Here is a 144,179-nt window from a genome sequence, read left to right on the forward strand (position 1 = left end):
GACAGAGCTGGTGTAACTGAGTCAGGTTTGTAGGCCTCCTTGCTCGCACATGCTTTTTCAGGTCTGCCCACAAATGTTCTATAGGATTGAGGTCAGGGCTTTGTGATGGCCACTCCAATAGCTTGACCTTTGTTGTCCTTAAGCCATTTTGCCACAACTTTGGAAGTATGCTTGGGGACATTGTCCATTTGGAAGACACATTTGCAACCAATCTTTAACTTCCTGACTGATGTCTTGAGATGTTCCTTCAACATTTACATTTTACATTTTAGTAATTTAGCAGACGCTCTTATCCAGAGCGACTTACAGTAGTGAATGCATACATTTCATACATTTTTTTTTTGTACTGGCCCCCCATGGGAATTGAACCCACAACCCTGGCGTTGCACACACCATGCTCTACCAACTGAGCCACAGGGAAATCCATATCCACATAATTTCCCCTCCCATCTATTTTGTGGAGTGCACCAGTCCCTCCTGCAGCAAAGCACCCCCACAACATGATGCTGCCACCCCCATGCTTCATGGTTGGGATGGTGTTCTTTGGCTTGCAAGCCTTCCCTTTTTTCCTCCAAACATAACAATGGTCATTATGGCCAAACAGTTCTATTTTTGTTTCATCAGACCAGAGGACATTTCTCCAAAAAGTACGATCTTTGCCCCCATGTGCTGTTGCAAACCGTAGTCTGGCTTTTTTATGGCGGTTTTGGAGCAGTGGCTTCTTCCTTGCTGAGTGGCCTTTCAGGTTATGTCGATATAGGACTCATTTTACTGTGGATATAGATACTTTCGTACCGGTTTTCTCCAGCATCTTCACAAGGTCCTTTGCTGTTGTTCTGGGATTGATTTGCACTTTTCGCACCAAATGATGTTCATCTCTAGGAGACAGAATGTGTCTCCTTCCTGAGCGGTATGACGGCTGCGTGGTCCCATGGTGTTTATACTTGCGTACTATTGTTTGTACAGATGAACGTGGTAAATTCAGGCATTTGGAAATTGCTCCCAATGATGAACCAGACTTGTGGAGGTCTACAATTTTTTTTCTGAGGTCTTGGCTGATTTCTTTTGATTTTCCCATGATGTCAAGCAAAGCACTGGGTTTGAAGGTAGGCCTTGAAATACATCCACAGGTACACCTCCAATTGACTCAAATGATGTCAATTAGCCTATCAGAAGCTCCTAAAGCCATGACATCATTTTCTGGAATTTTCCAAGCTGTTTAAAGGCACAGTCAACTTAGTTTATGTAAACTTCTGACCCACTGGAACTGTGATACAGTGAATTATAAGTGAAATAATCTGCCTGTAAACAATTGTTGGAAAAATGACTTGTGTCATGCACAAAGTAGATGTCCTAACCGACTTGTCAAAACTATAGTTTGTTAACAACAAATTTGTGAAGTGGTTGAAAAACTAGTTTTAATGACTCCAATCTAAGTGTATGTAAACTTCTGACTTCAACTGTATATAAGGTGCCACAGTTGACAGTGCATGCCAGAGAGAAAAAAAACAAGCCTTGAGGTCGAAGGAACTGTCCATAGAGCTCCAAGACAGAATTGTGTTGAGGCACAGATCTGGGGAAGGGTTCCAAATTTTTTTGCAGTGTTGAAGATCCCCAAGAACACAGTGCCCTCCATCATTCTTAAATGGAAGAAATTTGGAACCACCAAGACTCTTCCTAGAGCTGGCCGCCCAGCCAAACTGAGCAATCAGGGGAGAAGGGCCTTGGTCAGGGAGGTGACCAAGAACCCGATGGTCACTCTGACAGAGCTCCAGAGTTTCTCTGTGGAGATGGGAGAACCTTCTAGAAGGACAACCATCTCTACAGCGCTCCACCAATCAGGCCTTTATGGTAGAGTGGCCAGATGGAAGCCACTCCTCATTAAAAGGCACATGACAGCCCGCTTGGAGTTTGCCAAAAGGTACCTAAAGGACTCTAAGACCATGAGAAACAAGATTTTCTGGTCTGATGAAACCAAGATTTAACTTTTTTGCCTGAATGCCATGCGGAAACATGGCAGCATCATGCTGTGGGGATGTTTTTCAGCGGCAGGGATTGGGAGACTAGTCAGGAGCGAGGGAAAGATGAACTGAGCTAAGTACAGAGAGATCCTTGATGAAAACCTGCTACAGAGTGCTCAGGACATCAGACTGGGGTGAAGGTTCACCTTCCAACAGGACAACTACCCTAAGCACACAGCCAAGACAATGCAGGAGTGGCTTCGGGACAAGTCTCTGAATGTCCTTGAGTGGCCAAACCAGAGCCCGGACTTGAACCCAATCGAACATCTCTAGAGAGACCTGAAAATAGCTGTGCAGCGACGCTCCCCATCCAACCTGACAGAACTTGAGAGGATCTGCTGAGAAGAATGGGAGAAACTTCCCAAATACATGTGTGCCAAGCTTGTAGCGTCATACTCAAGAAGACTCGAGGCTGTAGTCCCTGCCAAAAGGTGCTTCAACAAAGTACTGAGTAAATGGTCTGAGTACTTTCTGAATGCATTGTATGACAATACTATTAGATTGTATTGATTTGGCACGTTAGCCGCTACAATGAACGCTATATTATGCCTATGCATTGCGTGCAGAACTTAAGAATGAAGTGACAATGAGTAACGATGAATTTCGCCAGATAAATATAAGCTAATCGTGATTATAGGGCAGTGGCCCTATATTGACCACTAATGTTTATTTTTTGTTTTTTTTTTTAATGGTATCTCCAGGCTTTCATGTTTAACATCTCCAGGTCTCCACACATACAAGCCGCTGATGTACGCCTTTGGAACATCGATATCTACTAAATATACACTGAGTGTACAAAACATTATGAACACCTGCTCTTTCCATGACATATACTGACCAGGTGAATCCAGGTGAAAGCTATGATCCTTTATTGATGTCACTTGTTAAATCCACTTCAATCATTATAGATGAAGGGGAGGAGACGGGTTAAAGAAGGATTAAGCCTTGAGACATGGATTGTGTATGTGTGCCATTTCAGAGGTTGAATGGGCAAGACAAAATATTGAAGTGCCTTTGAACAGGGTATGGTAGTATGTGCCAGGCGCAACAATTTGTATCAAGAACTGCAACGCTGCAGGCTTTCTCACACATCAGTTTCCTGTGTGTATCAAGAATGGTTCAAAGGATATCCAGCCAATTTGACAACTGTGGGAAGCATTGGAGTCAACATGGGCCAGCATCCCTGTGGAACGCTTGACACCATGTAGAGTCCATGCCCCGAAGTATTGAGGCTGTTCTGAGGCCCAAGGGGGGGGGGGGCTGCAACTCAATATTAGGAAGTTCTTCTTAATGTTTTGTAAACTCAGTGTACACCACCACAAGAAATCCATGATTTATTTTAGACAGGTCTAAAGAAACATTATGATATGAAGAAAATGTATTTCAGAAGAACAGAATATGAGTTGGCCTACTGTATGTGATCTGGCCATGCGCCTTGCCATAGGCTGTACTGGCCCCCCGTGGGAATCGAACCCACAACCCTGGCGTTACAAACACCATGCTCTTTTTAGTGACAACGACTGCATATAGAAATGGCTGGGCTTATAAGAAGACATTTCACTTCACGATTTAACTATTGTTTGAGGAGCAGGCAGCCTCTCACTGTGCGACAGGTGATATTCTGCCGAAACTCTGTATGCCATGGGCTCTCCAACCCTGTTCCTGCAGCTACCCAGTGCTTCATTTGGGAAACCAAGTGAAATCTGTTCTGGAACATGAATTCCAGAACAAAACATATTTAATTCAACTGTTGACAGCCCCTATCCCTGTGTGCTCGAGAAAGGAATGAATGAGAGATAGGAGATGGTGGTGGTGAGATATTATGTAGCTTAAGCTAATGTTTAATGTTTAATGCTCCAGCAGCTAATCTGCTAGCTGTACGGGGCTATACAGCACGTTTAATGCTCCAGCAGCTAATCTGCTAGCTGTACGGGGCTATACAGCACGTTTAATGCTCCAGCAGCAAATCTGCTAGCTGTACGGGGCTATACAGCACGTTTAATGCTCCAGCAGCTAATCTGCTAGCTGTACGGGGCTATACAGCACCTTTAATGCTCCAGCAGCTAATCTGCTAGCTGTACGGGGCTATACAGCACGTTTAATGCTCCAGCAGCTAATCTGCTAGCTGTACGAGGCTATACAGCACCTTTAATGCTCCAGCAGCTAATCTGCTAGCTGTACGGGACTATACAGCACGTTTAATGCTCCAGCAGCTAATCTGCTAGCTGTACGGGGCTATACAGCACGTTTAATGCTCCAGCAGCTAATCTGCTAGCTGTACGGGGCTATACAGCACGTTTAATGCTCCAGCAGCTAATCTGCTAGCTGTACTGGGCTATACAGCACGTCAGTAAAACAACAGCTTGATGTGTGGACTTTCTTTTATACAGTGTATGTTTTCATTGCTTGCTAGTGTAGTAAATAAATACATTTAAAATCGGTCTTCCTTTAAAAAAAAGGTTGGATGTGTCTGACTATTCGTTAATTATTCAACGGCAGTCCACATGGTTGTTCTGGCTCTGAGGCCTACAATGCGCTAATGTTGTGTCAAATGGACAATGTGTCAAACCTCTACAACCTGGCATGGTATGATTTGCACAAAATAAATGATAAATGCTGACCTCCTATACCTGCAAAGTGGAACAGCAGCCGAGGCTACACAGTGTTGACCCACAATGTACTTTTATGAATGCCACTGTGGTAGCCAACCGTTTGTAAAACAAGCAATTTACTGTTCATTCCTGTCATTTACTTACATCCATTTTTGTTAATGCATGCATTAACTACAGTCATTTACCATTGTCATTCTCAGAGTGAAAATGTTTGCAGAGTTCACAACCTGCTAGACTTTTGAGAAACAAGTTTTGGTTTATTTCATACAAATCATTTACACGACCCATGTGAGCAATGAGAATGTGTCTGGTTTCTCTGTCCTGTTAATGTTGACTGAGCATAGAAGTACCTGGCCTGCTTCTCGCAAATGTCAAATGTAGGAAAGTGCCCATTTGGGGATGTCTGATTGTCTTAACTCCCCACCACTAATAAGGTGTGCTTCTCAGTCATTTTTTCTTCACCCCACACCCGTAAGTCAACGATATAGATTTGTTTTTTTTTTACATCCATTCAAAATGCCAATTTCATCTTCATACTATACCATAGTTGTCCCCTCCATACTTTCCTTGTCAATTAATAATATTTTGGACTATTTTCATTGATTGACAGGTACTTTTATGGGCGTGTGCATGAATGAGTTGGCTGATTCTCTCAATAGGCCTACATGTCCATTCAGAAAATGTCTGAAAGTAGCCTGTCTGGACTCCATCTCTTTAATAAGAATCAAACACTCCTGTCGTGATTTAATCTTGTAAAAGGTCTATTTTTAGTAGCTTAGGCTAAATTATTTATCTCATTATGGCGTCCTGTCTTTGAAGAACATATGCAAATGCCATCGAATGACCGCAGTAGCAGGGTTTGTGATGTTATGAGAATATTTGGGAAAAGTAGGAGAAAACCAAACGGACTTCGTTTGAATGATTTTGTGCATCGAAATAAGATCTGTATTGATGGGTTCTGGGTTTTGACTCCTAAACTTTAAATATAATTAATTATCAGGTATCCTATAGAAATATTGAGTGCCATAGTGTGGTTATCTGTCTCCCGACCCCTCCTGTCACAGCCTCCAGTATTTATGCTGCAATAGTATGCTCCCTCTAATTCTCTCTCCCCTCCCAGAGGACCTGATCCCTGGGACCATGCCTCAGGATTACCTGACCTAATGACTCCTTGCTGTCCCCAGTCCAGCTGGTCGTGCTGCTGCTCCAGTTTCAACTTTTCTGCCTGCGGCTATGGAAACCTGACCTGTTCTACCTTGGCCCAGACCTGCTGTCTCTAACTCTGAATGCTCGTCTATGAAAAGCCAACTGACATTTATTCCTTTTGTTTTACCAGGTAAGTTGACTGAGAACACATTCTCATTTACAGCAACGACCTGGGGAATAGTTACAGGGGAGAGGAGGGGGGATGAATGAAACAATTATACGCTGGGGATGATTCAGTGACCGTGATGGTATGAGGGACAGCTTGGGAATTTAGCCTGGACACCGGGGTTAAGACCTCTACTCTTACAATAAGTGCCATGGGATCTTTAATGACCTCAGAGAGTCAGGACACCCGTTTAACGTCCCATCTGAAAGACGGCACCCTACACAGGGCAATGTCTCCAATCACTGCCCTGGGGCATTGGGATATTATAAAAACATTTAGACCAGAGGAAAGAGTGCCTCCTACTGGCCCTCCAACACCACTTCCAGCAGCATGTGGTCACCCATACAGGGACTGACCAGGACCAACCCTGCTTAGCTTCAGAAGCAAGCCAGCAGTGGGATGCTGGGTGGTATGCTGCTGACTCCTGAGGTGCTGACCTGTTGCACCCTCTACAACCACTGTGATATTTATTATCTGACCATGCTGATCATCTATAATGTTTGAACATCTAGGCCATGTACTGTTATAATTTCCACCCGGCACAGCCAGAAGAGGACTGGCCACCCCTCAGAGCCTGGTTCCTCTCTAGGTTTCTTCCTAGGTTGCCGCCTTTCTAGGGAGTTTTTCCTAGCCACCGTGCTTCTACACCTGCATTGTGTGCTTTTTGGTGTTTTTGGCTGGGTTTCTGTACAGCACTTTGTGACATCAGCTGCTGTAAAAAGGGCTTTATAAATACATTTGATTGATTGATTGATTGATCTGTAGGAGGAATGTATATGTTGGAGGCAATTAAGCTTGGAATGTATTGAGTAAAGTAAGGGCAATAACATGTGGCAGGCACCGATAAGGGTGGAGATATGTGGTTTAGTGAGGAGGAGGCCGAGGTCAGGTCAGGTCACATTAAGGGAGATGCTACCACAAATGCTACACGAAACCACGAAACTCCCTGAAGAAAAGGATATGCTGTAGCCTGGGATCAGAGGTATTAAAGACGGCTGGATAGCCGACTGCACCGGGTCGTTGGTCACGGCAGTAGCCAGAGGGGCCCGGGTGGAGGCGGCTGCAGCAACAGAATAGGGAGCAGAAGGGCCCGGGTGGAGGCGGCTGCAGCAGCAGAGGGGCCCGGGTGGAGGCGGCTGCAGCAGCAGAGGGGCCCGGGTGGAGGCGGCTGCAGCAGCAGAGGGGCCCGGGTGGAGGCGGCTGCAGCAGCAGAAGGGCCCGGGTGGAAGCGGCTGCAGCAGCAGCATAGGGAGCAGAGGGGCCCGGGTGGAGGCGGCTGCAGCAGCAGAGGGGCCCGGGTGGAGGCGGCTGCAGCAGCAGAGGGGCCCGGGTGGAAGCGGCTGCAGCAGCAGCATAGGGAGCAGAGGGGCCCGGGTGGAGGCGGCTGCAGCAGCAGAGGGGCCCGGGTGGAGGCGGCTGCAGCAGCAGAGGGGCCCGGGTGGAGGCGGCTGCAGCAGCAGCATAGGGAGCAGAGGAAGAAGGACCACAGCCTCGCGTCTTAGAACTTTGGTTTTTGTTTGGCATACATTTTAAAGTGAACAAATCTGAGTCAAAGCATAATTCTGTCAGCGTGGAATTTCCTGTATGACAATTACCGTAAGAGTTGTCAGCACTAACAGATCTGGGATCAGGCTACTGTTCCTCTGTAGTGCCACTTCATCTCTGTCACATTAAAGACCCTCTGCTACAGATCTGATCTAGGACCAGGCTAGAGGAACAGACATTACCCTGTGCTCCTGGATGAGGATGTCCCTGGCGATGTTAAAGATGAGGGTGTGGAGGTGTCTGGAGTAGAAGGCCAGAGTGTAGTCATAGTCAAACCCATAGATCTCGATGTCACCCAGACTCATCTCGTTGTTGGCAAAGATGGTGTCGGGGTTCACACTGTTCTTAGATATCACAGGGATCAGGGCTAAATGAGAAGGAAAAAGAGGGTGGAGAAGAAGAAGAATACATACATGTTTACATTTCTTCCTCAAGCTTTCTTGATGTGTTGTGTCAATGTTGATAAAAACCCTATTGCCCCTCTGCAAATGAATACACACCTCTCTCATGCTCTTGCTGATTAGTGACATGAATTATGACCTTTAAATTAACTTGTCAACACTATCATATAGGTTTCTAGCTAAAGGGGATATGAAAACATCAATGCACCCTGAAAGTCTGCATATTTATTTATTTGTTATATATTTTTGTATTTTAGGTCTGCATATAAAGGCGTATGTGTATTGGGTAGAACACCTGCCAGTAGGGGGACCCATGGCCCCTTGCTTTGATATGTTACACACGATTGGTCCATTTCCAGAGACAACAAGATGAAGAGTAGGTTATCACTGTGCAAAACAACATGACAGTGTCACAGTCTATGTCAATTCAGTCAGTGTCAACAACAGCGTCACAGTGTGACACAGAGTCCTGGTCACTCACCATCAGGTGACATGTCCAGTGTCTTCCAACTGGTACAATAATAAGTACATGTTAAAATAACTACAATAATCCTTCTACAATAACAGTGCCCACCCTCACACCACTGCTACTCTCTGTTGTCATCTATGCATAATAACTCTACCTACATGTACATACTTCCTCAAATAACCGGTGGCCCCGCACATGGACTCTGTATCGGTACACCCCTGTATATATTCTCGCTATTGTTATTTCACTGCTGCTCTTGAATTACTTGTTCCTTTTAACTCTTATTCTTATTATTATTATTATTATTATTATTATTATTAATATATTATTATTATTATTATTATGTGTATTTTTTTTAAACTGTATTGTTGGTTAGGGGCTTCGTAAGTAATCATTTCACTGTAAGGTCTACTACACCTGTTGTATTCGGCGCATGCGACTAATACAATTTGATTTGAAGTACTTACTACAATAACTGGTACAATAACAAGTACTTGTTATTAACATGCCACCGCTGGTACAGTGAGTAACAAGTTACACCTAGCTTATTTCAAAGGAATACAAATAATTAGGGATTCGACATTATTGTTTAACATCTTCAACCATATTGATTCAACAGATGAATTGTCCTACCTTCGGTCTGTTTTTTGGTTTCGTTGTAAATAGACCACAACCAGTTGGTCATGTCTTGGCCACTTGCAGTAGTGGTACACATAGTAGCTTCCTTCGCATAGTTTTTGGTACAGGCTTGTTCCGCCAACACTTGGCCGACGAACCTACTGCGGGACACCGTACTGAAATTCCGCTCCCATAACCGACCCTTCTTCCACGGCGTTCGGTTTCCGAAGTACCGTGGTAGGTCGTGCTGCGCTTGGAAGGCATTGTAGCAATTGAAAAACTTCTGCAGAGAATCCTTATTCTTTAACAGACTCGAAAATGACAGTGACAAGGGCGTCATGGTTATGGATATCGTCCCCTTCGGGTTGTCGGTAGCCTCTGTCTACGTCGTGGGATTTGGGTAAATGCATGCGGCTACAGCGATGTTATGTATATAAATACAGAAACTGAATCCTCTAGTGTTCTGCCAGCAGCACAAACGATAACGTCACTTGTGTATGGTAATGTCAACGTTCAAAATAAAAGCCCGAATTTCAAAAAAATTCCATTGTGGATAACTAATTTAAAATATATAGAATTTTAATCAATGGCCATCTCTATTGTGACAGCAAGAAAATGCAATGATTAATTTCTGAAAACAAATAAATAATATGTTTTTAAAATATATTTTTTTAATTGAACCTTTATTTAACTTGGCAAGTCGGGTAAGAACAAATTCTTACAATTACGGCCAAACCCGGACAATGCTGGGCCAGTTGTGCGCCGCCCTATGGGACTCCCAATCACGGCCAGATGTGATGCAGTCTGGATTCAAACCAGGCACTGCAGTGATACCTCTAGCACTGTGATGCAGTGTCTTAGACCACTGCGCCACTCGGGAGCCCAAAATAACAATAATGAAAAAATACAATTGTCTCTTGAGAATATTGGGCTGTAGAGAGAGAACTTTTCTACCTGTCTAAGCTGAATTGGGGTGAAAAATGCAGGTATCTACTATCCAAATATGTGGAGTTTTGGAGGAAAATGCTTAGTAAGGTCTCTACTAACCAAATAGGTGGAGTTTTGGAGAGTGTGTCATACATACCCATACACAGCAGCACTTCGATCTCTGCCGCCCATATAGTGCCCAATGCAATATACTGTAAGAGACTGTACATGGGCATGCCCGCAGGAAGTAGGGGTTCTGAGGGTGCTTTTATTTGGATAAAAACATATATTAATAAAAATGAAAAACTTTTTTTTTTTTCCCTAGTCCTTTATTGCGGACCATTATAGACGTCTGTAGCGTAGGCAATTTTATTTTCAGCATTTCAGCTTTAGCAAAAAAAGGGTAGTTGTATAATTAAGAAAAGTATCTTGCAGGGTTCAATAGTTGGAATTGTAAGAGTTGTTGCCCTGTCCCTTTCTGCTATCATCATTATAATGGAATCCAGAAAGAACAAAACCCTGTCCTCAAACATTTACATCAAAAGGTGCAAAGTTAGGGGCAAAACATCAACATCAAACTACTTCCAGCGACTATGTACATGGGATACCTATTGGCTTGTAAAGAGAAAACGTTTCTGTCTAAGCTAAAGTGGGGTGGGAAATATTCAGTAGGGACTCTACTAGCCGGGGATCCCCCCCCGCTAGCATTATTTTCCAGAGAACGCATAGAGTTGTTTGTCCCTTTTATACCAACACTATAATTTAACACATTTGCATCTAAAAAATGTGTAAAGATTTTTGCGGGTATAATTCTGTTAAACATCCACTGAAATAGGTAAGAAAGTTTACTAGGGTGTTGGTAAAGAGTGCAGTCAGAGTGGCTCTTAGCATTCATAAATGCAGAGCGTTGTCAGATTGTCTGTTCTAAATTCCGAGTTTTTCCATTCTTGAGTTCACACTGGACGCTCTGGTCGAGGAGTAGGGCTGATCCGAGCGTGCAATTTTTTTTCTTCAGTTTTTCAAAGTGTGTTTCAATAGACAGCTTATCTTCAATCCAAATGACCAAGTACTTATAATGGAGAACTTGATCAATTTGGGCTCCCTTCAATGTGAAAATATGCAGGTCCTCAGGATCAAAATTATGAGACCTAGAGGACAACATAAACTTGATTTTATTACATTTACATTACATTTAAGTCATTTAGCAGACGCTCTTATCCAGAGCGACTTACAAATTGGTGCATTCACCTTATGATATCCAGTGGAACAACCACTTTACAATAGTGCATCTAAATCTTTTATTACTTATTAGCATTTAGCACTAGTTTAAGATCAGTAAGCGATATTAAAAATAAAATACATTCAATTATTCAGAGGGGGTTGCAATGCTGTGGAAAACTGTTGTAGTGCACTAGAGTGCAAAAGAAAATATAGATTCCCAAAGTTTAAAATGTCTTTGCAGAGGGACTCTTATTTAAATAAATACAAATCTGCGCCCCCGGCTGCATAACATCCTGCTGCTAGGAGAACGGTAATACAGAATCCGTACCTCCTAGCTCGTCAGTGGCTACATGACTTCCACTCTGCCTGTCAACCAATGACTTTTTATATAAATGTCAACAGTCAAAATGACAGAGCCTATCAGTAAGAGGTTCATTATCTGTTCATGTTGAAGCCAAAGATAGTACAGTACTTTTCTAAACTCCTCGTTGAAAGACTGCTACTCGTAACACTTTAGCTATTAGTTAATAGCTATCAGTTAACTGTAGTAGTACTACACGCACACACACACCCCCACAGCACATGTGCGCCGTTGCTGCTGCCATTTTAAATCTTCGCCAAGCTTCTTATTATTTGATGTCCTTGCTGAAGACAAAGAAGCACAACTCTAGATTTCTTAAATACTCTTATTAATATGATTTTATTTATTTAGCCTGTGTGAGAGCAAAATTACAAGATTGTTATAATACTGTTTATGCATCGAATAGCTTTAAATGAGTACTTTCTCATCAAATGTCTGTGTGAACCGAGAGGAGCCTAAAAAAACCTACAGCTGGCATTCCATAGATAAGATGTGGTTGGAGTAACTGAGATAGAGATAGGCTGGAAGAGTTTAGAACATTCCCTTATTGTTTTAATCATCCTGGTATCTTGGAAACTAAGCCGGGGTCAGGTTAAAACGGTACCGGGTTTAGATGAGCACAGGACGAACCCAGGATGACTTGTGCCCCCCGATCAGCATGGAACAAGGCCTGACGAAGCATTTTTAGGTGTCCTATATTTCTGTTATTTCATTATCAGTTAGGCTGCTCGGTCCAACAGTCAAGAGTGTTTGATTGACTAGTCTCATTATTTCAATAATTAATCGATATTAAATAAAGATGATTGTTTGAAGATGGTTGTCCAAGTCTCTCTCAGTATGAATTTCCACGACACCTGCTCTAGAGCTTAAACGATTTAAGCTATGAACACAAAACCAACTTTCAAATGTAGACTGCCCAAAATTAGACTGTTTGAGAAAATATTTTTGATAGCATTTATACTTTTTTTGTAGCACGAAAATATTTAAATGAACTCCCAATGCATTTTCAATGGAAATAAAAGTGCCATAGACTTACATGATAAAAGTTTGGACCGTGACTGTTTATGCATGAAATGCCATTAAAACGTGCAGACCTGTCTGAAATCGTGCACTTGTCAAAGGCTTTTTGATACCATTTAATTATAACCATTTAAAATGTTCATAAACGCTCCATAGGTTTGAATGGGAAGTATTTTCATTCGCCACTGCTCTTACACCATTTAAGCTATCAACACCAAACCAATCTTGACATGTTCAGACTGACCCTACTCAGATTGCTTGTCAAAAAGAATGTATACTATATCTACACTTTTTTAACTATAACCATTAAACATTTGCAAAAATTAACATGGGTTTGAATGAGAACTATAGGAATACAAAGGTAGCTATTCAAAATTGCCAATTAAGCTACAAGACAAACTTTAAAACATTCAGGCTATCCTAACTTCAAATTCTTTACAATATTTATTAACTATAACTATAGACATGTGCATAAAATAACTCTTGAAGTAACTCTTGAACTCTTGAACCGTTCAAGTTAGAGACAGCAAACGAACTTTCTCCTGTTCAGGCTATCCTATCTCGTCACATCCAATCATTCAATCATTCCATCAATCAATCTTTCCATCAACCTACTTTTTCAACTATAACCAGTCACCACCATTACTACTGCAGAGACTACCTGTCACGCTGGCTCCCACTCCCCCTCCCTGGCGCTAGAGGGCGCCAGGCTGCCCATCATTACGCACACCTGTCACCTTTGTTACGTGCATCAGTGTTTCATTGGACTCACCTGTACTCCTTCACATTTTGATTGCCTTCCCTATATCTGTCTGTTCCTCTGTTTCATCCCCGTGTCAGCATGAATGTCCAGACGCTGTCCTGTCCTGTTTCATGTCTGTTTATTAATTAAATGTTCACTCCCTGTACTTGCTTCTCATCTCCAAGCGTCTGTCCTTACAGAATGCTGACACCACAATTTGAAGCATAAGGGAGTTTTGTTTTTTTGTTTTTGTAGGTGACGTCGGGCCCGGGTGCCGCTGTCGATGGAACCGGGGTTGCCTCAGCTGGCTCGTCGGGCTTCCACGCCTTAGCTGGCTCGAGAGGTTTCCTTGCCTCGGTTGGCTCGGCAGGCTCCCATCCCACGTCTGTCTGCGGCTAGTGTAACCGATGTGAAATGGCTAGTTAGTTAGCGGTGGTGCGCGCTAATAGTGTTTCAATCGGTGACGTCACTCGCTCTGAGACTTGAAGTAGGGTTGCCCCTTGCGTTGCAAGGGCCGCGGCTTTTGTGGCGCGATGGGTAACGATGCTTCGTGGGGTGTCAGTTGTTGATGTGTGCAAGGGTCCCTGGTTCGAAGCCCGGGTTGGGGCGAAGAGAGGGACGGAACCTACACTGTTACACTAGGGAACCCTGACCTGTTCACCGCACCTGCTGTCTCGACTTCAGAATGCTCGGCTATGAAAAGCCAACTGACATTTACTCCTGAGGTGCTGACCTGTTGCACCCTCTACAACCACTGTGATTATTATTTGACCCTGCTGGTCATCTAGAAACATTTGAACATCTTGAAGAACAATCTGGCCTTAAATGGCCATTTACTCTTATAATCTCCACCCAGGACAGCCAGAAGAGGACTGGCAACCCCTCAGAGCCTGGTTCCTCTCTAGGTTTCTTCCTAGGTTCCTGTCTTTCTAGGGAGTTTTTCCTAGCCACCGTGCTTCTACATCTGCATTGCTTGCTGTTTGGGGTTTTAGGTTGGGTTTCTGTATAGCACTTTGTGACATCTGCTGATGTAAAAAGGGCTTTATAAATATATTTGATTGATTGATTTAAGCTATGCGTGGAAGCCAGGAAATGCTAAATGCGTTTATGTTAATTAACGGTCAATTACCTTGAGACCAGTAGTTATTTGCTTGACAATCAACGGCTGACAACATTTCATGACCGCCACAGCTCTAGTTTGGCCCCATGATCCTTAGTGATGTGGACACGGAAGAACTTGAAGCTCTCGACATGCTTCAATACAACCCTGTTGATGTGAATGGGGGCGTACTCAGCCCTCTGTTTCCTGTAGTCCACAATCATCTTCTTTGTCTTACTGACATTGAGGGAGAGGTTGTTGTCATGGCACCCGACTGCCAGGTCTCTGACCTCCTCCCTATAGCTGTTTCATCGTTGTTGGTGATCAGGCCTACCACCGTCGTGTCGTCATAAAACTTAATGATGGTGTTGGAGTCGTGCTTGGCCACGCAGTTTGGGTCAACAGGAAGTATAGGAGTGGACTAAGTACGCACCCCTGAGGGGCCCCCGTGTTGAGGGCCAGCTTGGCAGATGTGTTGTTGCTTACCCTCAGCACCTGGAGGCTGCCCATCAGAAAGTCCAGGATCCAGTTGCAGAGGGAGATGTTCAGTCCTAGGGATCTTAGCTTAATGATGAGCTTCGATGGCACAATGAACAGCATTCTCAAGTAGGTGTTCCTTTTGTCCAAGTGGGAAAGGGCGGTGTGGAGTGCAATAGAGATTGCGTCATCTGTGGATCTGTTGGGGTGGTATGCAAATTGGAGTGGGTCCAGGGTGCCTGGGATGATGATGTTGATGTGAGCCATGACCAGGCCTTCAAAGCATTTCATTGCTACAGGTGTGAGGTTAATGATCGCTGTCCAGAAGCTATTTTCGGACATAGGAAACGATGGCGAAAATATTATGTAAAAAAAAAAGTTAAGATCAGCAGAAAAAAACACACAAAATAGCATAATTGGCCAGGAGCCCACTATACATGCAACACAATTTTAAGCACACTACATATTAACCACACTACATTTTCTTTAGGGAATGTACTTCTCTAGTTATTATAATTTTTATTTGGAAAGTTATTCCTCCTACACCGTTTTAAAATAATTTCAACGTTAAAACGTGGAGATCGGTATGGAATAGTGCGCTTGTATACTTTTATATAGAGTGCCTTTGGAAAGTATTCAGACCCCATGACTTTTTCCACATTTTGTTACTTTACAGTCTTATTCTAAAATGGATTTTAAAAATCCTCAGCAATCTACACACAATACCCCATCATGACAAAAGTGAAAACAGGTTTTTAGACATTTTTGCAAATGTATTACAAATAAAAAACAGAAATACCTTATTTTCATAAGTATTCAGACCCTTTGCTATGAGACTCGAAATTGAGCTTTGGTGCATCCTGTTTTCATTGGTCATCCTTGAGATGTTTCTACAACTTGATAGGAGTCCACCTGTGGTAAATTCAATTGATTGGACATGATTTGGAAAGGCACACACCTGTCTACATAAGGTTCCACAGTTGACAGTGCATGTCAGAGCAAAAACCAAGCCACGAGGTCGAAGGAATTATCCGTAGAGCTCTGAAAAAGGATTGTGTCGTGGCACAGATCTGTGTAAGGGTACCAAAACATTTCTGCAGCATTGAAGGTCCCCAACAAGAGCTGTGTATCTTAACACCAGAGCCAGGTACTGTATCTAAATACACGACTCTGGGAGGGACTACACTTTTCAAAGTAAAGTGGCCCTGTTGCCTTTATTGACAGACCGTAAAAGGCTGCCAGTTGCCACAGATCCGCATATTATCTTGCTTCTACATAATATGATCGTTTTAATTACATATCCAGAGCTCATATTCTTCTTCAGAGTAGCCTACAGATGTTCCATGATCACTACAATGACTCCTGACTTCCACCTTGTGGTTGGCTGTTGAACATACACCAACAGTCTCTGTGTACTGAAGAAATCATTACAATCATATTACATATTTCAGGTCAGCCTACATCCTGCTGACTGTTGTAAACATGATTGTACATGTCTGTTCCTGATCTTGCATATTCATAGACCTCTGCTTATTATGTGAATATACCTGTCCCTGTTATCGTATCCCTCACCAAATCTAAGGAAGTCTCTAGATTTTGCTCGCCTGAAGTAGAGTATATTATGATAAACTGTAGACCACACTATTTGCCAAGAGAGTTTTCATCTATACTTTTCGTGGCTGTTTATTTACCACCACAAACGGACGCTGGCACTAAGACCGCACTCAGCCAGCTGTATAAGGAAATAAGCAAACAGGAAACCACTCACCCAGAGGCGGCACTCCTACTGGCTGGAGACTTTAATGCAGGGAAACTTAAATCAGTTTAATCTCATTTCTATCAACATGTTGAATGCACAACCAGAGGGAAAACAATTCTAGATCACCTGTACTCCACACACAGAGACGCGTACAAAGCTCTCCCTCGCCCTCCATTTGGTAAATCTGACCACAATTCTATCCTCCTGATTCCTGCTTACAAGCAAAAATTAAAGCAGGAAGCACCAGTGACTCGGTCTATTAAAAAAGTGGTCAGACGAAGCAGATGCTAAACTACAGGACTGTTTGCCTATCACAGAATGGAACATGTTCCGGGATTCTTCTGAATGAATTGAGGAGTACAGTCACTGGCTTTATCAATAAGAGCATCGAGGATGACGTCCCCACAGTGACTGTACGTACATACCTCAACCAGAAGTCAAGGATTACAGGCAACATTCGCACTGAGCTAAAGGGTAGAGCTGCCGCTTTCAAGATGCGGGACTCTAAACTGGAAGCTTATAAGAAATCCTGCTATGCCCTCCGACGAACCATCAAACAGGCAAAGCGCCAATACAGGGCTAAGATTGAATCATACTACACTGGCTCCGACGGTCGTCTTATGTGGCAGGGCTTGCAAACTATTACAGACTACAAAGGGAAGCACAGCCACGAACTGCCCAGTGACACGAGCCTACCAGACAAGCTAAATTACTTCTATGCTCGCTTCGAGGCAAGCAACACTGAGGCATGCATGAGAGCATCAGCTGTTCCGGACGACTGTGTGATCACGCTCTCCATAGCCGACGTGAGTAAGACCTTTAAACAGGCCAACATTCACTGGCGGGGCCAGATGGATTACCAGGAAGTGTGCTCCGGGCATGTGCTGACCAACAGGCAGGTGTCTTCACTGACATTTTCAACATGTCCCTAATTGAGTCTGTAATACCAACATGTTTTAAGCAGACCACCATAGTCCCTGTGCCAAAGAACACTAAGGCAACCTGCCTAAATGAGTACAGAGCCATAGCACTCACGTCCGTAGCCATGAAGTGCTTTGAAAGGCTGGCAATGGCTCACATCAACACCATTATCCCAGAAACCCTAGACCCACTCCAATTTGCGTACCGACCAAACAGATCCACGGATGATGCAATCTCTATTGCACTCCACACTGCCCTTTCCCACCTGGACAAAAGGAACACCTATGTGAGAATGCTATTCATTGACTACAGCTCAGCGTTCAACACCATAGTACCCTCAAAGCTCATCACTAAGCTAAGGATCCTGGGACTAAACACCTCCCTCTGCAACTGGATCCTGGACTTCCTGACGGGCCGCCCCCAGGTGGTGAGGGTAGGTAGCAACACATCTGCCACGCAGATCCTCAACACTGGAGCCCCTCAGGGGTGCATGCTCAGTCCCCTCCTGTACTCCCTGTTCACCCACGACTGCATGGCCAGGCACGACTCCAACACCACCATTAAGTTTGCAGACGACACACCAGTGGTAGGCCTGATCACCGACAACGATGAGACAGCCTATAGGGAGGTCAGAGACCTGGCCGGGTGGTGCCAGATTAACAATCTATTCCTCAACGTAACCAAGACTAAGGAGATGATTGTGGACTACAGGAAAAGGAGGACAGAGCACGCCCCCATTCTCATTGACGGGGATGTAGTGGAGCAGGTTGAGAGCTTCAAGTTCCTTGGTGTCCACATCACCAACAAACTAGAATGGTCCAAACACACCAAGACAGTCGTGAAGAGGACACGACAAAGCCTATTCCCCTTCAGGAAACTAAAAAGATTTGGCATGGGTCCTCAGATCCTCAAAAGGTTCTACAGCTGCACCATCGAGAGCATCCTGACTGGTTGCATCACTGCCTGGTACGGAAACTGCTCGGCCTCCGACCGCAAGGCACTTCAGAGGGCAGTGCGTACGGCCCAGTACACCACTGGGGCTAAGCTGCCTACCATCCAGGACCTCTACACCAGGCAGTGTCAGGGGAAGGCCCTAAAAATGTTCAAAGACCCCAGCCACCCCAGTTTTACCGCCAAGCCATAAGACTCCTGAACAGGTAATCAAATGGCTACCAGGACTATTTGCATTGTGTGCCCCCCCCCCCCTCCTATTTTACGCTGCTGCTACTCTCTGTTTATCATATATGCATAGTCACTTTAACTATACATTCATGTACTTACTACCTCAATTGGCCCAACCTACCAGTGCCCCCACACATTGGCTAACCGGGCTGTCTGCATTGTGTCCCGCCACCCACCACCCCCTCTTTTACGCTACAGCTACTCTCTGTTCATCATATATGCATAGTCACTTTAACCATATCTACATGTACATACTACCTCAATCAGCCTGACTAACCGGTGCCTATATATAGCCTCGTTACTGTTATAGCCTCGCTACTGTATATAGCCTCGCTACTGTTATTTTTCACTGTCTTTTTTACTGTTGTTTTTATTTCTTTACGTACCTATTGTTCACCTTATACCTTTTTTGCACTATTGGTTAGAGCCTGTAAGTAAGCCTTTCACTGTAAGGTCTATCTATACCTGTTGTATTCGGCGCACGTGACAAATACACGTTGTTTTCTTATGCAGTATGAATGTCTATTGTACATTATAGCCTATCAGCTTCTAGAAACAAAACATTATCATTATAGTGACCAAATAGAATATCGATAAACGATCATCACATCAATACAATTTAATATTTAAAAAATAATAATAACACTGATTGAGAAAAATGCATAGACATTGTGTGTTGAGCACTGTTTTAGTAGTTGCCTCAAATAGTACCTCTAGAAGAATTCTTTAGCCAATGGTTACAAGCCACGATTTTCATGTATTAAGTTTTACATGGAAGACGTCTATTGGGAGAAAATGTCCCGTAGATTGTGAAATGTCCTGCTGCTATTGGCTGTGTTTTGTGCGTGGTGCCCTATGATTGGTCCGTCTTGGAGGGGGTTATTAAAAGGGGTGCTTTTTGTTAGGGGGGAGCTCCAACTTGTCGTTCTTCCTTGTCAAGGCGTCGGTGTGTTACGTTGATACGGTTGAGGTATAGGTTGATACACACGTCTTTTGTCTGAAGATAATTTTTTAGTCAAAAATGAAGCGGATTTGGTTTATTGGGCTGCTCTGTGCACTGTTAGCATTCGGTGAGTATCTGAGGATGTTTTTTTTTTTATTAGCATCGCTATTAGCGTTGTCTATCCATACGAGCTAGCGTTTGAACTTGATTTCCTTTATTGCTAGCCAGCCATCTGAATCGTGAGCTTGTGTTTCACCTTAATAGTTAGCTATGGACACCACTAGGCATTTTATTTGTAAGAATTTGGGTTTTATTCATTGAATTTGATTTCTAGGAGATTTTCTTACTGCTTCACACGTTTCTGGAAGTTTCCTTGTAAGCTAAGCAAACATCCTCTTCCTAGCTAGCAACCACAGATCACAACTGCTAACGCTAACGTTAGGATGAGCAAGCCAAGGCTAACACTATCTAGCGTAGCTAGTTTATGATATCTGTATTTCCTGTCATTTTGGCTAACTAAGGAATACAGCTATATATATTAGCCCGTGACTGAATTATACCGTCTGGTTTTCTGTCAGGTTGAATAGTCCACATCTCCTTTATGATTTGCATGCGACTCTTGTTTCAAACTCAAGGTAGCTAGCATCTTCAGTTTGTAACGGAAAACTATATATTTTTTGTTCTTTCATTAGTCCATTGTTGACAGTCCCAAAGTGTTTTGTTTGTCAGCACTCAAGCTTTCAAGATGTTTAACACTCAAAAAATAAATAAAACCATCCCTGTATGATGTATTTTACGTCATATAATGACGCATTTTGTGTTATATAAAGCAAAATGTATCATACGGGATGATTTCTGTATTGAGTTACATATCTTGAATGTCCCCAAATGTTTTGTCAGCACTCAAGCAAAGGTCTACAATGGACTAATAGTTTTTGGGTCGGAGTTTTCCATGAATAGGTTGCCTTTCAGAGATTCACCTACTCTGCTAACTTGGATGGTGTTTTTATGCAGCATCTGTGAGAGCAGAAGATGAACTGGACATTGACGGCGCTGTGGAGGATGATCTGGGAAAGAGCAGAGATGGATCCAAGACGGATGACGAGGTGGTGCAGAGGTAGGTCAGAGGGGTAAACTTTAAAGACGAACCAGACTCTGAGGGGCAGTCCCAGCCTCGTTACTGATGTATGTTTGCTAGTTGCACAGATCCCACACAATTGTTTGGGAGGGACCTTAAAGTTAAACATGACAGAAGTCTTCTACAGGGAAAAGAAAGGTGACGATCAGTTGCAGTGACAGTTCGGGTGTGACGCAGTGACAGTTCGGTGTGATGCACTGACCTGTTGAATGTCATTGATTTCTCTGTCCTCAGAGAGGAGGAGTCTATCCAGCTGGACGGGCTGAACGCAGCTCAGATCAAAGAGATTAGAGAGAAGTCGGAGAAACATGTCTTCCAGGCAGAGGTCAATCGCATGATGAAACTCATCATCAACTCTCTCTACAAGAACAAGGAGGTGAGTGCCGGTAGGGTTGCCGGTTTCCGGAAACTTCCCCATCCTTCCCTTGTCCTCCTGTGTGTTGGATCTTGAGACGGTTAATATTATGACTCCAGATTGTAGAGTCAGTAAAAGTTGCGTAGATCCATTCATAACCAACCCAGAGGTGTATGTTAACAGTAACCATCCTGTCCTCCTGTCTGTAGATCTTCTTGAGGGAGTTGATCTCCAACGCCTCTGATGCTTTGGATAAGATCAGACTGTTGTCTCTGACCAATGAGGATGCACTGGCTGCCAACGAGGAGCTCACCATCAAGATCAAGGTGTGTTTCATGGTCACGTCCTCAATCTCAATTCCGCGCACTCTTCTCAACCGTACTGGCGATGGTCCAAGGTCCTTCCCCTTGGACCTTCTTCTCCAATGTGTTTTGAGACTGTTAAGAGAGGAATGGAGGAAATTTGAATTGGAGAAAGGGTTAGTCTTTGAAAGATATTTGACTGATCCATTCTGCTTTGTAAGACATGGAAATTAATAAAATACCATTAGGACTCTGAGGTTGAGCTCACCTATTCTCTTCATGTTCTCCCTAGTCTGACAAGGAGAAGAACATGCTCCACATCACAGACACGGGTGTTGGCATGACCAAAGAAGACCTGATTAGAAATCTGGGTACCATCGCCAAGTCAGGCACCAGCGAGTTCCTGAACAAGATGACGGAGGTTGAAAGTGAGGGCCAGTCCACCTCAGAGCTGATTGGACAGTTCGGCGTGGGCTTCTACTCTGCCTTCCTGGTTGCTGACAAGGTGATTGTGTCTTCGAAGCACAACAACGGCACGCAGCACATCTGGGAGTCTGACTCCAATGAGTTCAGCGTGATCGAGGACCCCCGCGGAGACACCCTAGGAAGGGGCACCACCATCACGTGAGTGTCTCAGAGTACATTTGTTATGTTTACATTTTATTCATTTAACAGATGGTTATCCAGAGCAACTTACAGTTGATAGCTAGCTGAGACAACCACACATCAGTCGTAGTAAGTATTTAATTTTTTTGTACTTCCAAAAGTGAAAACTGGCAGTCTAGACGACCACAAGCAAATGCTCCTGGTATTTAAAGTTTTTGAATACCAGGCTATGGTATTAATAGTGGCCATGAATTAAATGAACTTGTGTAGAGTCATAAGATAATACAGGACAAAAATCCCTCAATGAAATTCAAAACAAAGTACGATGACCTTGAATCAATCTGTATTTTGACTGACTCATGTTTTGACACTAACGAGGTTCAATCTGCTTGTCGTCTTTGATTGGTCCAGGTTGGTGATGAAGGAGGAGGCTACAGACTACCTTGAGCTGGAGACCATCAAGAACCTGGTCAGGAAGTACTCCCAGTTCATCAACTTCCCCATCTACGTCTGGGCCAGCAAGGTATTGGAGTGGAACTATAGTATTTTTCCTGTCCTCTCCTTCATCTGCACTGATGGCACAATAATTTACAGGTGGAAACAATATGGTGGAATCAAGCTTATCATAGATAAAGGAGAGGAAGGGTTTGAGACCAGTTTGTCAAAGGAACAAACCATGGTGAACCATTGTAGCAGTGAGCTGTAGGAATAACATTTAGCCATTTTTCCCATCTCTTCCACCTGCCCAGACTGAGACTGTTGAGGAGCCCATCGACGAGGACACTGAGGCAGAGGAGAAAGATGCCACTGAGGATGAGGTAGAGGTGGAGGAAGAGGAGGATGAGAAGGAGGACAAGCCAAAGACAAAGAAGGTAAACAAACAGCTTGACTAGTTTTAGTTTCCCAAACCTCTCCTTCTGTACCAGTTCCATTTATTTGATCTATTCAAATGCTAACACACAGAATACAACTTAGATATCAATTGGTGTCTTATTTTGGATGTTTTTGACTTTTTAAAAACACAAAACCACTTCCATGCCTTTGGTCCAGGTTGAGAAGACTGTGTGGGACTGGGAGCTGATGAACGACATCAAGCCGATCTGGACGAGACCAGCCAAAGAAGTAGAGGAAGACGAGTACAAGGCTTTCTACAAGACCTTCTCCAAGGTATGCAGTCTGCGACCCTGACTTCCTTCCAGGGACTTCTTCCTAGCCAAAGCATCCATTTTAGTTTGCTCTTCGGAGTCTAGACTGGGTTCATGTGAAACCCTTTGTGACAACTGTTGACATGAAATGGGCTTTATGAATACCTTTGATTTGTCGCTCTCCCCCCTCAGGACACAGACGAGCCCCTGTCCCATATCCACTTCACTGCCGAGGGTGAGGTCACCTTCAAGTCCATCCTGTTTGTCCCCGCTGCCGCCCCCAGGGGCATGTTCGACGAGTACGGAACCAAGAAGAACGACTTCATCAAGCTGTTTGTCCGTAGAGTGTTCATCACTGATGACTTCAATGACATGATGCCCAAATACCTGAACTTTGTCAGGGGAGTGGTGAGTCGGCCTTACATAGCTTAAGTTATATAACTAATCTAAGACTTGGTACAGCAGGGTGGGTTTTTTCTGAATTGGAATTGACCTCTGATCCTGCTGTACAGTTAAATGATTGTTTGTTCATTTAATGATGTTACTTTCTAAGTGATTTATGATTGTTTTATTAGGTGGACTCTGATGACCTGCCCCTGAACGTGTCTAGAGAAACCCTGCAGCAACACAAGCTGCTCAAGGTGAGCCTATCTAATTAGAGAAGTGATCTGTTTCAGGTCAGTTTGGTGCCTAATGAAGATATGATTTGAACAGAATGACTTGTTATTAACCATCGTAGTGAATGATGTTAGCTTAGTAACTAAACGTTCCTCCATCCAGGTGATTCGTAAGAAGCTGGTGCGTAAGACCCTGGACATGATCAAGAAGATCGCTGAAGAGCAGTACAACGAGAAGTTCTGGAAGGAGTTTGGCACCAACATCAAGCTGGGTGTTATTGAGGATCACTCCAACAGGACACGTCTGGCTAAGCTGCTACGTTTCCAGACCTCCAACAGCGACACGGTGCTGGCCAGCCTGGAGCAGTACGTAGAGAGGATGAAGGACAAGCAGGACAAGATCTACTTCATGGCCGGGACCAGCCGCAAGGAGGTGGGTAGTGTTACACTGTATAGGCCACTTAGGCTGCCGTGGTGGCCTGGTGTGGTGATGGCCATACGTGGAGATGGTGACGCGGGACCAGATACTTCATATCTAGAACTAGCTTAAAGGTGGTGGGAAGAGTGGACCGTAAACTGTTTTTTCCCTTGACTTTCCCTCCGTTTCTTATCTTGAACTCTGATGTTTTCAAATTACATTAAGGTAACCTCTCTGAATGCAACCACTCAGCTGGTTCCAATCTGCTCACTACCCCTTCCCCTGAGATGTTTGCAGATCTGTAAGGTGTAAGCAATCTTGTGTAATTGTAGGTTAATGTTCCTCCTAACCCTAATCTTCCCTTGTGTAATGTCCTCGTCCCCCAGGCGGAGTCTTCTCCCTTCGTGGAGAGTCTGTTGAAGAAGGGTTATGAGGTCATCTACCTGACTGAGCCAGTTGATGAGTACTGTGTTCAGGCTCTGCCGGAGTTCGATGGAAAGCGCTTCCAGAACGTGGCCAAGGAGGGCATCAAGTTTGACGAGAGTGACAAGGCCAAGGAGACACGGGAGGCCCTGGAGAAGGAGTATGAACCTCTCACCACCTGGATGAAGGACAGCGCCCTCAAGGATAAGGTAACATACAGAACATGAAGGCAAAAGGTCAAACTTCAGCCCGCTCGAGATAAAAAAAAAAGTTTGGTTTTTTCCAGACTTGGATTAAATTTAGTGCTGGATTTAAAAAAACACTTTCTCACAGGAGAATCCGTCCCTCAATGTTTTTGGATGAAATGATATTGTGGAAAACCTTGATCTATTTTGCTAATGTGTCCTTTTTCTCTTGTAGATTGAGAAGGCCATCCTGTCCCAGAGGCTGACCAAGTCCCCCTGTGCTCTTGTAGCCAGCCAGTACGGCTGGTCTGGTAACATGGAGAGGATCATGAAGGCACAGGCCTACCAGACCGGGAAAGACATCTCCACAAAGTGAGTGGTCATTTAGGCTTCTGTTTAAGTACCTAGAACACTTCCTCATTCCTACTTTGTGACAGGATCCAAATGTTTATCATTGACTGATTTAAAAAAAAAAAAAAAATGTATAAATTAATTTCAAGATCCTACTTGTGCTTCAGATTTCCTAATTCTCTTGCTGTGTTTCCAGTTATTATGCAAGCCAGAAGAAAACATTAGAAATCAACCCGAAGCACCCTCTCATCAAGGAGATGCTGAAACGTGTTTCTGTAAGTATTCACACAACACATCAACCTTGTGACATTTCTGTCATACTTGATTCTCAACGGGGGGGTGGGGGCCAATGAGGATCAAGCTAGAGAATGTTGACTTATGTTTGTACATTGTGCTGCTCTTGGCGCCGTCAGATCGCTGAGTGTTTAATTGTCATCCCTTCTATTTCTCTTTCCTGCAGACGGATGGCGAGGACCAGACTGCATCAGACCTGGCCATGGTGCTGTTTGAGACTGCCACACTGCGCTCAGGCTACCAGCTCCAAGACACCAAGGCTTACGGAGACCGGATTGAGCGTATGCTACGGCTCAGTATGAACGTGGACCTCACCGAACAGGCATGTCACAGCCCTGCTAAATACACAATCAGACATGATCAACTCCTAAATTCTGTAAATGAGTGGTGCTGTTGCCATGCGTTTCCCTCCAGTACAGTAGCCCTGGCCAAGCACACCTGACTCAATCATCAAGCCCTCAATGACTTGAATCGGTTTTGTCTGGGGCTACAACATGTGCTGTGGGGAGGACTGGAGACAGGAAAAATACTGCTCTAGCTCAGGGCTTATCCCACCTGTTTGAAAAGAAATGCAGTCTTACTCTGCATAAATACTGAGGAAATGAAATCTAATCCTGTTTTGCCCCGCCCCTTGCAGGTTGAGGAGGAGCCAGAGGAGGAGCCAGAGGAGGAACCGGAGGAAGAGCCTGAAGAGCCAGCAGAATATGAAGCGGCTGACGAAGAGGAGGAAATTCCAGATGAAGAAGCGGTGAGTCTCACACAGATCACAATGTTGCAGTTGACCAGTTTTGGGAAATTACGTTCATTCATGGTTTTATAGTTCAGATCATTTCCTTCCCAGACATGAACATCCAAATGTTTGGTGGATCAACATGTCAAACTTGGCTTTGGTTAGCCAATACCGAGAGACTGTGAGGTCACTCCCACTAAGGCCAACTTTGACTCATTGCTGTACCAGGCTTATATGTGCTATGCACCAGAGGTGGCTGATGGGAGGAGCTATTGGAGGGCAAGCTCATTGTCATGGCTGGAACGGTATCAAAAGTATGGAAACCACATGTTTAACTCTGTTCCATTCCAGCCATGACAATGAGCCCATCCTCCTATAGCTTCTCCCACCAGCCTCTGCTGTGCCCAATAGCCTGGGGAATAGGTTATAATTTGAATATTCATAGTTTAAATTGAAGTGTTTTGACTTGTTCTGCATGATTTAGTTAATGATGGTGAAACTACAACTAACCTCCCTCTCTCTGGCCAACAGGTAACAGACAAAGATGAGTTATAAAGCACTGTAAATGAGGAAGGGTTTAATGATGGACCTATCCTGGAGCTGAGCCACAACAAAGGCCCAAGTCCTAACTGGAAACCCAGACTGAATTCCACTTCTGTTCATGTTTGTTTCCACTCCATTATCTGTGTTAAGTGAAACAATAGTGAAATGTAGTGTGATTCAGTCTGTCAAGCCAAGACGACCTGCTGGCTAGGATACCCAACAGCCACCAATCAAGACTAGCCCAGTCCCACACCTGTTTGTGCTCTTGCCCAACAGATCTGGGACCAGGCTAAATCGAGGCCATCGGCCACACTATACTCACTCTGCGGAGGGTCCTGATGGGATGAGATTTTTACGGCTGGTGTTTTTCTTTCTGTTTTGTTACATTCCTCATGATTGTAAATTTGTTAATATTTAACTGAGCTGGAAAAGATGTGATCGACACTGTCCCTTGATCCCATTGAATAAATATTTCCTTGAAAAGGGGCTACTGTCTATGTGATGAATATAGTTGGTGACTCTTGGTACGGGTGAAGTTATACATAAACTAAATACTCTTTGTTGAATGAAGCGACATCTACAAATATGACAGAGAACATGTCTGAAGAACATACTGTTGAGGCGTTCCCATTTAAAGATGACCTCTGTGATTTAGATGCACAAAATTAACTGCATAGTGGGTCAATTAAGCTGCTGTTTTCATCCATCCTCTTGCTACCATGCTGTCAGTGGGTTAATATAGTAGGCAACAAGGAGTATATTAAAAGCCATGTGTTTTAAGCTCTCAAAATACTTTAGTTTTGAAAGTTCAGTGGTAGTGCATTCAGTTTAAAAGCTTATATTCTGCCAATTGTAATGACTAGGGCTACAACAGGCTTCATAGTTTGCAGTAGGCAAGGAAGCTGTGAGACAATCTAAGTTGAGTCACTGTACACATCGATGTTTGTAGCTGAAACGACTCAACAGTGGTGAAGCCACATTTTGAAGTCTGGCGCTTTTATGCGCACTTCTAAAATGGTTATAGTTAAGTATAAATTGCGTCGACAATCTTAAGTTTAGTCAGTCAATTTTTGGATGTTTAGTTAACGGTTCAAGAGCAGTGGCCTATAGAGCTTTTTTGCACATTTTAAAACTTTTAGTTCAAAAGTTGTATACAAACGTTTCAGACCGGTCTGTAAATGTTAGTTGGAATGGCATTTCTAGCTTTTAAAGGCTGAAGACTAGTTCTTAATGACTTCAATGTAAATGTAGTGACTGGGAATTCTCAAGTCTATGCCACCTGAAATGCATTGGGATTTAAGCAAATATGGTTGTAGTGAAAAGTAAAAGAAGGAAATTAGGCACGCTGACCAGTGTTAGTCTGGACATTTTTAATGTTTTTGTGTTGGCAGCTTTTAGGGTTTTTGGTGTGAGGTTCCAGCGGACTAACAAGTATGAACAGTTTCTAAAATGGTGCTTTGCTTTCAGCATGCACACCTACATATTGACAGCACAAATCTGTGATCTGATCTTTCTGTAAAACTAATTTAAAATCAACTTTATTTTAAACCTACCTCATCTGGTGTTTAGTCAACCGGTGTTGGGGAAAAGGGGTTCTATGGAAAGGTTGAGTTCCTTCTAGTCATTGAACAGTGGTGTATTCCACTCTAGTGGCCTAGCCCTAGATACCAAACTAACTCACAGTATCTAAGGAATCAAATCCCATCACGTTTATTAATTTGTGTATAGTTGTAAACAGGACTTTTCAGAGATTCTCTGATCAATATTCCATTTTAGTGAAAATCAAATTTTACATGTGCAGAAAGAAATGTTGCAGATCTCTCCAGAAAGACATCCTCTTTGTGAACAGTGGAGATTCCTCTCCTCAAACATGGTCATTGTATACACAGGGCCTAGTTCAGAGTCGGATCACAATCAGCTCTGTTTAAATATGTTGGAGAATTCAGTCCTCCATCTGATGAGTTTAACATAAGGTAGAGGAAATGGCTCACACTTACAGTTGGTGTGACTCACAAAAGGTAAAGACCATAAACTCCTGTATCTACCAACACAACAGGACTCTAGCAACACAGCCTACAGTAGAGTAGAACGTCCAGCCTTCCAGTAACTGAGCTGCGATAGAGTACACAAACTTCTGTGTAGCATAAGGCTATTGAGAGGACCCTTGATACTTGACGAGAGAAATGGCCATGGATTTCAAACTCCTATTGACCCTGGGCATGTGGATGATACGAGGTGAGATGACTACATCCAGACTGTCCTCTGTCAAAGTGTTTTTTCTTTACAATGTACTTTTGAGCTGTTTTTTTTTTAACATAGGTTTTTGTATGACTTTTCCTGGGTCATGTTCGTTAAGGCACACCATAGTAAAGCTTTTTGCAATGAAAAAAAAACAAGCATTTATTTTTTTGGGATACTTTCAGAATCAGATATCACTTGTTTTAAACTTTATTCAGTGCCATTTTATTCTGTTTGGTGCCTACTGACCACTGCCTTGATCTCATTAACTGGTGTTCATTTCCTCTGCGGGTGGTTTCAGGCTCGGCTCCAGAGGTTTCGCTGATAGGCCTGCCAGGCACAGCTAGACTGGCAGAGAACAGCAAGGCTGGCACTGTGACCTACAGCTTCCAGGTGGCTCTGTCCCCAGGTTCCAGCTTGGCATCAGGATACCCCAGGATACTCAACTCTGACCCCCTCACCAACAAATTCACTGTGTCCATGATCAACACTAACAAAGCACAGGCGAGGCATTGCTCAATACTACCCTAGCAAGGCCTGATATGTACCAGGCCATGGGTTCAAATGCTATTTGAAATCTTTAAAATACTTTGAGCATTTCTTTCAGCCTGTCTGGAGAGCTATGTGGATGGGGTTTGTACTTTTGAGACTTTTTAAAAATGATTTCAAATCATTTTTAAACCCAGGTCTGGTACAACCCCTCACAGAAGAAACGCCATGTCTTGCAAAGTGAAAGTAAAGGTGGATGATTTCATGATACATTTTCTGTTCTGAATACAGGTAACAGTAACAGGTACTACCAACCTGGATTTTGAGACATCACCCAACAGCTTTGTCCTTCAGATCCTCGCCGTGGACAGTACGAAGGACCTGGCTCTTCAGAGACTCACAGTGATCCTAACTGACGTCAACGAACCCCCTGTATTCCTAGATGAAGGTACTGTGTGTGTGTGTGTGCCTGTGTGTGAACATGCGTGAAATGGTTATTATGACTTACACAGCCCATTTTAACCTCCTGTGTGTTCCTGTATCCTCTCAGAGTCTGTCCTGTATGTTCTGGAGAAATCCCCACCAGGACAGATCTACAGGCCAACAGTCTCTGATCCTGAGAACCAGCCTGTGACTGTATGACTTCCTCAACCTCTCTCTCACTCACTCACTCACTCACTCACTCACTCACTCACTCACTCACTCACTCACTCACTCACTCACTCACTCACTCACTCACTCACTCTCACATACCAGGGTTGGGTAAATTTCAATTCAGTTAGGAAGTAAATTGAAATTCATCGTATTGAAATTGAATTTACTGTGCAACCCTGACACACACTGTCTGTCTATTAGTTGAAATATCTGACTTCCATGTTGTTGTGTATTTTAGTTTACACTGACCCCGTCAAACACAGAGTTTCGTATTGACGTTGGCTCAGGCTTCCTGACTACAACTAAACAGTTCAGCTATCTGACTGACCCCAGAAGGTAGAGATGTGTCTCCTGCACACAGACATCACATTCTAATATATTGGGTACTGTGCCGTTGAAAATGTCTCTCCACAGATGTCGCTAACAGCATAGCACAGCATTATGTCAGTGTGTAGTGATGTCTTGTAAATGTTACATTCTAACATTCTTATCCGTCCTGCATTCTGTGTCCTGCAGCTATGCCTTCAACCTGACAGTGAGTGATGGGAACATCAGCATATCCAGAACACTGGTCATCAACATCGTCAACAGGAACGATGATAAACCTCAGTTCCTGAAGTCAGTGTTACTGTTGAAGACTTTAGTAACACTTTACTTTAGAAAATACTCATATACATCGTTTATAAAAGTGAATTTGTTTATAGTTTTAAACAAATCTGTCATAAACGGTTGTAGGTAGCACACTGGTTGAAATTGTGTGTTTCTCATTTAGCTCTTTCGATTCCTGTATGACCTTACCCATTTTTTTTTTTACTGTATATCTATACTGTGTGTGTTTTGTGTCGTAAGCAGTACAATCACAGACTTCACAGTCTCTGAGGAGCTGAGTCCAGGGTTTATCGTGACCAACATCACAGCAGTGGTACCCGATGACTCCTTCTACATCATCTACAGCATCGGCACCAACAACTACCTGGCTATACACAGTTGTGAGTACACTGCGCAGTCATACTATACATACTTACCGTACTTCCACAAAATATCGATAATTGACCATAACTAAAAGGGAATTTGTTCTGCGATCAATTAGTGAAGATTGTAATTTTCAGTTTTAACAAACAGTCCCCACTACAATTAGAAAAACATGGAATGTGGACATACAGTATGAGCTCAGCGTCACTACCTGATTGAAATTTTAAAAAACAATGAACATTATTTAGATTTTTTTTAAATGCTCACTGTGCGCCCTGTGTTTTGGCCTGTCCCATGTCTCAGACACTGGCCTGGTGACTATAGCCAACAGGATGGACCGTGACTCAGCTCCTCTCAGGGAGGACCCCGTAATAACAGTCCCTGTGACAGCCACCTCCAGCCCCTCTGGTCCTCCCTCCAACACCATCACCCTGACCAACACCATCACTCTCACCATCACCGTCACTGACATTAACGACAACCCTCCCATCTGCTCCCCAGGCGCACAGAGGTCATATTTTTATACTGTTGTTTATCTTTTATTTTCAGTATTGTATCCAACAGATAGAGACAGTTAGGTAGGAAAGGAGTGTGTCAGAAGAGATGTGGCTTGGATTTGAACCCGTGTTGACACTAGTATGTACACGAAGGCAGCAGCCATTATTGTTATGTATCCATTGCATCGTTTCCTTTGACTGGATCCAGGGTGGCAGTATCTGAGACGGAAAAGCCTGGGGCCCTGATCACCACGGTAACGTGTACAGATAATGACGTTGAGACGGCCTTCAGAGAGTTCCTGTTCACTGGCCTGTCCTGTCTGGGCTGCGCTAACCGCTTTGCTCTGGAACCCACGGGATCCAATCAGATCGTAGTAAGCAGAATATTAATATTTAAAGGGACAGGAGTTTTTCCTGACCAGTGACATGAAAGTATAACATTACTGAATGATCCCATTTATACAAAGTCACAAACGTATACTTACATGAGGTTGTTTACAATTCTTTCCCCGTACAGCTCAAAGGAAACCTGGACCTTGAGGATCCCAGTAACCTGCTTGATGGTAATGAATACAGCCTGTTGGCTGTGGCTGAGGATAAGGATGAGCCCAACCTAAAAGGTAGGTGACTGTTTATTTGCTGGTTTGCTTGTTTATTTTTTTATTAGGTGACTGACTGCCTAGACTGAACACAATTGTATATCACAAAGTACAGTAGTGTGATTTCCCCCCCACACTCAGACTCATTTTGAACTCTAATTCCCATGGTGCTTTGCAGGTAGTGCATACATCTATGTGACGGTGACACCTGTGAATGAGTTTCCCCCTGTGTTTAGCACTCCATCGTATTTCTACAGAATCTCTGAGCTTCTTGGACGTAAGTTACTACAACTATAATAACTACACTAAAACAATAACAACTACAGCAACTACACTACAGCAACTACACTACAACTATAACTACACTACAACAACTACACTACAACTATAACAACTACACTACAGCAACTACACTACAACTATAACTACACTACAACAACTACACTACAACTATAACAACTACACTACAGCAACTACACTACAACTATAACAACTACACTACAGCAACTACACTACAACTACAACAACTACACTACAACAACTACACTACAACTATAACAACTACACTACAACTATAACTACACTACAACAACTACACTACAACTATAACAACTACACTACAGCAACTACACTACAACTATAACTACACTACAACAACTACACTACAACTATAACAACTACACTACAGCAACTACACTACAACTATAACAACTACACTACAGCAACTACACTACAATTATAACAACTACACTACAACAACTACACTACAACAATAACAACTATAACAACAACACTATAACAACAACACTACAACAACTACACTACAACTATAACAACAACACTACAACTATAACAACTACACTATAACAACAACACTACAACTATAACAACTACACTACAACAACAACACTACAACTATAACAACTACACTATAACAACAACACTACAACTATAACAACTACACTAAAACTATAACAATTACACTACAACAATAACAACTACACTATAACTATAACAACTATAACAACTACACTAAAACTATAACAATTACACTACAACAATAACAACTACACTACAACTATAACAACAATAACAACTATAACAACTACACTACAACTATAACAATTACACTATAACTATAACAACAATAACAACTACACTACAACTATAACAACTACACTACAACTATAACAACTATAACAACTACACTACAACAATAACAACTACACTACAACAATAACAACTACACTACAACTATAACAACTACACTACAACTATAACAACTACACTATAACTATAACAACTACACTACAACTATAACAATTACACTACAACTATAACAACTACACTACAACTATAACAACTACACTACAACTATAACAATTACACTACAACAATAACAACTATAACAACTACACTACAACAATAACAACTACACTACAACTATAACAATTACACTACAACTATAACAATTACACTACAACAATAACAACTACACTACAACTATAACAACTACACTACAACTATAACAACTACACTACAACTATAACAACTATAACAACTACACTACAACAATAACAACTACACTACAACTATAACAACTATAACAACTACACTACAACAACTACACTACAACAATAACAACTATAACAACAACACTATAACAACAACACTACAACAACTACACTACAACTATAACAACAACACTACAACTATAACAACTACACTACAACTATAACAACTACACTATAACAACAACACTACAACTATAACAACAACACTACAACTATAACAACAACACTACAACTATAACAACTACACTATAACAACAACACTACAACTATAACAACTACACTACAACAACAACACTACAACTATAACAACTACACTATAACAACTACACTACAACTATAACAACTACACTATAACAACTACACTATAACTATAACAACTATAACAACTACACTAAAACTATAACAATTACACTACAACAATAACAACTACACTACAACTATAACAACAATAACAACTATAACAACTACACTACAACTATAACAATTACACTATAACTATAACAACAATAACAATTACACTACAACTATAACAACTATAACAACTACACTACAACTATAACAACTACACTACAACTATAACAACTACACTACAACTATAACAATTACACTACAACTATAACAACTATAACAACTACACTACAACTATAACAACTACACTACAACTATAACAACTACACTACAACTATAACAACTATAACAACTACACTACAACTATAACAACTACACTACAACTATAACAACTATAACAACTACACTACAACAATAACAACTACACTACAACAATAACAACTACACTACAACTATAACAACTACACTACAACTATAACAACTACACTATAACTATAACAATTACACTACAACAATAACAACTATAACAACTACACTACAACAATAACAACTACACTACAACTATAACAATTACACTACAACTATAACAATTACACTACAACAATAACAACTACACTACAACTATAACAACTATACTACAACTATAACAACTACACTACAACTATAACAACTATAACAACTACACTACAACTATAACAACTACACTACAACAATAACAACTACACTACAACTATAACAACTACACTACAACAATAACAACTACACTACAACTATAACAACTACACTACAACTATAACAATTACACTACAACTATAACAACTACACTACAACTATAACAACTACACTACAACTATAACAACTATAACAACTACACTATAACTATAACAATTACACTACAACTATAACAACTACACTACAACTATAACAACTATAACAACTACACTAAAACTATAACAATTACACTACAACTATAACAACTACACTACAACTATAACAACTACACTACAACTATAACAACTATAACAACTACACTACAACAATAACAACTACACTACAACAATAACAACTACACTACACCACACCGAGCTCATTGATATGTGTGTGCCTCTCCCTCCAGGTGGGACGGTGATAGGATCAGTGAAAGCTACGGACAGAGACCTCCCTGCCACCGACGTCCGTTACTCCCTGATCTCTGGTGGAGGAACTGGTGGTCTGTCTAACATCTTCTCCCTGGACCCCAAGCTGGGGAGTCTCACCCTACTGACCCGGCCAGACTACGAGACCACCCAGACCTACCGCCTGGTCATCAGAGCTGAGGACGGGGACCCCATCAGTCCGCTCATTGTCACCACTACGGTACCACGGCCTGGTGACCTTTATATTGACATAACAAGACATTATTCCTAATGATGTAAACACAGTCCAGTGCCTGTTTTTTCCAACCACTTTTTTTTTCGTCTTCCAGGTTGCCCTAGCAAAAGGGGTATTTATCTTCAATGGGTCTTACCTGGTAATTAAAAATAAATATGCATGTATTGGTGATTTTTGCGTTTTGTTTAGGTCACTATCAACATCACAGAGGCCAATGACGAGCCTCCACTGTGTGGCCCCAACCAGACACATCTAATAATCCCCAAGGACCTGAGGACAGGCTCCAACATCCAGGGCTTCATCATGACCTGCTCAGACAGGGACTCCCCTTCAGCCTCCTTCATCTACTCTATCTCAGGTACCGCCGGCCTCTAGGCAGCATATTCAGAAAACATTTCAGTACGAATGCTGATCTAGGATCAGGTTCCTCCGTCTAAATGATCTAATATGATACAAAAGGCAAAACTGATTTGAGATGACTTGGTCCGTTGTGGCTCAGTTGGTAGAGCATGGCGTTTGCAACGCCAGGATTGTGGGTTCGATTCCCACAGGGAGACCAGTATGAAAATGTATGCACTCACTGCTGTAAGTCACACTATATAAGAGTGTTTGCTAAATGACGTACAGTGTATTCAGAAAGTATTCAGACCCCTTGACTTTTTCCACATTTTGTTACCTTACAGCCTTATTCTAAAATAGATTAAATAATTTTTTTCCCCTCATCAATATCAACACATTACCCCATAATGACAAAGCAAAAACAGTTTTTTAGACATTTTTGCAAATGTATAAAAAAAAAACAGATATCACATTTACATAAGTATTCAGGCCCTTTACTCAGTACTTTGTTGAGGCACCTTTGGCAGCAATTACAGCATCGAGTCTTCTTGGGTATGACGCTACAAGCTTGGCACGCATGGGTTTTTCCCATTCTTCTCTGCAGATCCTTTCAAGCTCTGTCAGGTTGGATGGGGAACGTCGCCGCACAGATATTTTCAGGTCTCTCGAGAAATTTTTGATCGGGTTCAAGTCCGGGCTCTGGCTGGGCCACTCAAGGACATTCAGAGACTTGTCCCAAAGCCACTCCTGCGTTGTTTTGGCTGTGTGGTTACGGATGTTGTCCTGTTGGAAGATGAACCTTCACCCAAGTCTGAGGTCCTGAGCGCTCTGGAGCAGGTTTTCATCAGGAATCTCTTAGTACTTTGCTTCGTTCAACTTTCCCTCGATCCTGACTAGTCTTCCAGTCCCTGCCGCTGAAAAACATCCCCGCAGCATGATGCTGCCACCACCATGCTTCACCGTAGGGATGGTGCCAGGTTTCCTCCAGACGTGATGCTTGACATTCAGGCTAAAGAGTTCAGCTTGGTTTCATCAGACCAGAGAATCTTGTTTCTTATGGTCAGAGTCCTTTAGGTGCCCTTTGGCAAACTTTAAGGGGGCTGTCTTTTACTGAGGAGTGGCTTTCATCTGGCCACTCTGCCATAAAGGCCTGATTGGTGGAGTGCTGCAGAGATGGTTGTCCTTCTGGAAGGTTCTCCCATCTCCACAGAGGAACTCTGGAGAATCTGTCAGAGTGACCATCGGGTTCTTGGTCACCTACCTGACCAAGGCCCTTCTCCCCGATTGCTCAGTTTGGCCGGGCGGCCAGCTCTACGAAGAGTCTTGGTGGTTCCAAACTTCTTCCATTTAAGAATTATGTTTCCCAGATCTGTGCCTCGACACAATCCTGTCTCGGGTCTCTACGGACAATTCCTTCCATAGCTTGCTTGGTATTTTTTTATACATTTGCAAAAAATTCTAAAAAACTGCTTTCGCTTTGTCATTACAGGGTATTGTGTGTAGATTGACAAGGGGGAAAAAAACAATTTTATGAATTTTAGAATAAGGCTGTAACGTAAACAAAATGTGGAAAAAGTCAAAGGGTTTGAATACTTTCCGAATGCACAGTAAATGTAATTAGCACTCCTACTGTAAGATGCTTTATGGACACCGGCCCTGAGCTAACTGAGAAACCTGTACTCTAGATATGATCCTTGAAGACTGGTCTGACATACTTAACTTTTAGAAATATATAAGATATCATAGGCTTGATATTTCCCAAAATGTTTCCCTATAGGGGCCAGCAACCTGAACAACAATTTTGTGTTCTCACCTTCCTCTGGCACCAACGTCACCAGACTCTTCCTGAAGGAGCCCTTTGACTATGAGAGTGGCCTGGACCGAGTCTGGCACTACAGGTCAGATATTCTAGCTACTATTGGTGCTCTTATCAGTCTGAACACCTATCAGTCTGACAAACATATACTGTACAATGCACTCTGAACTGAGAAACTATCTGACTGTGATGGTTACATGCAGTCTTAACTTCTAACTTTATATGGTTGATTGGTTGGTTGGTACAGCCTGACTGTGCTGGTTTCTGATGGGAACCTGCGGTCTGCAGGGTCTGAGCCAAGAGGTCTGACCCAAACTGGCACAGTCATCATCAATATCCTAGTAGTGGACCCTGACCTCACCACCATCACCACCACAACTATAGTAAGCCTCATCTCTATACTTTAATGAGCCTAGCGTAAAGTCAGATCACCACTCCCCCAGGGGGCATTGCTTTCTTAAAGCAGTGGTTGCAGCTGCTGCCTTTGGTCAGGGCGACCTGAATTCGAGCTGTGCTCAGGGACCTCCTACACTCCAACCACTATTCGGACTCCTAACCAATTGTGCTATTTTATGTTTTTTTCGCAGTGCAAAAAAAATATATAAAAGAAATATATATAACGATGTACAAATGGCCCCTGACTAACCTGAACCCCTGCACATTATACGGTACCCCCTGTATATAGCATCATTATTGTTATTTTGTTGTGTAATAAACATTTTTTTAAAGTTTTACTTTAGTTTATGTAGTAAATATTTTCTTAACTCTATTTTCTTAAAACTGCATTGTTGGTTAAGGGCTTGTAAGTAAGCATTTCACTGTAAGGTCTACACCTGTTGTATTCGCCGCATGTGACAAATAACATTTGATTTGAATAAGGACATTAGTAGTGTTACCATAACAAGTATTTGCCTCTTTTCTACATCTACTCTGAACAACACATCTTGATGTGAATTTCCTCACACCACAGACTAGAGCAACCACAGTTAACCTTTTCCCTTGCAGCCTCGTGTAACATACATCACCATCACCAAGAACACGTACAGCATTGACGACTGGTATATATGGTTTGTCATTGCTCTGGGGACCATGCTACTGCTTGGTTTACTGTCATACCTGCTGTATCACCTCTGTGGGAAGCTCTACAAGGCTCTTAAACACAGTGTCTGCTCCTGCTGCGAACCCAGGCCCCGGGAAGACAAGGAAGTACTGTGAGTATTAACTGAAATGATGTTACAACCAGCTTACGACGTCTTTACAACCAGTTTTGCCTGCTGAGCCGAGCTGTGAGAGAATCATTACGTTTTACGTTTTAGTCATTTAGCAGACGCTCTTATCCAGAACGACTTACAGTAGTGAATGCATACATTTCATACTCCATACTGGTCCCCCATGGGAATCGAACCCACAACCCTACCAACTGAGCTACACAGGACTAAACAAATGTTGTCAAACCATCCAGTTATTGAAGGTACATTTACATTTTAGTCATTTAGCAGACGCTCTTATCCAGAGCGACTTACAGTAGTGAATGCATACATTTAATTTCATTTTCATGCATTTTTTGAACTGGTCCCCCGTGGGAATCGAACCCACAACCCTGGCGTTGCAAACACCATGCTCAACCAACTGAGCCACAATCGTTACATGGCTGTGGGGGAATCGTTACACGGCTGTGGGGGAATCGTTACACGGCTGTGGGGGAATCGTTACACGGCTGTGGGGGAATCGTTACACGGCTGTGGGGGAATCGTTACATGGCTGTGGGGGAATCGTTACATGGCTGTGGGGGAATCGTTACATGGCTGTGTGGGAATCGTTACATGGCTGTGGGGGAATCGTTACACGGCTGTGGGGGAATCGTTACACGGCTGTGGGGGAATCGTTACATGGCTGTGGGGGAATCGTTACATGGCTGTGGGGGAATCGTTACACGGCTGTGGGGGAATCGTTACACGGCTGTGGGGGAATCGTTACATGGCTGTGGGGGAATCGTTACATGGCTGTGGGGGAATCGTTACATGGCTGTGGGGGAATCGTTACATGGCTGTGGGGGAATCAAGACATTGTTGATAACAGAAATGTATATTTCATGTATTACTAATGATATATTTTATTTTCTCTGTCACATAGGATCCCAGAACCAACACCTCCAAAGAGGGAAATATTAATGGTAAGAGTCTACCTACAGTCTGGCTACAGTCTACCTACAGTCTGGCTACAGTCTACCTACAGTCTGTTAAAGTGCCGCTGTGTTCTAGGACCTCGATTCAATTGTTGGTGACTGTCCTCTCTATATACACGCTCTCTCTATTCCAGGAAGTGATCAAGATCAACACTGTATTTGATGGAGAGGAAGTTGATCCTGGTAAGTTTCTCTCATTTCCTGTTATTTGTTCTGAGATTATATAAAACCTAATTCTGACCTTTAGCATTTAAAAAAAAAAATGTAAACATTTTTTTTACATTTTTCAGTCACAGGGAGGGTGTACGAGTACAACAGTAAGTCTGGAGCCAGACGCTGGAAGGACGTTACCACTGTGTCTGAGTCTGTCCCTATGATACAGCCAGAGAGCAGCAGCATGGTCAGGAGTGGGAGGGCTAGCACTGGCCAATCAAAAATGAGGAGTGAGGGAGTAGGCAGGGCCACAGAGGATAGAGGATCTCCCTGGTCCAGTCAGAGCAGACAAACGTCTGGATAGTCTGCAAGGTCTGCTCGGTCTGCTCTTTCAGAAGGAGGCGTAAAGTTAGATATGGTACCCATGACAACTAGGGGAAGGCCCAACATGTCTGAATTCTGATTCCTCACTGACATATAATACATTACTTGTGTGTTTAGACATTTTTCAAATCATTATTATAGGATTTAAGTTTTGGGAAAATTGTTTAGCCTTTACAACAGTTGTGTAAACGTTTGTACAGATAATGTACGTGCAGAGATACTCAAATATGTTGTACATTAGTACAAGCTGGGTCGGGTCATAATATGACTTGGTAACAGCTTTGTAAATCAAAATAACAGACAAATAAATATAACCTGTCAACGCTTATCTAGATCAAAACTGCTCTGGTGTTGCTATGTTACACAGACCGTTGAGGCACAGACCGTTGCCGTCATTCATCAAAGTCAAGTGTAACCAACTGTCCTACTGATGATTCACTAATCCTGCCACCCTTCTACCATAACTGTGTCTTTTGGTACGTTTTGAAATGCTCAGAAAAAAAGTATATTCACACAGAAAATAATCAAATAACATTTTCATAATTGCAAAGAAAGTTGCTATAGACTATAATCAACTTTTTCAATGTTAAAAGACCGGTCCTGTACAGGACATCAACTAACAGTTGGGCACTACAGTCAGACGCTTCATCATTGGTCAGGGCCTTTTCACGCAGGGAAGTTCTCAGCAGTCATATGAATGACACAGTTGGTCTTCAGACACTCCTGGGAAGAGAAGAGAAGGGAAGGGAAGAGAAGGGAAGAGAAGAGAAGGGAAGGGAAGAGAAGAGAAGGGAAGGGAAGAGAAGAGAAGAGAAGGGAAGGGAAGAGAAGGGAAGGGAAGGGAAGAGAAGAGAAGGGAAGGGAAGAGAAGAGAAGAGAAGAGAAGAGAAGGGAAGGGAAGAGAAGACAAGGGAAGGGAAGAGAAGGGAAGCATTCGTGATGATTTAAGTCACAGGGAGTAGACAAGCAAACGACACCTTCCACATTGCAGCTGACTTTGAAGTCGAGTCAAGACTGACTGATCTACAAATAAATCACCTTGTATCATAAATATCTACTCAATATCATTTTTTTTAGATCAGGTCAGTCACAATTTACCCATGATACATCCTGATTTAGGATCAGTTTAACCAGCACCCTGTGACTGAGTACTGGGTTGCTGTGTGTGGTAGAGGGGAGATAGACTGGCCCTATATTTGTTTGTGCTGTCAGTAAATTACCATATGAGTTGGCAAAACAGCACAAACAAATCTAGAACCAGTCTAGAGGACAGAGCATGTGACAAAGCAAAAAAATGTTATGTGTTTGAGAGAAGGGAGTTGACTAAAGTCAACACACAGCTTCACACAGGAATGTAAACAGCCTGTCTCCTTACTACTGTAACCAGCTTGATGTGCCTCTATTATAGCCTAAAAAGGAATTGAATTGGGTACAGTCTCACTTATCTCTAATATTCACAAGAATACACCAAAGACGTCATAGATTTCATCAAGGCAATTCATTGGCTGGGATTGTCCTGAGAGAGAAAAAACCCCACTATACTAATATCTAATACATTCAGTATTGTACATGAAAGAATATTCTAAATGACCAAAGCATATTACATGTCAGTGGATGGACAGAAAGCAACATTGTGATTAAAAGCTAAAGTTTGAAGGAAACTGACATAGTAATAGAATAATAACTATTTACAGACACAAAACAAAAAGTTAATGTGACAAGAACAACTGTCAAAAGGCGTACAAGAGCAACTCAGAGGAAGTTAAAAAGGTTTGTTCCTGCAAGGGCACCATACCACCTCTCCTCTGCGGGCACTGTTGCTGATTAGGGCATCAGTGGATGGCGAAGGGGGGTTCATATAAGGTCTGGCACCTGCCTGCGCTCAATCCCTAGGCTCTGGAGCTGGGCAGTCTGTCTCTGTCGTGCCATGGGGTCTCTTTATCGGGGACCCAGGTGTTGCCCACCCACAGAACGACATTCAAGGAACCACAGATCTGAGACACAGAGAGAGAGAGACAAAGAGACAAGAGAGAGAGAGAGAGAGAGAGAGAGAGAGAGAGAGAGAGAGAGAGAGAGAGAGAGAGAGAGAGAGACACAGACAGACAGACAGAGGCTTTTTCTCAATTTCATAGAAATCTGTTCTCTCCTTGGCTCCGCCTCTTCATCTGCACTGACCCGGAAAAGATTGACGTGTGAAAACAATATGGTGGAAGCTCATCATTAGGCTGTCTTTCACTTGATCATTTTATTTTAGATCAGTGGGGAAAAGGAGAGAGAAAAAAAACATGACTGAGAAAAGACATTATCTCACCAGACATGTTGAGACCATGCCCTGTGCCTTTCAGCCCTGTGCCTTTCGGCCCTGTGCCAGGGTACACTCTGTAGTCCCCTGGCCCACGACGATGCACTCTTCAACCACAGGATGGCAAAGAGCACGATCACCACAATGTTCTGCCAGAATGGAAGGAAGGAGACACACACACACAAGGAGGAGCTGGGGGACGACAACATTTAAGAGTCAGGGTCTCTCTAGCGGCCTGGAGCCAGCCCTGGTCTGCTGTTTCCAACTATTTATGTGTCTTAATGAATAAATACTCAGAAGCTTTGCCATCAGCAGACCATGCAGTAGCCTGATTCCAATAGGTATTACCAGTGTGACAACTATATGCACACAATGACTAGTACTATCTAGTGTGGTTGACTTACCTACCGTAGTAAAATGCACTGACTATAAGTCTCTCTGGATAAGAGTGTCTGCTAAATGACCACAATGTAAATGTATTAGCGTGATGGTATTATTTCATCCCAGAGTGGTGTGTTCATGTAACTCACATAGACCAGCAGTCCCCATACGGTACGGTCCCCATACGGTACAGTCCCCATACAGAACAGTAAAGTCCCCATACAGTACAGTACAGTCCCCATACGGTACAGTACAGTCCCTATACGGTACAGTCCCCATACAGTACAGTACAGTACAGTCCCCATACGGTACCGTCCCCATACGGTACAGTCCCCATACGGTACGGTCCCCATACGGTACAGTCCCCATACAGTACAGTCCCCATACAGTACGGTACAGTCCCCATACAGTACGGTACAGTCCCCATACAGTACGGTACAGTCCCCATACGGTACAGTCCCCATACAGTACAGTACAGTCCCCATTCGGTACGGTCCCCATACGGTACAGTCCCCATACGGTACAGTCCCCATACAGTACGGTACAGTCCCCATACGGTACAGTCCCTATACAGTACGGTACAGTCCCCATACAGTACAGTACAGTCCCCATACGGTACGGTCCCCATACGGTACAGTACAGTACAGTCCCCATACGGTACGGTCCCCATACAGTACGGTACAGTCCCCATACGGTACAGTCCCCATACAGTACGGTACGGTCCCCATACGGTACGGTCCCCATACGGTACAGTCCCGATACGGTACAGTCCCCATACAGTACAGTACAGTCCCCATACAGTACAGTACAGTCCCCATACGGTACGGTACAGTCCCCATACAGTACAGTCCCCATACGGTACAGTACAGTCCCCATACAGTACAGTACAGTCCCCATACAGTACAGTACAGTCCCCATACAGTACAGTACAGTCCGCATAAGGTACAGTCCCCATACAGTACAGTCCCCATACGGTACGGTCCCCATACGGTACAGTACAGTCCCTATACGGTACAGTCCCCATACAGTACAGTACAGTCCCCATACAGTACAGTACAGTCCCCATACGGTACAGTCCCCATACGGTACAACCCCCTCTGTCAGTGATATTACTATAACATACAGATAGGTTACTAGCTACCCTCTGTCAGGGATATTACTATAACATACAGATAGGTTACTAGCTACCCTCTGTAACAGATATTACTATAACATACAGATAGGCTACTAGCTACCCTCTGTCAGGGATATTACTATAACATACAGATAGGTTACTAGCTACCCTCTGTAACAGATATTACTATAACATACAGATAGGTTACTAGCTACCCTCTGTCAGGGATATTACTATAACATACAGATAGGCTACTAGCTACCCTCTGTAAGAGATATTACTATAACATACAGATAGGTTACTAGCTACCCTCTGTCAGGGATATTACTATAACATACAGATAGGTTACTAGCTACCCTCTGTCAGGGATATTACTATAACATACAGATAGGTTACTAGCTACCCTCTGTAAGAGATATTACTATAACATACAGATAGGCTACTAGCTACCCTCTGTCAGGGATATTACTATAACATACAGATAGGTTACTAGCTACCCTCTGTAACAGATATTACTATAACATACAGATAGGTTACTAGCTACCCTCTGTAACAGATATTACTATAACATACAGATAGGTTACTAGCTACCCTCTGTCAGGGATATTACTATAACATACAGATAGGTTACTAGCTACCCTCTGTAAGAGATATTACTATAACATACAGATAGGTTACTAGCTACCCTCTGTAACAGATATTACTATAACATACAGATAGGTTACTAGCTACCCTCTGTAACAGATATTACTATAACATACAGATAGGGTACTAGCTACCCTCTGTCAGTGATATTACTATAACATACAGATAGGTTACTAGCTACCCTCTGTCAGGGATATTACTATAACATACAGATAGGGTACTAGCTACCCTCTGTCAGTGATATTACTATAACATACAGATAGGTTACTAGCTACCCTCTGTCAGGGATATTACTATAACATACAGATAGGTTACTAGCTACCCTCTGTCAGGGATATTACTATAACATACAGATAGCTTTATCCCTTCAGGTATATAACCTTCAATCAAAGTTTCTCTTGTTTTCTCCCCGCAAGAAATGGACACAATATTTCTTCCACAGTAACGTTAGCCACTACAGCTCCCAAAAGCGAAAGCCGCGGTTAAACATAAATTCAGATGATAAAACGTGAAAAACTCAGTTTGCTATTCAGTCAATATGATCGATAATAACAAATAAAATATTCTAAAGATTCCAAGAATTTGATGAAGACAATCGGTTCTTTAACAAGCGCAAAATCTACTCGGAGTTGGGGCATCATTACCCTTCCAGCTGCTGCTAGACCGAAACGAAGACGCTACCTGCCACTGCTAATATGTTGAAGTAACCTAACTTTATACTTGAAGAGTGAGCGGCAGTCCTCACAGACCGTTAGTTACTTTGAAGACTGTGTGGCCTGTTACCTTTGAAGACACACACTATCCCTTTTTAAACTGGCTCATTTAAATCTAGATGGAAAAGTCATTTTGTTGTTTATCCATAACATTTGAAATGAATCTGCCTGATGTTTTTCTGGATTATTTGTCCATCTTCAATGAACTGGAGGGAAACGGTTGTTTAGTTCTTAAAAATAATTTTTGAGAATGTGAGAATATCCTGGACATATGGCTCGTGAACACAGAAGGGAAGCCTGCCTTCCACTGCTTCAAACCAGAGACAGAGACGATATAAAATGGGCTTTCAGAAAAATAAAAACAAAAGATAAAATCAAAAGATTCAAGTTGAATTCATCTCAATAAAAGGTGATTTTTATATCATTTCTCAGTCATACATGTACATGATACATAGTTTCTTAGTTTATATATTTTTATCATTGTGCTAATTAAGTCTCTCTCTCTCTCTCTCTCTCTCTCTCTCTTTTTCTCAGGAAGATGTTGAGTGTTGTTTATTCTCATCCTTGGTGGTCAGTGCTGTACAGGGAGGTAGAAGGGATCCAGTCCTTTCTGCGTAGTATGTTGGAACATGTACAGGCCTCAATCTACAGACTCTTCCAGATCACAGTCCCTGATCTTAGCGTTGTCTCTGACCTCATCAAATGTATACGTCTTCAGTATCACTCCATTTCTGAAAACGGTTTGAAGCAGATCCTGGGGAAAGAAGAGCGGGAGAAAACATGACAACATTTTTTTTAATTTAACTGGGCAAATCAGTTAAGAACAAATTCTTATTTTCAATGACAGCCTACTAGGGAACAGTGGGTTAACTGCCTTGTTCAGGGGGAAGAACAACAGATTTTTAGATTGTCAGCTCAGGGATTTGATCCCACAACCTTTCGGTTACTGGCCCAACGCTCTAACCACTAGGCTACCTGCCGCCCCAATATGACTTTTAAACCACTCTATGTTAGTCCCAATATTTATTTCTGTTCAAGCCTCAGAGAGTAATGAAAAGACATATCTATGGCTTTAGGACGACCACTTGTTTAAATTACTTACTGGACCGTATTCCTCCAGGGCCCCCTTCCCTTCTTCCAGTGTCACAAAGTCTCCTGTTGGTGTTCTGTGGAGCGACAGACGACCTTTCTTTGATCTTTTATTAGGGTCAGCAACAGGGTCCTTGAACACATTCAGCTGTAATCAAAAGAGCATAATACAACAGTAGTCACCAGATCACTTTCTGAGTCCAGATCACTTTCTGAGTCCAGATCACTTTCTCAGTCCAGATCACTTTCTGAGTCCAGAGTCAAAATGCAAGCCGAGATCTACCATTCAGATTTTTCTTCTTCTCTCTAGTCATGGTTTTAAAAGTTTAGAAATCTCCCAGTATTAAGTTTTCTGTGGCTTTCTTTTACGCCTGCTACGTTATTGCTGCCACGGTCATCTGAGCCATCTGATCTGTTGTGATTACATCATGTAGGTCTGATATCTGATCGAAGGTTAACTTTACAGTAATACAATTGGTCAACAACAGATTATGAATCCAAACAACTCAGATGTTACAAAGAGTCTTAAGATTCATTGTCTCTTTCTCTTAAGTGTTTCTGACCTGCACTGGTGAATATATACCTACAGTACACTCTGTCTGTCTCTGTCTGTCTGTCTGTCTGTCTGTCTGTCTGTCTGTCTGTCTGTCTGTCTGTCTGTCTGTCTGTCTGTCTGTCTGTCTGTCTGTCTGTCTGTCTGTCTGTCTGTCTGTCTGTCTCTCACAAACCAGGGTTTCTTCATCTCTCTCCCACTCTGACCATGTTTAGAATAATGTAATGCTTGTTAATGCTTTGTAACTTAAGCTCACGCCTTGTACAATGTTATCCTTCATTTTACAAAGTAATTAAATACACTTGTATTTAGAATTCCATTCTTATGACCATTCATTGAACTTAGTCAGCTAAATGTATAATACATGATTTAACGCTAGTGTTCTTGCACGTTGCCATCTATCTTATGGAGTCAGATCGTCCATGTTGATAGTCTAATTGCTTAGTGTTTATTACGGATCGCCATGTGACTGACGTATATATAACATGCTTACATATCAAATATTGCCCACTACAATAGTAATGAATTACAGTGTTATTACACAGGGATTAGAGCAGCTTTATATAAAGTATTAACAAAGACTTGGGCTCTTTCCCCAATTCATCTTTCCTCTCCTCCTCTCTCCTAGCCTCCTCGAAAAGTATTGGATGAGAAGGACCGAGGGGAGGGACCCTGGATCCTCTCCTCCAATGCTTTTTCGGAAGGAAGCAAGGAGAGAGGACACAAGGAATTGAGAACAGATGAATTGAGAAAGAGACATGAATTCACAACAATGTCCTCTCATGAAAATGACTGGACGGACGTTCACTGACTCACCCCCAGTCCGTTGGTCACCACAAAGCTACACTTGAAGCAGCAGCTGAGCAGGTCCCGGGTCAGTTTTTGGAGTAGTGCACCGCCCGACCCAAAGCCCACATTCTCTATACTCCACCTGTGTTTCTTCATCCCCGCCACGATCTGAAAACGACAGAACACCCGAGGGGTGAGTTCAAGGTTATTTTACTGAACCAAGCCCTACTAATGCTATTCATTTAAAAGCAGTGGATTCCATTTCAATCTTACCCGGAAAAGCCTGGAGTGGTTCAAAGCTTCCAACAAGTAAGTCACACAACGGATTCAACTAATCCTAGTCTCCAGTCAAGACTTTGATTAGTTGAATCAAGTGTGTGGCTGTCTGGTTACAATAAAACCTTAGAACAACAGATCAGATTGGACACCACTGGGTAAGAGGTTAAGAAGGTAGGAGGCTCAGGTAGGCGGGTGAGTACAGTGAACATACCTCCTGCAGAGTGTTGATGTCCACACCATCCCCCTGGATGACTCGGATGTAAGGGGGTAGCACCTTGTAACCTTTGCTGTTCTCTGTGGTGCAGAACTTCCTCCCTAAAATCTCCAACACCTTGGAATCAGCAAGATGGTGGGAGACATGTTCATAGTTCTACTATCTCTTTAATGATATGAATGTATTTATAATGAACTGTAGTCAGAAGACTAACATCATAATGTTCCTACACAGTGCCAGTGATACTACCAGTGATACTACCAGTGATACTGCCAGTGATACTGCCAGTGATACTGCCAGTGATACTGCCAGTGGTACTACCAGTGATACTACCAGTGATACTGCCAGTGATACTACCAGTGATACTACCAGTGATACTACCAGTGATACTGCCAGTGATACTACCAGTGATACTACCAGTGATACTGCCAGTGATACTACCAGTGATACTACCAGTGAGACTACCAGTGATACTGCCAGTGGTACTACCAGTGATACTGCCAGTGATACTACCAGTGATACTACCAGTGATACTGCCAGTGATACTACCAGTGATACTACCAGTGATACTACCAGTGAGACTGCCAGTGATACTACCAGTGATACTGCCAGTGATACTACCAGTGATACTACCAGTGATACTACCAGTGATACTACCAGTGAGACTGCCAGTGATACTGCCAGTGAGACTCATCCCCTTTCTCCATTAGAACCAGGGGGAAAAAACGAGGACAAAAAGAGAACTAAACAGAATCAGGACCGATGGTTCATCAATGTGTTTCCACCACCAATAAACTACTAACGCTAGGTGATGATTTATCTATCCTTCTTTACCTTGAGGACAGTATCTAATGGGTCTCCTGAGTCTGGCCTGATGACCAAGGGTGCGTCGGCGCTGCGGGACTCGATGAGGCTCCTGAGGTCCTCTCCCCATATCTTCTCACAGGCGTTGTAGATATCATAGCTGTCGCTGACGATGGACACGGGCACGTTGGGGAACTGCCTCACAATGTGCTCGAAGGCATCTCTCTCGTGGTCCTTACCCCAGGCGGTGATGGTGCTGGTAATAATATATTTATCCGTTGGTAAGCAATACAGTATATTTGGTAGAGCAAGAAATCACTTAAACCAAAGCGTGACTTAAATGGGTTTGAGAAACACAGAGGAACAGTAGTACAATACAAAACCCAGAAGAGGGAGCTAGATAGCATGCTTTGAAAATCATAGTGAGAGTAGATGAGTTCTCTGGAATGAATTAAAAAAGTTCAACTGACTTGTTGACGGCCATGTACATACAAAAATCAGTCAATTTCTACAGTGTGATTGCTTGCTTTAGCTCTAATCTGTGCTAACTGTGCTCTACCCGCTGTGTCTACCTGTGTCTCTCTGTTACCTGTGCTCTGCAGCTGGCACAGAGAAGCCTGGCACAGGGTCTTTGGTGCCGTAGTACTTCTTAATGACACAGATACCAGCCACCGTGTCTGTGCCTTTAAAGTTCACCAGGTGGGCAGATGCTCCGATGCCAGCAGTCTGAAACCAGACAAAAACATTACGTGACAGGAACAACTAAATAGTACGGCTGTGTACTAGTGGTGTATGTATAGAAGATGAGAAACTGAACAGGTTTTTTGATTACAAAGGGTGTGTTCGTAAATTCACTATGGAGTGCCAGAGTGTGCTCAGAATGCGCTCTGGGCGTTCGTAAACTCAGAGTGTTGTCAGATTGTCTATTAGTAAATTCAGAGTGTTGTCAGATTGTCCATTAGTAAATTCAGAGTGTTGTCAGATTGTCCATTAGTAAATTCAGAGTGTTTAGCTCTCGGAGCGTTCAGAGTGCACACTGGATGCTCTGGTCGAGGAGTAGGGCTGATCCGAGCGTTCTGACCTCACAACGGCTGTCAAGCACCCAAGCTAACTGGCTAACGTTGGCTAGCTTTCTAGCTACTTCCAGACACAAATGAGAGAACCTCACTCTGACCATTTTACTCTCCCTAGCAGAGCTGGTTAGGCTGTTTTCATGTTGTCTAGTGCGTCAGTGACTGTAACTGTGCTGCTGGCAACATTTAATAACGTTTTTGACTTATAACACCGGTCATATTCAATGGGTGTTGCGCGTTCAAAAATGAATCCGTTATTTTGGGGTGGCAGGTAGCCTAGTGGTTAGAGCGTTGGGCCAGTAACCGAAAGGTTGCTGGATCGAATCCCCGAGCTGACAATCTGTTGTAAAAATCTGCCGTTCTGCCCCTGAACAAGGCAATTAACCCATTGTTCCCCAGTAGGCCGTCATTGTAAATAAGAATTTGTTCTTAATTGACTTGCCTAGTTAAATAAAGGTTATATTTAAGATAAAATAAAATTCTGCGCTCTGAAATGGGAGTATATAGCGAGAGGGTATTTATGAACGCACCCAAAGTGTTGTTGAGAAGAGGAAGGTTTCCCAAACTTGGTTCTGGGGCCCCCCTTGGGTGAACTTTTTTTTTTTTTTTTTTTGTCCTAACACTACACAGCTGATTCAAATAATCAAAGCCCAGGACTAAGTTTGGGAAACCTTGGCGTAGAGTAGTGTTTCTCAAACTTTTACTTTGGGACCCCGAGACATTTTACAATTTAGTTTTAGCCCTGAATTAGCCCACCTGCCTTACCTAGTCAAGAGCTTGATGAATAGATCAAATACATGGAACAGCTGAGGAAAGGTTTGGGAAAGGGCCTTTGTTTGACCCCAGGTTGACCTGCTGCATTATGCTATCCATGTATGTTGTATGCACAGTATGATGAATCTAACACTATTATCATAATTATCATCCATTACAGTAAGTACCTCTTGAGATGAGACTCCCCTGTAGCCAAAGTCATGTAACTTATACTCCAGTTTGTCCAGGTTCCCTGATGTCTCCAGTAGATACCTGGCTAGGATCTTCTTCTGCTCTCTGGAGTTAGTAGCTACTGTGATGGGGTACCAGATCTGCACCAGGATTGTCTGTTAGGAAAAAGAAGAGAGGAGGTTAGTGGTGTAAACGGTCTGGTCGAGAATGAGAAGAAGAGAGGAGGTTAGTGGTGTAAACGGTCTGGTCGAGAAGGAGAAGAAGAGAGGAGGTTAGTGGCTTCTGTGATGGGCTACCAGATCTGTACCAGTATGGTCTGAGAGAGGAAGAGAGGAAAGAGTTGGTGATGCTGGGGAAAGTAGTCTCTTTAGTACATCATGGACATGAATCAGCGCTACCTACTATACAACATGTAGAGATAAATACAAATCAAACACTTACAGGTGGACCATACTTGCGAACATAAGCAAGAATTTAAAATTAAACAAGTTCACACGCACAAAATCCATATCAACTAAATGAAATTGTTGATTTACTTGCATGTGACATAAATTGAAATTGTAGCTGGTGCTATCAGATAAAATGGCACAGATTAGCCCTTTGCTAACCTCACCAGGTGGCAGTGATTACATCCTGGCACAACTTCTGCAGCCAATTAAAATCGTAGACGTAGTTGGACGTGTCCTTAACATACCTCAATCCAACAGCACGTTCTGATCATCAAAGCAACTAGGCTATCACGTGTATTTGACTGACTGGTCAAATTGCTCTCTGTGTGAAGTGCATAGTCCATGTAATTGTCGCAGATTGTGGCAAGGGTTCGAATCTCAGATGAGCCCCCCCCCTGAACTGAAATGTAGAAATGTGTGTGTTGGAAAGGGATGTAGCCTACAGCCAACAGCTTGAAAATGAAAAAGGAATTGAATTTCATCCTTGTACACAAACACACTGCTATTGCCTGCATTATTATAATAATCCACTTTGTCACATGCGTTTTGAATCGAGCATCAAGGACCGGCATTGAACAGTTTTTTCTTCAACAAAAAAGTTTGATGCGAGGTGGGCTCGAAATCACGGTTAAAAAACACTATATATAACGAATTTGAATTCGGAGGGCAGAAATTATTAAATATTAAAGCATTAGACCTCTCACTAAAGGCATCAGTCATTCAAAAGTTATACTTAAATCCGAAATGGTTCTCTAGTAAATTAGTAAGAATGTCTCACCACATGTTCAAGAATGACCTTTTTCCCTTTATTCAGATTACAACTGCTCACTTTCGGTTATTTGAAAATGAAATCATCTCCAAAATATCATTATTTTTTAACAAGCCTTAGAATGTTGGTTGCAATTTCAGTTTAATCCATCTGAAAAGACAGAACAAATAATACAACAAATATTGTGGCTAAACTCAACTATACTAACTGATTAAAAAAAACATATTTTTCAATAAATTTTAAAAAAGGCATCATTTTTGTAAATTATATCATAAATAGGACTGGTGGAGTTATGTCCCACATGCAGCTAACACAGACATATGGAAATGTCTGCTCTACCCAAAATTACAACCAACTAATTGCAGCATTACCATAATAACAGAAAAGGCAAGTAGAAAGGGGGAAAAAGCAAGGAACTTGTCAGTTGGCCCTGCATTAAAGACCATAAACGGTTAAAGAATATTGTGATAAATAAAAACATATACCAATTTAATTTAAGGACCAAAAAATTGACAGCTGTGCCATATAAATTGCAAAATAGTTGGGAAAAGATTTTCGATGAACCGATTCCATGGCACATGGTTTATGAATTGATACGCAAAACAACGCCGGATTCAAAACTTAACCTTTTTCAATTTCAATTATTATACAAAATTCTTGCAACCAATAGAATGTAATATATATTGGGGATACAAACTTTTGCTGTGAGGAGGCAGAATCAGTACATAATTTATTTTGGTACTGTCCATATGTAGCTCATTTTTGGTCACAGGTCCAGGAATGGCTGAAGAATTGCAACATTTACCTAGAACTAACACTGCAGATAGCAATACTGGGTGATTTCAAAAGTCATAGTCAATCAATCAATAATATAATAATTATTTTATCTTTAATTTACAATCTGTAGAAGCTATGAGAATAGAAAGGTTCAGTACTTTTGCAAAGCATCACAGCACAGTTGAAAAATATATGGCTGCTAGAAATCCAAAATGGAGGGTGGTAAGAGATAGATGGGAGTGGTTGAATGAAGCTGAAGGGTGGGACTAATAACAACAATATAACCAATGTAAAACATACGAGGTCTGTAAAATGTATATAGGTTCAGAAATGTTGTGAAATAGCACAGTTACAAATAGAAATAAAACTGGATGGATATCAGAAATAGATGAAGGAATAAAAACAAACAAAATATAACTATTGTAAAATAGATTGTGTCTGTAAAATGTGTATAATATGTATAAACTGAAGGTAGAAGCCTAAGTGTAATTGTTTATTAGTTTACACCAATTGGGGGTGGGGTGGTAGGGTTTGCAGGGAATAATTTAAAAAAATTCAACAACAAAAAAGTGTGTATATGTATAAATGGGTATGTACACTACCGTTCAAAAGTTTGGGGTCACTTAGAAATGTCCTTGTTTTTGAAAGACAAGCACATTTTTGGCCTTTAAAATAACATCACATTGATCAGAAATACAGTGTAGACATTGTTAATGTTGTAAATGACTATTGTAGCTGGAAACGGCTGATTTTCAATGGAATATCTACATAGGCGTACAGAGGCCCATTATCAGCAACCATCACTCCTGTGTTCCAATTAGCTAATCCAAGTGTATCATTTTAAAAGGCTAATTGATCATTAGAAAACCCTTTTGCAATTATGTTAGCACAGCTGAAAATTGTGGTGCTGATTAAAGAAGCAATAAATCTGGCCTTCTTTAGACTAGTTGAGTATCTGGAGCATCAGCATTTGTGGGTTCGATTACAGGCTCAAAATGTCCAGAAACAAGACCTTTCTTCTGAAACTCGTCAGTCTAGTCTTGTTCTGGCCCCAGTGCACAACCGAGCAAGAGGACAAGTAAATTAGAGTGTCTAGTTTGAGAAACAGACGCCTCACAAGTCCTCAACTAGCAGCTTTATTAAATAGTACCCGCAAAACACCAGTCTCAACGTCAACAGTGAAGAGGCGACTCTGGGATGCTGGCCTTCTATGCAGAGTTCCTCTGTCTAGTGTCTGTGTTCTTTTGCCCATCTTAATCTTTTATTTTTATTGGCCAGTCTGAGATATGGCTTTTTCTTTGTAACTCTGCATAGAAGGCCAGCATCCCGGAGTGTAAGTATGTATGTATGTATATGGGTACATATATTTACCCCAAAAATATATGGGGGATTGGAAATGGGGGTCGGTAGACCTTGTGAATGTTGACCGGTTTAAAGGTCTTACTCACATCGGCTGCGGAGAGCGTGATCACACAGTCTTCCGGAACAGCTGGTGCTCTCATGCATGTTTCAGTGTTATTCGCCTTGAAGCGAGCATAGAAGTAGTTTTGCTTGTCTGGTAGGCTCGTGTCACTGGGCAGCTCTCGGCTGTGCTTCCCTTTGTAGTCTGTAATGATTTGCAAGCCCTGCCACATCTGACGAGCGTCAGAGCCGGTGTAGTAGGATTCAATCTTAGTCCTGTATTGACGCTTTGCCTGTTTGATGGTTCGTCGGAGGGCATAGCGGGATTTCTTATAAACTTCTGGGTTAGAGTCCCGCTCCTTGAAAGCGGCAGCTCTAGCCTTTAGCTCAGTGCGGATGATGCCTGTTATCCATGGCTTCTGGTTGGGGTATGTACGTGCGGTCACTGTGGGGACGACGTCATCGATGCACTTATTGATGAAGCCTATGACTGTTGTGGTGTACTCCTCAATGCCATCGGAGGAATCCCGGAACATATTCCAGTCTGTGCTAGCAAAACAGTCCTGTAGCTTAGCATCTGCTTCCTCTGACCACTTTTTTTTATTGATCTAGTCACTGGTGCTTCCTGCTTCAAGTAGCCTAGTAAAGGATGCATCAGTGCAATATTGCCACAAAACATTTTGTTACAGACCAATGCTAAACCTTGAATTTGTAGGTTAAAAATATTTTAAGAAATGCCATTGGTTGGTGGATTTAAAATCTAATATCATTGATAGGCTGAAGCAGAAGTTGTGCTAGGATGTAATCACTGTCACTTAGTGAGGTTACATGCAAGTAAATCATCTATTTTAATAGGTGGATACTTTAAATGCGTGCTTATGTTTGAAGTATGGCCCCAGGCTCTTTTGTAAACCTTGCATCTTATTGTTGATATTTATTAAGGAGCCTCTGCCCTGACACTTTCTACCACGAGCAAGATATAAATACACAACAATGCACTAAGCATCTGTCCAAATGAAGTTGTTTCCTAAGGACATGTGTCAGATATAAAAATAGTGCTGAAGCATGTCTCAAAGATGCTATGGTAATGTCATAGTGAAAAAGGGGGTTGGGCACCGATTAGAGGCCTAATCCCAGATCTGTTTGTGCCCTCTTGCCAACTCCTATGGTCACTGTCGCATGAGGAGTTGGCAAGACAGCAAAGACAGATCTGGGACCAGGCTAAGAAGCCATATAAAATGAAATTCAATTCAAAGGGCTTTAACGGCATGGGAAACATATGTTAACGTTGCCAAAGCAAGTGAAATAGATAATAAACAAAAGTGAAATAAACAATCAAACATTTCTAACTAACCTCTACCCAGTTGGTGAGCCAGTAGCATTCTGGGTCAGTACTCTCCACGGTGAAGAGGACATTACCCCTGGGGATCACACTACCCTCAGGAACAGCCTTGATTTCAATGGGCAGATGGCCGTCATACTTCTGAAACACAAAAACTCAGGGATCCGTACTGTAGCATGATTAGACCGCAGAACATTAGATGGTTTTGGGTTATGATAGAGTATGAACATTTATAAGCAGAGTCCTTCATTTAAAAAATGTTTTTAAATCTAAACTATTAACAAAAATATTACATGTAGCTCCTTTAGCATGCAATACACACAAAAAACCCTCTGCTGCCCTTGTACCTCCAGTATGTACTCCCAGCCCTTTTCGTTGAACACATCATCCTGAAAGTGTTCACGGTAAACTTCCTTTGCTTCTGTGATCTTCTGTGGAGTCACCACTTTCCCTGGGAAGGTGAGAGATGACAGATACAGGCGGTCGACACATGAAGGATGTGGGAAAGATGGAAAACGTGTAATTGTGAGAGGAAGCTGGGACCAAATGTTTTTAAAGTTAAGAATAAGACAGTATAAATTGTAAAAGTGGTGTACTAGGTGTGTACTTGGTGTGTACTAGTGTTGCACTAGGTGTGTACTAGGTTTGTACTAGTGGCGTTCTAATGACGTTCTAGTGACGTTCTAATGGCGTTCTAGTGGCATTCTAGTGACGTTCTAATGGCGTTCTAGTGACGTTCTAATGGCGTTCTAATGGTGTTCTAGTGACGTTCTAATGACGTTCTAGTGACGTTCTAATGGCGTTCTAGTGGCGTTCTAATGGCGTTCTAGTTTCGTTCTAATGGCATTCTAGTGGTGTTCTAGTGGCGTTCTAGTGGCGTTCTAATGGCGTTCTAGTTTCGTTCTAATGGCGTTCTAGTGGCGTTCTAGGTGCTGCTCTTTTTCATGGTCCTTCGAGCCGAATGGTCAATTTAGTAATAATAAGAATGATATTTGTCTTACCTTTCAGATACTTATGAAGGATATACTGAAGTCCATAAAATACAGTTTTATCATATTTCACTTTCTGAATCTTAGTGGATTCGGTTTTCTTTGCCCGACACTCAAAGTAGGAGTAAACCTTGCTGGTGTTGGGAGGGTACTGCTTGTAATGTGTGACCTGAAATTAGATTATAGAAATACATTTAATGACAATTATAAGCTGGGTGGTTCGAGCACTGAATACTGATTGGTTGACAGACGTGGTATATCAGACCGTATACCACGTATATGACAAAACACTGCTCTGATTACGTTGGTAAACAGTTTATAATAGCAATAAGGCACCTCTGGGGTTTGTGGTATATGGCCGATATACCATGGCCAAGGGCTGTATCCAGGCACTCCACGTTGCGTCGTGCATAAGAACTATCCCTTAGCCGTGCTATATTGGCCACATACCACACCCCCTCGGGCCTTATTACTTAATAATACCACAGCGTTGTTGAATACTCATTTCTGATTGGCTAGAAAAGCATTCTAGAATGGACATTAAAACCAGATAACAGGACAGTTGGAAAATATATTGGGACACCTTGCAATCATGACGCAATATGCACCTACACATGCAGACCATACTTGCTACAAAGTTACAGAAAGCTGAACCAACAACCACACAAACTGAAATAGGATACATTGTAAACACAGGTCCAATGATGAAAAACGTAGTTGCTAGCTAGCAATTCATTAGTTCTTTTTGCAGGGACTGGAGCATCTGATGACCTGAGTGATGAGTGACGAACATGAATTTCTCCAGTCCCTACTGTAGTCATGACACAAGTGGCGCTATGCTGTCAAATCCTCCCACATGAAATGTCTAGTTTGACCAGCTCTTTTCAGTGACTGATATTGTTTTAATTCGATTGTCATATTGGCACGTTTTGCCATCAACAAACTATTTAACTAGCTTGTAGCCTAGTGTTTGATATGCAATATGATTTCCTCGTAATAAACAGTGTCGACGAGTGTCCTGACGAGAAGGCACTATACCAGGCAAAATTGGGCATCATCCGCTCATTATTATGGATGAATCCAAATGAATGTCAATAGAAAACAGCTTAAACAAATGCAAATGCAGCTCCAGTGCTGTTATTCTGGCTGCAGAGGTCGTGACTGTGTTGGCTAGCTAGCAAGCAAGGGATAAGAACGTTGGGAACATATAAAATGAACAACTAGGTTAAATATGGGGCTCCCGAGTGGCGCAGCGGTCTAAGACACTGCATCTCAGTGCTAGAGGCGTCATTGCAGTCCCGGGTTCCAATCCAGGCTGTATCTGGAGCTGATTGACAGTCCCGTAGGGTAGGACACAATTGGCCGGGGTAGGCCGTCATTGTAAATAAGAATTTGTTCTTAACGGACTTGCCTAGTTAAATGAAATCGAACGAACGACTGGGTTGCATCTCTATCGATGAAAAGTATGATTTAGCTTAGAAAAATACAACAACAAAAAATATTAGATAACTGTGGTATAAGCGGGATAAACACCTCCGTTCTGTACATTACCTTGGAAAAATGTACTCTGCAAAGGGACGAGGCGGACGTCATCCATCATTTCCAAGGTAATGTACAAAACGTCAGCGTTTATCCCTTACTAATTTGACAATACTGAAACTTCATGGTCTCACACCCACTTAACATTAAGTGTCCCTCCAACCTGCTTTACATTCTGTAGAAATCTACAGTCAGAAGAAAACATGCAGATATCTGTACAGGTGTATAATAAACAGGAAGCAGATAAGTAATATTTGCTCCCCTTACTGTACTCCCTGTTCACCTACGACTGCATGGCCAGGCACGACTCCAACACCATCATTAAGTTTAATGACGACACAACAGTGGTAGGCCTGATCACCGACAATGACGAGACAGCCTATAGGGAGGAGGTCAGAGACCTGGCCGGGTGGTGCCAGAATAACAACCTCTCCCTCAACGTAACCAAGACTAAGGAGATGATTGTGGACTACAGGAAAAGGAGCACCGAGCACGTCCACATTCTCATTGACGGGGCTGTAGTGGAGCAGGTTGAGAGCTTCAAATTCCTTGGTGTCCACATCAACAACAAATTAGAATGGTCCAAACACACCAAGACAGTCATGAAGAGGGCACGACAAAGCCTATTCCCCCTCAGGAAACTAAAAAGATTTGGCATGGGTCCTGAGATCCTCAAAAGGTTCTACAGCTGCAACATCAAGAGCATCCTGACCGGTTGCATCACTGCCTGGTACGGTAAGTGCTCGGCCTCCGACCGCAAGGCACTTCAGAGGGTAGTGCGTACGGCCCAGTACATCACTGGGGCAAAGCTGCCTGCCATCCAGGACCTCTACACCAGGCAGTGTCAGGGGAAAGCCCTAAAACTTGTCAAAGACCCCAGCCACCCCAGTCATAGACTGTTCTCTCTACTAGCGCATGGCAAGCGGTACCGGAGTGCCAAGTCTAGGACAAAAAGGCTTCTCAACAGTTTTTAGCCCCAAGCCATAAGACTCCTGACCAGGTAACCAAATGGTTATTACCCGGACTATTTGCATTGTGTGCCCCACCCTCTTTTTACGCTGCTGCTACTCTCTGTTTATCATATATGCATAGTCACTTTAACTATACATTCATGTACATACTACCTCAATTGGCCCGACCAACCAGTGCTCCCACACATTGGCTAACCGGGCTATCTGCATTGTGTCCCACCCACCAACCCCTCTTTTACGCTACTGCTACTCTCTGTTCATCATATATGCATAGTCACTTTAACCATATCTACATGTACATACTACCTCAATCAGTCTGACTAACCGCTGCCTGTATATAGCCTCGCTACTCTTATTTTCAAATGTCTTTTTACTGTTGTTTTATTTCTTTACTTACCTACACACATACTTTTTCACACGATTGGTTAGAGCCTGTAAGTAAGCATTTCACTGTAAGGTCTACACCTGTTGTATTCGGCACACGTGACAAATATACTTTGATTTGATTTGATTGTTTGGGGACTTGGGGTCATCAAAAACCTGCAGTTTCCAGCAGGTGTATACAATTTTCTCCTTTGCCCAGGAGAAAAATAACTTTACTGTTGGTTAAATAAACCGACCGAGATTATGTTATATTTGTTTTATTAAATAACCATCCCACTCTTCCTCTGCATGCTCTGTGCTAGTGACCTTTGGTATCACTGGCAGCAACTGTCCTACCCTTCTCGTCACCCTGATGAATTTAAACTCTAAATGTCACCCAGTTATACCCTGTCTCTGACCTACTCTGCTCCTGCTCTGTGGGACCTGACTGAGTACTGTCAAAACAAAAGCATAAACAAATGCAAGACAGGAACTAAAAACTATTGACAACATGACCATTCTTGTTGGTGAAGTCTTTGTGATAGTACAGATGTAGGCTCTTAATTTGATCACCCAGTTGTTGCAGGAAATTTGGAAATGCAAACTTGTAGTGTATATTCAATGTTTAAAAAGGCTTCTAAAGGCTTGTAATTTCCACTTGAAAAATTCAGACTTGATTTGCCCTAACTAAAAATGTATCAACCCCTACTAAATTGTCCATTAACTATAATCCACACAATAATTCACATTTCCTGTTGCTGCAGGATTATTTTCCTGCTGTGAGAAAATAATTAATATCATACACCTGTATGCCAAACAAACTGTCTGCATGCTATTTATAATATATGCAGCATAATGCCAAGGTAATCAAAGAGGTGTTCTGTCCAAAGCTACTTGTTTCTGACCATCAGCTCCAAAAGCAACAGCATTTATTCTAAATGAGGTGAACTGTGGAGACCATTGTGTTCACTTCTTAAAGGAGAAGTTTCCTTTTTTACAATCCAATTATGTTTTTTTTGTTATAGAAAGGCCCAGACACCTTTTTTGTGATTTGAAATGTTTTTAAGAAACTTACCGCAAACAGCAAATCACTTCCTCATCCTTGTTGTGTAGTGTGGGGACCCCACGAAAAACATGCTCCAAAACACCCAAATACGTCCTTTTAGAAACGGCAAGGTCTTTAGATGTTGTACACATGAAATTGTGTAATTCCGAACTTTATCCGCAATGTTATATTCCCTTTTGCCCAACACGTTTCCCCTATCCAGATGTTCCATTCTCAGTGTAGCCTGCTGCTACAGGTAACTGCCAAAATAACGGAAACAACTATATAAAGTGTCTTAATAGCACGTTGGGCCACAACAAGCCGTCAGAACAGCTTCAATGTGCTTCCTGTGTGAAAGCACTCCATACTTTCAATATACTTTGTATCCTTCATTTACTCAAGTGTTTCCTTTATTTTGGTAGAAATATAAAAGAAGAATGGACGGAGAGGTATCGCTCGTGTCTAAACAAAATGGAATATAACGTTGCGGATAAAGTTGGGAACGACAAAATGTCTGCATCACTAACACTGAGAGCTTTGCCGTTTCTAAAATGACGTTGGTTGTTTTTGGAGCCTTTGTTCATGTTTTTTTTTTGCAGAGGCCCCAACACTACACAACGAGGATGAGGAATTGATTTGCTGTCTGGACACTTCTCCTTTAATCCCTTTAAAAAGTATAAGAGCTTGTTTCAGTCGTCACAGTAGTTTCAGTTTGAGTAGTTTATATTAATAAGTCTGTTGCCAAGCCAACTTCTATCTGACGGGCATCAATAAAAAGTGATTGTTTTGGAAATAAACTTCTCATTAAGGCACTCCCAGTTTATAACATCTGTGGCAGCTCTAAAACAGAACAACTCGACAGTACTGTCAGCATATCAGGCCTTGAAATCCAAGGGCAGATTAAATCCTTGTCCTCAAATGGCAACAAGTCTAAACGGATATTGAAGAATCTATCTGAGCATATCGACTATAACGATTATAGCCAACATCAGGTCATACCAATGTATCACCATCTCTATAAGCTATGTAGCTGGGTGTGGTTCCTGCTAGTACTGTGATTTAGTACAAGGATACACTGTAACAAGGTGCATCGGCAGCCAGATCCTTTACTTTAATATGGCATACAGTTGTGTAAAGTACTTAAGTAAAAAATACTTGAAAGTACTACTTAGGTATTTTTGGGGGGTATCTGTACTTTACTATTTATATTTTTGACAACTTTTACTTTTACTTCACTACATTTCCTAAAGGAAATTATGTACTTTTTACTCCATATATTTTCCCCTGACAACCAAAAGTATGCGTTACATTTTGAATGCTTAGTAGGACAGGAAAATGGTCTAATTCACACACTTATCAAGAGAACATCCCTGGTCGTCCCTACTGCCTCTGATCTGGAGGACTCACTAAACAGAGAACATCCCTGGTCGTCCCTACTGCCTCTGATCTGGAGGACTCACTAAACAGAGAACATCCCTGGTCATCCCTACTGCCTCTGATCTGGAGGACTCACTAAACAGAGAACATCCCTGGTCATCCCTACTGCCTCTGATCTAGAACATCCCTGGTCATCCCTACTGCCTCTGATCTGGAGGACTCACTAAACAGAGAACATCCCTGGTCATCTCTACTGCCTCTGATCTGGAGGACTCACTAAACAGAGAACATCCCTGGTTATCCCTACTGCCTCTGATCTGGAGGACTTACTAAACAGAGAACATCCCTGGTCATCCCTACTGCCTCTGATCTGGAGGACTCACTAAACAGAGAACATCCCTGGTCATCTCTACTGCCTCTGATCTGGAGGACTCACTAAACAGAGAACATCCCTGGTCATCCTTACTGCCTCTGATCTGGAGGACTCACTAAACAGAGAACATCCCTGGTCATCTCTACTGCCTCTGATCTGGAGGACTCACTAAACAGAGAACATCCCTGGTCATCCCTACTGCCTCTGATCTGGAGGACTCACTAAACAGAGAACATCCCTGGTCATCCCTACTGCCTCTGATCTGGAGGACTCACTAAACAGAGAACATCCCTGGTCATCCCTACTGCCTCTGATCTGGAGGACTCACTAAACAGAGAACATCCCTGGTCATCCCTACTGCCTCTGATCTGGAGGACTCACTAAACAGAGAACATCCCTGGTCATCTCTACTGCCTCTGATCTGGAGGACTCACTAAACACATGATTCATTTGTAAATTATGTCTACGTGCCTGCCCCAGCTATCCGTAAAAAAAAGGAAAATGTAAATGCCGTCTGGTTTGCTTAATTTAAGGAATTTGAAATGATTTATACTTTTACTTTTGATACTTAAGTATATATTAACAATAACATTTACTTTTGATAATTAAGTCTATTTAAAACCAAATGCTTTTAGAATTTTACTCAAGTAGTATTTCACTGGGTGACATTTACTTGAGTCATTTTCTATTAAGGTATCTTTACCTTTACTTTCCACCACTGATGACATTAATTCAACGTACTACGGCCACTATGTTAAAAGACATGGCAAGAAAAACACTAAAGAATATATTTTTTAAACACACAGATAAAATGTTGATCTGGGCTGGGTTCAATGGTTTATTACAGCTTGTAATGTTCATGTTTCACTGTAAACAGAAAGCTATAGGAATTACTTTCATTTTCATTTCTGATGAAGAGATACCATTATTCTAACTTTCAATATAATGGGCTCTTAGAATATTATTCCGACTTCAGGTGACCATAGAAGGCGACCATAAAACTCAGATATAATACTGTAGCTATTGTAACGTTATAACAAAAAATAATGTATGTTTATCATAGACGATTTGGCTTAGCTGGGTGTTCTTGCATTATACCTTCAAATATATTACAATCAATTAGAACCACCACACACTTAAGACATCATTTCACGAGACATAGTCCTAGATATACTACTGTCGCTAACTAGTGCGTAAACCCAGTGTATAATGTCACTCGCCTTGTATGAATCGGTAGCCAGCAGGAAATTGAAGTCTCCGTGCTCCATGTTCCCCTCGTGATTGTAAAATCTGATTGCTGAAGGGCGGGGACACTCAGCCACGCGCTGTCGGATCTAAAGTACAAACAGAGATGAAGAGGCGAAGCGAGAGGCTTGACTCCGCCTGAAATCTGTCCGCGCTAAAATAAACATTAGGCATACCAAGTGACGAGTTATTGTATTGGGGGCAATGAGAGATAGTCGAATTTGGTCAAACTAAAAGTGGATTTCTAGTTTGATGGGTGAGGCTTATTTGATCGAATATTAAGTTCCATAACGCCTAGGTTTCGAATGTACTGAGTTGTGACCCGTTGTTCACATGCGTATCTGCCCTCTCATTGGCAAAACATTTCCCACCTGATTTCCCCTCCTCCCGGCCTTCCTTTCGCCTTTGCAGATATCTATTTCCATTGTTAGAGCGGTCCGTCGACCATCTTGTCAATATAATAGATACTCTTTGGTACAACACGGTACAAATACATGGAGGTAAACTATGTACTTAGGAATGGTGGGGACACACGGAACAAGGATTCTTGCCTATTATCCAGGCTGGCCTCAGAGCCATATGTAAGATATTGTACTTATTGTGTCCCTTTGTTTTTGTCACATAATGCTAAGGACATACAGTGGCGACCCGTCATTCAGGGCAGGCGGGGCAGAGCTAAATATAGATATATTTGGGAGTGTTGCCTGTTTTGCATGATATTACGTGTCACATATCAGTTTGCAAACAATGTAAAATAAAATATAAAAAAAAAAGAATTGCATTAATAAATCCGCATACAAACTTAGTCTCTTTTTTGCTTTCTTGAGTAAGGCAGCTCCAAAAATGCAGGTGTTTCAGCCTAGCTCAGTGCTTTTTGTGGTGATGGGGCAGCCAGCGGAAAATAAATCTTGTCATATGAAGTGCACATCGGCCATTGGACACAACAAGTTAGAAATCACAAATTCAACAATAGGTGGCTAACTGCAAGCATTGCAATGCAATCACTAGCCTGCTATTCAGTGGAGTGGATGTGTGGTCCCAAGTCTGGGTTTTAAGTGTCTCTTTTCCAAGTTTAAAAGGATAAACATTCAACATTGGCCATGCTGTCAATCCAGCATGACTTCTGCCGTGCTCAAAACAACTGGAAACTCAGAGCTGGGAAATCTGAACTGGGAAAACTAGCGCCGACTGGGAAAATACGTTTTGAACGGTCATCCAACTCGAAATTGCAAGTCGGGAACTCAGGCCTCTTGCTAGAGCTCCAACCTGAAGATCACTGACGTCATCATGATTCGACTATGTTTTTTTCCCCAGAGTTCTCAGTTGTCTTGAAAACACCATAAATTCTGAGAATGCCAGACTTTGATGATAAAGTTTGACGACAAAATTTACCCACGAAGGACCGCCGTGCAGCACAAGCAAAACAAGGCGAGTCCAGAATGTCTTGTATGCTGCTGCTGCATACATATGTAATATGCCAGTGAGATATGTATACTGTAGCCAAGAAAGTAATACTAAGTGTATGTTGTGTAGTAAGCTGTTGGTAGCCCATGTGCCTCACCCTAATAATTAGGTCCCTTTTCCGCTCCTAATTTCGACTACTGTTCTGACTTGGTGGTGCACATGTAGCCTATAGCCTGTTTTAAGGAAATGTAATCATCAAATATTGTAAGAGCTTTTATTGTCTGCTTATATGCCCCCTTTATTTATCCTGCGGTTCTGACTTAGTGTACAGGGAGGATACTGTAAGAATGGTCCATGTTCTGAATTCTGTCGCTGTACATTTCAAAAAGTGCTGAACAAATAGTTATATTGACTACTATACGGCCGTCCTAGCTCGCTCATTTGTCTTAATCGAAATTTCGTATTGCCTCTTATCCACTCGTTGTCCCATTATGCCATAGTTTGTACATCTCAATTGTCAGTTGAAACCACATTTGTTTAAGTAAGTCAGCCATATCAGCTATGTTTTCTTAAAAGGCAGTAAATGAGGCTGAATGAACTGTTTCGCTGCCAGACAAGGCTCTGCTGATAACCAGGTGTAGCAGTGGTAAGGTGTTGGGACTGATATGTTTGGACTCTGCTGTTGGGACAGCTTTATGTAGGTCCTGACAGTTTCGGGGAACTTTTGTCACCGTTATAGTGCAATTCATGTATTGTTTAGTGTTGTGTTGCTGGCATGCATATTTGTATTTTAAATTTTTTTGGCCCCACCAAGATTTACATGCTAAAATCGCCACTGTGGACATACAAAGCAGCATCAGTTACAGTAAGTCACAGAGACCAGGGCAGTTCAGGGAGCAAACATAGACCAGGGCAGTACAGGGAGCAAACAGAGACCAGGGCAGTTCAGGGAGCAAACATAGACCAGGGCAGTACAGGGAGCAAACAGAGACCAGGGCAGTACAGGGAGCAAACAGAGACCAGGGCAGTACAGGGAGCAAACAGAGACCAGGGCAGTACAGGGAGCAAACATAGACCAGGGCAGTACAGGGAGCAAATAGAGACCAGGGCAGTACAGGGAGCAAACAGAGACCAGGGCAGTACAGGGAGCAAATAGAGACCAGGGCAGTACAGGGAGCAAATAGAGACCAGGGCAGTACAGGGAGCAAATAGAGACCAGGGCAGTACAGGGAGCAAATAGAGACCAGGGCAGTACAGGGAGCAAACAGAGACCAGGGCAGTACAGGGAGCAAACAGAGACCAGGGCAGTACAGGGAGCAAACATAGACCAGGGCAGTACAGGGAGCAAACAGAGACCAGGGCAGTACAGGGAGCAAACAGAGACCAGGGCAGTACAGGGAGCAAACAGAGACCAGGGCAGTACAGGGAGCAAACATAGACCAGGGCAGTACAGGGAGCAAACAGAGACCAGGGCAGTACAGGGAGAAAATAGAGACCAAGGCAGTACAGGGAGCAAACACTAGTGTAAACCTAGCTGAAGTAACAGTGGAAGTTACTGTATTTGAGCCCGTTAAGGGTGTCGAAGTGAGCTCAGGACAATATTTATTTTTAACCTTTATTTAACTAGGCAAGTCAGTTAAAAACAAATTCATATTTACAATGACGGCCTTCCAGAAGGCAAAAGGCCTCCTGCGGGGACAGGTCCTGGGATTAAAAATAAAATACAAATATAAGACAAAACACACATCACAACAAGAGAGGAGCGTCAGTCACTTCACCCCCACCTATTTTCATAACTCTTCTTGAACTGCACTGTTGGTTAATAAGGGCTTGTAAGTAAGCATTTCACGGTAAAGTCTACACTTGTTGTATTCGGCGCATGTGACAAATAGTTTGATTTGAGAGAGACCATAACACTACATAAAGAGAGACCTAAGACAACACAGCATGGTAGCAACACAACATGACAACATGGTAGTAACACAACATGGCAGCAATACAAAACATGGTACAAATATTATTGGGCACAGACAACAGCACAAAGGGCAAGAAGGTAGAGACAACAATACAGCATGAGAAGCAGACACAACTGTCAGTAAGAGAGTGTCCATGATTGAGTCTTTGAATGAAGAGACGGAGATAAAACGGTCCAGTTTGAGTGTTTGTTGCAGAACGTTCCAGTCGCTAGTTGCAGCAAACTGAAAAGAGGAGCGACCCAGAGATGTGTGTGCTTTGGAGACCTTTAACAGAATGTGACTGGCAGAATGGGTGTTGTATGTGGAGGATGAGAGCTGCAGTAGATATCTCAGGTAGGGGGGAATGAGGCCTAAGAGAGTTTTATAAATAATTAACAACCAGTGGGTTTTGCGACTTGTATACAGAGATGACCAGTTTACAGAGGAGTATAGAGTGCAGTGATGTGTCCTATAAGGAGCATTGGTGGAAAATCTGATGGCCGAATGGTAAAGAACATCTAGCCGCTCAAGAGCACCCTTACCTGCCGATCTATAAATTACGTCTCCATAATCTAGAAAAAACCTCAATGCAATGAAGATCATGGATATGGATGCAGATATGAATGCCAATGTGGGCACCTTCAGACCTGGCACAAAGGATGGAGTTGTACCGCATTCATTCATCAGGAAACAATATCCTTTGTGTACTTTTCTTAGTGCTTGAAAGAGTTGAAGAGGTCGAGGGGGGAGAGATAAATGCTGCCAGATCTTAACAGTACCCTGTGACGTGATTCAGTACATTTTCAGTGGTGGAAGAGACCCTCTGGAGTTCCTGCAGTCTGTCTGGCGCAATAGTGCATTCTCCTGGCTGGTATTATAGGCCTTTGCGAGTGTTTTCACTGAAACATCAGTGATGTAAACTTTTCAACTGAACACTTGGTCATACTGATCATCATGTTTCTGCAGAGAGAGCCCAGTTACAGAAGGAGACAGAAATGCTAATCATGAAGATCAATGGTGAATCTATTTATGCTATTAGTTTTACTGCAAGTTAAACTGTCGAATGGAAATAAATAATGAGAAGCGTATTTTATTGGAGAGAAATCAATTACTTAATAACATCTAGGAATTTCAGACAAGATACACACACATTTACATTTCTGTCGTGTATGAAATCATTTTAGAAACACTGTCTACATCCAAAGTTTCATTACCATGCATTTTTAACACACAAAGATATGCTACATAAATAAACAAACATAATACATTACTTATTTTAAAGTTTCAGTATCTTTAGAAAATTAAGTTAAAAGCTTACAGAACAAGTTGTACAGAGTATCAGTTAAATCAAGACCATCAGACATGAATCCCTGCCAATCATCAGCTGTACTCCCCCTCACAAACTTCTACAGATACACCATTGAGAGCATCCTGCCGGGCTGTATCAATGCCTGGTACGGCAATTGCACCGTCCACAACCAAAGGGCTCTCCAGAGGGTGGTGTGGTCAGCCCAAGGCATCACCAGCGGGCACACTGCCTGCTCGCCAGGACAGCTACAACACCTGGTGTCACAGGAAGGCCAAGAAGATCCTCAAGGACCTCAGCCACCCGAGCCACACCCCGCTACCATCTAGAAGGCGGAGACAGCACAGGTGCATCAAAACTGGGACATACAGTTGAAGTCGGACGTTTACATACACTTAGGTTGGAGTCATGATGATGGTGATGGTGGTTGTGGTGATGGTGATGATGGTTGGGGTGATGATGGTGATGGTTGTGGTGATGATGGTGATGATGGTTGGGGTGATGATGGTGATGGTTGTGGTGATGGTGATGGTGGTTGTGGTGATGATGGTGATGGTTGGGGTGGTGGTGATGGTGGTTGTGGTGATGATGGTGATGGTTGGGGTGGTGGTGATGGTGGTTGGGGTGGTGATGGTGATGGTGGTTGTGGTGATGGTGGTGATGGTTGGGGTGGTGATGATGGTTGTGGTGATGATGGTGATGGTGGTTGTGGTGATGGTGATGGTGGTTGTGGTGATGATGGTGATGGTTGGGGTGGTGATGATGGTGGTGGTTGTGGTGATGATGGTGATGGTGGTTGTGGTGATGATGGTGATGGTTGGGGTGGTGATGATGGTGGTGGTTGTGGTGATGATGGTGATGGTGGTTGTGGTGATGATGGTGATGGTTGGGGTGGTGATGATGGTGATGGTTGTGGTGATGATGGTGATGATGGTTGTGGTGATGGTGGTGATGGTTGGGGTGATGGTGATGGTGGTTGTGGTGATGATGGTGATGGTTGGGGTGGTGATGATGGTGGTGGTTGTGGTGATGGTGATGGTGGTTGTGGTGATGGTGGTGATGGTTGGGGTGATGGTGATGGTGGTTGTGGTGATGGTGGTGATGGTTGGGGTGGTGATGATGGTGGTGGTTGTGGTGATGGTGATGATGGTTGTGGTGATGATGGTGGTGGTTGTGATGGTGGTGATGATGGTTGTGGTGATGATGGTGGTGGTTGTGATGGTGGTGGTTGTGGTGATGATGGTGGTGGTTGTGATGATGGTGATGGTGGTTGTGGTGATGATGGTGATGGTTGTGATGGTGATGGTGGTTGTGGTGATGATGGTGGTGGTTGTGATGGTGATGGTTGGGGTGGTGATGATGGTGGTGGTTGTGGTGATGGTGATGGTGGTTGTGGTGATGGTGATGATGGTTGTGGTGATGATGGTGATGGTGGTGGTGGTGATGATGGTTGTAGTGATGATGGTGATGATGGTTGTGGTGATGATGGTGATGGTTGGGGTGGTGATGATGGTTGTGGTGATGATGGTGGTGGTTGTGGTGATGGTGATGATGGTTGTGGTGATGATGGTGATGGTGGTTGTGGTGATGATGGTTGTGGTGATGATGGTTGTAGTGATGATGGTGATGGTTGGGGTGGTGATGATGGTGGTGGTTGTGATGGTGATGATGGTTGTGGTGATGATGGTGATGGTTGGGGTGATGATGGTGTTGTGTAGACTGCTGTATAGTGAGGGTATCAGGGAGTAAGCCTACAGGAAAACACTTAGGTGGGTTCTTTATTAGTGTTTTCTTATCTGTAATACCTCTCAATCTGTTAATAAACAGGTTGTTTTCCCCAAAGGCGGATGGGGCGCGACATTCTATCTAATAGTGATGGGTCGTTCGCCAACGAGTCGGTTCTAAGAGCCGGCTCTTGTTTGTTAACGTTGTTAATAAACAGGAAACAGAATACTCTCTCAAAACCCTCCAGTCTGAAATGCTCTAATACTACTGTGTCCACATTGAATTACATTTTAAATCAAATTGTTGTTATACTGTGTCAAAACACATATATGTTTCCCTCCTTGTTTTACACACCTAGAGTTGGTTTACAGGGCTACAGTAGTTTGGTATCAAATGTTCCCACACTGATATTCCACTAATACCACATTCTTCCATCCAAATCTGCCGGGAAAAGACTGGATGGCTGCTGCCAACCACAAGGCCAGGAGGGCACAGTCAGTCACATCTGCAACAGTTTGGGAACACTGCCTTGCTGGGATTACAACAATACATCATGGTTTGAATTACACACAAACTAGTGTTTGTTACTTGAATTCTTTGGATCAAAATTGACTGTGTGAGGATGATGGACACACACAGAATGTATATTAAGAGGGAAAACTCCATGCATATGTGTGACTGGTCCCAGATTTGTTTGTACCATTTTACCAACCACTATAGTCATTGGTGTGAAATGGACCATAGGAGTTGGCAAAAAAGCACAAACAGATCTGGGACCAGGCTTGTCCTTTACAGCAAAGTGGCCACAGGTCCCTTGACGATCTCCAGTAAAATGGGTCTGAGTGGGAAAGAAAAGAAGCTGGTCCTCTGCTCAGCACAGAAACCTAGGCCCTAGTCCCTTGACAATAACCCAGTCTGACTGATTTATTATGTTTCCTCCCTAAAGACAGAAAGGAAGTGGGTCAGAACAGGAAGTGCCAGTCTAATTGTACTCCCTTTTTAGCTTTTAGCTGGAATTATCTTTACATAATTTAACACATAGTTGGAAAATACACAGAATATAGGCCATTTACTGTAAATTGTGACCATTTGTCCAGCTTGAATTTACACATAGTTGGAAAATACACAGAATATAGGCCATTTACTGTAAATTGTGACCATTTGTCCAGCTTGAATTTGAACCAATGACTGTAAACAGAAGAGACTACAATAGAATAGCCTGAAGCAACTGCAGCTGCTTTATGCATATTCATTATAAAACTACCAGTTTATTTATGAATCCAGTGCCATAATGGTATTCCTTTTATGTATATATATAACAAATCTTACACATTTTTGCTATGTCCATGTCTGAGTAGGCTATTATGTTTGGTTACATTAAATGAGTGAACGCTCACAACATGCCACTGCAGGTTTTTGCCATCCTATGCATTGCTGCAGCTCGCTTCTTCATACGCAATCCCTGGGTGGGTGGTTGCCATGGTTTCCCGGGTCACATGCGTGGGTTTCCTGTGGCCAGAAAGAGCAGCAGAAGATGCCATTCAACATACTGAAAGGACTCTCTACCATTACACGTGGATTATAAAACATTCACCGGGCAATTAAGCGTTTTCCCAGTTTAATTTTTGTTCCTCTCCAGTCTCTTGTATTTAGAATTGAATAGAATTATTTCGTTATTTGGGAAGCACATTAGGTATAACGTTACATTTTATTCGTATTTCTCTTAGATTTGACATCAGGAATGAGTATAGAAATTCCTGAAGGATTGACGGAGCTGTTGCAGAGGTTTACCGTGGAAGTGTTGCGGAATCAGCCGGGAGATTTGCTCGAGTTCGCGTTGCAGTATTTCACCCAACTGAAGGACAGTGAGACCACCGGGACCGCTTTCGGAAATGACCAGAATTCGGCCACGCGACCCAGTGGGAAAGCGGTCAATTTCATCGACGAAGCCATGCAGATCGATTCAGAAAATGGAGAGGAAGAGGAGAGTGACGACGAGGAATTTATTGGTAAAGAATAATAACCATGTGTATATTTAATTCGGCAGCCAATGGAATAATGGAATGGAATCCTACAATTGCAATATGTTTACCTCCTAGAGAGAATATAGCCGGTGTGTGTGTGTGTGATTAGCGTTGGAATTGCTTGCCACATTGTAACAACACCATGGCATGTATTTTGTCTGGGCTGGTATTGCCCGTATATGGTCATGCCATGGTGGCTGATTGATGTGCATACTAATAATACTATAGCTGTGTAGCCTTTGGTCTCTAACCGACAGCGTATCCTGATTTCATTTGACATCATTAGGGCTTAACAGTGCATGTAGGCCGAGTTACTACAGAGGGAACAAGAGCCTATACAGTCGTCATGATAAAAATCGCATAAGCCTTTACATTTCATATGCAACAGTATGTTATTGGCATTGTACAGCTCTGTAGGTCTGAAAGTAAAGCAGTTGGGGGGGAAAAGTGTTTGTGACAGGTTAGCATTCCATTAGTGGTTGTGGAGCCTGACTGAAGAGGAAGTCTGGATGCCTGCTAATAGGAGGATAGGCCACCCAGGGCTGCAACTTGCCTGGCTACCCAAACTCCTTCCTCTGGCCAAACGCCACGTCACGCCCACGGACGTTAGTTTCTTCTCCCCAATGAGGGGGTGCGATTAATCTCGCCTGGTCGCCCGTGTTGGTGTGTTTTGCAGCGGCTGAGAGTTGATTGCATTCGATTTGGAGCCAGGTTGCCTCCCGGGCGTGAGCCAGGTTGCCTCCCGCTCTGTCCGTGTCAAAACAAAAGTGGAAGTAATTATGCACGTGTAGTAATGAGTAGGATTCTTTGTTTTCACATGCAAAAGTGATTGCTTTTGATAAAAACGCTTTATCTGCCTTCTCAATGAAAAGTATATAGTTTGAAATTTCTAACATTTATTTTATGGAAAATATATGTATTTATCTGGACAATGCCCCATGCTGCCTTGTTGACAACATGGCGGAGTGGTGCAGATTACTGTTTGATTTGAGAAGTTCTCTCTTCCCTCCCCACTTTCGCCCGATGACATGATGGGCCATAGCTCGGTGTAGCTCGGACCAGATCAATCGAACCCCCTCATTGATTGGGGATCTGAGTATCTCCCTGAAGATTCCTAGAATGGAAATCCATTCTAGACCGTCTGATTGGTCTCAGAACCCTATGGGTTGGGCCAGAGCCAGAAAAGAACACACATGGGTAAAGTTATGTTTTGAAGATTCACCATTGGCTTTGATAATCTGATTGTTTAGAGATGATCCAATCGCTGATTACTTTGTTTTGTACAACACCCCCTAATTTTGACGTCACTACAAACGACTTCAGTGATGGCAGTCTCAGGCTGAAGTGCATAGCAGTGGAACAATTCTGTTTGCGTCGTCAGGCAAGGCTGCAACAGGGCTAGGCCTACATTCTCTGTTTATACATTTTATGTAACACATAGAATAGAATAGAATGGAACAAGCCCCATGCACGATTACTGCACGATTACTGCTTGCAGATGGAATAGAGTAGCATAGACTAGAAGAGAGAAGATAAGACCTTGGCTGACGCAGAAATGCCACATTACTCCCATGAGCCCTTGGCCCTGACACAGTATCACCACAATGTTCTGTTCCAGTTTGTTATAATAGTGTGACAAAAACACATGTCAGGGTTCCCCACTTGGTGGCCCACGGATGGTTTTATTTGCCCCCCACCCCAAGTTTTCTGAGCAAAAAAATAAATATATTTTTATTTTATTGCAGGACAAAAAAGATTGTGAAAACACCAGCGAATCAGCTCCAAGTGGTTTTAATTTTGGAAATCTTTGGTCCCAAGTATTCCCATGTATAATAGAGAAATATATGTGATATCGTATACAAATGTAAGCAAAGTTTGAAATGATTATGTTTTAGTCAAATATTATATCTGTTTGGGCTTCTTGCGGTCAATTTGCAGTCTATAAATTATTAGTCATTATGTTCTGGCCCCCTGACCATCCGCTTAAAAAAAATCGTCTTGTGGCTGAATCTATTTGATTATCTCGGACATACAGTATGCGATGCCTTTGTAGATTTATGTTGGTGCGACATGCATATGGTATTGTGGGAAGTTGTGCCTCCTGGGTTTCCGTAGTCAGTGAATCTAAAGTAAACAGTCTGAGCTCATCACAGACTGAGTTCCATCTCGCTTCAACCTATCACGTGTCTGCGTCTGATTATTATTTTATAAACAATTAGTAATGTAGCTATGGTACAAACCCTGAGAGATGGTTGTTTCAGGACAGGTGCAGTCATGTGCATTCAATCTTCCTGTTACTGGCAAGCCTTGACTGCACTTTTCATGGCCCGTGAGAGGACCTATAATTCCCCCTTACACAACACAACCAACCCAGGCCCTCAGCTCATCATAATTATATTTAGACGAGAGAGAGAGGCTGGCTAACTAGGTAATCATGGATGAGATGAGACCTCTTACCTAATGTATTTTTCATGTGGAGATATTGTTCTAGTGCAAAGTGTTTTAAATTGCTTTGGTTCATTGATGCTTTAAATTCATTCTCAATTAAATTTTGTTCAGAGAAGCAAAATGCAATTCAAAGGACTTAGCAGCTGTTCCCTGTTAGGAGTTTTAGGTCAGCAAAGGGTGCGTGCATACCTGGTTTTATGTAGAGCCAAAGATATAGTAGAGAGAGTTTGGACAGTTTGAAGTATTATGATGCATTTACATAACACCACCTATTCTATGGCAGCCATGTTAGCTCTGCATGGGCAATATTGACCAATAGCAGTTATGGTTTACCTGGTTTGATGAAGTTATCAAAGAGAGAGGATATGCATTAGGTCACATCTGTGATTAACATTTTGTTATAACAATCCACAGTAGATCAAATGTCCTTTTCACCCATTATTCAATTGCCAGCTTTGATACATTTCTCAGAACATGTCCTCTGTATGGTATCACTGCATTATTGGAAGTCCTCTTTCTTTCTTTGGCCTTAACGGAATGTAATCCTATATGAATCCGATATGAATCTGATTTGAATCCTATATGAATCCTATACGAATCCTATACGAATCCTATATGATCAGCTAACATTTTGCTTTCCTCTTATTTCAGCTCCAGTGATGAGTCGATTCATTAGAAGAGCATCAGGTGAGTGTGTTACATCTGTTGTTATGTCAGGTGTGCAGTGGTGGAAAAAGTACCCAATTGTCGTACTTGTGTAAAAGTAAAGATACAGTAATAGAAAATGACTTAAGTGAAAGTCACCCAGTAAAATACTACTTGAGTAAAAGCCTAAAAGTATATGGTTTTAAATATACACTGCTCCAAAAAAATAAAGGGAACACTAAAATAACACATCCTAGATCTGAATGAATGAAATAATCTTATTAAATACTTTTTTCTTTACATAGTTGAATGTGCTGACAACAAAATCAAACAAAAATAATCAATGGAAATCCAATTTATCAACCCATGGAGGTCTGGATTTGGAGTCACACTCAAAATGAAAGTGGAAAACCACACTACAGGCTGATCCAACTTTGATGTAATGTCCTTAAAACAAGTCAAAATGAGGCTCAGTAGTGTGTGTGGCCTCCACGTGCCTGTATGACCTCCCTACAACGCCTGGGCATGCTCCTGATGAGGTGGCGGATGGTCTCCTGAGGGATCTCCTCCCAGACCTGGACTAAAGCATCCGCCAACTCCTGGACAGTCTGTGGCTCAACGTGGCGTTGGTGGATGGAGCGAGACATGATGTCCCAGATGTGCTCAATTGGATTCAGGTCTGGGGAACGGGCGGGCCAGTCCATAGCATCAATGCCTTCCTCTTGCAGGAACTGCTGACACACTCCAGCCACATGAGGTCTAGCATTGTCTTGCATTAGGTGGAACCCAGGGCCAACCGCACCAGCATATGGTCTCACAAGGGGTCTGAGGATCTCATCTCGGTACCTAATGGCAGTCAGGCTACCTCTGGCGAGCACATGGAGGGCCGTGCGGCCCCCCAAAGAAATGCCACCCCACACCATGGCTGACCCACCGCCAAACCGGTCATGCTGGAGGATGTTGCAGGCAGCAGAACGTTCTCCACAGCGTCTCCAGACTCTGTCACGTCTGTCACATGTGCTCAGTGTGAACCTGCTTTCATCTGTGAAGAGCACAGGGCGCCAGTGGCGAATTTGCCAATCTTGGTGTTCTCTGGCAAATGCCAAACGTCCTGCACGGTGTTGGGCTGTAAGCACAACCCCCACCTGTGGACGTCGGGCCCTCATACCACCCTCATGGAGTCTGTTTCTGACCGTTTGAGCAGACACATGCACATTTGTGGCCTGCTGGAGGTCATTTTGCAGGGCTCTGGCAGTGCTCCTCCTGCTCCTCCTTGCACAAAGGCGGAGGTAGCGGTCCTGCTGCTGGGTTGTTGCCCTCCTACGGCCTCTTCCACGTCTCCTGATGTACTGGCCTGTCTCCTGGTAGCGCCTCCATGCTCTGGACACTACGCTGACAGACACAGCAAACCTTCTTGCCACAGCTCGCATTGATGTGCCATCCTGGATGAGCTGCACTACCTGAGCCACGTGTGTGGGTTGTAGACACCGTCTCATGCTACCACTAGAGTGAAAGCACCGCCAGCATTCAAAAGTGACCAAAACATCAGCCAGGAAGCATAGGAACTGAGAAGTGGTCTGTGGTCACCCCCTGCAGAACCACTCCTTTATTGGGGGTGTCTTGCTTATTGCCTATAATTTCCACCTGTTGTCTATTCCATTTGCACAACAGCATGTGAAATCTATTGTCAATCAGTGTTGCTTCCTAAGTGGACAGTTTGATTGACTTGGAGTTACATTGTGTTGTTTAAGTGTTCCCTTTATTTTTTTGAGCAGTGTACTAAAGTATCAAAAATAAATGTAATTGCTAAAATATACTTAAGCACATTTTTTTGTCCATTGATATAACATCAAATTGATCAGAAATACAGTGTAGACATTGTTAATGTTGTAAATGACTATTGTAGCTGGAAACTGCAGACTTTTTTATGGAATATCTACATAGGCGTACAGAGGCCCATTATCAGCAACCATCACTCCTGTGTTCCAATGGCACGTTGTGTTAGCTAATCCAAGTGTATCATTTTAAAAGGCTAATTGATCATTAGAAAACCATTTTGCAATTATTTTAGCACAGCTGAAAATTGCTGTTCTGATTAAAGAAGCAATAATACTGGCCTTCTTTAGACTAGTTGAGTATCTGGAGCATCAGCATTTGTGGGTTCGATTACAGGCTCAAAATGGCCAGAAACAAATAACTTTTTTCTGAAACTCGTCAGTCTATTCTTGTTCTGAGAAATGAAGGCCATTCCATGTGAGAAATTGTGCTTTTCTTTCAAAAACAAGGACATTTCTAAGTGACCGCAAACTTTTGAACGGTAGTATACATTATTTTCTTTGGTAAAAGTTGTCAAACATATAAATAGTTGTCAAACATATAAATAGTAAAGTACAGATACCCAACAAAAACTACTTAAGTAGTACTTTAAAGTATTTTTACTGAAGTACTTTACACCACTGCAGGTGTATTACTACTGGGCTGGCACAAAAGCCTTTTGCTGTAGTAGGTTTAGCTTCTCAACCGTGAGATCCCCATTCCCAGAGAGCCTGAAGTCAGCAGCCATTCAGTCAGCACCCCATTGTCTGTTTATAGAACATGTCACCCTTTCAATAATTGACATGCTTTTACCAAGAATCTTCAATCTTCTACAGTACAGCACTAACTCTGTCTGGCCTGTTCGTTCAGTCAGCAGTCTACCTATAAAACAAACCGTTAAATCTCTTATCAAGGATACCTTCTGAAGTTACACTGACAGTCAGGCTACAATCTTTATTTTTTATGTAACTGATATGGAAAATTTTGAGGCATTAAAACACGGAGGTCATTCATCATAACTGTTTATCCACTGTGTTTCATTTGGCCTCTGCTTACAGTAGAGACAACGGTGGGTAATTCATCTCTATCTTCCATTAGTGAAGAACAGGAAGGAAATACATCAGTGAATGATGTAGGGTGACATGAGTTCTATCCTAGTCTTCTGTGTGGGAGCTTGAGGTTAGACAGGCAGACAGACAGGCAGACAGACAGACAGACAGACAGACAGACAGACGAGTGACTGTACCATTATCTGCATGGTTGGTAACAGGATGGTTGGCTAGAGGCATGCAGGAGCTTATGGGCTAGGCTGGTCAACCATACTGCCTGCTGCGCTCACTGGCCTCGCTGATGGGCTGGTCAACCATACTGCCTGCTGCGCTCACTGGCCTCGCTGATGGCCTGGTCAACCATACTGCCTGCTGCGCTCACTGGCCTCGCTGATGGCCTGGTCAACCATACTGCCTGCTGCGCTCACTGGCCTCACTGATGGCCTGGTCAACCATACTGACTGCTGCGCTCACTGGCCTCGCTGATGGGCTGGTCAACCATACTGCCTGCTGCGCTCACTGACCTCGCTGATGGCCTGGTCAACCATACTGCCTGCTGCGCTCACTGGCCTCGCTGATAGGCTGGTCAACCATACTGACTGCTGCGCTCACTGGCCTCGCTGATGGGCTGGTCAACCATACTGACTGCTGCGCTCACTGGCCTCGCTGATGGGCTGGTCAACCATACTGCCTGCTGCGCTCACTGGCCTCGCTGATGGCCTGGTCAACCATACTGCCTGCTGCGCTCACTGGCCTCGCTGATAGGCTGGTCAACCATACTGACTGCTGCGCTCACTGGCCTCGCTGATGGGCTGGTCAACCATACTGCCTGCTGCGCTCACTGGCCTCGCTGATGGCCTGGTCAACCATACTGACTGCTGCGCTCACTGGCCTCGCTGATGGGCTGGTCAACCATACTGACTGCTGCGCTCACTGGCCTCGTTGATGGGCTGGTCAACCATACTGCCTGCTGCGCTCACTGGCCTCGCTGATAGGCTGGTCAACCATACTGCCTGCTGCGCTCACTGGCCTCGCTGATAGGCTGGTCAACCATACTGACTGCTGCGCTCACTGGCCTCGCTGATGGGCTGGTCAACCATACTGACTGCTGCGCTCACTGGCCTCGTTGATGGGCTGGTCAACCATACTGACTGCTGCGCTCACTGGCCTCGCTGATAGGCTGGTCAACCATACTGACTGCTGCGCTCACTGGCCTCGCTGATGGGCTGGTCAACCATACTGACTGCTGCGCTCACTGGCCTCGCTGATGGGCTGGTCAACCATACTGACTGCTGCGCTCACTGGCCTCGCTGATGGGCTGGTCAACCATACTGACTGCTGCGCTCACTGGCCTGACTCATGCCAGCAGTAAGGGAGTGTAAGAGGTCTTCAGGGGAGGTTGGTGTCAAGATACCTGTTTTGTTTTTGTGTGGTACAGGAGAAGTACGGCCAGTGCTGTCCACACACTGCAAAAAAGGTCTTCAGACTCTATATAAAAAAAAAAGCATATTTATTTTACATAATGAAAAATTATAGTGTGATTCCTTTTGAATGGATAAGTATAATTAAGGTCTAGTTGCCAAATACAATATAGGTTATGTGTAAACAATAGATATGCGCTTTGTCATTCACAAGTAGAAGGACTGAGCTCTGGTTCAGTTGGGTATAAACTCTTTCTGATCTGTTTTAAAGAGCAAGGCTTAAATATGTCTACTGAATCTCTCTGTGATGTCATGGAGCATTGAGCAAGTTTACAGGAAGGAGATCATATCTACATGTTTATACAAATGTTACATTGATGAAACCTTTTTTTAGCCCGCCACACTATAAACAATGGTGTGGTGTTAAGTATATCACAAAGACTCTTCATCTCAGCAGAATAAGACAGTTGCTTATATGACTGGGATAAGTGGGATCATGGTAGAAATCCTGTTAATAAACTCCCAGAATCTCACTCTCACCCCATATAGTCTTGGATCTTTAACATGGACTATCTTAGATTGTTTTGTTTACCATTTGTATGGCTTCAGAATGACTGTATGTCGTTTAACAGAACATTTCTGCTTAATGTATTGTATTTTAATGTCTTGCAGTAACTTTCATTCATCTCTTCCATCACACAGTTTGTGCTGAGGCGTTCAACCCTGATGAAGATGAGGAAGACAAAGAACAGAGGGTAAGATGGCCCAGACAGACAGAGGAGTGACTGTACCACTTCAAAATAGTACTACTGTACAACTCAAAACAAAGTATTACAGAGAAACTACAGGATACAGGATCTTGATTCCACTTGATATTGTACTTGATTAGTATTGGAGGTAGTGCACGGGGTATGCATGAGTTATGGTGGCATCATGTTAATGACGTTTCCTCACTAAATGTCTCACTGTGAATAACATGAGTGGCGTGTGTGTTTTCCCAGGTCACCCATCCTAAAACAGACGAACAGAGGCAGAGACTACAGGAGGCTTGCAGAGACATCCTGCTGTTCAAAAACCTGGACCCGGTAAACTGAAGAAATATTCCCTCATTTTAGGCTGAGTGGGCCTCTCTGCCCCTCCACCCACTGGCTGCTGGGATTCAATGGACTGACGTACTCTGTACACACACACATACACACACACAAACAGAAAACTGTACACAGAAAAAAGAACAGACCGTAGCCCGGGGCCTGTAACTTTGTCATGGCCCAATGCACTGTGGGATTTTTTAGCTAGTTATTTTGAAATACTGTAACAGCATGTAGAGAGGAATCAAGTTCAAGTTTTCATTTATCCTACATACTGTACTGTGATGATGCTGTGGCATATGTAATGGGTAATGTGGCCTTACTATTACAAATACTCAGTACAATGTTGGTTTTCTAATTTAATATACTTCTAGTGTAATATAATCCACAGGTCTTTTGTTTCAGTTTGAATTGTTATTTATTGTTTGTTTTCTCATATCACAGGAACAGTTTTCCCAAGTACTGGACGCCATGTTTGAGAAGTTCCTTGAGGTAGGAGAACACATCATAGATGAAGATGACGATGGCGACAACTTCTACGTCATTGAAAGGTAATCCCTGACATTCTGTAGTAGCAACCTCGTCAAGAGGTTTGGATCTCCTGGCTCAACGGTTAAAGGGGATACTTTGGGATGTTAGCAATGATGCCCTTTATCTACTTCAGATGAACTTTGTTATGCCTCTGTGTTCAGTAGGAAGGAAGATAGAGGTAGTTTAGCATGCTAGCAGATAGTCATAGACTTCTAGTTATTGTGCTAACGCTAGTTAGCGTTGGCTTGCGAAACTACTAACTTCCTTGATACTGGACTGACAGCCGGCCGGGGTTACTTCCCAAATTTGCTACATTACATCACAGTATATTTGGCAATAGTTTCATTTCAGTTAATCATTTCAGCTAGGGTAAACACTATGATGAAAAAGTGCTAGTTGCACTACACTTCCCCAAACCATCTTGTGCTCAGTGTGTAAATGTATATTTTAAACTGTAGAGCTTTGTGTTTTATGTTGTAAATGGTTTGAAACCTTGTGCACTGCTATTTTGGCCAGGTCTCTCTTGTAAAAGGGATTGTTCATCTCAATGAGACTAACCTGGTCAAAACAAGGTCCAATAAAGATCACAGTATTTGTCTTGAAAGGACTGTTATATGATCCAATTGGCTCTCTCCATCTCGCTCTCTCTCTCTCCCTCTTCCCCCTCCATCTCTCTCTCCTTCTTCCCCCTCCATTTCTCTCTCTCTCTCTGCCTCTTCATCTCCATCTCTCTCCCTCTTCCCCCCCATCGCTCTCTCTCCATCTCGCTCTCTCTTCCCTTTCCATATCTCTTTCTTACCCTCTTTCTCTCTCTCTCTCTCTCTCTCTCTCTCTCTCTCTCTCTCTCTCTCTCTCTCTCTCTCTCACACACACAGAGGGACCTTTGACATCTATATGAGGGTTGATGGTGTAGAGAAGACTGTGGGGGCCTATGATAACAGGGGGAGCTTTGGGGAGCTGGCCCTGATGTACAACACCCCCAGGGCTGCTACCATCATCTCCACCTCGCCCGGAGCCCTCTGGTGCCTGGTGAGTGAATGCTCTTCTGTTCCCTAAACTGTTTCTCATAGTACATGCAGTGCCAGACAGTACTGAACCGTGCATATTCTATTATGGGGTAGCAGGTGTCTGACAGTTGTCAGGGGAAACTGGCATTGTGAGGAATGGCTCAGGTGTCAGGGGAAACTGGCATTGTGAGGAATGGCTCAGTTGTCGGGGGAAACTGGCATTGTGAGGAATGGCTCAGTTGTCGGGGGAAACTGGCATTGTGAGGAATGGCTCAGTTGTCAGGGGAAACTGGCATTGTGAGGAATGGCTCAGTTGTCGGGGGAAACTGGCATTGTGAGGAATGGCTCAGTTGTCAGGGGAAACTGGCATTGCGAGGAATGGCTCAGTTGTCGGGGGAAGCTGGCATTGTGAGGAATGGCTCAGTTGTCGGGGGAAACTGGCATTGTGAGGAATGGCTCAGTTGTCGGGGGAAGCTGGCATTGTGAGGAATGGCTCAGTTGTCAGGGGAAACTGGCATTGTGAGGAATGGCTCAGGTGTCAGGGGAAACTGGCATTGTGAGGAATGGCTCAGTTGTCAGGGGAAACTGGCATTGTGAGGAATGGCTCAGGTGTCAGGGGAAACTGGCATTGTGAGGAATGGCTCAGTTGTCAGGGGAAACTGGCATTGTGAGGAATGGCTCAGTTGTCGGGGGAAACTGGCATTGTGAGGAATGGCTCAGTTGTCGGGGGAAACTGGCATTGTGAGGAATGGCTCAGTTGTCGGGGGAAACTGGCATTGTGAGGAATGGCTCAGTTGTCGGGGGAAACTGGCATTGTGAGGAATGGCTCAGTTGTCAGGGGAAACTGGCATTGCGAGGAATGGCTCAGTTGTCGGGGGAAGCTGGCATTGTGAGGAATGGCTCAGTTGTCAGGGGAAACTGGCATTGTGAGGAATGGCTCAGTTGTCGGGGGAAGCTGGCATTGTGAGGAATGGCTCAGTTGTCAGGGGAAACTGGCATTGTGAGGAATGGCTCAGTTGTCAGGGGAAACTGGCATTGTGAGGAATGGCTCAGTTGTCAGGGGAAACTGGCATTGTGAGGAATGGCTCAGTTGTCAGGGGAAACTGGCATTGTGAGGAATGGCTCAGTTGTCGGGGGAAACTGGCATTGTGAGGAATGGCTCAGTTGTCAATGTGTCAGGGATCATGTTCACTTATATGGACTCACTCTATTGTAAGTTGCTTATAGGTACATTATGCTCCGATGGGTACATTGCCAGAATTCTGCCTCTATGTATTTAGCTGTGGAGAAACAGCTGAGAAAGCTTAGTGAGGTAAAAGAACCGTTTTGTACAATCTGAATCTGTACTCTCTGAGCTGGAAGCATTGGACTGTACATTAGCAGCACATGTGTCCTTTCCCAGGTGTTTAACCCCAGATGCTCACAGACCATAATATAATGACATGATATAATAATACTTCTGCTGCTTTTTGTGGAAATTCTTGACATGTATTTAATGATAAAGCTCCCTCTGCTGGACAATATTATGTTGGACACAGGGACAAAATGTTTATAGAAACTCTAGGAGTGGTAATGGAGTACTGTACTAGTAAACAAAACAATCACAAATTGTGGACTGTGTGTGTCTTGAATATACACTGAGACACAAAACATGAATCTTTCCATGACACAGACTGACCAGGTCAATCCAGGTGAAAGCTGTTGTCCCTTATTGATGTAACTTGTTAAATCCACTTCAATCCGTGTAGATGAAAATGAGGGGACAGGTTAAAGAAGGAGTTTTAAGTCTTGAGACAGTTGAGTCATGTATTGTGTACGTGTGTCATTCAGAGGTTGAGTGGGAAAAACAAAAGTTTTAAGTGCCTTTGAACAGCGTATGGTAGTAGGTGTCAGGCGCATCACTTTGTGTCAAGAACTGCAACGTTGCTGGGTTTTTCACGCTCAACAGTTTCCTGTGTGTATCAAGAATGGTCCACCACCCAATGGACATCCAGCCAACTTGACACAACTGTGGGAAGCACTGGAGTCAACATGGGCCAGCATCCCTGTGGAACGCTTTCCACACCTTGTAGAGCCCATGCCCCTCATGCAACTCAATATTAGGAAGGTGTTCCTAATGTTTGGTAAACTCAGTGTATCTTTCACCATATCCAGACATCGACATGACTTGTTGTTTTCATCCTACCATTAGAAATGATTGATCTACTCTGTTGTTTTCATCCTACCATTAGAAATGATTGATCTACTCTGTTGTTTTCATCCTACCATTAGAAATGATTGCTCTACTCTGTTGTTTTCATCCTACCATTAGAAATGATTGCTCTACTCTGTTGTTTTCATCCTACCATTAGAAATGATTGATCTACTCTGTTGTCTGCAGGATCGTCTGACATTCAGGAGGATCATAGTGAAGAACAACGCGTTGAAGAGGAGACTGTACGAGGAGTTCATTGAATCACTTCCACTGTTAACATCATTAGAGGTACAGGATAGATATCTCTTCCTGTTTGTTATGTATATCCTGGTCCCAGACCTGTTTGTGCTGTTTAGCCAACTCCTATGGTTGTTTAGCATGACAATGACCATAGGAGTTGGCAAGACGGCAGGTCTGAGACTTTGCTACTTTCTTTCTCTCTACCAGTAGAATCGAAAGTGTATTTTAAAGTAAAACCAACTGATCCATTTAAACCAATTTGAAACCAATCTCAAACCCACTTTTTTCCCTACAGCTTTCAGAGAGAATGAAGGTGGTGGATGTGTTGTCTTCTAGAGCCTTCTGCGATGGAGAACAGATTATCTCTCAGGTATTTATACATCTCAGTCTTACGTTGTAAATGATCCCACCATTTATATGCATCATGTGTGTTATGTTCGTATTAAATGTTCCCAATCTCTAACTAGAACAGACTTATTTCAGTCATTCTTTGTTATGTATTTGTTATTCTCCATTTGAACATAATCCTGTATCTTCTGTTACAGGGGGACCTAGCAGATTGTTTTTATATAGTTGAATCTGGTCAAGTTAGAATCACCATGAAGAGAACCAGGGTAAGTTTGCGTTGTTCTGTGATGATTTAAAAAATATATATAAAAGTAGTTCATGTATGCACCATCAAAATAAATCATATTTACTTTGGACAGATTTGTGGGATTTAATGTTGTTTATGTTGTTTTCTTATGTCTTCTCTGTAGACGAAAAAGGACCAAGAGGATGTGGATATAGCTACATGCTCCAGGGGGCAGTACTTTGGAGAACTGGCCCTCGTCACCAACAAACCCAGAGCTGCTTCAGCTTATGCTGTGGGAAGTGTCAAGTGTTTAGGTACTGTCTTTACTACACTGTATGTTCTGTTTGACTTCCTGTTTCAGTCCATGACATAACTGTATGTCTTAGTGAAAGCACCAGCTTTTGAGAGAAGCACTTCTGTATTTATGTGAAAGCCAACAAAAGCCTTCTCTGCCATTCACTTGTTGTGACATGGTAACACTTTACATTACAGCATGGAATAGAGGGTGTATTTACACGATAATAAAGTGGAGTGTTGACACCTCTCCTCTTGTGTTCACCAGTTATGGTTTCCCATCCTGTGTCTTGACACCTCTCCTCTTGCTTTTACCAGTTATGGACGTGCAGGCGTTTGAGAGGTTGCTGGGCCCCTGCATGGACATCATGAAGAGAAACATTGCAAATTACGAAGAGCAGCTGGTTACTCTGTTTGAATGTAGCACCACTGACATTGAGGAGATAAACCCATGAAAACCAGAAGGGGAAAAAGACAGTGAGATGCACTATGACGATGACGATGTGATAAATTGGTTGGTGGGAAGTGGAAAAAGTCTTGTCACTTTATGTGTAACTTTTCTATATCTACCTTTGTAAAGTATTGTTTTCTTTCCGAAATAGGAAGCACAGTATGTTAGACAGGTAAGAAGAAACATACAGGATCGATTCCAGATAACATACAATGGTTTTTGAAGGATCGTTGACTTTGGAGTAATATTTTTATTGAAGCAAAGATATGTGTTATTCCAAAACGTAAATGTTCATAAGTTCTGTCCTCACAACTTTCCTTTTTGGATTTTTTTATTTATCAAAGACATTTTAAGTCACTTGTTTGTATATTATTGATCACTATTATGTTATGTAAAATATAAATTGGCCTTTTCAGATTCTCTGATAATGTCATATTTCTTCAAAAATCTTGTACCAAAGGTCATTACATCCTTACTAGATTCTGAGTGTGTAAACAAATCACGATCATCCATACCTTGCACATTAAAGTGTTCATAATTTGATATTCTCATGTTTACATCATTTTCAGTAAAGATGTTGGTTCATACTGTACATTGTAGGCTAGGGGATACCCAGGGGTACTATGTCATTTCTGGCTTCAACAACAATGTTGAACAGTTGTACCAACAAATAGTGCCATAAAATTCAAGGGATGAATTGAACAATGTGATTTCCTATCGTTGCACTCTGGTATGGCTGACGTGGTGTTTACAGAGTTAAGAATCTTATTACTGACATACAGTACCAGTCAAAAGGTTGAACACACCTACTCATTCCAGTGTTTTCCTTCTCTATTTTTACTAATTTCTACATAGAAAATAGTAAAAAATTAAGAAAAAAACCTGGAATGAGTCTTCAAACTTTTGACTTTTATTTTACAACAGACTTTATTATAGTTTGTGACTTTTTATTTTCTACATCAGAGAATGTACATTTTCATGAGAAAATGTATTTTTTTTCTTCCTAAAACGTGATTTGAAGTCCCTGAACATGTCTTTTGTGAACTGTAATACATTCTCTGCTGTGTGGATTGGACCTTTTTTTAAATGTATTTTCGCTGTAAAATGACACCCAAATCTAACTGCCTGTAGCTCAGGACCTGAAGCAAGGATATGCATATTCTTGATACCATTTGGAAATGTGGTAAATGTGGTAAAAGATAATACAAAGAAAAAACCTTGCTTTTTTTTTGTATTTTTTTTTTTTGTACCATCATCTTTGAAATGCAAGAGAAAGGCCATAATGTATTATTCCAGCCCAGGTGCAATTTATATTTTGGCCACTAGATGGCAGCAGTGTATGTGCAACGTTTTAGACTGATCCAATGAACCATTTCATTTCTGTTCAAAATGTTGTATCAAGACTGCCTAAATGTGCCTAATTGGTTTATTAATAACTTTTCCAGTTCATAACTGTGCACTCTCATAAAACAATAGCATAGTATTATTTCACTGTAATAGCTACTGTACATTGGACAGTGCAGTTAGATTAACAAGCATTTAAGCTTTCTGCATATATCAGATATGTCTATGTCCTGGGAAATGTTCTTGTTACTTACAACCTCATGCTAATCGCATTAGCCTACGTTAGCTCAACCGTCCCGCTGGGGACCCACCAATCCTGTAGAGGTTTTAAGAAGTTATTAAAAAAGATGGCTGACCAAGTATTACACCTTCAAGCTCTTGATTCCTCAGTACTATAGCATTAGACATTAACCACTATAATAATGGTATTTGACCACTTTATTGTCTTCTTGAGCTAGTTTACACTACATAGTTTTCACAAAAGTATGTGGACAACCCTTCAGATTAGTGGATTCGGCTATTCAGCCACACCCGTTGCTGACAGGTGTATAACATCGAGGACACAGCCATGCAATCTCCATAGACAAACATTTGCAGTAGAATGACCCGTACTGAAGACCTCAGTGACTTTCAATGTGGCACCGTCATAGGATGCCCCCTATCCAACAAGTCATTTTGTCATATTTCTGCCCCGCTAGAGCTGCCCCGGTCAACTGTAAGTGCTGTTATTGTGAAGTGGAAACGTCTAGGAGCAATAAGGGCTCAGCCGCGAAGTGGTAGGCCACACAAGCTCACAGAACGGGACCACCGAGTGCTGAAGCTCGTAGCATGTAAAAATCGTCTGTCCTCATTTGCAACACTCACTACCATGTGACAAATTACCTCTGGAAGAAACGGAAGCACAAGAACTGTTCGTTGGGAGCTTCAGGAAATGGGTTTCCATCACCGAGCAGCCGTACACAAGCCTAAGATCACAATGCGCAATGCCAAGTGTTGGCTGGAGTGTAAAAGCTCACCGCCATTGGATTCTGGTGCAGTGGAAACTCGTTCTCTGGAGTGATGAATCGCGCTTCACCATCTGGCAATCTGACAGACTAATCTGGGTTTGGCGGATGCCAGGAGAACACTACCTATCCAAATGCATAGTGGCAACGTTAAAGTTTGGTGGAGGAGGAATAATGGTCTGGGGCTGTTTTTCATGGTTCGGGAAAGGCCCCTTAGTTCCAGTGAAGGGAAATCTTAACGTTACAGCATGACAATGACATTCTAGACGATTCTGTACTTCCAACTTTGTGGCAACAGTTTTGGGAAGGCCCTTTCCTGTTTCAGCATGACAATACTCCCGTGCACAAAGCGAGGTCCATACAGAAATGGTTTGTCAAGATCGGTGTGGAAGAACTTGACTGGTCTGCACAGAGCCCTGACCTCAACTCCATCGAACACCTTTGGGATTAATTGGAACGACAACTGCGAGCCAGGCCTAATCGCCCAACATCAGTGCCCGACCTCATTAATGCTCTTGTGGCTGAATGGAAGCTAGTCCCCACAGCAATGTTCCAACATCTAGTGGAAAGCCTTCCCAGAAGAGTGGAGGCTATTATAGCAGCAAAGGGGGGACCAAGTCCATATTAATGCCCATGATTTTGGAATGAGATGTTCGACAAGCAGGTGTCCACGTACTTTTTGCCATGTAGTCTATTTCCATGTGTTTCTCATCTTAAATGTACATTTTTAAATATTAAATTCAACTGTTCTCATGTGCCAGTGAAACATAATAATATGAAGTTTTAGCAATGACGTCAAAGGATATTGATAATGTGTTTCCCAAATGTCATCCTATTCCCTACTATGGGCCCTGATCAAAGGTAGTGCACTATATAGGGAATTGGGTGCCATTCGCGACACAGGCATTATTTTATGTATTGCTGTCTACCTCTACATGATAAATTACAAACAACCTGTACCTTTAAGAAGTAGTTCACAATTGACCCCTGCTCTCTCAATAGCAACCCTTCTATCTCTCAATAGCAACTTCTCTCTCCCTCTCTCTCTCTCTTAATAGCAACCTCTCTCTCTTGCTCTCTCTCTCTCTCAATAGCAACTTCTCTCTCTCTTTCTCTCTCTCTCAATACCAACCTCTCCCCCTCTCTCTCTTTCTCAATAGCAACCTCCAGTGGTTGAATTTTCCATTGTTTGCTTTCCATTGTGTTTTTGGTTCCCTTAGTCTGTGAACAAAATGTAACAAAATGTAACTTGGCTTATACAGGAGGTATTATACAATGAATTTTTTTGGCAGTGCGGTTTTGTGAATAAGGTTCACAACAGACTGGAACTGTGGATATATCTGAGGAGGAAATCCAGTATTATTGGCTGTTGTTGGTTATATCTCACTTTTCATTACAATAAAGAACAGTTTTGTATTAAGAAGCTGCTACGCTTATTTCCTTTAGACACTAACTTCACTCAAGGTGAAAATATTGATAATGAAAATCTCTATTATTATGCATCTATATGTTGCATCTGTGTGTTGCAACTGCTATGGTGAGCATCAACGGGTGCACAACTGGGTCCCACTTTACATGGACAAGTCTAGGTAGGTACAGTGTGTACTGCGGTTGATTGTGATGAATTGTTACATAATGTAAAACTGTTCAGTTGTACAGTATGTCACATTATGTAACTGTAATTATCTGTACCTGACCATGTAATAATGTAAATATTTATTATTTGGATCTCTCCACTATAACATGGACAAGGCTTTGTCAAATGAACTCAGACAACGTTGATATTACATTGTTATTCGACAAGTATAATATAAGGGATTGATGCGAGTTTCAATAACAAAGGAATATCTCGTCTTCTACTTGTTATGACCAATGAGCTGTTCCTGTGAAATAACGGACGTACACATTCAGCCAATGGGCGTTTGATCAACAAACCAAACCATGCCCATTTACAGTACCCTCAAGAACTCACCAATCACGACTAGAGATTCGCTTTACTGACGTTATTATCTTCCAATAGGTGACCGTGTTTGGAAGTATTCGTTCCCACCCCTTCAGTAATTGCCAGAGAGTTACTTGATGGCGACATGTTTGGTGAGTTAATAGATTTCTCAGAAACAAAAGACTAACTCATCTAGAAAAATAAGCAGTGTAATGTAATTTATTCGGCGCATGTCGTTTTGTGTAAATTAACGGTTTTCATTCAACCGTTCGATGTCGAATGACAACTTATTCTACACACATTTTTTTCATTGTGACGTTTGTTGTTTTGGTTGTAACATTAGCATGCTAGGCTAACAGCTTGTTAGCTATTCGTCAAGATAGTGACAAAAAAAAACTAAACAAACAAAAACAGACCACTTCCAAAGTAGAGAGACTAATGTGGAGGAAAAAAATGGTTTTGGTTTAAAAAAAAATCGAACTTACATCTTGTATCGTTTTCGCTTCATTCATTTGATAATTTCGTACACTGGGGCGAGAGCGTTGTCGTGTCTGAACTTGTTGACATTCTTTTGTTTACAAGTGAGCTTGTTCCTTTCTAGCTAACGTTAGCTGTCAGGCAGGCAAAGCCCCTCTTGACAGTGCTCAAAACAGCAAGAGAGACACCGTTTACAATGAAAGTACATTGGACAACGATCTGTTTTCACATTTCAAAGTGTCATCTAGATAGTTTTCCAGGAATCAAAATGTCAATAAATATATCGCGCATTATTTGTGATCGGGCCATTCATTCGCATGCTAGATCTAGTCTCAACGTTACAAATAGGATAGACAATTTAGGTCTAAACAATAACAATTACAAATTGGCTAAGTACCATTTAGCCATTTCTAGCTAAGGTGACGATGTAGCAGAAAGCGTCTTTGTAAAGTCTTCAGCACCTTCTATGTGATACAAATGTAACGCTAGCAGTTACATAATTCAAATGACGTTGTAATTGTTAACGTTTCAATTCCATCACAAATCTATTTAAACTATTAATTGTGACAGTGTTTTTTGTCCGAATGATACGTCCGTACAAACATTACACAACATAAGTGTTATTGACAATTGTTACGCAGTTATGAATGAATGAGCTCTGTTGCGCATGCGCGAACTTACCAAAGTTTATAAACAAGCCGGGACTGCATGCCATTGCTGCATGCATATGGGTCACATGACAGCTCTTTATGTAGTCCACGCAGACAATGGACTTTATTATTGAAATCATCCCCAATTAAATTATTTTGCCTGCAAATTAGATAAAAAAAATTGTATGACCATATGCCATGAATGTTGCAGTAGAAATATATAAACATTTAACCAATGCATTTTCTTTGATTCATCTCCTATAAATATTCAATGCAAATATACACTATATAAGCCTAGCGTTTAAATAGGCACCTAATTAAAAAGACAAATAATGTAAGCGTATGTTTTCCCCATTTTGTATATTTTACACGCATGCCTGTTTTGGTCAGATTGTGATATTGTAATTTATCATTGTGTCTCCCGTGTTTACAGTTCAGCGAGACATGGTGTAATATGTTGTGGTGAGTTTTGACTGAACGAGTAGAGGAACCACAGATGGATGCTAGTAGAATGGAGGACTCATTTGATCATCTGAAGGCTCTGCCCTCCTCACATGACTGTCCCCCCACTCCCATGGAGTATGGTAAATATCTGTTCTAATGTAGTAGCCATGTAATATGCCTTTGTAAAAATATATATATTAACTTTTTTTTTTTTTTAAATGTAACCTTTATTTAACTAGGCAAGTCAGTTAAGAACAAATTGTTATTTACAATGATGACCCACACTGGCCAAACTTGGGCAACGCTGGGCCAATTGTGCACCGCCCTATGGGACTCCCAATCATGGCCGTTTGTGTTACAGCCTGAATCGAACCAGGGTGTCTGTAGTGACACCTCAGGCACTGAGATGCTGTGTCTTAGACCACTGTGCCACGTGGTGTGTGTGTGTGTGTGTGTGTGTGTGTGTGTGTGTGTGTGTGTGTGTGTGTATATATATATATATATATATATATATATGTATGTATATATATGTATATATATATCCCGTGTAAACACGGGAGACACAATGATAAATTACAATATATATATATATATAGCCTACCAGCTTATTACATAATAAAGTCTTAGTTACCATTGAAAAATGTACACTGTCACAGAGATATGAAATACATGTATTGTTGTTCTCTGTACTGTAGAACTGATCAACAATCTTGTCTCTCCCTACCAACCAGATGACCTGCCAGAGCTGCATGAGTTGGACGAGAGCCCGTCCTCTCCAGTCCTGTTCCATGTGGGGGCTGGTGTGTCCCGTCAGGAGTGTATAGCTGGTTCCCCTCATACCAACTGGCTGACTGAGCTGGCTATCATCGCTACCAGCCCTCAGAGCCCCCTGCTGCAGGAAGCTGCTCCTATCGAGAGGTCTGTTGTGTATCGGTGTTGAAATCGCACACGCAAGGACGTGCTCACGACACACACACACACACACACACACACACACACACACACACACACACACACACACACACACACACACACACACACATTAAAATACAAAACCAAATTATGAAGAAATTATTGATATGTCTTTCTCTGTATTCCTCTCCTCAGGTCATCTCCTGTGCACATCTTTTCCACCAATCGTAGTTTACATTCCTACGCCCGTCCCCCCCTGGCCAGCAGTGCACCCAGCCCCTCTAGAGGTCACCTCAGGGAACGCAGCAGACGTGTCCGGGTATGACCTTTTAACCTTTCACTTCCTGTAGGTCATTGGGTTTACTGTGTACCTTATCACCCTCCACTCCTGTAGACCTAGTGATTGGCTACTATGAGGTTATGGATGAGCATCAGGGTTGTGGTGAATTCCATTTCAGTTCAGCCACGTGAGCACAGCGGTCAATCTGGTTTCACAAGACTAGTTAGTTCAGGAAGAAAACTGACCTCCCAGTTCCATTTTTTTCTCAATGTACTTGAACTTCATTGATGATTTTTCAGTTGACTTCATGAACTGACTGGATCTAAATGAAATGTAGCCTAGCTCTGCATGGGGTTGTTAAATTCAAAAAGTACAATTCAACTGCTTTATAACATTGCCACAACACTGCTGTTGATAACATGTACAATTCCAACTGTTTTGTAATATGTTTCTATCTGTTTGAACATTACCCATTCAGGCCAGCAGTGAGTCAGAGTCTGGTATTTTCTCTATGGCCTCCTTCTCTGATGATGAGGACATGGGCTGGTCACACTCCTGGCCCTCTACAGCCTGGCACTGCTTCCTGAAAGGTATGGACACACACGTACCCACACATGTACACACAGAAAGGATGAGCTTTTCCTACAATTATGGCCTTGAGTACTTTTACCTTTTACTTGTGGAGAAAACCTAGATAACAAGTGCCTGTGTAGTCAGGACTGGATCAGGCAACAGAAAACTGACACAGATCCTGTTAAGCCTGTGTTTACTCTGTTGTCTAAATGATCCTGTTTCCTCCGTGTTAGTTGCTAACCTAATCAGGTCAGTATAGTAGCAGTCTGTTTGTACTTCTTCTCTGTGTTGTAAGTGAGGATGGCTCAATAAAGAGCATCAAAAGTCTCTGTCTCAGTCTGTATCTTTCACATCGTGTAGGTCCAGCTGTCTCTCTCTGTCTTTTTGTCTCCCCCCACGTTCCCCTCTCTCGCCCTCAATTCAATTCAAGGGGCTTTATTGGCATAGGAAACATGTTTACATTGCCAAAGCAAGTTTGTAATGTGAACTCTGTCGGACATGGGAAGCTATTCTCGCATAAATAAATATGCCACTAACGATCGCTCGTTCTGAGAAAGGTAATGCATTGTATTTACGTGAAGCTGGCTTCAATAGTTCAGCTGGTGGTGTGAGGCTCTGGTTTGCCCAGTTGAGGTCACCATTGTCCTTTGTAGATTCTTCCGGGTCGTCGCGGAGTGAGATGATGTGGTTTTCTGCGTCGGTCAATGTTCTTACTAGATTTGCTACCTTTCCAGCTGCAGTCTGTTAGGCTGTAATCTACGACTCACTTCTTCTTGAGTGATCAGTATTTCAGAGTTCATACCATTTCACGTGTGGCGTAAGCTCTCATGTTTTCTGGCCTGTAGAGTTGAAATTAGAATTAGACCTTTTTAAACGTGAGGACAAGTCCTCACGGTATTTGGAACTGAGGTGACTTTTCGTCCCAGGGGCTTTTATTCTAGAGTGGAAAAGGGTTTGTAAAATATTTCTGATAGATTTTTGAAAACTATGCCACAATGAAATGAGGTTTATACTCTTCATTTCTAATGTCTATTCACTTGGGTGGGGCCACTGACTGGGCACACGTTACCATAAGACAATACACTTTTAATTTTAGAAGACTAAATCACATTATCTTTTCAAAAGTATTCTTAATACTTTGGCAATTTTTTTCCCAACATTCAGATGCAAGTCTCATAACTGAGGAACCTGTATAAACAGAGTTAGTGTAATGTGGCTTTTTTTGTCTTTCCTTGAGGTCACAAACATGAAACAAAACAGACCGGGTCATAGCTGGCTTCTCCACTGACCGTTTCCACGTTCTCTAAATTAGGAACAATATTTAATCCTCCAATTTGGGGAGGTAGGAGTATTTGGCGGGAATGTTCCTTTGTTCTACTGTGACCCTCTCTCTCCCGTACTGCATGGTCAGGGAGACAAGAGTCTCTGTAAGGAATGGATGACGTGGTTGTGAAGTCATAAAACTGCAGAGGGGAGGAGGGTTGTTCACATCTCTGCTAGCCGATTCACTGAAAGGGCTAGTGCCGTGACAATGTGAAGTAGATAATAAACAGAAGTGAAATAAACAATACGAATTAACAGTAAACATCACACTCACAGAAGTTCCTAAAGAATAAAGTCTCTGTCTCTGTCTCGCTCTGTCGCTCCGTCTCTCTCTGTCTCTCTCTCTGTCTCTCTCTCTGTATCTCTCTCTCTGTATCTCTCTCTCTGTATCTCTCTCTGTCTCTCTCTCTCTGTATCTCTCTCTCTGTATCTCTCTCTGTATCTCTCTCTCTGTATCTCTCTCTCTGTCTCTCTCTCTGTATCTCTCTCTCTGTATCTCTCTCTCTGTATCTCTCTCTCTGTATCTCTCTCTCTGTCTCTCTCTGTCTCTCTGTATCTCTCTCTCTGTATCTCTCTCTCTGTATCTCTCTCTCTGTATCTCTCTCTCTGTCTCTCTCTGTCTCTCTGTATCTCTCTCTCTGTATCTCTCTCTCTGTATCTCTCTCTCTCTCTGTATCTCTCTCTCTGTATCTCTCTCTCTGTATCTCTCTCTCTCTCTGTATCTCTCTCTCTGTATCTCTCTCTCTGTATCTCTCTCTGTCTCTCTCTGTATCTCTCTCTCTGTATCTCTCTCTCTGTATCTCTCTCTGTATCTCTCTCTGTCTCTCTCTCTGTATCTCTCTCTCTGTATCTCTCTCTCTGTATCTCTCTCTCTTTCTCTCTCTGTATCTCTCTGTATCTCTCTCTCTTTCTCTCTCTCTGTATCTCTCTCTCTGTCTCTCTCTGTATCTCTCTCTCTCTCTCTCTCTCTCTCTCTCTCTCTCTCTCTCTCTCTGTATCTCTCTCTCTGTATCTCTCTCTGTCTCTCTCTCTGTATCTCTCTCTCTGTATCTCTCTCTCTGTATCTCTCTCTCTGTATCTCTCTCTCTGTATCTCTCTGTATCTCTCTCTCTTTCTCTCTCTCTGTATCTCTCTCTCTGTCTCTCTCTGTATCTCTCTCTCTCTCTCTCTCTCTCTCTCTCTCTCTCTGTATCTCTCTCTCTGTATCTCTCTCTCTTTCTCTCTCTGTATCTCTCTCTCTTTCTCTCTCTCTGTATCTCTCTCTGTCTCTCTCTGTATCTCTCTCTGTCTCTCTCTCTCTGTATCTCTCTCTCTGTATCTCGCTCTCTGTATCTCTCTCTCTGTGTATCTCTCTCTTTCTCTCTCTGTATCTCTCTCTCTGTCTCTCTCTGTATCTCTCTCTCTCTCTCTCTCTCTGTCTTGCTCTCTCTCTCTGTATCTCTCTCTCTCTCTCTCTCTCTCTCTCTCTCTCTCTGTCTGTCTCTGTCTCTCTTTTACTCTGCCAGTTGTAACTGAATGTTTTACTGATTCTTATCTTCCTATCCAGGCACCCGGCTGCGGTTCCACAGGGGCTCTAACAAGGAGTGGCAGGAGGCTGAAGACCTGGGGGACTCTGATGACGAGTCAGATGATGAGAGAATGACGTCGTTCACCTCCCTCAAGGTAGCTAAACGTCCAGCTAGTCCCTCACTGTTTTTTTTCGCCTCTGTTTGATGCGTTATGAACACACCCTGCTAATCTTCAGATCTGATATGATTGGCTGGGCTTCCTCTGTGACAACTCTCTCTGTCCGGTTGTTGATTGGTTTACAGAGTTACGGTTCTGAAGGTCTGAAGTTAGTGGCCCATGAGGACAATGTGTCCTACGGCCAGGCCGTCCTTAAACTCACCTTTGACCCAGGCTCGCCAGAAGAAGGCCTGTTAACGGCAGAGTGCAGATTTGATCACCCCTTCTTTGTGAAAAACAAAGGTAAACAAAATGTCTTTCCAATGTAAACAAAATAACTGAATCATTTAAGGGAACATGGTGTACTGGAACTGCATGCAGGCACTGTTGGTCTGAAGTACGAAAGTTCTGTCATAAGAGATTGATTAAGGAAATGTTCAGTTCTTGCCTGATTTTCCATGGAAGCGGATAGGCCTATTGGTAGAATAATCTTTGAAACTGCATGACATGCCTTATAGAACAGCCCAGATTCACGTCTTGGACAGGTTCACATCTTGGACAGGTTCACATCTTGGTCTATGTATTTCTATGTATGTTAACATCTTCATACTTCTTCATGTCCCATGCTGCACCACTGTCAGGCTGGGACAGGAAGAGATATGAAGATGTTAATTAGTAGGGGATCCTAGGAAGAAGTATTCCCTGCTAGTTAACATATTTCTTCCTGTCCCAGGTTGGTCCTCGTTCTACCCCAGCCTGACAGTGGTGCAGCATGGTATTCCCTGCTATGAGATTCAGGTTGGGGACCTGTGTCTTCCCCCGGGACACAGGGACACCATCAACTGTGATGACTCTGATGTCTTGGACACCTTCAGGAGGTACATAATAATATATCACTGTTGAACATCTGCTATATGGTCCCATGTGCTTTTAGTTTATTCACAAAATGTCAAGCCACAGTCTGACTCTGTAGATGTATGGTGTAATGATTTACATTTACATTTACGTCATTTAGCAGACGCTCTTATCCAGAGCGACCTACAAATTGGTGCATTCACCTTATGATATCCAGTGGAACAACCACTTTACAATATTTCAAATGTATTCATCTCCTCTCTCTCTCTCTCTCTCTCTCTCTGTCAATTCAAGTCAATTTAAGGGCTTTATTGGCATGAGAAACATACATTAACATTGCCAAAGCAAGTGAAGTAGATAATAAACAATAAAAGTGAAATAAACAATAAAAATTAACAGTCAACATTACACTCACAAAACTTCCATTTCAGATGTCATATTATTTATATATACAGTGTTGTAACGATGTGCAAATAGTTAAAGTGCAAAAGGGAAAATAGATAAACATAAATATGGGTTGTATTTACAATGGTGTTTGTTCTTCACTGGTTGACCTTTTCTTGTGGCAACAGGTCACAAATCTTGCTGCTGTGATGGCACACTGTGGTATTTCACCCAGTAGATATGGGAGTTTATCAAGATCTGTGTAATCTGGGGGAAATGTGTGTCTCTAAAATGGTCATACATTTGGCAGGAGGTTAGGAAGTGCAGCTCAGTTTCCACCTTATTTTGTGGGCAGTGTGCACATAGCCTGTCTTCTCTTGAGAGCCATGTCTGCCTACGGCGGCCTTTCTCAATAGCAAGGCTATGCTCACTGAGTCTGTACATAGTCAAAGCTTTCCTTAAGTTCGGGTCAGTCACAGTGGTCAAGTATTCTGCCACTGTGTACTCTCTGTTTAGGGCCAAATAGCATTCTAGTTTGCTCTGTTTTTTTGTTAATTCTTTCCAATGTGTCAAGTAATTATCTCTTTTGTTTTCTCATGATTTGGTTGGGTCTAATGGTGTTGCTGTCCTGGGGCTCTGTGGGGTCTCTGTCTGTGTCTCTCTCTCTCTCCCCAGTTATGATTTCACCCCTCTGGACTCGTCAGCTGTGTATGTTCTGAGCAGCATGGCCAGACAGCGTAGGACCTCCCAGTCCAGTAGTGGCGCTGTCTCCCCCGACCCAGAGAAACTCTCCGGCTCCCCCCACTCCTCCTCTGCCAGCAAATCAAACAGGAGCAATACCTCAGGGACGGCCCCCGGCGGGGCCACACCCACCAAATGCAAACGGCCAATGAACGCCTTCATGCTCTTCGCTAAGAAGTACAGGATGGAGTACACACAGATGTACCCTGGGAAGGATAACAGGTGAGTAGGAGGAACAAACGTGCGTGTGTGTGCGTGCGTGTGCAGAAAATGACTTTCTGCCCAGAGTAAATTCTAGATAGCTTTAGAATGTCTCCTGCCATTAAAGTGTGTGTGTGTGTGTGTGTGTGTGTGTGTGTGTGTGTGTGTGTGTGTGTGTGTGTGTCAGTAGTACTGTCTGTACTGTTCTGATACGCTGTTTAGAAAATGGAAGGAGTTCTATGGTAGGAATGTCTTTTGAGTAGACCACGAGAGCCACAGGCAGGATTACATCGCCGGTACCTAAAGAGCTTGTCTGCCTCACGATTCTTCTTACATGTTAGACCTTAAAAGTGTGTTGTCTCAGAGAATACACAAACTGTCAGTTTTCAGTATTGATAGTTACACACACACACACGAATTATGAATGAATGATGGTATAAATGACATTGCTGAGAAGTATGTCCTTGTATCCCTATACAGAGCCATCAGCGTGATCCTGGGTGAGAAGTGGAAGAAGATGAAGAACGAGGAGAGAAGGATGTACACCGTGGAGGCCAAGGCTCTGGCCGACGAGCAGAAGAGACTCAACCCTGACTGCTGGAAACGCAAGAGAACCAACTCAGTAAGGAAGGACTCTTATGCATGACACTGTTATAGCGATATATATATATATATATATATATAAATACAGTATGTTTTGATCCATCCTTATTTGTTAATGGCAAAATCCTCTCTGGATGCAATACTTGATGAGATAAGTATTTTGAAATACACTTCCTGTTTTTCTGTAGCTCAATGTGATGCCATGTACAAACTCATCTAGGAGTAGTGGGTGAGACAGCTGTGCCAAAAATCCAGCTACTGACAAATAGTGACAACCGTTGTAATGACTTCACTGTTTAACCTTCACCTCTCTTCTCCTTCTTCTCCTCAGGGGTCCCAGCAGCCCTAGATGAACTATGACCTCCAGACATGTGTTTGGCGTGGAGAGGTCAGAGGTGAACTGACCGACCAATCTGGCAAACCCACTATTTCTCTAGCCTGGTTCCAGATCAGTTTTTGTTGTTGTTGCTGTATATCCAGCTCCTATGGTCATTGGACCATAAGAAGGCACAAAACAGTTCTGGAATCAGGCTATTTACTATCTTTCTTTCTGCTTACCTGTCAAATCAATGAGACTTAACTGTGATGTGAAATACACTTGCTTTTATAACCATATAGACAGGACTACACACATTTTAAGACAAAACGACAACTATGAACTATATATTAAAAAGCATCTAATCTAGTGTAACTAACAGTGCTTATATTTTGTTATATTTTAAATAACATACAGATATGCCTTATTATTCCTTTATAACTAAGGCTCAGTTTTATATTTGTTCAGGTAATTTCATATTTCGATGCTTGAAACCTTGAGATAGGGGTTGCAAAATTCTGGTAACTGTAAAAAAATAAATTAAAAAAAATCCCTGTATTTCCAGAATTCCCGGTTGGAAGATTTCCAGAATATGCATGAAATCCAACATATTCCAACCAGGATTTCTGGAAAACCTGGGAATTTTGTGAGTTACTGGAATTACTGTACCCTACTTGAGACCCAGTGGTGCTAAGCTCGGTGAAGGAACAAGTAGCAGTGATACAAAATGTATATTTTTTATTGTAAAAAGAAAGAAAGGGAATTTAAAAAAGCATCTTCTTCTCTTCTCAGCTTGTTGTTCATATTAATTACAGCTCCATATATTGCACAGTTGATAAAGCCTTTCATACATTGTATCATATTAGCTGTGAGCTTGAAGGGCAATATAAAGTTTGTAATACATATTGCCCATCTGTGGCCTGATTTACCCTGAAACACGGGGAGGGACATTTTCATTTTCTGTTTTTGAAACGTTTTTGCGTTCTGTGTCCTAATGAACATGACCACAGATACCCTGTTGTCTGATTCACGTTGTAGGGCTGACCCGAACCGTTCTGGCTTGGATATTTTATTTTCACATTGTCCTTTTCTAGCATGGTTCAGTAGAGGATGTGTAACCAGGCCGTCTCAGTACGGATCGGCTCAGCCCTGTAGTAGGAATCAGCCGTTTGTTTGCCAAGCCACCTGGCCGTGTGTCGATGATGACTTATATTTGGGCACATGGAGGTTTTGCACACTCATCCGAACAGCACTTCAGGGCCAAGCGTTCACTGTAAGTGTTTTAATTTCTTTTTGCACTTTATATACATATGTAGTCTTATACAGTACAACCATTTAAATGTATACTAGTGGAAACTATGTGTATATGGATTTAATGACATGGTAGGTATATCTTGATGACATCTATCGGTTTTCACTTTGACACAACCTTGGCCAAACTATACAGGTGTAGCCTGAGTGCCAGTCGGTTTATGCTCTGTGACACTGACAGTGAGTGAGTTGGCAATAGAGTACAAACAGACTGGGACCCAGGCTAGTACAAGTCATGTGATGTTCTGCTTGCAGGTTGCCATGGTGTTGAGTTTATGCAGTTTTGTTGTTGATAATGTACAGGTCCACGCCCCACCAAACTGTTGCACAAAATATCATTGTATTATTATATCATTAATAAAAGTTTAAACTTGCAATCTTATTCACCTTTTTTACCTTTTGGTTTGTGCATGTGTCTTTAGCCTTTAGGAGGTATCCTTTAGGAGGTAGGCTTTAGGAGGTAGGCTTTAGGAGGTATCCTAGGAGGAAGGCTTTATGAGGTATCCTAGGAGGTAGACTTTAGGAGGTATCCTAGGAGGTAGACTTTAGGAGGTATCCTTTAGGAGGTAGGCTTTAGGAGGTATCCTAGGAGGAAGGCTTTAGGAGGTATCCTAGGAGGTAGACTTTAGGAGGTATCCTTTAGGAGGTAGGCTTTAGGAGGTATCCTTTAGGAGGTAGGCTGTAGGAGGTATCCTAGGAGGTAGGCTTTAGGAGGTATCCTTTAGGAGGTAGGCTTTAGGAGGTATCCTAGGAGGTAGGCTTTAGGAGGTGTCCTAGGAGGTAGGCTTTAGGAGGTGTCCTAGGAGGTAGGCTTTAGGAGGTGTCCTAGGAGGTAGGCTTTAGGAGGTGTCCTAGGAGGTAGGCTTTAGGAGGTGTCCTAGGAGGTAGGCTTTAGGAGGTGTCCTAGGAGGTAGGCTTTAAGAGGTGTCCTAGGAGGTAGGCTTTAGGAGGTGTCCTAGGAGGTAGGATTTAGGAGCTAGCTTGCTAATTGCAGGAGGGCCAACTCAGTTTTCTTTAATTTCACTCAATAGCCAGTGATCTCCATGTCAATACACAATTTCACAATGAGCAAAACCATCTTCCTAGTGCGATGTGTTACCTTAGAAATGGGTCGACCACCCAAGAATGAGGCTGCTAAACAGAATCGGGCGGCAGGTGGCCCAGCGGTTAAGAGATTTGGCCAGTAACCAAAAGGTCACTTGCTTGAATCCCCGAGCTGACCAATTGAAAAATCTGTCAATGTGCTCTTGAACATGGCACTTAACCCTAATTAAGAGCATCTGCTAAATGACAAAAATGTGAACTAAAGGTCTGTTTAGGTCTCTTATACTCAGGTCCACAGTGAATTTCACGCTGGAGATAATTATTCCCTCGTCTGTGTTAAAGATGAAAGAAGAAATACAAGGAGGAAGTAGTGAAAGAACAGGACAGAGACATGATCAACAACAGACAGATATGTGTAGCGCCTTCTTAATTGAAACAGCTTCACACAGAAGAACTACAGAGGAGAAACTACGTTAACCCCAATTTAATTGAATTGTGTACTCAGTTTTCAAACAGATGTGTAAAAATATATATATATGTTTGAGATTGCTCACTGTCCATTCACCATAACCCTTCCGATGCTTCTATAGGGCACATCTGGTGTTACTGTACACTGGATGCCACAGCTCTTGATTCTTGGACCAGATCATACTGAATGAATGGCCTTTACTCAACACATAGGTTGATGACTTGACTTATTCAAATGACTAGTAATGTAATGGCCTGTTAATCCATAAGTACTGTAATTCTCATCCTCACTGCCAGGGGGTGCTCACACATCACTTTTCTTCCATGAATGAACTGGCTCTTTTTATAGTACCACCACCATCATCATCATTACCACCGTCATCATCATCATCATTACCACCGTCATCATCATCATTACCACCGTCATCTCCACCACCACCATCATCATCATCATTACCACCGTCATCTCCACCACCACCATCATCATCATCATTACCACCGTCATCTCCACCACCACCACCATCATCATCATTACCACCGTCATCTCCACCACCGTCATCATCATCATTACCACCATCATCTCCACCACCACCATCATCATCATTACCACCGTCATCTCCACCACCACCACAACCACCACCATCATCTCCACCACCACTACCATCATCATCACCACCATCATCATCACCACAACCACCATCATCATCACCACCATCATCACCATAACCACCATCATCTCCACCATCATCATCACCATTCATCTCCACCACCATCATTCATCTCCACCACCATCATCATCGCCATCATCACCACCATCACCATAACCACCACCATCATCTCCACCACCATCATCATCGCCAACACCACCACCATCACAACCACCACCACCACCATCATCACCACCATCACCATCATCTCCACCACCACCAGCTCCACCACCATCATTCATCTCCACCATCATCTCCACCACCACCATCTCCACCACAATCATTCATCTCCACCACCACCACAACCACCATCATCTCCACCACAATCATTCATCTCCACCACCACCATCATCACCATCTCCACCACCATCATTCATCTCCACCATCATCTCCACCACCATCATCTCCACCATCATCTCCACAACCATCATCTCCACCATCATCTTCACCACCATAACAACTTATAACTCAGACCACATCTTTGCCATTTCCAAATGAGCAGTAAATAACATGATCATAATGAGTTTGATAAGGAGAGGATGGATGGATGTGACTCTGACGAACACAGTAATGACTCTGATGACGAACATAGTAATGACACACACTAATGACCCAGTCTGCTGACCAAGATCTCTGGTGGATAGATAACAGTATAGAACCAGATGATAAATTCGAAAAGGGGAAATTCAGATATGAGAATGACAATTTTTGGGAGGATGTACCTGTTTTGCATGTTATATTGGCATTAATACGTGTCACATATCAGTTTGCAAACAATGTAAAAAAATATGTACAAATTGAGTTAATAAAGCTGCATACAAACTATGGTCTCTTTTTTGCTTTCTTGAGTAAGGCAGGTCCAAAATGCAGGTGTTTCAGCCTAGCTCAGTGCTTTCTGTGGTGATGGGGGCAGCCAGTGGAAAATACGGAGCGTAGGGGTTGGTTATGTTCTCAAGTTGCGCGATGATTGGATGCTGCCATAGACTTATATTAGAAGTGCCCATCCAAGAAGGCTCAAGGTCATTGGCCACAGATAAAATGACGTCAAATCATCTACAGTAGCTTTGATTGGATTGATTGTCAACATCATACTTTCAAAATCTTAGCTAGCAAGCTAGACAAGCAGTCATCATGAATCAAGTCAGCAATCTACTGGCAAATCCTTTTCAACCCTTGTCATATAAAGAGAAATTATAGATAAAATGTATCAGTGCTCATCGGACATTGGACATAAACATTACGCAACAACTTGAAAATCACAATTTCAATAATGAGTGCAATAATGAGTTTGTACATCTCAATTGTCAGTAGAAACCACATTTGTTTAAGTAAGTCAGCCATATCAGCTATGTTTTTTAAAAGGCAGTAAGCCTCAGGTTTGATCCCAGGCTGTGTCACAGCCAGCCGGCCGTGACCGGGAGACCCATTGAACCACGCACAATTGGCCCAGCGTCGTCCAGGTTACGGTTTGGCCAGCCAGGATTTCATTTACATTTACATTTAAGTCATTTAGCAGACGCTCTTATCCAGAGCGACTTACAAAATGGTGCATTCACCTTATGATATCCAGTGGAACAACCACTTTACAATAGTGCATCTAAATCTTTTAAGGGGGGGGGTTAGAAGGATTACTTTATCCTATCCTAGGTATTCCTTAAAGAGGTGGGGTTTCAGGTGTCTCCGGAAGGTGGTGATTGACTCCGCTGTCCTGGCGTCGTGAGGGAGCTTGTTCCACCATTGGGGTGCCAGAGCAGCGAACAGTTTTGACTGGGCTGAGCGGGAACTGTGCTTCCTCAGAGGTAGGGGGGCCAGCAGGCCAGTGGTGGATGAACGCAGTGCCCTTGTTTGGGTGTAGGGCCTGATCAGAGCCTGAAGGTACGGAGGTGCCGTTCCCTTCACAGCTCCGTAGGCAATCACCATGGTCTTGTAGCGGATGCAAGCTTCAACTGGAAGCCAGTGGAGAGAGCGGAGGAGCGGGGTGACGTGAGAGAACTTGGGAAGGTTGAACACCAGACGGGCTGCGGCGTTCTGGATGAGTTGTAGGGGTTTAATGGCACAGGCAGGGAGCCCAGCCAACAGCGAGTTGCAGTAATCCAGACGGGAGATGACAAGTGCCTGGATTAGGACCTGCGCCGCTTCCTGTGTGAGGCAGGGTCGTACTCTGCGAATGTTGTGGAGCATGAACCTACAGGATCGGGTCACCGCCTTGATGTTAGTGGAGAACGACAGGGTGTTGTCCAGGATCACGCCAAGGTTCTTAGCACTCTGGGAGGAGGACACAAGGGAGTTGTCAACCGTGATGGCGAGATCATGGAACGGGCAGTCCTTCCCCGGGAGGAAGAGCAGCTCCGTCTTGCCGAGGTTCAGCTTGAGCTGGTGATCCGTCATCCACACTGATATGTCTGACAGACATGCAGAGATGATTTCCTTATGTCATCGTGCTCCGTGTGTTCAGCCGCGTTCAAAGCAACAGGAAACTCGGAACTGGGAAATCTCAAGACTTCAGTGAGTTCAAGACTACTGGGAAAATACGGGAAAAAAATTCTAACAGTCATCCAACTCGGAATTCCAAGTCGGGAACCCGGGCCTCTTTCTAGAGCCAACAAGAAGGACCGCCGCGCCACTTCCTGTTCAAGTGAGCACCTCAAGTTTAGTCCAAAAATGTATTGTATGCTGTTGCATATATTATGTAATATGCCAGGGATATATATATATATATATATATATATATATATATATATATATATATATATTGTAGCCAAGAAAGTAATACTAAGTGTATGTTGTGTAGTAAGCTGTTAGTAGCCCATGTGCCTCACCCTAATCATTTGGTCCCTTTCCCCCCTCATTACTTAGTCTACTGTTTGGACTTGGTGGTGCACATGAAGCCTATAACCTGTTTAAGAGAAATGTAATCATTTAATATTATAAGAGCTTTCATTGTCTGCTTATCTACCCCCTTTATTTATCCTGCGGTTCTGACTTGGTGTACATGGATAATACTGTAAGAATGGCCCATGTTCTGACTTCTGTCGCCGTTATAGTGGAATTAATGTATTGTTTAGTGTAGTGTAGTGTTGCTGTTGTGTTTGTGTTGTGTTTGTGTTGTGGCTTTGCTGGCATGCATCACATTATTATATATTTTTGGGCCCCACCAAGATTTACAGGCTAAAATCGCCACTGGCTACATGTCATATTAAACAGCATATAAACAGTCTAAATAGGTCAAGAGCCTAAGAAGGAACGAAAATGAATTATTTAGGTTATATTATTTCAATTATTTCAAGGCTATAGCCTACAAAGAAATACATTGTGAAGCATTTGCGAGTGCGACACAATAGGCTTGAAGGGACATAAAGCGCTCAGCATTTAGACAACATTTCGCTGTGTTAAATCATTAAAGTCTATAAATTGTGCATATAGGCTGTGACTTACTTAGAATTAAATCCAAATTAAATTAAACATGACTTATTAGTGCCTTTAAATTAATCCTTAGAATTAATTTATAGAAACATGAGTTTGGCCAGTCTGCGGCTTCAGGCTCATGCGATGGTTCCTTGAGAGCCGGCCAGCAGCAGAGAATATCCTCTACACTTACAGAGCCACTGGGAATGCTAAACACCCTTTTGGTCACTCTCGCCAGGTAGACCTAAAGGTTTTTAGGCAGAATAACTCAATCAAAACAGAAAGCTCCTTGAACATGGGAATATGGCAGGCCTATTGGGACAAAATTCATTATGGCCTATTGTATATATAATATAACAAAAATGAAAGAAATGTTTAAAATATCAGATTTTTTGTTTATAAATACTTTGCTACAATGACACACTTAGTTATCTACCCACCTCATTCCTTTCTTTTAGCGTGTGCATGCAGTGGTGTAAAAATACCAAATGTTCATACTTGAGTAAAAGTAAATACCTTAAAAGAAAATTACTCAAGTAAAAGTGAAATTCACCCAGTAAAATACTACTTGAGTAAAAGCCTTAAAGTATTTGGTTTTAAATGTACTTAGGTATCAAAAGTAAAAGTATAAATAATTTAAAATGTCTTATATTAAGCAAACCAGACAACACAATTTTCTTTTTTTATTTATTTACGGATAGCCAGGGGCACAGTTCAATACTCCAACATAATTTACAAAGTATTTGTGTTTAGTGAGTCTGCCAGATCAGAGGCAGTAGAGATGACCAGAGATATTCTCATGATAAGTGTGTGAATTAGACCCTTTTCCTGTCCTACTAAGCATTCAAAATGTAACGACTACTTTTGGGTGTCAGGGAAAATGTATGGAGTAAAAAGTACATTATTTTCTTTAGGAATGTAGTGAAGTAAAAGTAAAAGTTCTCAAAAATATAAATAGTAAAGTACAGATACCCCCCCAAAACTACTTAAGTAGTACTTTAAAGTATTTTTACTTAAGTGCTTTACACCACTGTGTGCACGTAGCATGCTTTAGGGATATGTGTCTTTTCAAATTCCACAATGATTCTTTAGTTGTGGATACTAAATCATTGCACTCCCTCCTTTGCTCTTGGTCCTCATCTTTGAAAGTCACCTTGATTTAGCACCTTTGTGTATTTGATCAGTTTCTTTATGAAAATATATAGTGAACTCCATGACAGTAGCTAAAGCAAGGGGCTATTAGCAGCACACAAGTGGACTAGAAATGCATGCTGGGACAAGTACCCTGAGCTCGTGAAGTGAGCGCTACTGGAGCTCTACTGGAGCGAAATTGGAGCTGGCGAGAAGGCCGACACTCCAGCCTTTGGGAATCTCGCTCCATCCTCCAGTCAAATTGGGAACGTTCCGTTCCTCGCTCCGCTCCAGCTCCACTCACATACTCTGGAAGGGTAGCACCATGGTGTAGACGGAGGACAGCTAGTTTCCATCCTCCTCTGGGTACATTGACTTCTACACAAAACCTAGGTGCCTCATGGTTCTCACCCCCTTCCACAGTAATCTTGACAACTTCCGGAGGATGTCCTCCAACCTATTAGAGCTGTCCTCCCTGTCTTGTTTTGCACGCTTTGTACAAAATAATAAAATGCAGTACTACAGGATATTTCTTAACGTAGCTCTTTATTAGCTAGCTACAACTGGCATGTTCACTTATCTCCAACCATGATCAACTGACCATGACCTAACCATCTGGGTGGTCTTAACCAATCATAGCACAGTATGATATGGCGGTAAAATGCATCCAATTATAATTCAGTATGTTTACACATATGAATATTACACACCCCATTAAATGATCGGAGAATGAATATAATACTGAAAGCATAATACTGAAAGCTTAAGCTACAGCTAGATAGCAGTGCAGAAAATGTGGTGAGTAGTTGAGTCAAAGAGAGATTGTTGAACAGTTTTGAGCAACTTCATTTCTTTAAAAATGTAGGTTAAAGCAAGAGAGAGAGAGAGAGAGAGAGAGCTAGCTATATTTTGTTGTATTCTTTTCCCTTTCACTTACTTAGCTAGCACATGCAGCTAGCTAGTTTAGACTACTCCAACACCTGGCTCAAACAGAGAGGGATCCCAAGTTAGCTAGCTGGCTATGGTTATCCAACACTGGAACTTTTCCAAGTCAATGTAAGCTTTTGATTTTATTAATTTATTGCCACTGGGGCCTGCCGGTGTAACGGCTAAACTGCTTGCTGACTGTACACTGAACGCATTAGATCTAGTAGCTATGTTGACTATGAGGTTAGCTAATATGGTGACAACGATTGTAGGCTGTGTGTAGCGGTTAGCGTTTATGATATGAAGGTTTGGCTTGGAAAGTTTTTTTTCGCCTAGTCACAGAGAGCTGATGTGTTGTGCACTGAAGTCCACAAGCAAAGGAAAAAGGTGAGAGGAGGAGAGCATGTAGATGTGAGGAGGAATTATTCAACGAGCAAAGTGATCATGCTGTTTGTATGTAGCTGCTATGAAAGTGAACTGTGTTTCGTGTGATCAGGGATGTATTCATTCCACCAATTCTGATGAAAACGTCTCTTAAACGTAAGCAAACATAACAAAACAGTGATAAACATACCTGAATTTGTCCAATAGAAACTCTTGTTTGCAACTGTTGACTAATGATTAAACTCTAGATAAGCTAGATGCAGGCAAGAGTGTGCAAGGTGGTATTGAATGTGTCACCGTCTGTCACCTTGATTACTCACATTTTTCTTTCGACCTGTGGACCTACGTTGTAAACTTTCATTCATAGGCTAGGTTGTAGCAACCTCATGATGGGTATAGGGGAAAATTTGAGTATCATGTAGTAAACTAAACTTAGTGATATTACATTGAGTTGGGTGAATGGAATAAATATGAATGACATTCATCCAATACTGCTGTAATAGAAATAAGGCCATGCTTGTGAAAAAAAACAAAAATCGTCCTCCCTCATCTTAAACGACACCGACCGCCACTGGTCTTGACTTTGGTTGGCAGGCCATTGTGTAGTCTCGCTCTTACAGACATCACCATTTCATTCTTGTTTAGAATTGGGATAGAATGACAGCGCTCGAGACTGGTTATAGGGTATGTGCCTTTTACTGTCCATTAGAGCTCCAAAAGTCCTGGTTTTCTGTAGTTCGAGAGTAGATAAAACTGATTCACAGGCCTTAAAACCTCATGAAATAACAATGAAGTGACCAGCAGCAGCCTGAGAGCCGTTTCATACACAGCATTATCTAATGCCAGACTGAGAATAGGACATTTCCAGGGCACTTCAACAACATGAGCTCTGTAGGGGAGAAAGCTTTTAAAGGTATTCAGGATAACACATTAGAGTTAAATGGACTGAAGACAGTGCTGTGCTGTCAGTCCGTTCCACTTGAGATTCATATACCTACACATTATATTCTTAAGAAATACCTTGATGAATGGAGATTATGTTTGCAATCAGTGGTAAGTGTAGAATATTACTTTACTGCCAGTTTTGCGTTATTATTGTATCACAGTTTTTTTTTCTCAGGAAGAGTCAGTGTGGTATTGAACTAACACCCTTCATAGACTATGTGGCGGTAAAGTCTCATCTGCAGTCCGAGTCCAGTCTGACTTGTTTACCCACAGTCTGGGCAGTGGGCAGCTCCACTCATGTTTAATCACCCTGAGACGCAACAACAGCAACGCAATTGCTAATGTCATGGGATCGACTAGAGATGAAGACAGGTCTTTGTACACAGACCAGACAAACAATCCACACAACAGGTTAAAGCCAGCCACACAGCTCAATAATTATTTCAAGAATTCTTCTTTTTTTTCCTTCCAATGTGCAGCTCTAGCTCTGGTTAAACAGAAAATATATTGAAAGGTCATTTTGTAATGTTAGTGAGATTCAATTACTGGTTTAAATCTTTGATTTCAAAGCTACTTTGCCCCTTAGGGCCATTGTAAATCTAAAGACCCTTCGAGACCTCAGACTTCAGGCCAAAAGCCTTCGCTGTGAAACTGGCTTCTATAATACATCAGGTCCTTTGACAGGAACAATTAGGACAAGAGAAACTGAGACAGTGAAGGTGACAGTGAATGAAACAGTGAATGGTACCGCTGGCTTCTTGGTAAATCACTACTGTCATTAGTGTAAGTTGTAAACAGACTACCAGTTATTCAGTTTCACTCTCTATGTTGTGACACAGAAACATGATGTATTGAAAAGTAATTCCGTAATGCATATCAGGTTAGTGAGATTCAATCAATGGCGTAAATCTTTAATTTCAAAAGCTACTTTGTCCCTTAGGCCCACAGTAAATCTGATCTAAAGACCCTGAGAGACCTGAGACTGTAAAAATGGCTTCCGTAAAATACATCAGGTCCTTCGACAGGAACAATTAGCTGAACAAATGAATGATGAAAAGAACAATTAGGACAAGAGGAACTGAGACAGTGAAAGAGACAGTTAAAGAGACAGTGAAAGAGACAGTGAATGGCAGCGCTGGCTTCTTTGTAAATCAGAACATGTACCTTCATCAGGCTCTCTTCATTAGGTGTAATTAGCCTTAGTAATTCACAGAGAGATAGCAGGCACACTCCCTCTTGTTAGTGATATAATCAAGTGTGTGTGTGTGTGTGTGTGTGTGTGTGTGTGTGTGTGTGTGTGTGTGTGTGTGTGTGTGTGTGTCTATGCATGGTTGTCTACTTATTATTGTCAGTCATGCTTGCAATTGTTTTTGTTCATCTGCTGTAAAATGCTACTTGCCAGCTATCTGTAAACCCATAGCTTGGGTGAAGTATTTTATGAGGGTCTTATTTCCTTTCCTTATTTCCTATTTCCTACAGAGAGAATGTTGTTTAGTCTATTATTCATTGTCTTGGTTTAACACTTTTATACCGGTGACGCCACAGGACTACTCTCTGCTTGAGCAGATCAATTTTGTCACAAAAAGATGACGGGGATGATAGATCTATGTCCATGACTGTGCTCATTTCACGTGTCATCTTAAAATAGACTATCTTAGTCTTAATCTCAAAATGTTAACTACAGTCTTGAAAGGTGCTGTGAATTCAAAACGCCCAGTTGACATTCTGGAGAGCGCCTCGGACAGAGAGATGTCTGAAGTGAAGTCTCTTTGCTCTCAGAGAACGGACCAGAAACCACCCGAGCGTCACCATCTGACATTTCAACAGGGCTGCAAATTGCTCTGGGTTAAAGGGTCCTCACCGGCGTAGTACAGAGGAGAAGGGTCTGGCAGAGGGACTGGCTAAGGGGTAACAGGGTCACTGAGAATAATGAGACAAGGGAGAGAGAGGAAGAAGATGAAGGGAGAGAGAGATGGAGAGAGAGAGACAGAAAGGGAGAGGTAGAAGGAGACTAGAGGTCGACCGATTAATCGGAATGGCCGATTTAATTAGGGCCGATTTCAAGTTTTCATAACAATCGGTAATCGGTATTTTTGGATACCGATTTTCCGAATGTTTTTAACATTTTACATTTCTATATATATTTTTTGTTATTTAACTTGGCAAGTCAATTAAAAACACATTCTTATTTTCAATGACGGCCTAGGAACGGTGGGTTAACTGCCTTGTTCAGGGGCAGAACAACAGATTTTTACCTTGTCAGCTCGGGGATTCGTTTTTGCTACCTTCCGGTTACTAGTCCAATGCTCTAACCACCTGCCTTACATTGCACTCCACGAGGAGCCTGCGTGGCAGGCTGACTACCTGTAATGCGAGGGCAGCAAGAAGCCAAGGTAAGTTGCTAGCTAGCATTAAACTTATCTTATAAAAAACAATCAATCTTAACATAATCACTAGTTAACTACACATAGTTGATGATATTACTAGTTTATCTAACGTGTCCTGCGTTGCATATAATCGATGCGGTGCCTGTTAATTTCTCATTGAATCACAGCCTACTTCGACAAACGGGTGATGATTTAACAAGCGCATTTGCGAAAAAAGCACTGTCGTTGCACCACTGTACCTAACCATAAACATCAATGCCTTTCTTTAAAATCAATACACAAGTATATATTTTTAAACCTGCATATTTAGTTAATATTGCCTGCTAACATTAATTTCTTATAACTAGGGAAATTGTGTCACTTCTCTTGCGTTCCGTGCAAGCAGTCAGGGTATATGCAGCAGTTTGGGCCGCCTGGCTCATTGCGAACTGTGTGAAGTCCATTTATTCCTAACAAAGGCCGTAATTAATTTACCAGAATTGTACATAATTATGACATAACATAATTGTACAATGTAACAGCAATATTTACACTTAGGGATGCCATCCGTTAGATAAAATATGAAACGGTTCCGTATTTCACTGAAAGAATAAACGTTTTGTTTTCGAAATAATTGTTTCCGGATTCGACCATTTTAATGACCAAAGACTCGTATTTCTGTGTGTTATGTTATAATTAAGTCAATGATTTGATAGAGCAGTCTGACTGAGCGATGGTAGGCACCAGCAGGCTCATAAGCATTCATTCAAACAGCACTTTCGTGCGTTTGCCAGCAGCTCTTCGCAATGCTTCAAGCATTGCACTGTTTATGACTTCAAGCCTATCAACTCCCGAGATTAGGCTGGTGTAACCGATGTGAAATGGCTAGCTAGTTAGCGGGGTGTGCGCTAATACCGTTTCAAATGTCACTCGCTCTGAGACTTGGAGTAGTTGTTCCCCTTGCTCTGCATGGGTAACGCTTCTTCGAGGGTGGCTGTTGTCGATGTGTTCCTGGTTCGAGCCCAGGCAGGAGCGAGGAGAGGGACGGAAGCTATACTGTTACACTGGCAATACTAAAGTGCCTATAAGAACATCCAATAGTCAAAGGTATATGAAATACAAATGGTATAGAGAGAAATAGTCCTATAATAACTACAACCTAAAACCTCTTACCTGGGAATATTGAAGACTCATGTTAAAAGGAACCACCAGCTTTCATATGTTCTCATGTTCTGAGCAAGGACCTTAAACGTTCGATTTTTTACATGGCACATATTGCACTTTTACTTTCTTCTCCAACACTTTGTTTTTGCATTATTTAAACCAAATTGAACATGTTTCATTATTCATTTGAGGCTAAATTGATTTTATTGATGTATTATATTAAGTTAAAATAAGTGTTCATTCAGTATTGTTGTAATTGTCATTATTACAAATAAATGTAAAAAATCGGCCGATTAATCGGTATCGGCTTTTTTTTGGTCCTCCAATAATCAGTATCGGTATCGGCGTTGAAAAATCATAATTGGTCGACCTCTAAAGGAGACTAGGGAAGATTCTTTAGAACAAGGACTGGGGTACAAAGCTAAAGGGTATGGGGTCACCGAGAATAATGAAGGGAAAAGAGAGGGAGAGATGGGATGATGGTTGAGAGAGGGGGGGTGGGGGTGGTGACAACAGGAAGGAGCAATAGTTTAAGTGGATGACAACTGCTGTTTTCCCTCCTTTTTACTTTCCCTCATTCGCCAGCCCTCCTTCATAACCTCTCACTTTCTACCTCGTCTGTCCCTTAATACTCTCTCTCTCTCTCTCTCTCTTTCTCCCTCCTCTCCACCTCATTCCCTCTCTCTCTCCCCCTCCCTCTCTCCCCCCCCCCTCTCTCCATCACGTCTGTGGTACCAATTCTATAGGAAGAGAGAGACTGTAGATTCCTCTTACAAAAACTTTATTATAAGATTTGCAAAAATCAAGCAATCAACCATTACCAAGAATGGTTCAGAATTGAAAGCTTAACTAACATAACTAACTGATCTCTGCTTTTATAGAAATAGCAGACAGTCTTTTGTCCACGTGGCAGTTTAGCAGATGTGTGGAAACGGCGGCAGAACATGTGTCTAAAAGGCGATTGGTCTGTCTGTGCAGATTAAGATATCCTGAGGTTGATAGCACGAGGGCTCAACCGTATAACTGTGTTTTGTCACAGTTCACACTATAATGTGCTCCTTCCTGCAAGGTTCCACACAGCTGACTTCCTGCAGATAGTAAACTCACGGGATGTCTCTTTATTGGAAGCTGTGTGAACTCTTTAAAAGAGGTGGAAAAAACTTCCCTGGTCCACAGATGTCCGCCCGGCAACAGAGAGCTGAATTAAATAAACCCCCACGCTGATGGAATTTAGCCTGTAGTGTGACAGCTGAACCAGCAAGGAGGAAATAAATAAATCACACAGTTAACCCACAACATACAGGGTATTTAACATCTAAGAGTTAACAAACAACATACAGGGGATTTAACATCTAAGAGTTAACAAACAACATACAGGGGATTTAACATCTAAGAGTTAACAAACAACATACAGGGGATTTAACATCCAAGATTTAACACACGACATACAGGGGATTTAACATCTAAGAGTTAACACACAACATACAGGGGATTTAACATCTAAGAGTTAACACAGCTCTCAGGAATCAGGTATGAGTCGGGAGCAGAGCCACAGCGAGAATATGATGGTTTAACTACTAATCTAAGACTAGTGTTCAGAAGCACTGCACGGGTTTACTATCACTTAGCCATGTGACTCAGTTGGTAAAGCATGACGCTTGCAAAGCTAGGGTTTTGGGTTCGAATCCCACGATTACTATGGAGATAGAGCCCTCTGTTTACTGTGGAGATAGGGCTCTGTGTTTACTGTGGAGATAGGGCCCTGTGTTTCCTGTGGAGATAGGGCTCTGTGTTTACTGTGGAGATAGGGCCCTGTGTTCCTGTGGAGATAGGGCTCTGTGTTTACTGTGGAGATAGGGCCCTGTGTTTCCTGTGGAGACAGGGCCCTGTGTTTCCTGTGGAGATAGGGCTCTGTGTTTCCTGTGAAGATAGGGCTCTGTGTTTCCTGTGGAGATAGGGCCCTGTGTTTCCTGTGGAGATAGGGCTCTCTGTTTCCTGTGGAGATAGGGCTCTGTGTTTACTGTGGAGATAGGGCTCTGTGTTTACTGTGGAGATAGGGCTCTGTGTTTACTGTGGAGATAGGGCTCTGTGTTTACTGTGGAGATAGGGCCCCGTGTTTACTGTGGAGATAGGGCCCCGTGTTTACTGTGGAGATAGGGCCCTGTGTTTCCTGTAGAGATAGGGCTCTGTGTTTACTGTGGAGAAAGGGCCCTGTGTTTACTGTGGAGAAAGGGCCCTGTGTTTACTGTGGAGATAGGGCCCGCGTTTACTGTGGAGATAGGGCCCCGCATTTACTGTGGAGATAGGGCCCACGTTTACTGTGGAGATAGGGCTCTGTGTTTACTGTGGAGATAGGGCCCGCGTTTACTGTGGAGATAGGGCCCTGTGTTTACTGTGGAGATAGGGCCCTGTGTTTCCTGTGGAGATAGGGCCCTGTGTTTCCTGTGGAGATAGGGCTCTGTGTTTCCTGTGGAGATAGGGCTCTGTGTTTCCTGTGGAGATAGGGCTCTGTGTTTCCTGTGGAGATAGGGCCCTGTGTTTCCTGTGGAGATAGGGCCCGCGTTTACTGTGGAGATAGGGCCCCGTGTTTACTGTGGAGATAGGGCTCTGTGTTTCCTGTGGAGATAGGGCTCTCTGTTTCCTGTGGAGATAGGGCCCTGTGTTTCCTGTGGAGATAGGGCCCTGTGTTTCCTGTGGAGATAGGGCCCCGTGTTTCCTGTGGAGATAGGGCCCCGTGTTTCCTGTGGAGATAGGGCTCTGTGTTTCCTGTGGAGATAGGGCTCTGTGTTTCCTGTGGAGATAGGGCTGCTTCCTCTATGTAATTAAAGTCAACTGAAGATCAATGACCCTGAGACGCAACAACAACAACGCAATTGCTAATGTCATGGGATCGACTAGAGATGAAGACAGGTCTTTGTACACAGACCAGACAAACAATCCACACAACTAGAACGAAACAACTCACAAACACATAACCTGTGAGTTTAAAATCAGAGATTATATGTCTGTAAAGTTGTGTAAATTCATTCTAAGCACGTCAGGCACAATCAAAGCTAGCAAACGGGGGTTTGCAGGGGAATATCCCAGCCCTTTCTCAGGCTTCCTCTCCTTCCTGATTATGCACCTGTGAGAGGGTCACTGTCCACTGTCATGAGGTGCTGATCTCTAACATTCTGGTTCTGTCAGCTGTCCATTGGTGCTGAATCACTGATAGCTGACAGTACATCTGGTTTGTTTGCCGTTATTCTTCCTCTGTAGTGTTGTTTTTGAACCCATGGATGTCACGCTGACTCTGAAAGCATTTGTGGATACAAGAGGAAGAAAGTGATAGAGCAGGGATTGTAAGGGTTCATCATTTTCTGTTTCACACTGACTCACTGACTCTCTCTCTCTCTTTCTCTCTCTTCTCTCTCTCTCTCTCTCTCTCGCAAAGTACAGACATAAACTCAGAGGCATGCAAGCACTTTCTAAAACCTATTACCATTTCAGAAATGAATGATTTGTACTTTAATTCCCTAATCTTAATCCTGATTTAATTCGCCAGCAATTCCCGAGTACTTGGCAAGCCGCAAATAACTGAAAATCCAGCGTCTGTATGTGTGACTGTGTTTGTGTTTGTGAAGCAGAATATAAGGCGGCGGATCGGACAGTGATGAGACAGACAGGATGTTCTGGTACTCACCTCTCTTAGAGGCTTTTATTTACAAGATGAACAGGTGCAGGAAGAATTTGCCAATAAACTTTGTACAGAAAATAACAAAACAGGACGTTGACATAAAGACTTGAACAAATCAAAGATATTCTCAGTATAAACTATTCAAGCAACAACTCGTTGCCTCTAACAAAACTCAGGCATGGCTCTACTCTAGCCAACCTGTCACCTGCCCAGCCTACTCTCCCCCCAGGCAAAGGCCAACTGACCACCTAAGAAGTTTTTCCAGGAACCCTTTTGCTAGGAATGTTCCATCATGATAGCCCACAATACATTACTACCATAAATGCATCATTTCATATGGACATCCCATAACATCATAAACAACTGGTTTACATAAACCCACACTTCAATTACTTGTGCCATAACTTCTTTAAGTCACCCATTTATGAAGTCATTCACACCCGGGGTAACTCATTACTTTGGTTATTTCCCAATAACCAATAATTGTTCTTTGATGAATTTCGGACTAATTTGCATGATGCGTAATGCATAGCGGCTCCAACAAGGAAACAGCACGGAGCTTCAGACAAACATCAGGTAGGTTAAATTACAGGGGCGCAACTTGTCCCCCCCCCCCCATGCATTCTGAAATTGCATTTTTAATCCCCCAGTTTTATCATTGGAATGTGATACAAAACGAGGCAACAGTGTGCTTTAGGACCATGTAGACGCCTCAGAGCGGTCGGGTTGGAACTGTTTGGATTGTTTATCTGACTGGTTAAAAAAGAAATCTAATAATAATAATTATGCCCCCCCCCCCCTACACTTCTCAAAACCAAAGTTGCACCCCTGTTAAATTACATGATTATTCTTCTACCAACAAGTAGATCGTTATTCTAACATTATATTTCACATTGCTGGAGCATGTAGGTTTAAATGGCCAGCTTTATGCACAGTAGAAACATGGTTAACAAGTTACATACTGGCGTGAGCAACAATCACTTGACTTTGGCACCTTATGTCAAAGCATTGTTTGGCAAAAGGGATGCGCAAGTCTAACCATTTTTACATTTACATTTTAGTCATTTAGCAGACACTCTTATCCAGAGCGACTTACAGTAGTGGATGCATACATTTCATACATTTTTTCCCCCCGTACTGGTCCCCCGTGGGAATCGAACCCACAACCCTGGCATTGCAAACACCATGCTCTACCAACTGAGCCACACAGGACCACAACCAACATTGTCTTTTGTTTCAGGATTGTTGACGATATACTGAAGAGATAATGAGCCTTTCTCAAACCAATCATTTGTCTGTGTCATTGTCTATAAATCACGGACATGCGCTCTGTGACAGTGTGTGTGTGGTGCACATTTGTGTGCATATGTGCTCCTCCTGTATGTTTCTGTGTGTATGTGTGTGTGTGTGTGTGTGTGTGTGTGTGTGTGTGTGTGTGTGTGTGTGTGTGTGTGTGTGTGTGTGTGTGTGTGTGTGTGTGTGTGTATGTGTGTACTTGCGACTTAAATGTAAACCTAATAGCTTGCTGTCTCTTAACTTGTATGTGCTTTTGGGTAAATCCAGTCTATCGAGAGGACCAATCAGACAAATTTCAGGCAGATTATATTTTGAGTAAAACAATGGTTTACATTGTCCTCAATGAACTCCTGTTGGTGTTGGATATGTCCGCTGGGGGACCTGACGGGACAAAAGCTCTTTGGCACTTCATATTGTTTTTAGATGTCTAAACTATGGCACCAGTTGAAAATGATCACTGTCCAAATGACAGCGATGAGAGATTATGAGAATGTCTCACATGAGACTTTAACCTTCCAAATGGATTCAAAATGTTGCCTGCTAGACTGTTATTAAACAGCGTTGCTTTTTCCATGTATTGTTTGCTGTGTGCAAATACAAGTGTTTGGCCTTTCAATAGCTACTGTATTTACAGACTGTATTAAAAGATGGAGATACGGATGAGATAATACATGTTTCAGTTGACAATACCAGTTGAATGCTATACATTAGCCCACAGTCCTAACACCTCTAGGCTCCTTGTAGTCTACCACTGACTTCTTGCAGTGATGTGGTTGGCTGTTATGCGTCTTCCTGTGAGTCTGATTGGGTTTAAACCTCATCTGTCTATCCACCCTAACAGTAATTATACAGCATGCAGCTACAGAGGCTTACCCAGGCCTGAGGTACCATCACTCACAGCTACAGAGGCTTACCCAGGCCTGAGGTACCATCACTCACAGCTACAGAGGCTTACCCAGGCCTGAGGTAGCATCACTCACAGCTACAGAGGCTTACCCAGGCCTGAGGTACCATCACTCACAGCTACAGAGGCTTACCCAGGCCTGAGGTACCATCACTCACAGCTACAGAGGCTTACCCAGGCCTGAGGTAGCATCACTCACAGCTACAGAGGTTTACCCAGGCCTGAGGTACCATCACTCACAGCTACAGAGGCTTACCCAGGCCTGAGGTACCATCACTCACAGCTACAGAGGCTTACCCAGGCCTGAGGTACCATCACTCACAGCTACAGAGGCTTACCCAGGCCTGAGGTACCATCACTCCACAGCTACAGAGGCTTACCCAGGCCTGAGGTACCATCACTCACAGCTACAGAGGCTTACCCAGGCCTGAGGTACCATCACTCACAGCTACAGAGGCTTACCCAGGCCTGAGGTACCATCACTCACAGCTACAGAGGCTTACCCAGGCCTGAGGTACCATCACTCACAGCTACAGAGGCTTACCCAGGCCTGAGGTACCATCACTCCACAGCTACAGAGGCTTACCCAGGCCTGAGGTAGCATCACTCACAGCTACAGAGGCTTACCCAGGCCTGAGGTAGCATCACTCACAGCTACAGAGGCTTACCCAGGCCTGAGGTACCATCACTCACAGCTACAGAGGCTTACCCAGGCCTGAGGTACCATCACTCACAGCTACAGAGGCTTACCCAGGCCTGAGGTACCATCACTCACAGCTACAGAGGCTTACCCAGGCCTGAGGTACCATCACTCACAGCTACAGAGGCTTACCCAGGCCTGAGGTACCATCACTCACAGCTACAGAGGCTTACCCAGGCCTGAGGTACCATCACTCACAGGTATACCATCTCCTCTTTGATGATATCGCTCTTCCACTTTTACATTTCATAACCTACTCTGTTAAATATTTCACTGAGAATATTTGATTTTATTAAGCCATTCGTCAACCAACAGACGGTAGGAGTGAGCCTGGAAAAAGGGAATCATGTATTTTTAATCCAGAAAATTGAGCCTGTTTCACACGAACCTCCTCTTCCTTCCTTTCTTCCTGTGATTGAAACTCTGTCTTTCCCCGTTGTATTGGGCTGGTGTTATTAGGTCCATTAGTTTTACCTCGCCCCGGGTTTGAGACCATTCCATTGGTCCTAAAGCACAAACTCCGCCCACCTAGTGCACTGAGCAACATCAAACAAATGCGCACATTCCTTTTCCAGGTTAGTGCTTTGAGCTGATTGGTCCTTTTGCAACAGCCGTAGCGGGTTCAGAATGGTTAAGTGTCTTTGCATAGCTTTACTATTCCTGTAATGGGTCTACAGGGTTTGAATCACAAGGTTTTAATGCTCTTGGCCTTTTCACACTACTTAGCTATGCTGAACTGTACGCAGGCCTGGTTTCGCATCAATCATCATTTCTGGAACCGTGCTGGAAACGATTCCCTACCCCTTCTCCTTCTCCTTGGCCCTTAATGTTTTCAGATCTACAGTATGGGGTCTGGATGGGCGTGGTGGAGCTTCCACCATATTGCTTTACACATTACAGATCTGCAAACATTGAAGGGATCTGGGGAGGGGGAAGAGAGGAACAAATTGAGTGTGGCTGTTAGGGATGCAATCGTTGTTGTCACCGGTGATAAATGATGGCTGGAATGAAATTGTAGTGGCCAGTAATATTTGGCATGTTTATGTAAAATCTATATGCTATTTTAAATACCTCACGTGACTCGCAATATCACTGAGCAATTAGCCCAATAAAAAGTTTATCTGACTTCATAAAGATGATTAAAATATACAAACAAGCATTAGGCAATGAGTTAACGAGACTAACAAAAATTGGTCTGAGTATGGTTTATATCAAAGGCAGATATTTAATAAAGCTTAAGTTACAAACGTTTCATGGCATTATTCCAAGCATATAGATCCTAAGATTAACTTACAACTCAAAGCATGAACAAAGAGATGCTTACTAGGCCAGAAGCTTAGGAAATTTGAATTGATCATACAGGATCCAGGATAAGAGAGAGAACAAAGGCATTTCATTCCATTTATAAGATCGGAAGGTGTGACATTTCAACTCAAGACCAACCAATTGTGACCAATCAAACCATACCAAGTTTACAGTGTAACCTGACCACCAAGGCCCAATCTCCACAGGGTGTCACATCATTTAAATGTTTGTGTGGGGGATGAGGCCAGTGTAAATCAGACAGAATTCCTGACAACCTTTTTGCATATAGGAATTCACAGTTCACCCTGTACAGACACAAGTAACCACACAGATCATACATGCATATAGATGCATCAGTGTAATCCTCAGTGAACAAGTTTCACATAGATACCAGACATGGATAATATAGTATTATTCTGTCACATTCAATAGTCAGTCCTCTGAGAGAAATACAGGGAGAAATATGTTGGCCCCTTAGAGGGGGGGGGGGGGTCTGACTAGTCCTTTGGCGTTTTCCGCTGTCGTCTAACTCCAGGTGTCAGAGAGCATACAAATTAGGGCCGAGCCTACACAATCCTGCAAGTCTGTCACTGATACTCAAGGACACTCATATTCAGTGAGTAGTGATTGACAGGTCTGTCAATAATTGAACCAGGATATCAGGAGGCGGTGAAACAGAAAAGACCAGTGAGATTAGATCCCTGACCGTTCTGTTGAACGACTGCAGACTGAAGTGGACAGAACAAGTCAAGATGGATGAGAGCTGACAGAGATGCTGTCCTCCTGTATGGTGTACATTTTAGGATGCACTCAGCCTCACCCCTTCTTGAGTCAATTGTCAAAAACATACTAAATACATGCAATCACTGTACTGTAAGTCACTTAGGATACGTGTCTGCTAAGTGGTATACAATGACGATTGACTCAAGGAAGGGTAAAGCGTGAGGGCTGAGGATGTCCTAGAATGTGCACCGTTCACATGGGGACTGCGGCACTGCAGCTGTTGCTACCTGCAGGCGATGGCCCACTGGGCTGATTCTGCAGCATAATCTGCTGTGTGATGGATGGGCCTGACACTCTGCATTCAGGACCACCCAAACAGACAGACACGGGCAGGCCACTGCAATGAGAAGGTACTATGGCAGCTCAGCTCTAAAGGGTTCTCTCCAATTGCACCCTATTCCCTACAGTATTCCCTACACTGCACTACCTTTAACCATATATAGTGCACTATTTTAACCATATATGGTGCACTATTTTAACCATATATGGTGCACTATTTTAACCATATATAGTGGACTACTTTTAACCATATATATAAAATCTAATGTTATTGGTCACATACACATGGTTAGCAGATGTTATTGCGAGTGTAGCGAAATGCTTACTATAGCAAAGGGGAGAGATACTATAGTAAAGGGAAGAGATACTATAGTAAAGGGAGAGATACTATAGTAAAGGGGAGAGATACTATAGTAAAGGGGAGAGATACTATAGTAAAGGGTAAAGGGGAGAGATACAATAGTAAAGGGGAGAGATACTAGAGTAAAGGGGAGAGATACTATAGTAAAGGGGAGAGATACTATAGTAAAGGGGAGAGATACTATAGTAAAGGGAAGAGATACTATAGTAAAGGGGAGAGATACTATAGTAAAGGGGAGAGATACTATAGCAAAGGGGAGAGATACTATAGCAAAGGGGAGAGATACTATAGCAAAGGGGAGAGATACTATAGTAAAGGGGAGAGATACTATAGTAAAGGGGAGAGATACTAGAGTAAAGGGGAGAGATACAATAGTAAAGGAGAGAGATAATATAGTAAAGGGGAGAGATACAATAGTAAAGGGGAGAGATACTATAGTAAAGGGCTGAGATACTATAGTAAAGGGGAGAGATACAATAGTAAAGGAGAGAGATACTATAGTAAAGGAGAGAGATACTATAGTGAAGGGGAGAGATACTATAGTAAAGGGCTGAGATACTATAGTAAAGGGGAGAGATACAATAGTAAAGGGCTGAGATACTATAGCAAAGGGAAGAGATACTATAGTGAAGGGAAGAGATACTAGAGTAAAGGGGGGAGATACTATAGCAAAGGGGAGAGATACAATAGTAAAGGGGAGAGATACTATAGTAAAGGGCTGAGATACTATAGTAAAGGGGAGAGATACTATAGTAAAGGGCTGAGATACTAGAGTAAAGGAGTGAGGTACTATAGTAAAGGGGAGAGATACTATAGCAAAGGGGAGAGATACTATAGCAAAGGGGAGAGATACTATAGTAAAGGGGAGAGATACTATAGTAAAGGGAGAGATACTATAGTAAAGGGGAGAGATACTATAGTAAAGGGGTGAGATACTATAGCAAAGGGGAGAGATACTATAGCAAAGGGGAGAGATACTATAGTAAAGGGGAGAGATACTATAGTAAAGGGGAGAGATACTATAGTAAAGGGGAGAGATACTAGAGTAAAGGGGAGAGATACTAGAGTAAAGGGGAGAGATACTAGAGTAAAGGGGAGAGATACTATAGTAAAGGAGAGAGATACTATAGTAAAGGGCTGAGATACTATAGTAAAGGGCTGAGATACTATAGTAAAGGGGAGAGATACTATAGTAAAGGGGAGAGATACTATAGTAAAGGGGAGAGATACAATAGTAAAGGGAAGAGATACTATAGTAAAGGGGAGAGATACAAAAGCAAAGGGGAGAGATACAATAGTAAAGGGCTGAGATACTAGAGTAAAGGGGAGAGATACTATAGTAAAGGAGAGAGATACTATAGCAAAGGGGAGAGATACTATAGCAAAGGGGAGAGATACAATAGTAAAGGAGAGAGATACTATAGTAAAGGGGAGAGATACTATAGTAAAGGGGAGAGATACAATAGTAAAGGAGAGAGATACTATAGTAAAGGGGAGAGATACTATAGTAAAGGGCTGAGATACTATAGTAAAGGAGAGAGATACAATAGTAAAGGAGAGAGATACTATAGTAAAGGGGAGAGATACTATAGTGAAGGGGACAGATACTATAGTAAAGGGCTGAGATACTATAGTAAAGGGGAGAGATACAATAGTAAAGGGGAGAGATACAATAGTAAAGGAGAGAGATACAATAGTAAAGGGGAGAGATACAATAGTAAAGGAGAGAGATACTATAGTAAAGGGGAGAGATACTATAGTAAAGGGGAGAGATACTATAGTAAAGGGGAGAGATACTATAGTAAAGGGGAGAGATACTATAGTAAAGGAGAGAGATACTATAGTAAAGGAGAGAGATACTATAGTAAAGGAGAGAGATACTATAGTAAAGGGGAGAGATACTATAGTAAAGGGGAGAGATACTATAGTAAAGGGGAGAGATACAATAGTAAAGGGGAGAGATACTATAGTAAAGGGGAGAGATACAATAGTAAAGGAGAGAGATACTATAGTAAAGGGGAGAGATACTATAGTAAAGGGGAGAGATACTATAGTAAAGGGCTGAGATACTATAGCAAAGGGAAGAGATACTATAGTGAAGGGAAGAGATACTAGAGTAAAGGGGGGAGATACTATAGCAAAGGGGAGAGATACAATAGTAAAGGGGAGAGATACTATAGTAAAGGGCTGAGATACTAGAGTAAAGGGGAGAGATACTATAGTAAAGGGCTGAGATACTATAGTTAATGGGAGAGATACTATAGTAAAGTGTTGAGATACTATAGTAAAGCGCTGAAACACTAGAGTAAAGGGGAGAGATACTATAGTAAAGGGCTGAGATACTATAGTAAAGGGCTGAGGTACTATAGTAAAGGGGAGAGATACTATAGTAAAGGGGAGAGATACTATAGCAAAGGGGAGAGATACTATAGTAAAGGGCTGAGATACTAGAGTAAAGGGGAGAGATACTATAGTAAAGGGGAGAGATACTATAGTAAAGGGGAGAGATACTATAGTAAAGGGGAGAGATACTATAGTAAAGGGGAGAGATACTATAGTAAAGGGGAGAGATACTATAGTAAAGGGGAGAGATACTATAGTAAAGGGCTGAGATACTAGAGTAAAGGGGAGAGATACTATAGTAAAGGGGAGAGATACTATAGTAAAGGGGAGAGATACTATAGTAAAGGGCTGAGATACTATAGCAAAGGGGAGAGATACTATAGTGAAGGGCTGAGATACTATAGTAAAGGGCTGAGATACTAGAGTAAAGGGAAGAGATACTAGAGTAAAGGGGAGAGATACTATAGTAAAGGGGAGAGATACTATAGTAAAGGAGAGAGATAATATAGTAAAGGGGAGAGATACAATAGTAAAGGGGAGAGATACTATAGTAAAGGGCTGAGATACTAGAGTAAAGGGGAGAGATACTATAGTAAAGGAGAGAGATACTATAGTAAAGGGGAGAGATACTATAGTAAAGGGCTGAGATACTATAGTAAAGGGGAGAGATACTATCGTAAAGGGCTGAGATACTAGAGTAAAGGAGAGAGATACTAGAGTAAAGGAGAGAGATACTATAGTAAAGGGGAGAGATACTATAGTAAAGGGGAGAGATACTATAGCAAAGGGGAGAGATACTATAGTAAAGCGGAGAGATACTATAGTAAAGGGGAGAGATACTATAGTAAAGGAGAGAGATACTAGAGTAAAGGAGAGAGATACTATAGTAAAGGGGAGAGATACTATAGTAAAGGGGAGAGATACTATAGCAAAGGGGAGAGATACTATAGTAAAGCGGAGAGATACTATAGTAAAGGGCTGAGATACTGTAGTAAAGGGGAGAGATACTATAGTAAAGGGGAGAGATACTATAGTGAAGGGGACAGATACTATAGTAAATGGCTGAGATACTGTAGTAAAGGGGAGAGATACTATAGTAAAGGGGAGAGATACTATAGTAAAGGAGAGAGATACTACAGTAAAGGAGAGAGATACTATAGTAAAGGGGAGAGATACTATAGTAAAGGGGAGAGATACTATAGTAAAGGGCTGAGATACTAGAGTAAAGGGGAGAGATACTATAGCAAAGGGGAGAGATACTATAGCAAAGGGGAGAGATACTATAGTAAAGGGGAGAGATACTATAGTAAAGGAGAGAGATACTATAGTAAAGGGGAGAGATACTATAGCAAAGGGGAGAGATAATATAGTAAAGGGGAGAGATACTATAGTAAAGGGGAGAGATAATATAGTAAAGGGGAGAGATACAAAAGCAAAGGGGAGAGATACTATAGTAAAGGGGAGAGATACTATAGTAAAGGGCTGAGATACTATAGTAAAGGGCTGAGATACTATAGTAAAGGAGAGAGATACTATAGTAAAGGGGAGAGATACTATAGTAAAGGGGAGAGATACTATAGTAAAGGGGAGAGATACTATAGTAAAGGGGAGAGATACAATAGTAAAGGGGAGAGATACTATAGTAAAGGAGAGAGATACTATAGTAAAGGAGAGAGATACTATAGTAAAGGGAGAGATACTATAGTAAAGGGAGAGATACTATAGTAAAGGGGAGAGATACTATAGTAAAGGGGAGAGATACAATAGTAAAGGGGAGAGATACTATAGTAAAGGGCTGAGATACTATAGTAAAGGGGAGAGATACTATAGTAAAGGAGAGAGATAATATAGTAAAGGAGAGAGATACTATAGTAAAGGGCTGAGATACTATAGTAAAGGGGAGAGATACTATAGTAAAGGGGAGAGATACTATAGTAAAGGGGAGAGATACTATAGTAAAGGGAGAGATACTATAGTAAATGGGAGAGATACAATAGTAAAGGGCTGAGATACTAGAGTAAAGGGGAGAGATACTATAGCAAAGGGGAGAGATACTATAGCAAAGGAGAGAGATACTATAGCAAAGGGGAGAGATACTATAGTAAAGGGAGAGATACAATAGTAAAGGAGAGAGATACTATAGTAAAGGGGAGAGATACTATAGTAAAGGGCTGAGATACTATAGTAAAGGGGAGAGATACAATAGTAAAGGAGAGAGATACTATAGTAAAGGGGAGAGATACTATAGTAAAGGGGAGAGATACTATAGTAAAGGAGAGAGATACTATAGTAAAGGGGAGAGATACTATAGTAAAGGGCTGAGATACTATAGTAAAGGGCTGAGATACTATAGTAAATGGCTGAGATACTGTAGTAAAGGGGAGAGATACTATAGTAAAGGGGAGAGATACTATAGTAAAGGGGAGAGATACAATAGTAAAGGGGAGAGATACTATAGTAAAGGAGAGAGATACTATAGTAAAGGAGAGAGATACTATAGTAAAGGGGAGAGATACTATAGTAAAGGGGAGAGATACTATAGTAAAGGGGAGAGATACTATAGTAAAGGGGAGAGATACAATAGTAAAGGGGAGAGATACTATAGTAAAGGGCTGAGATACTATAGTAAAGGGGAGAGATACTATAGTAAAGGAGAGAGATAATATAGTAAAGGAGAGAGATACTATAGTAAAGGGCTGAGATACTATAGTAAAGGGGAGAGATACTATAGTAAAGGGGAGAGATACTATAGTAAAGGGGAGAGATACTATAGTAAAGGGGAGAGATACTATAGTAAATGGGAGAGATACAATAGTAAAGGGCTGAGATACTAGAGTAAAGGGGAGAGATACTATAGCAAAGGGGAGAGATACTATAGCAAAGGAGAGAGATACTATAGCAAAGGGGAGAGATACTATAGTAAAGGGGAGAGATACAATAGTAAAGGAGAGAGATACTATAGTAAAGGGGAGAGATACTATAGTAAAGGGCTGAGATACTATAGTAAAGGGGAGAGATACAATAGTAAAGGAGAGAGATACTATAGTAAAGGGGAGAGATACTATAGTAAAGGGGAGAGATACTATAGTAAAGGAGAGAGATACTATAGTAAAGGGGAGAGATACTATAGTAAAGGGCTGAGATACTATAGTAAAGGGCTGAGATACTATAGTAAATGGCTGAGATACTGTAGTAAAGGGGAGAGATACTATAGTAAAGGGGAGAGATACTATAGTAAAGGAGAGAGATACTACAGTAAAGGAGAGAGATACTATAGTAAAGGAGAGAGATACTATAGTAAAGGGGAGAGATACTATAGTAAAGGGGAGAGATACTATAGTAAAGGGGAGAGATACTATAGTAAAGGGGAGAGATACTATAGTAAAGGGGAGAGATACTATAGTAAAGGGGAGAGATACAATAGTAAAGGGGAGAGATACTATAGTAAAGGGCTGAGATACTATAGTAAAGGGGAGAGATACTATAGTAAAGGAGAGAGATAATATAGTAAAGGAGAGAGATACTATAGTAAAGGGCTGAGATACTATAGTAAAGGGGAGAGATACTATAGTAAAGGGGAGAGATACTATAGTAAAGGGGAGAGATACTATAGTAAATGGGAGAGATACAATAGTAAAGGGCTGAGATACTAGAGTAAAGGGGAGAGATACTATAGCAAAGGGGAGAGATACTATAGCAAAGGAGAGAGATACTATAGCAAAGGGGAGAGATACTATAGTAAAGGGGAGAGATACAATAGTAAAGGAGAGAGATACTATAGTAAAGGGGAGAGATACTATAGTAAAGGAGAGAGATACTATAGTAAAGGGGAGAGATACTATAGTAAAGGGCTGAGATACTATAGTAAAGGGCTGAGATACTATAGTAAAGGGGAGAGATACTATAGTAAAGGAGAGAGATACTATAGTAAAGGGGAGAGATACTATAGTAAAGGAGAGAGATACTATAGTAAAGGAGAGAGATACTATAGTAAAGGAGAGAGATACTATAGTAAAGGGGAGAGATACTATAGTAAAGGGCTGAGATACTAGAGTAAAGGGGAGAGATAGTATAGTAAAGGGCTGAGATACTATAGTTAATGGGAGAGATACTATAGTAAAGTGTTGAGATACTATAGTAAAGCGCTGAAACACTAGAGTAAAGGGGAGAGATACTATAGTAAAGGGCTGAGGTACTATAGTAAAGGGCTGAGGTACTATAGTAAAGGGCTGAGGTACTATAGTAAAGGGGAGAGATACTATAGTAAAGGGGAGAGATACTATAGTAAAGGGCTGAGATACTAGAGTAAAGGGGAGAGATACTAGAGTAAAGGGGAGAGATACTATAGTAAAGGGGAGAGATACAATAGTAAAGGGGAGAGATACAATAGTAAAGGGGAGAGATACTATAGTAAAGGGGAGAGATACTATAGTAAAGGGCTGAGATACTATAGCAAAGGGGAGAGATACTATAGTAAAGGGCTGAGATACTATAGTAAAGGGGAGAGATACTATAGTAAAGGGCTGAGATACTAGAGTAAAGGGGAGAGATACTATAGTGAAGGGCTGAGATACTATAGTAAAGGGCTGAGATACTAGAGTAAAGGGGAGAGATACTATAGTAAAGGGCTGAGATACTATAGTAAAGGGGAGAGATACTATAGTAAAGGGCTGAGATACTAGAGTAAAGGGCTGAGATACTAGAGTAAAGGGGAGAGATACTATAGTGAAGGGCTGAGATACTATAGTAAAGGGCTGAGATACTAGAGTAAAGGGGAGAGATACTATAGTAAAGGGCTGAGATACTATAGCAAAGGGAAGAGATACTAGAGTAAAGGGGAGAGATACTATAGTAAAGGGCTGAGATACTGTAGTAAAGGGGAGAGATACTATAGTAAAGGGGAGAGATACTATAGTAAAGGAGAGAGATACTATAGTAAAGGAGAGAGATACTATAGTAAAGGGCTGAGATACTATAGTAAAGGGGAGAGATACTATAGTAAAGGGCTGAGATACTATAGTAAAGGGGAGAGATACTATAGTAAAGGAGAGAGATAATATAGTAAAGGGGAGAGATACAATAGTAAAGGGGAGAGATACAATAGTAAAGGGCTGACATACTATAGTAAAGGAGAGAGATACAATAGTAAAGGAGAGAGATACAATAGTAAAGGGGAGAGATACTATAGTAAAGGGGAGAGATACTAAATAAAGGGCTGAGATACTATAGTAAAGGGGAGAGATAATATAGTAAAGGGGAGAGATACAATAGTAAAGGGGAGAGATACTATAGTAAAGGGCTGAGATACTATAGTAAAGGAGAGAGATACAATAGTAAAGGAGAGAGATACTATAGTAAAGGGGAGAGATACTATAGTAAAGGGGAGAGATACTATAGCAAAGGGAAGAGATACTATAGCAAAGGGAAGAGATACTATAGTAAAGGGGAGAGATACTATAGTAATGGGGAGAGGTACTATAGTAAAGGGCTGAGATACTATAGTAAAGGAGAGAGATACTAAATAAAGGGCTGAGATACTATAGTGAAGGGGAGAGATACTATAGTAAAGGGCTGAGATACTAGAGTAAAGGGGAGAGATACTATAGTAAAGGGGAGAGATACTATAGTAAAGGAGAGAGATACTATAGTAAAGGGGAGAGATACTATAGCAAAGGGGAGAGATACTATAGTAAAGGGGAGAGATACTATAGTAAAGGGGAGAGATACAATAGTAAAGGGGAGAGATAATATAGTAAAGGGGAGAGATACTATAGTAAAGGAGAGAGATACTATAGTAAAGGGGAGAGATACTATAGTAAAGGGGAGAGATACAATAGTAAAGGGGAGAGATACAATAGTAAAGGAGAGAGATACTATAGTAAAGGAGAGAGATACAATAGTAAAGGAGAGAGATACAATAGTAAAGGGGAGAGATACTATAGTAAAGGTGAGAGATACTATAGCAAAGGGAAGAGATACTATAGCAAAGGGGAGAGATACTATAGCAAAGGGCTGAGATACTATAGTAAAGGAGAGAGATACTAAATAAAGGGCTGAGATACTATAGTGAAGGGGAGACTTGTCACGGCTGTTGTCGGTAGAAATGGACCAATACGCAGCAGGTACGTGAATGCTCATCTTGATTTTTAATTATCTTTCAAAACGAACATACAAAATAACAAAACCACGAACGATCAACAAAAACAGTCTGGTAAGGCACAAGGCGAAACACAGAACAATCACCCACAAATCACACATACAAACACACCCTAATATATGGAACTCTCAATCAAAGGCAGATAGACAACACCTGCCTTCAACTGAGAGTCCCAACCCCAATCAACCAAACATAGAAACACACAACCTAGACTAACCATAGAATACTAAACATAAACCAAAACCCGGAATTACTAAATCAAACACCCTTTACACAAAACACACCACCCCGAACCACATAAAACAAATACCCCCTGCCACGCCCTGACCAAACTACAAAACAATTAACCTTATATACTGGCCAGGACGTGACAGTACCCCCCCTTAAAGGTGCTACCCCAGAAGCACCTTAACAAAAAAATAACCCCAAGCAACACCAACAAAAAGTCCCCTTTTCTAAAGGGAGGGAAGGGAGGGTGGCTGCCGTCAACGACGGCACTGTGCTACACCCCCCCTCCCCAACCCACCTATTTCTGGAGGTGGCTCTGGCTCCGGCCGTTCCAGGCTGTCGGGCCACTCTGGCCTCGCCGGGGGGCAGTCGGGGCAGTCTGGCAATTCGGGAGAGTCTGGGCAGTCTGGCAATTCGGGACAGTCTGGGCAGTCTGGCAATTCGGGACAGTCTGGGCAGTCTGGCAATTCGGGACAGTCTGGGCAGTCTGGCAATTCGGGACAGTCTGGGCAGTCTGGCAATTCGGGACAGTCTGGGCAGTCTGGCAATTCGGGACAGTCTGGCCACTCCGGCAGTTCAGGGCAGTCTGGCCACTCCGGCAGTTCAGGGCAGTCTGGCCACTCCGGCAGTTCAGGGCAGTCTGGCCACTCCGGCAGTTCAGGGCAGTCTGGCCACTCCGGCAGTTCAGGGCAGTCTGGCCACTCCGGCAGTTCAGGGCAGTCTGGCCACTCCGGCAGTTCAGGGCAGTCTGGCCACTCCGGCAGTTCAGGGCAGTCTGGCCACTCCGGCAGTTCAGGGCAGTCTGGCCACTCCGGCAGTTCAGGGCAGTCTGGCCACTCCGGCAGTTCAGGGCAGTCTGGCCACTCCGGCAGTTCAGGGCAGTCTGGCCACTCCGGCAGTTCAGGGCAGTCTGGCCACTCCGGCAGTTCAGGGCAGTCTGGCCACTCCGGCAGTTCAGGGCAGTCTGGCCACTCCGGCAGTTCAGGGCAGTCTGGCCACTCCGGCAGTTCAGGGCAGTCTGGCCACTCCGGCAGTTCAGGGCAGTCTGGCCACTCCGGCAGTTCAGCGCAGTCTGGCCACTCCGGCAGTTCAGCGCAGTCTGGCCACTCCGGCAGTTCAGCGCAGTCTGGCCACTCCGGCAGTTCAGCGCAGTCTGGCCACTCCGGCAGTTCAGCGCAGTCTGGCCACTCCGGCAGTTCAGCGCAGTCTGGCCACTCCGGCAGTTCAGCGCAGTCTGACCTCTCTGACGACTGTTGACTGGCGGGCAGCTCTGACGATGACTGTTGACTGGCGGGCAGCTCTGACGATGACTGTTGACTGGCGGGCAGCTCTGACGATGACTGTTGACTGGCGGGCAGCTCTGACGATGACTGTTGACTGGCGGGCAGCTCTGACGATGACTGTTGACTGGCGGGCAGCTCTGACGATGACTGTTGACTGGCGGGCAGCTCTGACGATGACTGTTGACTGGCGGGCAGCTCTGACGATGACTGTTGACTGGCGGGCAGCTCTGACGATGACTGTTGACTGGCGGGCAGCTCTGACGATGACTGTTGACTGGCGGGCAGCTCTGACGATGACTGTTGACTGGCGGGCAGCTCTGACGATGACTGTTGACTGGCGGGCAGCTCTGACGATGACTGTTGACTGGCGGGCAGCTCTGACGATGACTGTTGACTGGCGGGCAGCTCTGACGATGACTGTTGACTGGCGGGCAGCTCTGACGATGACTGTTGACTGGCGGGCAGCTCTGACGATGACTGTTGACTGGCGGGCAGCTCTGACGATGACTGTTGACTGGCGGGCAGCTCTGACGATGACTGTTGACTGGCGGGCAGCTCTGACGATGACTGTTGACTGGCGGGCAGCTCTGACGATGACTGTTGACTGGCGGGCAGCTCTGACGATGACTGTTGACTGGCGGGCAGCTCTGACGATGACTGTTGACTGGCGGGCAGCTCTGATGAAGACTGTTGACTGGCGAGGCTGGGTTGACGCACTTGTAGCCTGGTGCGTGGTGCTGGTACTGGGCTTACCAGATTATGTACACGCACCTCCAGGCTAGTGCGGGGAGCGGGAACAGGACGAGTCGGACTGGGTTGACGCACTTCCGGGTCCGCACGAGAGACAGGAGCTGGAAACCCAGGGCTATGGAGGCGCACAGCCGGTCTAGATCTTACCTCCTGCACAACCCGCCTTGGCTGGATGGAACTAGTAGCCCTGTACGAGCGGGGTGCTCGTACAGGGCAGACTGGGCTGTGCAGGGGCCTGATGGTAGCCGTGCGTAGAGCGGGAGTTGGGTAGCCTGGTCCTCGGAGGCGTACCGGCGACCAGATGCGCTGCGCAGGCATCCTCCTACCAGGCTGGATGCCCGCTCTAGCACGGCACCTGCGAGGGGCTGGAATAACGCGCACCGGACTGTGCGTGCGTATGGGTGAGATAGTGCGCTCCTCAGCGAAACATAGCGCTCTCCACCCCATACGCTCCTCCATATAACCACGAGTAGCTGGCTTCCGGCTCTTCTTACGCCTAGCCAAACTACCCGTGTGCCCCCCCAAAATTTTCTTGGGGGTGCCTCTCGTGCTTCTCCTTCTGCGCGTACTTGGCCTCGTACCACCGCCTCTCTGCCTTGGCTGCCTCAATTTCCCACTGCGGGCGTCGATAATCCCCAGCCTGATGCCAGGGTCCGGCCCCGTCCAGAACTTCCTCCCAAGTCCACTTCTCCCGCCAGTCCAACTCGAACTCCGTCTGCTCCTTCCTCTGCTGCTTGGTCCTTTGGTGGTGGGTGATTCTGTCACGGCTGTTGTCGGTAGAAATGGACCAATACGCAGCAGGTACGTGAATGCTCATCTTGATTTTTAATTATCTTTCAAAACGAACATACAAAATAACAAAACCACGAACGATCAACAAAAACAGTCTGGTAAGGCACAAGGCGAAACACAGAACAATCACCCACGAATCACACATACAAACACACCCTAATATATGGAACTCTCAATCAAAGGCAGATAGACAACACCTGCCTTCAACTGAGAGTCCCAACCCCAATCAACCAAACATAGAAACACACAACCTAGACTAACCATAGAATACTAAACATAAACCAAAACCCGGAATTACTAAATCAAACACCCTTTACACAAAACACACCACCCCGAACCACATAAAACAAATACCCCCTGCCACGCCCTGACCAAACTACAAAACAATTAACCTTATATACTGGCCAGGACGTGACAAGACTATAATAATATAAATAAATAGTTTAGTAAAGGGAATACCTAGAGGCCTGTGGCTGCCTGCATGTGGTGGTAATTGACCGGGGAAAAACCTTAACATTTGTCCCATGAGTGATGAACAGGGTGGAGATAATTTAGAGGGTGGAGATTATATAATCACTATAATGATTTACTCATGACCTCCATATCATAGAAACGTTAGTGAAGCAATGCAGTAAACACATTGTGTTTGTATGTGTGTTTGGGCTCGCCCGTGTCCTACATATGTAATAATTGAACATTCCCATTCTTGCTTGGCTCCATCCTGAGCAATGACATAATACCGTACCAGAGGGTACATTGAGGAAATGGTAATTGATAATTGCAGAGAGAAGAGAATAAATCTGACTTCAACTTTCTCTTAGTATGCATGCGCGCGGCGTGTGTGTGTGTGTGTGTGTGTGTGTGTGTGTGTGTGTGTGTGTGTGTGTGTGTGTGTGTGTGTGTGTGTGTGTGTGTGTGTGTGTGTGTGTGTGTGTGTGTGTGTGTGTGCATGCACGTGCATCCATTTGTTCGTGCATGATTGATTCCCCCACCCCTAATTTTACAAAGTAGGTGTTGGTCGATCGCTTTATGAATTCAACTCAATTTCTTCGTCACTTTTTTTTTTTTCTTCTTCTTCTTCTTCTTCTTCGTCTACAGCCTCACAGCATTTTTCGCAGCAGCAGTCTTTGCACACAGATAGTATGACTGCCGCACAGATGACCGAGAGCAGAGCCATACCAATGACCTAAAACAAGAGGAAACATCAAAACATAAATCAGAATCAGTGTATGCAATACAAAAACAACAGCTTTTTCCTCACTGTTGCTTTTAAGAGGTTTGTTTAATTGCACAGCAAAATCTAATGAAAGAACGATTCTACCTGTAAATTCAACCCGCCAAATGTTAAAACCTCTCTAGGTGAAATTGCAGAGCGCCAATTTCAAAATACAGAAATACTCATAATAAACATTCATAAAATATACAAGTGTTATACATCGGCTTAAAGATGAACTTCTTGTTAATCCAGCCGCTGTGTCAGATTTCAAAAAGGCTTTACGGCGAAAGCAAACCATGCGATTATCTGAGGACAGTGCCCCGCTTACAAAAGCATTCAAACATTTTCCAGCCAAGTAGATTAGTCACGAAAGTCAGAAATAGCAATAAAATTAATCACTTACCTTTGATGATCTTCGTATGGTTGCACTCACAAGACTCCATGTTACACAATAACATGTTTGTTTTGTTCGATAAAGTCCCTCTTTATATCCAAAAAAACTCAGTTTTGTTCAGAAATCCACTGGCTCAAAGGTAGTCACAACAGGCAGACGAATAGATCCAAATAGTACCGGTAAAGTTCGTCGAAACATGTCAAACGATGTTTTTTATTAATCCTCAGGTTGTCTGTTGTCTTTATAATCAATAATATTTAAACCGGATAACAGCGTATTCAATACAAAGGAAAAAGAACGGAGGGCGTGCTCCCGGTCGCGCCCGCAAAAAGCACTTGTTCATTCGACCGACCACTCAGAAAATGTTGTCATTCTTACTCATTTTTCAGAATAAAAGCCTGAAACAATGTCTAAAGACTGTTGACATCTAGTGGAAGCCATAGGAACTGCAATCTAGGTCCCATCCATTTATATGGTGGATAGGCGTTCAATGGAAAAACACTCAATTCAAAAGAATGCCACTTCCTGGATGGATTTTCCACAGGTTTTCGTCTGCCATATCAGTTTTGTTATACTCAAACATTATTTTAACAGTTCTGGAAACTTTAGAGTGTTTTCTATCCAATACTACCATGCATATGCATATCCTAGCTTCTGGGCCTGAGTAACAGGCAGTTTACTTTGGGCACGATTTTCATCCGGACATCAAAATACTGCCCCCTACCCCAGAGAGGTTAAAATAACATCAAATTGATCAGAAATACAGTGTAGACATTATTAATGTTGGAAATGACTATTGTAGCTGGAAATGGCAGATTTATTTTGGGAATATCTACATAGGCGTACAGAGGCTCATTATCAGCAACCATCCCTCTTGTGTTCCAATGGCACGTTGTGTTATTTAATCCAAGTTCATCATTTTAAAAGGCTAATTGATCATTAGAAAACCCTTTTGCAATTATGTTAGCACAGCTGAAAACAGTTTTCCTGATTAAAGAAGCAATAAAACTGTCCGTCTTTGGACTAGTTGAGTATGTGGAGCATCAGCATTTATAGGTTTGATTACAGGCTCAAAATGGATGGAACAAAGTACTTTCTTCTGAAACTCGTCAGTCTATTCTTGTTCTGGGAAATGAAGGCTATTCCATGTGAGAAATTGCCAAGAAACTGAAGATCTCGTACAATGCTGTGTACTACTCCCTTCACATAACAGCGCAAACTGGCCCTAACCAGGATAGAAAGAGGAGTGGGAGCAAGAGGACAAGTACATTAGAGTGTCTAGTTTGAGAAACAGATGCCTCACAAGTCCTCAACTAGCAGCTTAATTAAATAGGACCTGCAAAACCCGTCTCAACGTCAACAGTGAAGAGGCGACTCAGGGATGCTGGCCTTCTAGGCAGAGTTCCTCTGTCCAGTGTTTGTGTTCTTTTGCCCATCTTAATCTTTTCTTTTTATTGGCCAGTCTGAGATATGGCTTTTTCTTTGCAACTCTGCCTAGAATGCCAGCATCCCGGAGTCGCCTCTTCACTGTTGACGTTGAGACTGGTCTTTGCAATCGCAAAAAGTCTCTTTTAAACATGACGTCACAATCAGAACACAATCAGAACGATTGGGAACTATTTCACGCTGAGAAGATTTTTACATGACACCGTTCAACCCCATTCAGCAATATGGTGGGATGATGAGCTTCAGATTCAAATACTTTCGGCTTCATTGGGATGACATCAGCGGTATCACTATCTAAGGGTTTTAATGTCTATGGAGTTTCACACATCCCCATGTGCTACATAAGCAAACAATGTATAGCTTCAAAACATGGTTAAAGCTCTAATTTTGATCTCATGTATTGTCAGTCCTTGAATCGATATCTCTGTCTATACATTTCAGTGATTACATTTCCCTCAGCTGTTTACCAAACCAAGTGGTGGGGACCGGGGTGAACTCTTTATTGTTTTTTTAATCATAAGGCATGTAAGTTATATTCTTAAAAAATCAATTGCTATATATCATTAATATAAAAGTTTTTTCTGGTTTCTCACCTGAGACAGAACAAGGAATTTCCGATGGTCATCCATTTGAGTGGGTACAGCCTCATCTGGCTTACACCATTTCCGAGGAGCATCTTCATTAGCAATGACAAATGTGCCATTCCAGTTTGACATTGCACAAGCAAAGTACTGGCCATCGAAGAACAGTATGATCAACCATATCAATGGAGGGATGAGGTATGACAAACACACAAATGGTCTCTTAGACACTTGTTTACACATAGGTCCTTGTACTATTATCATCGCCACGAATGCTGTAATGGCAGGAAGGATAAAGAATGTAGATGTAAACAGACTGTTCCATTTAGGATCGCAGGGACACCTATACTCCATCTCCACAATCTTCTCCAAGCCCAGAAGGATGAAGCTACAAACCACATGTGACACAAAAGCTTTCTTGACATCTTTCTTGCCATCATTCTTGTCAACTTCCTTCTGCTGCTCTATTATCATTGTTTGCAGTCCTGTGTAGCACCAGTTTACACACAAGAATATTGTGAGTGCCCCAAAGATGACCAAGAGCAGAGCCAGACCAATGACCTAAAACAAGAGGAAACAGACAAATGTAAAACAGAATCAGTGTATGCAATATAAAAACTACAGATTTTTCATCAGTGCCAGCAGGGCCAGTGGGGCTTAGTGGGCCCCACCCTATCATACCTCCTTGCCCGTCGAATAAAAAAAAAATATATATTTAGAATTTATTTGACCAAGACACACGCCGACAGAAAGACACATCAATCTCAGATAAATCATCAGAGCGAGCAGAACAGCGCCCCTCTGTCTCAGTATGTGTAGCCCATACTGTCTGGATAAAACGAGTATGGCATGTCAAACTATTTCTGTCCAGACAGCATCAGATACAAGGGCGCTGTTTCGCTCATTCAGATGCTTTCTCTGGATGCTTTCTTCTGTCAGATAGTTTTCTGATGCTTTCTCTGGATGCTTTCTTCTGTCAGATAGTTTTCAGATGCTTTCTCTGGATGCTTTCTTCTGTCAGATAGTTTTCAGATGCTTTCTCTGGATGCTTTCTTCTGTCAGATAGTTTTCTGATGCTTTCTCTGGATGCTTTCTTCTGTCAGATAGTTTTCAGATGCTTTCTCTGGATGCTTTCTTCTGTCAGATAGTTTTCAGATGCTTTCTCTGGATGCTTTCTTCTGTCAGATAGTTTTCAGATGCTTTCTCTGGATGCTTTCTTCTGTCAGATAGTTTTCAGATGCTTTCTCTGGATGCTTTCTTCTGTCAGATAGTTTTCAGATGCTTTCTCTGGATGCTTTCTTCTGTCAGATAGTTTTCAGATGCTTTCTCTGGATGCTTTCTTCTGTCAGATAGTTTTCAGATGCTTTCTTTGGATGCTTTCTTCTGTCAGATAGTTTTCAGATGCTTTCTCTGGATGCTTTCTTCTGTGAGATAGTTTTCAGATGCTTTCTTTGGATGCTTTCTTCTGTGAGATAGTTTTCAGATGCTTTCTTTGGATGCTTTCTTCTGTGAGATAGTTTTCAGATGCTTTCTTTGGATGCTTTCTTCTGTGAGATAGTTTTAGCCACATGCAATTTGAAGGAAAGTTGGCAGGTGCACAGTGCACTGTTCAGATGCCAAAATTATCACATACTTTTTAAGTGATATTGTTTGACAATCAGATGGAAACATAAAGACTGGTTGTGTTCATACCACTATACCAAAACGGATTTCACACAGCTTATAACAACAGACGAAGCAAATTATTATTAAGTATGATGGGTAGAAAGGGGGAGAATGGGTGAGTTGATGAGGGGAAGCAAACGATGCATATTGTATTGGTATATTCTAATTATAAAAAATTGTATGTACCCTATATCAGTCCACCAAATCCAAGCAGTTTTATCAGTCTACTCTGAGTACACAGTGAGAGCAGGCATAATTTACAATAGCAAGAAGACCAAGACAAATGAATTCACATGCTGCATTAGCATTGCTACACAATCTGAATGAAACCAACTCAGACGGTGGGGAAGAAATGAATCATGATGGCATCTCTTGATGATTATTCTTCTGATTCTGAGCCTCAGCCTGAACCTACATCTCCGAGGCCTAAGGGCAAAAAGAGCCAGAACAGCCCGCAATTCGGAAAGTTCCTGCATGTGCAGGAAACCCTCTTTATACCGCTATTGGTCCGTTTTTAAGCTATGACTCTGGTACATAAGCGGGAGGCAGGGGCGCTGTAATACAGTAGGTCGCGGCAATGCATCATAACATGGGATGCTAGTTTGCTAGCTAGCACACAGTGTTGCCCCAGCCTCCCACCTTCTGTGCTAGCAGGAGGCAGGGGACGACCGGTAGACCAGTTTGTTTTTAGTCCCATTGTAGGGCTCTCTCAGTGATGTTGTGCTAATAATCTGCCCATAGAAAAACTATACTTAGTAAATCCGAACTGGTTCTCTAGCAGATGAATAAGAATGGCTCAACCTGTGTTTAAAAAAATGCCTTTTTCCCTTCGTTCAGATTACAACCTCTCACTTTCGGTTTTTTGAAAATGAAATCATTTCCAAAATATTGATATTTTTAAAACGAGCCATAGAAAGTTGCTTGCTATCAGTTTAATATCTTATATTATATATTAATATTACTTTAATATATTTTATATCAGTTTAATATCTTATATCTTATATATTAATATTGCTTTAATATATTTTATATCAGTTTAACCCACCAGAAAAGACAGAAGAAAAATTACAACAAATATTATGGTTAAACTAAAATATCCAAATTGATTAAAAAAATATATATTTTAGGAAAATTTAATTAAACTGTATAATCTTTGAAAATTATATCATAAATAGGACTGTTGGAGTTGTCACACATGCAGTTAACAAAAATATATGGAAATGTCTGCTCTATCCAAAATTAAAAACTACTGATTGTAGAATTACCGCAAAAATGAAGGAGGCAGGTGGAATGGGGAGAAGGTAAAGAAGGCCATACAGGTTGCAAAATGGTTGGGAGGAGATTTTTGATGTAGTGATTCCATGGAACATGGTTTATGAACTGATACACAAAACGCCACCAGATTCAAAACATAGAGTTTTTCCATTTGAATTATTATTCAAAATTCTTGCAACCAATAGAATGTCATATATTGTATATGGGGGATACAACCATCCCAGCTCTGCAGATTTTGCTGCGATGAGACGGAGTCATTAGATCACTTGTTTTGGTACTGCGCATATGTAGCTTGTTTTTGGTTGCAGGTTCAGTAATGTCTGAAAATGTGTCCTTTTACTTGGAGAACCCACTCTGCTGGGTGATTTAAAAAGTCATAGTCAATCAATCAATAATATAATAATACTCTTAGCAAAAATGTTTTTTTATTTCATTTACAATCTGTAGAAACTATGAGAATAGAAAGGTTCAGAACTTTTGTGAAACATCACAGTGGAAAAATATATGGCAGATAGAAATCAAAACTCAATGGTCTTCAGAGAAGAATGGGAGGGGTTGACCACATGTTATGCACTTCAATGTTAGCTGTAGCTTATGCCTTCAGTACTAGATTTATTGCCTGATTATTTTATTGTGTGGACAACATGTCAGTTCATGCAAGAGCTCTGATAGGTTAGAGGACGTCCTCCGGAAGTTGTCATAATTACTGTGTAAGTCTATGGAAAGGGGTGAGAACCATGAGCATTCTAGATCTTTTTAAGCCAATGTACCCAGAGGAGAATGGCAACCAGCTGTCCTCTGGCTACACCATGGTGCTACCCTACAGAGTGCTGTTGAGGCTACTGTAGACCTTCATTGCAAAACAGTGTGTTTTAATAATTTATTTGGTGACATGAATATATTTAGTATAGCTTTATCCAAAAAGGATAACTTTTTTAATGTTTCACTATTTTTATTTTCTGAAATTCACTGAGGATGGCCCCTCCTCGGAGGAGGAGCCTCCGCTGGTGAAGACACACAACATGTAAGCAGGAGCTGACAATATGTAAGGGCTGTCGTCGCAAGAAAACCAAGATGCAGCGGAGGTTGTGGATTCATTATGAATATTTAATAAAATGAACCACTATAAACAAAACATGAAACAGCAACGATAGCAAACAGTCCTGTCTGGTCAAAAACGAATGAGACAGAAAACAATCACCCACAAAACCCAAAGGAAAAATAGGCTACTTATGTGTGACTCCCAATCAGCAACAACGAACTTCAGCTGTGCCTGATTGGGAGCCACACACGGTCCAAAACAAAGAAATACAAAAACATAGAAAAATGAACATAGAACGCCCACCCAATGTAACACCCTGGCCTAACCAAAATAAAGAACAAAAACCCCTCTCTATGGCCAGGGCGTTACAGTACCCCCCCAAAGGTGCGGACTCCGGCCGCAAAACCTGACTCTGAAGGGGAGGGTCCGGGTGGGCCTTCTTACGGCGGCGGCTCAGGTGCGGGACGTGGCTTCCGCTCCACCCTCGGCGTCGCCCACTTAGGCGGCGCCCCTGGCCGCACCGGAGGACTGGTGGGCGACCCTAACTGCGCCCGCCTGGCGGGCGATTCTGGCTGCGCCTGGCTGGCGGGGGACCCTGGCTGCGCCCGGCTGACGGGCGACCTTGGCTGCACCCGGCTGGCGGGCGTCCCTGGCTGCGCCCGGCTGGTGGGCATCCCTGGCTGTGCCCGGCTGGCGGGCGACCCTGGCGGCTACGGCGGCTACGGCCTGGCTGATGGCCCTGGCGGCTTCGGGCTGGTGGGTGGCCCTGGCGGCTCCGGGCTGGCGGGCGGCCCTGGCGGCTCCGTGCTGGCGGGTGGCTCTGGCGGCTCCGGGCTGGCGGGCGGCTCTGGCCCAGGATTCACCAGACTGGGGAGACATGAAGGAGGCCTGGCCCTGGGCACAGGCACAGGACTCGCCAGGCTGGGGAGACATGAAGGAGGCCTGGCCCTGGGCGCAGGCACAGGACTCACCAGGCTGGCGGGCGGCTCTGGCAGCTCCGGACAGGCGGGTGGCTCTGGCTGCTCCGATCAGGCGGGCAGCTCCGGACAGGCGGGCGGCTCTGGCGGCTCCGGACAGGTGGGCGGCTCTGGCAGCTCCGGACTGGCGGGCGGCTCTGGCGACTCCGGACTGGCGGGCGGCTCCGGACTGGCGGGCGGCTCCGGACTGGCGGGCGGCTCTGGCCCAGGATTCACCAGGCTGGGGAGACATGAAGGAGGCCTGGCTCTGGGTGCAGGCACTGGACTCACCAGGCTGGGGAGACCCACTGGAGGCCTGGTCCATGGAGGAGGCACAGGATAAACTGGGCTGTGGTGGAGCACTGGAGTTCTGGCACTTAGGCCATTTACCCACACTCCAGGCTGAATGCCCACTTTGGCCCGGCACGGGCGGAGCGCAGGCATTGGGCGAACTGAGCCCTCCCAGCACCCTGGAGACACAGTGCGCAGAGCCGGCGCAGGATAACCTGGACCGAAACGGCGCACTGGAGACCAGACGCGCTGAGCTGGCACAATCCGTCCTGGCTCGATGCCTGCACTCGCATGACACTTGCGGGGGACTGGCCTATAGCGCACCGGGCTATGCACGCGCACTGGAGACACCGTGCGCTTCACAGCATAACACGGTGCCTTACCAGTACCACGCTGCTTCCGGTAAGCACGGGGAGTTGGCTCAGGTCTACCACCTGACTCCGCCAATCTCCTCGTGTGCCCCCCAAATATTTTTTTTGGGGGTGCCTCGTGTCTGCTGCGCTCCCTCGCTTCATACCAGCGCCTCTCAGCTATCGCCGCCTCGATCTCCCACTGCGGGCGGCGATACTCCCCAGCTTGAGCCCATGGTCCTTTACCGTCCAGCAATTCCTCCCAATTCCACGACTCATGATAACTCCTCTCCTGGTGCCTCTCCTTCCTCCGCTGCTTGGTCCGTTTCTTGGTGGGTGATTCTGTAAGGGCTGTCGTCGCAAGAAAACCAAGATGCAGCGGAGGTTGTGGATTCATTATGAATATTTAATA

At 42.8% G+C, this 144,179-nt stretch overlaps 7 protein-coding genes across 8 annotated transcripts in view; 4 read left to right on the forward strand and 3 right to left on the reverse strand.

Moving 5' to 3' along the window:
• Positions 1-9,495, reverse strand: part of LOC106561707 (5'-nucleotidase domain-containing protein 3) — a 36,901-nt gene extending 27,406 nt beyond the window's left edge. The window contains exons 1-2 of one of the 2 annotated variants that reach the window (XM_045688498.1): positions 9,240-9,489; positions 7,733-7,917 (exon numbers count right to left, since the gene is read on the reverse strand). In XM_045688498.1, coding sequence (XP_045544454.1) covers positions 7,733-7,917; positions 9,240-9,378 — 324 coding nt within the window. In that variant the 5' untranslated portion in view covers positions 9,379-9,489. Of the gene's footprint in view, positions 1-7,732; positions 7,918-9,053 lie in introns of both variants that reach the window. The other variant, XM_045688497.1, reaches the window with a different exon arrangement.
• A 10,057-nt stretch (positions 9,496-19,552) lies between these two features.
• LOC106561706 (endoplasmin) lies at positions 19,553-27,283 on the forward strand. Its single transcript, XM_014125920.2, has 17 exons — positions 19,553-19,817; positions 20,705-20,807; positions 21,063-21,204; positions 21,393-21,509; positions 21,778-22,109; positions 22,503-22,614; positions 22,841-22,963; positions 23,142-23,258; positions 23,429-23,644; positions 23,812-23,877; positions 24,017-24,286; positions 24,658-24,903; positions 25,115-25,251; positions 25,427-25,505; positions 25,691-25,846; positions 26,162-26,272; positions 26,786-27,283. Exons 1-17 carry the CDS (start codon positions 19,769-19,771, stop codon positions 26,807-26,809), a joined length of 2,400 nt encoding a protein of 799 aa, XP_013981395.1. The 5' UTR covers positions 19,553-19,768; the 3' UTR covers positions 26,810-27,283.
• A 1,496-nt stretch (positions 27,284-28,779) lies between these two features.
• Positions 28,780-41,218, forward strand: LOC106561710 (cadherin-related family member 3). The gene is given in 19 exon segments (XM_045688762.1): positions 28,780-28,799; positions 29,254-29,539; positions 29,816-29,972; positions 30,075-30,160; positions 30,417-30,514; positions 30,695-30,821; positions 30,951-31,167; positions 31,454-31,723; positions 31,801-32,021; positions 32,165-32,267; positions 32,425-32,523; positions 35,286-35,524; positions 35,729-35,897; positions 37,656-37,776; positions 37,942-38,098; positions 38,694-38,905; positions 39,828-39,869; positions 39,872-40,062; positions 40,170-41,218. Coding segments are annotated over 19 exon segments (3,042 nt in total). The 3' UTR covers positions 40,397-41,218.
• Positions 41,219-45,964: 4,746 nt separating this feature from the next.
• On the reverse strand, positions 45,965-64,128 carry LOC106561705 (nicotinamide phosphoribosyltransferase). Its single transcript, XM_014125919.2, has 11 exons — positions 63,933-64,128; positions 57,057-57,213; positions 56,403-56,506; positions 56,068-56,196; positions 51,314-51,472; positions 49,889-50,025; positions 49,330-49,555; positions 48,493-48,612; positions 48,030-48,170; positions 46,674-46,808; positions 45,965-46,325 (listed from the first exon to the last, which is right to left on the reverse strand). The coding sequence occupies exons 1-11, from the start codon at positions 63,978-63,980 to the stop codon at positions 46,212-46,214; spliced, it is 1,470 nt and encodes a 489-aa protein (XP_013981394.1). The 5' UTR covers positions 63,981-64,128; the 3' UTR covers positions 45,965-46,211.
• A 7,721-nt stretch (positions 64,129-71,849) lies between these two features.
• LOC106561704 (cAMP-dependent protein kinase type II-beta regulatory subunit) lies at positions 71,850-87,834 on the forward strand. The gene is made up of 11 exons (XM_014125918.2): positions 71,850-72,356; positions 75,471-75,506; positions 80,452-80,504; positions 80,751-80,834; positions 81,282-81,388; positions 82,244-82,397; positions 84,756-84,857; positions 85,105-85,179; positions 85,355-85,423; positions 85,568-85,697; positions 85,996-87,834. Exons 1-11 carry the CDS (start codon positions 72,089-72,091, stop codon positions 86,130-86,132), a joined length of 1,215 nt encoding a protein of 404 aa, XP_013981393.1. The 5' UTR covers positions 71,850-72,088; the 3' UTR covers positions 86,133-87,834.
• Positions 87,835-90,473: 2,639 nt separating this feature from the next.
• LOC106561703 (HMG box-containing protein 1) lies at positions 90,474-101,535 on the forward strand. The gene is made up of 11 exons (XM_045688499.1): positions 90,474-90,570; positions 91,979-92,129; positions 92,721-92,907; positions 93,097-93,220; positions 93,660-93,771; positions 96,624-96,739; positions 96,889-97,045; positions 97,476-97,620; positions 98,657-98,944; positions 99,404-99,545; positions 99,858-101,535. The coding sequence occupies exons 2-11, from the start codon at positions 92,042-92,044 to the stop codon at positions 99,873-99,875; spliced, it is 1,377 nt and encodes a 458-aa protein (XP_045544455.1). The 5' UTR covers positions 90,474-90,570; positions 91,979-92,041; the 3' UTR covers positions 99,876-101,535.
• Positions 101,536-134,974: 33,439 nt separating this feature from the next.
• LOC123724620 (calcium homeostasis modulator protein 6-like) overlaps positions 134,975-144,179 on the reverse strand; it is a 14,426-nt gene continuing 5,221 nt past the window's right edge. The window contains exons 3-4 of the mRNA XM_045688788.1: positions 138,201-138,749; positions 134,975-135,737 (exon numbers count right to left, since the gene is read on the reverse strand). Of these exons, the coding sequence (XP_045544744.1) occupies positions 135,579-135,737; positions 138,201-138,749 (708 nt within the window). The 3' untranslated portion in view covers positions 134,975-135,578. The remainder of the gene's footprint in view (positions 135,738-138,200; positions 138,750-144,179) is intronic.

Source organism: Salmo salar, chromosome ssa10 (genome assembly GCF_905237065.1).
Source record: "Salmo salar chromosome ssa10, Ssal_v3.1, whole genome shotgun sequence".
Taxonomy (NCBI): Eukaryota; Metazoa; Chordata; class Actinopteri; order Salmoniformes; family Salmonidae; genus Salmo; species Salmo salar.

Coding starts and splice junctions, on each gene's coding strand:
- LOC106561706 (XM_014125920.2), top strand. CDS start 19,769: ATGAAGCGGATTTGGTTTATTGGGCTGCTCTGTGCACTGTTAGCATTC. Junction 23,645..23,811: donor TGAACTTTGTCAGGGGAGTG/GTGAGTCGGCCT, acceptor TTGTTTTATTAG/GTGGACTCTGATGACCTGCC. Junction 24,904..25,114: donor ACAGCGCCCTCAAGGATAAG/GTAACATACAGA, acceptor TTTCTCTTGTAG/ATTGAGAAGGCCATCCTGTC.
- LOC106561704 (XM_014125918.2), top strand. CDS start 72,089: ATGAGTATAGAAATTCCTGAAGGATTGACGGAGCTGTTGCAGAGGTTT. Junction 80,835..81,281: donor TGTTCAAAAACCTGGACCCG/GTAAACTGAAGA, acceptor CTCATATCACAG/GAACAGTTTTCCCAAGTACT. Junction 82,398..84,755: donor CCGGAGCCCTCTGGTGCCTG/GTGAGTGAATGC, acceptor TGTTGTCTGCAG/GATCGTCTGACATTCAGGAG.
- LOC106561703 (XM_045688499.1), top strand. CDS start 92,042: ATGGATGCTAGTAGAATGGAGGACTCATTTGATCATCTGAAGGCTCTG. Junction 92,130..92,720: donor CCCCACTCCCATGGAGTATG/GTAAATATCTGT, acceptor CCTACCAACCAG/ATGACCTGCCAGAGCTGCAT. Junction 98,945..99,403: donor TACCCTGGGAAGGATAACAG/GTGAGTAGGAGG, acceptor ATCCCTATACAG/AGCCATCAGCGTGATCCTGG.
- LOC106561705 (XM_014125919.2), bottom strand. CDS start 63,980: ATGGAGCACGGAGACTTCAATTTCCTGCTGGCTACCGATTCATACAAG. Junction 57,214..63,932: donor TGGCTACCGATTCATACAAG/GCGAGTGACATT, acceptor ATCTAATTTCAG/GTCACACATTACAAGCAGTA. Junction 56,197..56,402: donor GCTGGGAGTACATACTGGAG/GTACAAGGGCAG, acceptor TTTGTGTTTCAG/AAGTATGACGGCCATCTGCC.